The sequence below is a fragment of the Trichomycterus rosablanca genome, chromosome 3 (assembly GCF_030014385.1).
Source record: "Trichomycterus rosablanca isolate fTriRos1 chromosome 3, fTriRos1.hap1, whole genome shotgun sequence".
NCBI classification, from domain to species: Eukaryota; Metazoa; Chordata; class Actinopteri; order Siluriformes; family Trichomycteridae; genus Trichomycterus; species Trichomycterus rosablanca.
Window position 1 is genome coordinate 22,644,484 of NC_085990.1, and position 121,896 is coordinate 22,766,379.

The following is a 121,896-nucleotide window of genomic DNA, read 5'->3' on the forward strand; positions in this document are numbered from 1 at the left end:
TGCGCAGACCGATCGCCGCCTGGCTCGGTACGGTGCATGCCGGTTAGTTTTTTTTGTCCGACTTGCGTCGGCGCCACCGGCGCGTCACGATGACAGACTGGTTATAATCTCGCGAGAGCGGGGCGGCTGCAGGCGGCGGAACCAGTCCCTGCAGTTGCTCTCCACGGGCTGCGCTGCCTGTGAGACGGCTTGATGACGACAGAGCTTAATCCTCATTGGCTAGAAGCTCCGCTGAATCCTCTGGCGGTTGTTTCGTTTCATTCTAAATCTCAGTTTATTTGTCTTAAAGACCTGATATTTTACTGTTTTAAGTTTCTCATTGTATTATTGTATGGCTTGTTCCTCTGTTTTTTTTTTTAATCTTATTTTCTTTTTTATTATTATTATTTTGCACCCCCTAGATTGTAATTTATAGGTATGACATCCTCCACGAGAATTTGTATTCTTTTTTTATTGTTCTGTATGTTATGTTGTTTAAAATAATAAAAATAATAAAAAATAAAAATAAAAAAAAGACCTGATATTTGCTAAATACTATCATGCTTTCTAGTAGCATGACAGTTTATTTTCGTACAAATTGCAACATATTTTATAATTATCATTCCATATCATGAAAAGACTCAAGTAGGCTACCTGATATTTCTTTAATGTAACAGATCTTTTTATCTTGATGTTTTTCTAGAACCTCTGATGGTTCTTGTCTTTCAATTTTATTAATATAAAGCAATCTGAATTGCTGTAATATTTTATATCTTAACTGTTTTTAATAACACTCTATCACTATTACACTTTGATTTATTTTTCATTCTTCCTTGTAAACTTTGTAAACATTTTAAAATATGCTACATAAATAAAAATGTGTGGATGAGCATGGTGTCATGTTTCTTTACAAGAACCAAGGCCAGAAGGTAAGCTGTTCTGGAAGAACAAAAACAATCTTGTTCAGAAGATGATTGTGTCAAGAGATTCATCTTCAATAAACCACAGCCACTATTCATCATCTCAGGAGACTTTAATCATGTTTCTCCATCCTCCACTCTGTCCACCTTCACACAATATGTAACCTGCCACACCAGAGACAATAAAATACTGGACCTGTTTCATGCCAACACAAAAGAGGCTTATAACTCATCACCTCTCCCTCCCCTTGAAAGATCTGATCACAATCTGGTTCATCTTCTGCCTGTGTACAAACCCCTTGTGCACAGAGAACCAGCAGTCACCCGCACAGTGAAGAAATGGTCTAAGGAGACTGAAGAGGCTCTGAAGGACTGTTTTGAAACAACAAGTGGGAAGAACTATGTGACCCTAATGGGGAGGACATTGACCGTCTCACTCATTGCATTACGGATTATGTCAACTTCTGTGTGGAGAACACCGTTCCTACCAGGACTGTTCAGTGTTTCTCCAACAATAAGCCGTGGATAAATCCTGACATAAAGGCTCTCCTGAAAAAGAAAAAGAGGGCCTTCAGATCGGGCGATAAGGATGAGCTGAAAGCTATGCAGAGAGAACTGAGAAGGAAGATCAGGGAGGGGAAAGCTGGCTACAGGAGGAAGCTGGAAGAACAACTTCAGCAGAACGATGTCAGTGGAGTTTGGAAAGGCCTTAAAACCATCTCTGGCCACAAGAAGCCCGACTCCCAGGTGGTGAACGACCTCAATTTGTTCTTCAACAGATTTGATCACTCACCTGTCCTTCCCCCTACACAGGCTGAACCCCCCTTCTGTGGCACCACCAACATGCTGCCCTCCCCCGTCTCTCACACTCATGCCATTATCACAACCACCCCCCACTGGATCATCTGCTGACAACTTTAACTTCACTCACACACTCCAACACCCAGCCCCCATGCTCCAATCTGTCCTTCACAACAGCCCAGGTGAGGAATGAGCTGAAGAAAATCAAGGTGAAGAAAGCTGCGGGTCCAGATGGCATTAGTGCCAGACTCCTCAATTCCTGTGCAGATCAGCTGTGTGGGGTAGTCGAGTACATGATCAACTGGAGTCTGAAGCTGGGAAGAGTACCACAGCTGTGGAAAACATCTTGTGTGGTACCTAACCGAAAACGCAGCACCCAAAGGATCTCAACAGCTACAGGCCGGTGGCACTGACTTCACATTTGATGAAATCACTGGAGAGGCTGGTCCTTACCCATCTCCGCCCTCTGGTGAGCCCATCCATGGACCCTCTTCAGTTTGCCTACCAGCCTGGCGTCTGGGTGGATGATGCCATCATCTACCTGTTACACAGAGCTCTTTCTCACCTGGAGAAACCTGGGAGCACTGTGAGAATCACCTTCTTCGATTTCTCCAGTGCTTTTAACACCATACGGCCGGGACAAACTGGAACATGTTGGAGTGGACAGTCACCTGTCCAACTGGATTACCTCACCAACCGACCACAGTATGTAAGGGCACGGGACTGTGTGTCTGATATGGTGGTCAGCAGCACAGGGGCCCCTCAGGGAACGGTCCTAGCACCGTTCCTCTTCACCCTGTACACGGCTGACTTCATATACAGCTCACCGGACTGTCACCTCCAGAAATTCTCTGATGACTCAGCGATTGTCGGACTCATAAATAATGACGAGGACAGCAAGTACAGAGAACTGATCCATGACTTCGTGGACTGGTGTCTGCAGAACCACCTCCAGTTAAACGTGGGGAAGACCAAAGAACTGGTGGTGGATTTCCGCAGGTGCAGACCCAACTTGCCATCAGTGAACATCCAGGGAATGGACATTGAGAGAGTGGACTCTTATAAGTACCTGGGTGTTCATCAGTTAACACTACTGCACTTTATAAAAAAGTCAGAGCAGACTCTACCTGCTTAGGCGACTGAGGTCATTTGGAGTGCGGGGGGCACTCCTGAGGACTTTCTTTGACACAGTGGTGGCATCAGCCATCTTTTATGGAGTGGTATGCTGGGGCAGCAGCATTTCTACAACGGACAGGAAGAGACTAGACAAACTCATTAAGAGGGCCAGCTCTGTCCTGGGGAGCCCCTTAGACCCAGTGCAGGTGGTGGGAGACAGGAGGATGTTAGCCAAGCTGGCATCCATGCTGGAGAACGACTCCCACCCCATGCATGAGACTCTGGCAGCACTGGGTAGCTCCTTCAGTGACAGGCTGCTTCACCCCAAATGTGGGAAAGAGCGGTATCACAGGTCCTTCCTTCCTGCTGCTGTAAGACTGTACAACCAGCACTGCTCCAGGCAGATCACACACACACTTTAAATTAATTATTCATAACTATGTGCAACTGTTTCCCCATGTGAAATTACAACAATGTGCAATATTTTTCCTATGTGCAATTATTTGAAATTATTTGTAAATATTAATAATGGCATTGGAATGTACAAAAACAATTAACCTCTCCAGAACTGTGCATGAAAAGCTTTTTTGAGGTTGTCTGATTCTGAAAATGCACGTTGTAATGTTATAAAGTAATAAAATTATGCAAGAACATTAAAACCACTTCGAAACTGTGCTAAACGCACGTATTTGGGCTTGGCTGACGCTATTTAATGTCACTATCACCAATGTATTAGAAATGTACATAAACACTGAAACAAAAAAAAAACAGTGAAACACTACATAAGTTAATTCTATAAGCTTGTCCGATACTGAAATCCATTTTGACATGTCACTATACGAACATTTCAAAATGTTTCAAAACACTAAAACACTACAGAACTGTGCTTACAAAGCTTTTATAAAACGGATAGTTCAGGTCCTAAAATCTGATTAGCTGAGCCGCGTTCGAAGCCGTTGTAAAATCCCCGATAAACGCACACCTATGACCACCTCACATCATTCCATATTAATACGCCACTGAAAAGAAAAAGTGAATGTTACGTTCGCCCTCATGTTGCCTAGCAATTAAACTCTCCAGAACTGTGCATGAAACGCTTTTTTGAGGTTGTCTGATTATGAAAATGCATGTTGAAATGTTACAATGAACAAAGTAATAAAAATATACAAAAACACTAAACCACAACAGAACTGTGCATTAAACTTTTTAGAGCTTGTCTGATGCTTTTCTGAGTTAGTCTGATGATGAAAAAAGCATTGTAAATTTCATTATTAATAATAGCATTGGAATGTACAAAAACAGTTAACCTCTCCAGAACTGTGCATGAAACTCTTTTTTGAGGTTGTCTGATTCTGAAAATACAATGTTGAATGTCATCATCAACAAAGTATTATGATTGTAAAAAAAAAACATTAAACGACTCAAAAACTGTGCTTAAAACTATTTTCCACACTTGTCTGATTCTGAATATGCATTTTGATTTGTCACTTTAAAACACTGAAAAACGAGATTTGTTGAGCTTTTCTGACGCTGAAAATAGATATTGTGAAGTCACTTTAAAAAAAGTCTTAGGCATTTTTTATGCGCTTCCGTGAGCTTGTCTGAATCTGAAATGCATTTTGATATGTCACCAACGAAAAACTCAAAATATTACGAATGTACATAAACACTTAAACACTCCACTGTGCCAATCGGTTTGTCTTACGCTTAAAATGTTTTTTTATGTCACTATCATCAAAGTAAAAAGAATTTACAGAAACACTTAAACAATTCAGAGTTTAATTCACTTAGCTTGTCTGATGCTTAAATGCATTTTGACATATGTCACTATATACGAACATTTCAAAATGTTTTAAAACACACTACAGAACCAGAGCTTAAAGGGCTTTTTTAATTTTGTCTGATGCTTTAAACGCATTGTTTAAACGCAAAAATTTTTGGATTTTAAGAATAAAGTGGTATAAATTTCGATTTCTAGATTAAAGTCGAAATAATATCGAGATTAATGTCGTAGTGATTTTGAGATTAAAGTCGAAATAATATGGCCAAAGGGTGTGCAGCCGTCATAGGCTTGTCAGTTCAGAGAAGCGTGGATGCAAGCAAGCATCCTAGTTTTTGTGAGGTATCACCTACGAGTTGTGACGAGGACTGCTGTATTTACCATCAGTCAAGATGTACGTTTTGAAACGGGTACTTTTTGATGTTCTATTAATGTTATAGTCGGCTAATGCAATGCCCAGATTTTGTACTGGTGGCAACACTACCGGTACCCTGGTCAGTCTTACATGGTTATATTATAAGGGTCATATTTTGGACATAATACATAACACAGGCAAAATCGTAAGTTTATAATTAGAGTTGGTTTACTGTAATGAACTTAATGTGAGGCTGTAATTAAGCCTCACACGTTTATCTGAGTGAAACGTCACCCTATACGCCATACCTGAGCAGGTATTATCAGCTTAAATTGTCACGAAGAGAGAGAGAGAGAAAGTAACGTAAATGTAAACAAAGCTTAACGTTGCTCGTACTAAAACAACGACCCAACTAAACTTCTTTAAATTATGGCTGATCATAAGTACTTTCTACTGCTGTTTATGTTTTAATTATTTAGGGTTTTTTGTTGTTTAAAGACAACAGTATTTTTTTTTCTTTTTGCACCTCAAGTCCTCATTTCAGCAGTTGGGATCACTTATGACCAGTAATAAGTGAGAGAAATTTGGTGTTTCTAGATAGTTGTTTTAGTATTGTAGTGAGTGTGGAGGTGGGGCTTCTGATTGGAGCGAGGGCGGCTGGAGAAGTTCGGTACTGTTTCGGGAGGGTGTCGTTCGCTGTTGTTAGAACAGCCAGCGATGAAGATAGTTAGCTAGGTGGTTTAGCTGTTCCTGTGTGAGGAGGGGAGGCACAGCTGCCTCCTGTAGAAAGATAGGCTGGGGGTTAGGAGTTCCTCCGCTTATTATTCAGAGTCCAACCTGTGTGATTCCTACACAACGGACAACGCTACAACCACAGACCTCGAAAGGGAAGCTGGTGAACGAGAGTCTAACCTGTATGATTCCCAATCAATGGACAACGCCACAAGCTCAGACCCCGGCCCCGGGAGGGTCTCGCCGGTGGGCGAGTTAAGTTAACGTTTTTATATTGTCTTTAGTGTGTGTGTTATGTGTATTTTAATAATTAAATAATAATAGGGGAGGTAGGTCGGTTGGTGAGTAGGTCCGGGGGTAAGTTAGAAGACCCGTTGGTGTTTCAGGTTTCCCTGTAAATGAATTTTGTAGTGGTGGTTTTCTATAGTGAATATTTATTAACTCCTTGAGTGCCGTGGATGTGTTTTTTAGCGTGCAGTGAGTTATACGGGTGGGTTAGCTTGGCTGGCTCCTGGAAAGTACTTGTCCGATCTACCTGAACCTCTTTTCCTTGTGATTGAGTGGTTAATAAAGATGAACTGAGTAACTTATCTCCGTTGTGTGTGTGTGGTGGTTCCAGCCTCTGATCCGGACCTTACCGGGATAACAAAGGTGGTGGCAGCATTTACGCTACCTTGTTACATCCAAAGTTTATTACAGTATTTTTAGCTACATTAAGCCTTGTTCATGCTGTTTTAAACTCCCCTTTAAAAAACTTTTTTCAGTGGTTTTATTAATCCAAGATTTTGTGAGGTTTCTTGCTGCCAACATGTATTTGTATTTTATTCTGCAGTTCCACAATGGCAGAGAAACTATCAAATTTATTAACCTTCTTGAGGGATAGAGGTGTCTCAGAAGATGCAATTCATGATGGAAGAGCAAAAGGTAGTGTTTTGTTTATAATAATATTGGATCAGTATTTATAAGGTTTAGAGATGCATATAATCGTACAAACCTGTAACATAAAACCAAAATGGTTTAATAATGCACAAAAAGAGTTGCTCTACTGGTACAAGCTTGACGTTGTAATGATAGCAGAATGCTTTTTGGTGCTATTTTCAAATGTATTTTCCATCTGAAAAAAAAAACTTCTTCATGCGAGATACCATTTAATCATGCACATGGTTCTTTGTGTGGTCATGGTTCTATATAGAACTATAACCTTTACTTAGGAACCCAAAAAGAGTATGTGTGTGTGTGTGTGTGACAGAAAAATATTAATTTACACTAGAAGTATTAATACACAATCAGTTACTACTAAATTGTACATACAGGGAATTTTTGCCTGTAGTCATGCTCCAAGAATACTGCTACAATACAATGTTACTTGATGTGTACATGGTGTAACATGTGCGTCAACTGCATTATATGATGTCCAAAAATCAGTTCTAGCTGATTTGGACCCTTTCCTTTGTTAACAGTGGAATCTTCCACTGTCCTACAAGGTCACCAACAACAGTATAAAAAGACATCTATTTTATCAGTTGTTATCGCATTCACAGAGCCTCTGTGTGAGACTCTGTCTATGTGATCCTTCTCTGCAGACAAGATTGAAACTCTTTACACTCACAATCCAGTCTTTAAAGTATTTTATTAAAGGTTTTTCCACCACTGTGTATGTGTGTGTCTGCCCTGAGATGGACTGGCGACCTGTCTGGGGTGAATAAAGTGGTGGTGAAACAGACAATGAATTATTGAATAATTCTTATTAGTCACAATTTTTAATACACATTTTTCTTAACTTTTTACAGATTGACAGAGATGTCGTCATGCTAATGGAAGATGCAAAACTGGCCAATTACCTCCCGTCATATGGAGACAGGATTGCTCTGTTTAATTTTTGTGGGCACCAGACGCCCTCTACAAAACGAAAGTTAGGTCTTTTTGAAAAGCTAAGGGAGAAACTTAAACTCAGAAAGGAAAAAGATAAAGGTGAAGAGGAACCACAAACCCAATTTACAACAAAGGGTCAAGCAAGACAGTCAACACGCATAATTGAAATCAGATGGGTTCACAATGACAATGAAGTCACAAAACAGGTCAGAGCAAAACAAGGTGGGGAGACAAGAAAAGTTGCAATTAACATTCAAGCAGGCTATTGTGAAATACTATGTGGCGGAAAAAACCCTTTTAATAAATACCTGGAAGACTATAAGATTATAAGTAGAAGATTATAAGATTATAAGTAGAAAAAGAGGTTTATTCTTATCTGCAGATAAGGATCACGCTGGCAAGCCTTCATGTAGAAACCTTAGCAGTGCGATCCAGAGAATGGGAATGATCCCCTTATATATATAGAGACAAATGTCCTTGTGGGACAGTGTGAGAGTTCACACGTTGACAGATGTTACTTAGGTGGGAAACAGGAACTGTTTGAAGACAACTACTACAACATCTGCAAGCCGTAAAACTGTGAGCAACAGCATTTGTAGGTCACTTAATTGCAAGCAATGCGTTCTTTGTTATGTAATAATTAACATTTTCCTTTACATTCCCTCCTTTTTGTCGTTTTATGACAATCAAATTAATAAAGTTGGCAAACACTAGCGTATAAAACAAAGTGTTAACGTGACAAAAAAAGAACAATTACATTAAATACATGTTTAAGTTACTGCTTCACACCCATGTTGAAAAATGTCATCCTGTGTCTCTCCCAGGATGTTGTTCATGCCGTCGTCTGTAGGCTGGAGCAGTAACACTTATGGATTAAATAAATTTCTTCACCTGGTGAGTCTGGTTGGAAAATTCGATCTGCTCCAGTCAATTCTGGATCTTGAATATCTTGATATTGATGCAGGATCTTTTGTCTGTGACTGTCGTTCCTGTGGCTCTGGAATTCTCCTACAGTGGCTAGCACGTATCCACGTGGCTCTGCTCGTCATTTTCACCGCTGTACTTGAGACGATCCGGTCCACCTCTGCTTATTCCATTTCGTCCTTCTGTTTCATGTCATGCATGCATGCACAGGTGTTGGAAAGGCAGCCTTTACCTGCTTCTAGATCATATTCAGAGCAGAAGACAGATTTGCACAATAATCAAGCATTTTGACATTACATTGGGATGTGTCTAATGGTGTGGGTTTACCTGACTCAATTCCTAGATTTGAAGGTCTTCCGAACAGAATTTTAAATGGGCTCAGTCTATGTTTTGATCTTCCCTCATTCCCATTTGCATGAGCACCAGGGGCAACACCTTGGTCCAGGACACGATTGTTTCAGCACAGTGCTTAGTGAGCTTGTTTATCTGGATGCCATTTTCCCCTTTTCCCAGCTCCACTGCTGGCTATAATTCCCCATCAATAGATGATTTCCTTCACCAGTGTTTTGCTAAAGTCTCTAAATCTTGGCTGTTGAAAATGCTTCAATCCATTTGGAGAACATGTCTACATTTACCAAGCAGTATTTTGTCTTCACTGAGTGATAGTTAAATGAAATTCATCTACAGGTGATTGAACATTTATTTGGAGCAGGGTATGCAGCCTGTCCCATCACTTGGCCTTTGCCAGTGTTGTTACAAAACTGTAGACAACATTTTTGTGCATAAGAAGTAGAGGCTCTAGTGAATCAATGTTTACTAAGAAATGCACTAATCCCCCCTTTTTTACACATGGTACTTTCCATGGGTCAATTTTGAACAAATACTTTGGGAGATACTGTTTACCATCAGTGCTAGACCACACACCACCATAGACAACACCACCTGCTTTTCCGCCTCTCCGCTCCTCATCAGAATTAGCCCGTTATTGGATTTTAGGAACCTGAAAAATAGTTTGGTGTTAGAATCATGTACAACAGACAACGCATTCTTATATGGTATTTTAGCAGCAGCTTTCACTTTGCCTCTACCCTGTAAAACAGAATCAAACATGTTAGTATAAGCTCCACACTTATGAACAGCAACCTGTTTTGGAAGTAGATAGCATCACGCAACTGTGAAGCCAAAGAGTTGTGGGCAGTGTGGTTATCAGAACTAATAATAATTTAAAAAAAAAACATTTTTGTCTCCAAATTCCCACTGTCTATGTAAATGGATAAGGTTTTGCCTTCCACAAAATTTACAAACTTCAGTTAGAATAATATGATATTAAGGAACCACATCATGAATGTAACAACATCATGAACAATGACCACTATAATGCCCACTTGTCTCTTGCCAGTTTCAGGGTTGCGAGAAGCTGATACAGCAACAATCAATTCCAGTTTAGGATTAAGCGGTGAGGTTTCCAGCAGATCTGGCCTGGGGGAGGAAAGCTTGTTAGTTATTAAGACAGTCATGTGGTTCATCATCCTCTTCTGCATACAACCGAGTAGCTGGATTCAAGACAGTGTACCAATTTATGATAATGTTAATCATTTCCAGAAAAACATTAATTGTAACAATTAAAAATAAAAATAAAATAAAATAATCCAGAGGTCTCTGTCTGTCACCGTACTTCTGGAGCAAAACTGAAACCATACAGTCATGTTTCTCGTCCACAGTCTGGGTAAAGGGTCTAGATGGGTCAGACAGTCCAAGTGTAGGTGTAGTCTGTAAGCATAATTTTAGGTCAGCAAAAGTTTGCACAGTCCATCTTCTGTCCACTTGACTTACTGTGTGCAGTGAGGCCTTGTCCATGAGCAATTTCTCTCAGTGGTGCCTCCAACATCTAATAATTAGGGGATAAAGGTTCTACGGTATGACAGGCCCAAAAAGATAGCGCTTGCTTGTTAGTAACATGTTTAGGAATATGCATGTTTAGGAATCTTCTTAATGGCAGCAATGTGATCAGGTAAGATAGTCTTATCGGATGCTGAAATATCATGCCAATAAATGTACCTGCTTTTTGACTAATTACAATTTAGACAAACTAGCTTTGTGGCTCTCTTTAACGAGGTGCTGCAGCTGTACCACTGTGTCATCCTAGCACTGTTATTTATTTATTATGATTTTCGCGAATCATGAGATTATCAACATACTGCAGTAAGGCTGACTTTGGTGTAAAATTTAATGAGCTCAGAATATCCTTCAACAATTGGTTGTAGATGGTTGGAGATTCACCAAAAACCCTGGCCTAGTCTGGAGGATGTGTAAGTGGCACCCTGAATAGAAAACGCAAACCAGAATTGGCTGTCTTTATGCATTAGAATACTGAGAAATACATTAGCCAAATCAACAACTATCCTATCCTGTGGTACCTGACTCAAAATTGTGTATAGCTCTAGGTACCACTGCTTCATTAACTGCCTAAAGGTTTTGGACAAATCTCCAGTCAACTGGTTGTGGCGAACGTCTCGCCTTTTCCACCAAAAAAAACAAAACTAAAAATAAATCAAAACTAGAAAATAGGGGTCCAGACTGGGGCACAATGACACCTGTCTATAAAAAAACTTAAACCTTGGTGTTATTCCTTTGAATACTTTAGGTACTGTGTTTAAAAAGAACAATAATCAGGCTAATTCAGAGGTTTAATTCTCACAGCCTCCGCCCCCTTTACCAACCCAACATAATTTTTCTCTTAGCCCACAAATTGCTTGGCACCTCTGCCATTCTTGGTTTGTATGTCTGTAGACAACAGACTTAGCGAGGCGGTGCAAGTGAGAATCCCCACAGTCCTTAACTTAAACTGTTGTAATTGCATGCACAATAATTAAAAGGCTTTTTTTTTTTTTTTTGCCTCTTGTTGGATTTTTTACCCACTCTAATTAATAAATTAAACAAATGTAGGATTACTTGTTAATTCTCACTTATTTGACTTGTTGGCCCTACAAAACTCAGGGCCCAATTCTTGCCATTTGCCATGCCTAGGTCTTGCAGTACGAAACCTACTACATCAAACAAATGACCAGGACAGAGCAAAAAACATTGGACAAGCTACATTAGTTTTAGATCAATAGATATTTTCTAGAAAGAAAAAAAAATTCTGTTAAAACGTTTTTTTTTCTCTCTTTTGTACCATATTGCCTCGAAATTTACTTATGATCCATATGAACGTGCTGTAAAATGTAGCTCATTTGGTGATATGAAAACTACTTCCTCACTCCTGACTTGTTCTTTAGCCAAACCTACAAGATATGTAGTGACCTTGGTTACTGCCTCAGGGCTGATTTTCCATTTATCACATGAGAAATCAGACACACATGCAGAGTGTCACACTCTCAATCCTATACATTCAAGTGGCTATAAGCAATGTTCTATATTTGGGTCTATAAGTGAGTAAAATAAAAAATAGAATATTAAAGATAGTTTTAGGTGGTGTGTGTGTAGAACTATACTCATCTGCTCAATCAGTAGGCTGCTTCCCCAGACTCCACCCTCCAGTCTGCCTTTAGGACCTTCAGCTGGTTGGTCTCTTCATCACCGCTGGAACAGTTCTTGGCTGTGTGTCCCTTCTTTTCCCAGTTATATCATGTGACTGATATTATTTGGGCAGTTCTTTGAAAAGTGTCCGGTCTTTCCGAGTTGTAACACACTGTATCCAGACAGGCAGTGGATCCACTGTCAGTATGTCCACCATGACCCCATCCTAATCCATGGTATCGTCCACTGCATGCAGGTCTCTGCTCCTCTTTCTTTTTCTCTATTCTCTCTTCTTCTTCTTTTTATTAATTTATTTGTTTTAACACTGTCTTTTTAGCATAGACTGTATGTGCAAAATCCCAGGTAATGCAAGTGTTTTTACCATGTTTCAAATCTCAGGTCTCAGTTCGTTTTAGATGTGTCTTCTATTAGTGATATCAGCAAGATTGCAACTGTCTCTTGGTGTCAAGCTTGGGCGGAGTCATCGTTGATGTCTGGTGGCTTTGTCTGTTGACACCTCTTGTGTGAGCAGATGACATGAGGCCTTTTGGTTGCTGTGGCCAGTGGTGGAGGTGTTGGAAGATCTAGGTGTAGAGTCTTTGTGCACTGGAAGTGTCTGCCTCTCCTTTGTCTTTTGCTGCTCCTCCCTCTTTGATGTGGTTGTCTGAATCCATGTCTTGTACTTCCTGTTGCTGGTGATGCTGTTGAGCAGAACATCTCTGTTGCATGCGTGTTGGGGTGGAGTCCAGGTCAGCGTTGGCCTGCATTTTAACAAACTGAGAGACAGATTAATTTTGCCCTGCCTGCACTACCTTCTTTTCCTTTCCCTACCTGCAATGCTTTCTAATTCAAAAAACCCTTTTAATAAATACCTGGAATACCTTTTAATATAATACCTGGATTATAAGTAGAAAAAGAGGTTTATTCTTATCTGCAGATAAGGATCACACTGGCAAGCCTTCATGTAGAAACCTCAGCAGTGCGATGCAGAGAATGGGAATGATCCCCTTATATACATAGAGACAAATGTCCTTGTGGGACAGTGGGAGAGTTCACACGTTGACAGATGTTACTTAGGTGGGAAACAGGAACTGTTTGAAGACAACTACTACAACATCTGCAAGCCGTAAAACTGTGAGCAACAGCATTTGTAGGTCACTTAATTGCAAGCAATGCATTCTTTGCATTAATTAACATTAATATTAATTAACATTTTCCTTTACATACTAAAAAAAGGAAAGGCCTTATTTTTTCCAGATGGCACATCTAGCAAAGGTCCTGAATCCAACTTTGACTTTGAAGTTTGGGACTTCAAGCAAAATCCTCTTCTGAAGGATATCTCTGTTGAAATGATCTTTAACACTGTCAAACTCTCTATGTTGCGCTTCTACATAGCAACTTGACCAAAACCAGCACTGACTGAAGAATCTAACAACCCTGTTCAAGTTATTGCCTTCCTATAGAACCTGATTTTTTGGCACATAGTGACAGGCTAAGATCTATGTCCACACCAGACAGAGATCTGCAAGTTAATGAGGTTCTGCACATGTCTGGCAAGGAGTCTTCAGATTCACCTATCAGAGAGGTGAATCTGAAAACTCCTTGCCAGACATGTTCATTGTTTCTGAACAAACAGCGGACACACAGGGAATACACAACTCCCTGCTAGGACTGATCATGTTGCCAGCACAATTGCTGGTGTCATCAGCAATTCCATCACTTTGTCTGTGGAACCAGAGTATGCTTCTGTCTTCAGTTCTGCCATAGTTGCAGATTTGTCTGATCCTGAGATCTCTTTTGGTGCACAACAAATAGTAGACAATGACTCTCTCAGTGACACTTTAACCTATGTGCCTGATGAGTTACCTCTAAGCCACCCTTCTGCTTTGTCTACTAGGATTTTGGTCTTACACTATTCAAACAGTTTCAACGAGATGATAGAGGCTTTTTCTGACCCTGAGATTATGGAAACATCAATGATGGTAAGACGCCTTCTTCCTGACAGCTCAGTGGAAGCCAGTACTGGGTCAGGTGTTCTAAAGGATGTCTACAGTTGCTTTTGGGTAGAATTCTATGAACGGAACAACCTTAAAAGTACCTTTCAATGCTTTCAATTGATTTCAATGCTGCGAAATGGATGGCAGTTGGGCGAATTCTTGTCAAAGGATTTTAAGATTGCAAATATTTACCTATCAAGCTGCCGCCACCATTTATTGAAGAGCTCTTATTTGGTACTGTGTTCAGTGATCTGAATGCACACTTTCTACAGTTGGTGAGCTGCCAAGATCGAGATATGCTACGTCAGGCTCTAGATGACTTTACCTCTGTTGATTTTGGAGAGTTACTGCCACCACTCTGCCAGAAATTCTGAAAGAGCTATCTCATAAGGAGCTTGTGCAAAAACCAAAGTTTGTCATTGACTGCTGGAATGAGAAACATGGCTAGAGATGACTCTCAGTTATGAGGAACTGACCAAAATGTACAGTGACCTAAAGCTGACAAAAGTGGCAAAAATGTTAAAGTTTCCAAAAGAAATGACAACAAAGCAAGCAGACGTTGCCACACACTTAAAACGATACATCAGAGAACTTGATGAAAACAGGAATACAACTAAAATCCTGAAAGAAATCCACAACGACTTAAAAGACTCCCGATTACAAGATGTCCAGTTGTGTAGTGTGAACTGTACAGTGATCTGACAGATCCGAAAGTCGTTTAGCGTGAACTTGGCATAGTGTGTCGATGTGTGTTAGTAATGTGTCGGTGCAGGAAAATGAGGAAACTGGCGTCTTTGCTCAGCCCGTAGTCTTTTAACAGGATAAGCAGATGATGTTTAGCATCATATCACAAATAATAAACCAGTTAAACCATCATGACCTACAAATTAATATCTTAAAATGTACAGATCAGTAATTATACTGTACATTATAAAGGACAAATTATTTTTGCTTGCATGCTTTTGAAGTATCCTACCAAGTTTGTAAAATGCATTATTTATGATAGGACACACAACCCTTTGCAAGTAAATACAAAATAAACTTGCAAGCAATGAAAGTTCAACCTTTCGTATATATGAGAGGTTATACTGTATGTACGCGACTTGCTTACCTTTATATTCAACTCAAATCACTTGTCTAACATATGAATCAGTGTATTGATAGGCGTGGCAACAGTGTTTTGGACTGGAAAGAATAACCTGTCAATCAAACTTTTGACAATGGGTTGGATGTGGTGGGAGAAGGTAGACCTATTTCACGCAGGTGCTTTAGAAAGCAATAGTTTTTTTATTTATTTACATTTTAAGCCGCCAAAATTATTACAAACCAGCCCAAAATTTGCCACCTGCCAAAGTGTGTTTTTCCCTGCCAATTTCCAACAAAATCCTCCCATTTTGGTGAAAAAACGCCCAATCTGGCAACACGGACTGTGATACTGACCGCCCGTGAATGCTTTGGGACGGCGGAGGGGCTCACGGCAGCTCGACCCGCTGCTTGTTGAGGACAGTAACTGCAGAACAATATGTGTTTTCACGTTCAAGTATCCAAACGTCTCCAATAACACCAGAAAAAGTCGCTAGATTTGTTGCTAGTCACTAGAAAAAAAAGTCGCTAGAGGGGTCTGAATACTCGCTAAATATAGCATCAAAGTCGCTAAGTTGGCAACACTGATTGGGCTACGCGACCAGCAGGGTAGCGGTGCCGTCAAGGGGGGGCAGAGGGGGCCACGGCAGGGTGTCCGCGGATCCTTAAAAAGTCTTAAAAAGTCTTACATTCGTTTATCTTAAAAAAAAGGCCTTAATTTGTCTTAAAAAGTCTTAAATTCATCTGCCACTGGTCTTAAAAATGCCACAGAGTGTAAATATAATTTTGGTTTTATTTTCGCGGATTGTATTTCGTAATTTCCAGATTTCGTATGCAAATTGTTTAACTGTTTAAACGGCGGACTGAACTAAGCGGAACCAATGGCAGTCTTAATGGTTCCGAGGGGCGCTAATTTGAGGTAACCTTACGCTCACTACTTGCTAAACGCCACTGCTGGCATGGGGAAGTGTAATTTACTAAGAGGGTTCGTACGGGTGCTTGAAATCCTTGAAAATGCTTGAATTTTAATGTCGTATTTTCCAGGTTTGAAAAGTGCTGGAATTTTGGGTAAAGTGCTTCAAAATGCTTGAAATCGTAACAGTATTTCTTTCACTACAAATAGCTATCTGACCGAATAGTTAACTTATTAGAGAAATAAAAAAGTCGCAGAGCCTAAAATGAAAACTGCTCCGCCTGCACCTTGCTTGCGCCTGTGTGTAAGATTGATGCGAATTCCGGCTCTTTTTGGTGAGCCATTTGGCTCAGCCATGGGCTCAGCTCACCGAGAAGAGCCGGCTCTTTCTGCTCCAAAACGGCTCTTCAATTTTACCACTTCTGCCTGTGGAGTGCCTCCCCGTGCCACGGAGAAGATCGCTCTAACATTCTGCCTTGTTTTAAGTTACAAAAGGAAATAAAGAAAGTAACGGCTCTTGGACGGGAGTCGGCTCCCATTGTTCACGTAAAAGATAGTCGGCTCAGAGAGCTCGTTCGCGACCGACAGCTAGTGTGTGTGACTGCGAGTCTGCCAGTCTGTTTTCATGTGTGACCCGTCCGAAGAGACAGTGGTACCCCTTTTCCACCAAAAAAAACATGGTTCTTGAACCGGTTCTGTTCGGGTTTCTCTGAACCTTGGTGTTCTGTAGAGAACTGACGCGCGTTTCCACCAGTTTTTGAGAACCATGCAGCGTCATTAACAGTGGGCGTTACTTACTAAGAGTTAAGAGCAGTATTAACATGGCGGAGTGTGTGGATTATGTGCGAGCATTTGTGCTTCTGTTACAGATGTTTGTTTTTATGTAAAAAGCATCAATCTAACTATCGGTGATAAGAAGATGTGACGTGTTTGTTTTAGTTGTTGTTTTATTTAGTTTATTAACGTGAGAAGAGTTTTGCGCTTCGGTTTCACCGCGACTCTCGGCGCAAATAGCCGATTTCTTCAGCGCTCAGCTTAAGCGGTGAAACATCACTGAAGTTTCACAACACGAACAAACATCTGTGTGAAATAAACATCAAATCTACTCTAAAATAGATTTTGCTCTAAAATCTACCTAAAATCTACTCTAAAATCTACCTGCAAATAGATTTTGCAGGTATTGGGAAATTAAATTTAAGACTTTTTAAGACTTTTTAATACCACTCTGAGACAAAAATTAAGACCACTGTCGCAGTAACAAAGCAGCAAAAAGCACACATCAACATTATGTTTACAGACTTTATTGTAAGCATGCGTCCAAATCATTGAATTCAGGTTCCAATCACTTCCATGGCCACAGGTGTATAAAACCAAGCACCTCGGCATGCAGACTGCTTTTACAAACATTTGTGAAAGAATGGGTCGCTCTCAGGAGCTCAGTGAATTCCAGTGTGGTACCGTGATAGGATGCCACCTGTGCAACAAGTCCAGTCATGAAATTTCCTCACTACTAAATATTCCACAGTCAACTGTCAGTGGTATAACAAAGTGGGATTGGGAACGACAGCAACTCGGGCCCTGAAGTGGTAGACCACGTAAAGTTACAGAGTGGGGTCGCCAAGTGCTGAGGCGACTGCATAAAAGTCTCGAACGCTCTGCTGTATAACTTGTAGCCAAACTGGGCTTACATTTCAAGCTTTAAAAAAAACCCAATTAGAAACACAAAAATAATTAAATTGCAGCATTTAGGGCAAGTTTGCATTCAAAAAAACACGTTCTCTGACTTCACTTGATTTCTCAGCTCGGGAATAATCTGTCCTGTTACATGTTAGCATAATTAAACAAGTTTATTTCTTAATTATTTGTCATTATACTAAGGGCACTGCTTATTTTTTGCATGTTCTATCTGTAGCTCTGTTACGGCTCTCTTGCTCTCTGTGTGCGCGCGCGCGCGCGTCTCTCGCTTGCTCTTTATTATGACTCTCATTATGACTGATTAATTCCCTCTACTGATGTGAAGCTGAATGGGTGGATTACAGTCGATAAGAACTGCGCAATATAAAAAAATACACCTAACGGCTCCGAGAGGCACGACTCGGTTCCTTTCGTTCATTTTAAAGAGCCGTTCAATAGAATCGGATCGTTCGCGAACGACTCATCACTAAAAGTCACCCATACCCCTTTTCCACCGACGCGAACCGGTTCCGCGTGTTTCCACCGGAAAAAAGAGGAACTTTTGAGGACAGTGAACTAGCGGGCCAATCTGGCACCACAGAATACTTGGTTTTTCAGCCTGAACCGTGACGTCCATCAGTGGGCGTGTCATGTTGTACAGCATAGCGCGTTAGCAACAATGCCGTCCGCTGGAGTCTCATATGGAGCTTAATGCTGCATTTTTATCTTTTAAACTTCACCTGATCACATTTTGAGCCAGTTTGCCGCTGATATTTTTAAAGCGTCGTTAAAAAAGTGAATTGTGTCATATTACGAGATAAAAGTGACCCGGACAGAACGAAACACGCTTAACGTAAAAAATAAAGCGTGAAGCTTTTTCAACTCCCCGAGCTGCATAAACACACGTGAAGTAAATCCAGTTAAACACAGATACATGTGGTACCCTGCACGGCCACCCTTATAAAATCGCTGGCCCACCCAGCGCCCCCCTTGGACAAATGATTCGCATATGCATAATATGCTTGTTTTTGATATATTTCATTAGGTGCTGTCCATTTCAGTTAATAATGTATTTTTGTACAATAGTTCATGTAAAAATAAAAATGACACACCACACATTTACAACTCCTCCCCCGGGTTTCCCCTCACCCCGTATCTTGCGTTTTCATTGGCTGTAGTTACACATATCACTCGCTGCCACTCGTAAACTGCTCGCAACGCTTTCACACTACATGATAGTGGTCCAGATATGTAATGCCAAGTTCACACTACATGACTTTCAAGTTGTTCAGATCGCTGTACAGTTCACACTACTGTTGACATATCTGGAAATATGCTCTCACATTATGGAAAGGCTTTTCATGGACATAACGGAAGTGATGTTTGATTGACAGTTTGTTAAACCAATGTGATTCTTTTAGAGGGACATGTGATGTGTACCTTTTTTAAATAAAGAAAACAGTTGTGTGTACGAGTTCATGATGGTGTGATTATGTGATTCTTTCTCGCAGGAAATAGTTCCTTCAGTAGGTTTGCACGCTAGAATCGCTGTGTAATATAACTCTGTCAACAACTACACAACTGGATCTCTTGCACTCTGGAGTCTTTTCAGTCATGGTTTTCACACTACACGACTGATCGGGGATAGGGGGTTTCACACTACACGATCTACCATAAGGAGGAATCGCAGATGAGTCTGTCTGGTCTCCGAAACTACGTTTTGTCACGAAAACAAATGCGAGAAGTGACGAGGGGTTTAGTGATACCGTGCCCAAAAATGCACGTCAACAATAAGCGAGTGATCAAAGCTGTTTGTGTGCTGATGTGCAGCGTAAAATCAAAGAGGAAAAATAAATGAATCTGAGTTGATCTGGCTACGCAAACAGAATGGATCGTTCTGTAGTGAGTTGGAGGTTAATAAATATTTTTTGCAATGCAGATTATGTTTTGTCGAGAATGGTCAGAAATACTGTAAAACGTGTATGTGCCCATGTATTCTGATAGAAACTATATTATGCCCCTTTCCCACGTTTTACAACTCCTCCCCTGCCAGTCGCCCGACTGATATCCAGATATTTAGCATGCTAGATATCTCTCTTCAGTCGGCGAGTGATCGACGAGCCGCTCGGATCGAGTCCTTGAGCAGTTCACACATAGCGATCGAGAGCCGAGTTTCGATTGCCGAGCGAACGCCGAGTTGCCTCTGAGGCAAATCTAGCGGCGACCAGTCGGTGAGCGAAAATCAAGGCAAAAATCGTGTAGTGTAGTATCTAGCATAACATGCTAGATATTTTTCTTGAGTCTGCGAGCGATCGAGTTGTTGAAGAATTCACACAGCGATCGAGAGCCGAGTTTCGATCCCCAGCGAACACCGAGTTGCTTCCGAGCTGCCACGTTTAGCGGCGATTTGTCGGCGAGCAAAAATCAGTGGAAAATCGTGTAGTGTGAACTAGGCATAACACACACCAACACACGGTGTGAAAGTGGGGGACAGGCCTCTGTTGGTGGAGGGGGAGGGTGTTGTACTGAATCTGTTAAAAAAATTCAGCTAACTGGCTCAGTCCAAACTACCCCCAACAGTTTGTCCTGAAGCCCGTGATCTGCTCATGGCAGTCCACATCTTCTTTGCATTGTACTGTAGTCTTTTCTCCAGCTTCCTCTTGAAGGCTCCTTATTTTCTCTGTCTTTTAACCTAAAAGGTTGTTTCTTTTTGTTTAGTAGTCCTTTCAGGCAGGGATGGACTGGCCATCGGGAGGGTCGGGAGTTTTCCCGGTGGGCCGCTCTGTATGTGGGCCGCTGAGAGAGTTTTCTATAAATTCTGTTTTAAATATTCCTAAATAATAATCCTGAAGTGTGCATTGGCCCACCACAGTATCCTCGCTGCATGTCCATTGGCCAATCACAGAAATGTCCCTTCCCCAGGATAAACCGTAATAAAAAAAATACATATTATAAAACAGACAGTTCCGGTCCTAAAATCTGATTGGCTGAGCCGCGTTCGAATCCGTTGTAAAATCCCCGAAATATGACCACCTCTCACATTATTCCATATTAATCAGTTTGCACTGTCAGTGCAGAAACTTTCTGATGCAGGGAAATTATGGCTGTAACTGGCCACCGAAGTGAATCTTCACTGCAGTTGTACTGGCACCCTAACTTCAGAGAGCTGCAAGCAGATGCAGAAAAGTGCAGGAAACTGGACAACCTGATGGCAGTGAGGAACTACAGCATAGCCAAAGAGCAGAAACGTATTGTTAGAGTCCAGCGCCTCTGCTTTGTTAGTAACGCAGTTTAAGAAGAGACTGTGGGCCCATCTCAAATGTCGCCTATGCCCTACTTAGGATACTTCCTAACAGTACAAAACATTTCTTTTAACAGTCACTGTATGATTAATAAGTAGTTATCTAAGCTACTGTTGGGGCTTTAAACCCTGTACATATTTAGTTTTAAGGACTATTTTTGTGAAAGTTCTATTGTCCATACGTCATGTCCAACATAGTGCACTACATAGGGCGATGGATATAATTTGAGATGGTACCATTAGTCTCTGCTCCTCAGAAAAAGTAAACACTATCGTGTCCTCTATAATACAGAAAGGAAAATGCAATTGTTCAGGATTTGTTTAGAGTGATTATGTGCATAGCTCACATGGTTAATTTCCCTTGTCAACATATTAAAATATTTACACATGCGATTTATTTCTTCGCTCATCGGAGCAATGCCCTAATTTGGAACAAACGTGAATTACGTGTGAATAAAAGTGTGAAAAAAGCATATTTACCCGTGTTAAAGGTTTAAAGACTTATTTTATTTCTTGCGGTTTAATGAGACAGGATGGGGAAATCCAATAGAACCATTTAAGAAACTGTAAACTTTAAGAAATATTGTATAAAAAATTATTTATATATATATATATATATAATTTATAAAAAATTTACCTATACATGGCGACATGTAGAATTACATCACGAAGACCCGCATTGTTATATTTTGTACTTAACCACGAAATACAAATGACACTAGTTATGTGGAGAACGAGTTGTCTTTATTGCTTAATCCACAACTTGGAGCATCACACTTAAGCATAACATAAACATAACTGAATATTTTCTTTTAAACAGAAGTGTTATTTAAATGCTATTAAATTGTTTTCCAACAAAATCCGCCCAATTTGGCGGATAACCGCCCAATCTGGCAACACTGGAACGCGTTATTATTATCGCGTTAACTTCGACAGCCCTAATAAAAACGTATTCTGATATCCAGTTAGCAGCGTAGGGTTTATATAGCAGCAGGTAGAATAAGGTGAGAATAAGGTGCAAAAACAATGCAATATTGTGCAAAGATGCAAGTAATATAGTCACTAGTATGAGTTGTCAGAACCCAGGGAACAAGACTGTGTTGATTGTGAATGAGTTTTTGTGTATGTTAGTGTATGTACACCGATCAACCATAACATTAAAACCACCTCCTTTAAAAAAAAAAAAAAAAAAAAAAAAACCCGATTAATCGCGATTAACTATGAAACTCTGAGATTAATCGCGATTAAAAATTTTAATCGTTTGACAGCCCTAATAAAAATGAAATGTGCATAGGTGGAACAGAAAGTGGGATGGGGTGATATGTGTGGCGCAATGTGCTTGTAGTGGGCTGAATGTTGTTCCCAGTCCAGCCCTGCTTTCAGGTCTTTGGTGATCCATGGTTTGTTGTTAGGAAAGCAACGCATGGAGTCCGTCATTTTATTAACGTAAACAACAACAACAATGGCGACAGTGAATTTTCTGGGCAGATAATTTAGATTTAAGATAACAGCTAGCAATTCAGCATTTGGGCAACAGTGCAACTTCTTCCTTTTCTTACCACTTAGCTTCCCGTCTCTGTACTGTATCCTCTCACTGTTTGAAAGCCAGGGATAGACACGTCCGAAAAAAACATGGTGCTCTCCATACTCCCGCTGGGTCGCGATCAGTACGTTCAGCTCGTCCACTTTATTTCTGAGGGATCTCTCGTTTACCATTACAACAGAGGTGAAGAAACCGTTTAAAATCGTCTCCTCTTTGCTTTCACATTGGTTCCCGCTTTACATCCTCTGTAGGGTATGTGAAAGCGAAAGTTTACAGCGCGAGGCGCAGATCTGGGTAGCTGTAGCAGCTGCGCGCGTGACCCGCTCTATCTCCATTGTTCTTCATACTGCTTTACAAAGGTATTAATCAATAAAAAGAACACCCCCCCCCCCCCCCCCCCCCCCCCCTTAGTCATAGCCAATCATCTTCGTGTAAGAGCTTGGCCAGCCAAAAGTATGGCAAAAGTGTAAGAACCGAGATCTTAGCAGTGGTGGACTATGTAGATAGTTAGTGTATTTACACAGCGGTGTAAAAATTGAGTTGCTCTCTTTCCAGTTGCTATTACAAATTTGTCACACTATATAATTTCAGGTCACTTGATATTTCACAGAAGAAACCTACAAAAACAGAACATAACACGGGTTATAATACTCATATTACCCATGTGAAAAAATTAGCATGCCTGTAACTTAATATCAGTAACTGTAACTGTAAATTCATATAATATATAACTGTAAATTTATATTTACAGTAAATTTACTGTATTTTTATACTGTAAAAATACAGTAAATTTATATTTACAGTTACTGATATAAATATTTTACTGTATTGGGTTTAAGATCTTTCTTACAACGGTTTCAGGACCAGGACATTCAAAATTTAAATTCTATTTTTACATCCATTTAAATGTGAACATTAGTTTGTGTGTGTGTGTGTGTTGCAAGACATCAGCTCATTAGTCCTTCACATAATGACGACAAGTTATCCAGGTTGAATTAAGAACTGTTTAATAGATTGTTTTAGTCAAAGTAATCACATCATATCACTTACATAATGTCAGTACAGATAACAGATGCTTTTCTTATTTAAGAATTCAAGGTTCTGCAATGATTTGTGCTTAGCAAAAATCCATTACAATTATATTATAGGTTTTTTTTCTGTGTCAATTACTTTTTTTTAGTAGATAAGAGCTTTACAGTCTCCCCTGGGCTTTTTAATTTTGTCATAGTTCTTGCTGATGACATCAAACAACACAGCCTAGAATTAAAAGAAGAAAAAAGGTAATACACAACAATACAACTTTAGTTTTCATAAATAAAATGTTATACAAATGTAAATCATAACATGAACTGGGTCATTGGCCAATTTATAATGTGTACACTTACATATGTGTTGCGTATATCCAGAGCCACTATGCGAAGCTCACAGTACTGGTGTTGATCCAACTCATGAACAAGCTGTCTGTAATCTCCCTGTAGTAACACATTAGCAAGTGCACATCAACATAATTATGGAAATGGAATTTCAGTTGATAAATGGGAATGTCTTGAGAAAATATCCCGCACAAAAAGCTTACAGCTATATAGTAAAAGTCTAAAAGTTAAAAATCAAACCATGCAGTCTGCAACCATGTGGGCATAAAATTACCTTTTTTTAGTATTTGTAAAAAACAAAATCAATAGAAAACAGTTAAATGGGCTAATTTAAAATACATTATATATATATATATATATATATATATATATATATATATATATATATATATATATATATACTTACAAACTTTGTCTTATAAGTATAAATAACAAGCTACCATAGTATCCATATTTTTTATTCTGCGACCATGGTTGTACTGATTTACATTGACATTCTGTGTATATTTTACTTATAATATAATCTCTCAAGATATGTTTGAAGTTGTATTGGTATATCACGTACAATAAATATTTAATTTGTTCTTACCACATGTGGCTGTTTGGAAGCCTTGGCTACAGCATCTCCTCTCTCGCTGTAATATCTGAAGACAAAACAACATAAAACATAGAATATATTGAGAACAATAATCTGAGCCAAGTGTGTGAGCTTGAACACACAACTTAAAATCATCACTTACTTTGTGATCTGAGTCTGAAATCCTTCCACCTTGGTGCGTGTGTTGGTAAGAAGCTCAAATACTTTCTCCTATAAAATTACAATAATTAAATTCAACACATACTCAAGTTGACATGTATTACACACAATTACTATGGCATTAAAAATGCTAATTGTCGATAAAATGGAAGAGTGACAGGATATGAAAAAAAATAGACACTACACCACCCAGCCTATTTTTTATTTGTATTTTTGGATCAGTGCCCTCTTACATCACCCAATCCTTTAGCTTCAGCTGATGGACAGACTACCATATACAATGCTATGAAAAAAGTACCTTTTACCTGATTTCTTTTATTTTTGCTAATTTGTCACATTTAAATGTTTTCCATCTTCCAACTAATTTTATGATAAGAACAACATGACGTTTAATAGGTTTAAAAATGTTTTTCATTTGTTGAAGATAAAGATTCATTCCAAAACTATGGCATCCATAAAATTGCCTAAACCTAATAACTGGTTGTGCCAGCCTTGGTAGTAATATCTGCAATCAGATTTTTGCAGTAAACTTGCTTTAAGACTTTTAGATTGCTGTTGTGAAGGAATTTTGGCCCACCCTTCTTTGCAGACTTTAATTTTTGGACAACTGCAAGACAAGCCTTTGTGTTTTTTGTGGTCAGCAGTGTTTTGCCTATAGTCTCTCATGGATTTCATGTTTGCCCAGTGGCTTTCATGTACACTGACCTTAACTGAGGCAGGTGAACCATGAGGCAGGTGAACCATGCTGTTCTTTGGATACTTGTGACCTTTTGGATAAGTTGTCAGTGTGTTCTTGGTGAAATTGTCATAGGCCTCCTGGGAAGGTTGACTACTGTTCCTAGTTTTTCCACTTGTGGATAATGGCTCTTGCTGTGGTTTGCTGAAAGCCTAGAACCTTAGCAATCATTTATACCCCTTTCCAGACGCATAGACTTTGTTTCACATCTGTATTTGAATAACTTTAGAATCATATGCTGATTTTTGAAAGCTTTTAGCCTGCTTTACATTGCCAGACAGGTTGGTTATGAGTAATCAAATGAGTGATATTTAGATTCAACAGGTCTGGGATTAAACATGCCTGGGTGTGGCTAATAAAATTAAACCCAACTGTCAATTGATTTTGGTTAAGTGGTGAGCCAAGATTCCTCCACAACTGGCTGATTTAGTATAATTACTAAAGGTTATACTTTTTCACATAGGACCAGGTCTAATATTAACATAGTTTGATGATCTGAAACATATACACTACCGGTCAAAAGTTTTAGAACACCCCAATTTTTCCAGTTTTTATTGAAATTTATGCAGTTTAATGTCTTATTGTACTCTGAAATGAAGACATAGAACAAAAAAACAACTGAAGTTAAAAAAATAAATCATGGAATTAATTTATAAACCAAAATGTATTATAAAAGTTTGATTCATTAAAGTAGATACCTTTGGCAGATAAAACAGCTGAGCACACTCGTGGCATTCTTTCTACAATGGAAATTAAATATTCTTTAGAAAGTTCTTGGCACATGTAGGCTGCTTTGCTTTCACTCTTCTGTCCAGTTCATCCCAAACCAACTCAATGGGGTTTAAATCTGGAGACTGTGCTGGCCACGCCATGTTTTCAAGCTTACCATCTTGTTCTTTTTTCCTAAGGTAGTTCTGGCAAAGATTGGACTTATGTTTTGTGTCATTATCTTGCTGTAGGATGAACCCCTGACCAACTATGCGCATCCCAGAGGGTACTGCATGGTGCTGCAGAATGCTGTGGTAGCTGTTTTGGTTCAGGGTACCTCTCACTCTGTACAAGTCACCGACCCTGGATCCAGCAAAACAGCCCCAGACCATCACGCTTCTTCCTCCATGTTTGACAGTTGATGTCACACACTGAGGAACCATCCTTTCACCTACTCTACGGCGTACTAAAAATCCTGCGTGATAAACCGAAGATTTAAAATATTGATTGATCAGTCCATAACACCTTCTTCCAGTCTTTAATAGTCCATTGGCAGTGTTTTATGGCTCAGGCAAGCCTCATTTCTTATTCTGACATCTTAGCAATGGCTTTCTTGCTGCAACTCGACCTGTCAAACCTGCAACTCAAAGTCTTCTCTTCACCGTTGAAACTGTGACTTGCTTACTACGACCACTATTAAGTTGTGCTTGAAGCTGTTGTCCTGTATGCCGCCTATCACGCAAGCTGTTGACTCTTAGAAACTTGTCTTCTAATTCTGTTGTGGCTTTGGGTCTGACAGACCTCTTCCTGTCAGAGTTTCCCCCAGTTTCTAAGTGCTTTTTGATGGTGAAGGAAACTGTACTCACTGACAACTTGATTTTCTTTGCAATTTTTCTATAGGAAAGACCTACATTTTTAAGTGTTACGATGGTCAGTCTGTCTTCCATTGTTAATTGCCTTTTTCTTGCCATTTTTATAGCAACACGATACTTTCTGCAGAACAATACTGTTCAAATAATGCTCACAAGGGTATGGTACCACAGTGTGTTCCAACACTTTTTTTATGTAGACAGAGGGGGTTGTAAGTAATCAAGACAAGTTGGAACACCCCTAGGAATTGGTAGCACCAACTTTAAAGGCTTCATCAACCTCCATTGCTTCAGAACAGCTTTAAGTTGTTAACCCATTTTTTGTTCCCTGAAAAAGGCCATTTTTTATAATGCTGAAATGTACATTATTTTTCAGTTTAGGGTAACCTCACTTTTTTTTAAATCTCTGACAGTTCAGCACTTACCTTTGTACCACTTTAAGCTATTCACTGGACTTGAACTGCTTGAGTTTCAATAAAAAAACTGAAAAAATTGGGGTGTTCTAAAACTTTTGACCGGTAGTGTACATATGACAAAAATGCAGAAATAGAAGAAATTGGGAGGCAGAGTGAAGTGCCAAATAATTTTATGATAGAAAGTGGAATTTATCATTTACTCATTAATGACAACTCCAATGAGCAAAGCTTGACCAAAGTTTGTTGCTGACCAAAAATGGAAAAAGCTGTATCAGAATTGTGGCACATGTATATACACCGATCAACCACAACATTAAAACCACCTCCTTGTTTCTACAGTCACTGTCCATTTTATTAGCTCCACTGACCATATAGAAGCACTTTGTAGTTCTACAATTACTGACTTTAGTCCATCTCTTTCTCTGCATACAGAGGACCACCACAGAGTAGGTATTATTTGTGTGGTGGGTCATTCTTAGCACTGCACAGCACTGGTGGTGGTGTGTTAGTGTTTGTTGTGCTGGTATGAGTGGATAAGACACAACAGCGCTGCTGGAGTTTTTAAACACCTCACTGTCCCTGCTGGACTGAGAATAGTCCACCAACCAAAAATATATCCAGCCAACAGCGCCCCGTGGGCAGCGTCCTGTGACCACTGATAAAGATCTCAAAGATGACCAACTCAAACAGCACCAATAGATGTGTGGTTGTCTCTGACTTTACATCTACAAGGTGGACCAACTAGGTAGGAGTGTCTAATAGAGTGGACAGTTAGTGGACACAGTATTCAAAAACTCCAGCAGCGCTGCTATACCAAACCATGATTACAATCACATGTTGACATCACCTGTTTGGAATTACATCATTATTTAGTTATTTCACCTCATTAATAGCCCCAATTTTTTATTTTATTTGTTGCAGGCCTGAAATGCAGGAATGGAGGTATTTGATTTTATTTGATTGAAATGAACACATGAAATGAAGTTGAGCAGATAAAACATGAAATATCTTGGGTTCAAACTGTCTGCAATCAAATAAAAGTCAAAGTAAATGTAAGGAACTCTGCATTTTTATTTTATTTGCATTTTCCATGCTGTCCTAACTTTTTCTGATTTGGGGTTGTATATTTTATGTATGTGTGTGTGCACATGGAATCTTGTTTACAAAAGCCCAGTGATGGGCAAAATTCCAATGGCCAGTTTGCTACTATGCCATATATTAAATATCTAATATGCCAGACTTACCTGTACAGCCACACCAAAGTTGTTGCCATCCTCAATTTTGGGGATCTGTAGCTGTACCCACATTGACACCTTAAATAGTAAAGGTAGAATAATAAATATGTTTAAAAGAATCTATACATAAATTTTTTTCTGAAAGCAATGTACATTACATTGCAAATTATGTATTAATACATAAAACAGCATAGTTTATTCTAAAGTATAAGAAACATGAGGTCTTACTGTGTTGAGGTTTTCCTTCAACATCTGAATAATGGGTTTTATTTCTTTGACGAGCTTCTCTATTTTCTCATTACTTGCTATGGGGCCACATAGGGGACCTTCTAAATTAAGAAATGCTCATTTTAAATGTCATTGTACCCATGTGTCAAATAGGCATTAATATATAATTTAGGCCTAAAAAGGTATTAGTAAAATGTTTGTGAAAAAGAACAATTACAAGGACACAACTAAACATTATTTTTACATATAGAAAACTTGACATTTGCATGTAGCTTTAAATTTGTCATTATGTTAACTTTTGGACAAAGAATTGAGCTAACAGCAGGTTTTACCTTCCTCTTCATCTTTATGTCTATCATCTTGTTTTTTCCCCTCCTTTGCATCTTTCTGTAATTAGAAGACATCTGTATGAATAACGGAGGCCTAGTGTCTATGTATCAAATTGATAGTATATTAGGACCATGTTGTATCAAATTTAGTAACATAATCTTATGTGTTACTTATATGCAACTACCTCCTCTTTCTTCTTTCGTTTAAGTTCCTCTTTCGCAAGGTCTGGGACAGGGATGTCCAGTGAAGTTCTGATATCAGAAATAGCCTCCAAAATCAAGGATACCTAAAGATATATAAAAATTGTATGTAATATAGAAAAAAAAAAACTATTACAAAAACCTTATTTAAACTTACACACTCAGCATTGAACACAATACCTTCAGCAGGTTATCAGTCTCTGCAATCATCTGGGGGAAGGAAGATAAGACAAGCTGCTCTGCCTATCACAGACAAAGCAGAAATATCCACATAATTAAAGTGCTATACATTTACAAAAAACTAAGTGTTAATAAAAAAAAAAAACTAAATACATCAAAATGCCTACCTGTGTGGTAAGTTTCTTAGTAAATTCATCAACCTGTAAAAATTTATCATGTTTAAGGATATACACTTACTTTTCCTTATGCAATGTAAAATAGTGCAACTAATTAAAAAAAAAAAAAAGCTATTTTATAAGCTTAGAGAACAATTGTAAATTGAAACTGATTGAGTGATTGTGGGTTAGTGAACATGCCCAATTTTCTCTTTGGCTTTACCATAATAAATGGTTTTAATATCTTTAGATTATTAAACTTGCACCCATGTGGCAAATAATGAATAATAATAATATTAAACAATTATCAAAATTAAAAGATTGACCAAACAATCTGGCTAATTTTTTAGCTAGTTAGCTACAGCTAATTATCCATAAATACCACATGATTTTGCCTATTTGTCACACTACATTTTAGGATCCTCATACAAAATTAAAGGTAAGACAAGGAAAACACTGTAAAATGTTTATTTTATTTTTGAAAAATAAAGGTTGTGCAACACCTGTATTACCGTTTGAAAAAATACATTACACCCCACCACAATTCACCCAAACCTAATAACTGGTTGTATCACTTTTAGCAGTGACAACTTTAGCCAAAAGTATATTCCAGTGGAGGAATATTGGCCCACCCTTTTTGCAGAGTGGCTTTAAATGGCTTATGAGTAAAGTCCTGCAGCAGCATTTTAGTGTGGTACACATCAGAACCTGTGCTTCAATTGTTAGACTTTGTTAATTGCACTTTAGGTCACAGTCAGACAATTCAGAATTTTCTTGTAGAGAGTTCATGGTTTTGTCAATGATGGCAAGTCAACCAGGCCTTGATATAGCAAAGTCACTACATTTGATTGTTGGTACGTAATGGGACACGTTTTTCAAAAATGATCTCTTTTAATTCATTAGTTAAAAGCTTGCGTGTCAACATGGTGTTTATTGTATCAAGTGAGCCATCAGTATATTGTTCTGCTTGTTTTGGCATTATTAAAGTACAAGCAAAAAATTAATTAAGTAAAATGGAGGCTATTACCTTATCAGTTTGTGTTTAATTTTTTTTTTCTTCCATAAATCCATGCTTACAAAGAAGGCTTTTAGTCTGCTTGCCATATTTTTTAAAGGAATAATTCTGATAACAAACATTAAAATGTATGATGCATAATGCATTTTACAGATAATAAAACTTCTGTAAAAATTATTAATGTCTTATGTAAGGATATAAGTAAAAAGGTCAAGGAGGTTTACAAGTGCACAAAGATCGGTTAGGCCATGTTTATGGCCTACAATGACAAATGAAAATAATGCGATTACCTCTCTTTTCGATGAAGTGCTCATATCTAAGGAACTCATAGTTTCAGGTGTTCAGTATGTCCCCTTCAACTAAAATTGTCGAATTTTAAAAAATTGGAAACAGCAGAGAATTTTATTTCCGGAAAAGGACGCGTTGCGTTACTGTCGATACACAGAATGAAAGTAAAAGTAAAATAGATAGTGGTTGATTTGTAGTTTTTAAAAGAACCGCGAGGGGGTAGTAAAAACTGCTTTTTTAATGCAGCAAATACTAAATCTACGTGGTCACAGCTTTGTTACAAGCAGTACTTTTGAGATGTGCAACGTTGTATAAATGTACTTATGTTGTATAAATACTATATACTATATAACATAATATATACTTTACAAAATATTATAGCGTGACCTTTAACAACTTAGTTACACATTATACAGTTACACATGGTTTTACTCCCTTTAACTACCTGCCACTTGAACTAGCTGACTTCTTTGTACTAGCTGACAAATGTACCCACAGGCCCTGTTGTTGTAGTGTGTTATTATTATGCGGGTACTTGTTTGTATACTGTAAATCTTTATAGTATTACTTTTGTAACAAGTAACTTACAAGTATATGAAAAAATCTGGTTTATATGGTTGCCTCCTAAACATACAGCTACTCTAAATTACCCCCATTTGTGTGATTTAGTCAATGTGTGTACAGTGTATCACAAAAGTGAGTACACCCCTCACATTTCTGCAAATATTTCATTATATCTTTTCATGGGACAACACTATAGACATGAAACTTGGATATAACTTAGAGTAGTCAGTGTACAGCTTGTATAGCAGTGTAGATTTACTGTCTTCTGAAAATAACTCAACACACAGCCATTAATGTCTAAATAGCTGGCAACATAAGTGAGTACACCCCACAGTGAACATGTCCAAATTGTGCCCATATGTGTCGTTGTCCCTCCCTGGTGTCATGTGTCAAGGTCCCAGGTGTAAATGGGGAGCAGGGCTGTTAAATTTGGTGTTTTGGGTACAATTCTCTCATGCTGGCCACTGGATATTCAACATGGCACCTCATGGCAAAGAACTCTCTGAGGATGTGAGAAATAGAATTGTTGCTCTCCACAAAGATGGTCTGGGCTATAAGAAGATTGCTAACACCCTGAAACTGAGCTACAGCATGGTGGCCAAGGTCATACAGCGGTTTTCCAGGACAGGTTCCACTCGGAACAGGCTTCGCCAGGGTCGACCAAAGAAGTTGAGTCCACGTGTTCGGCGTCGTATCCAGAGGTTGGCTTTAAAAAATAGACACATGAGTGCTGCCAGCATTGCTGCAGAGGTTGAAGACGTGGGAGGTCAGCCTGTCAGTGCTCAGACCATACGCCGCACACTGCATCAACTCGGTTTGCATGGTCGTCATCCCAGAAGGAAGCTGACGCACAAGAAAGCCAGCAAACAGTTTGCTGAAGACAAGCAGTCCAAGAACATGGATTACTGGAATGCCCTGTGGTCTGACGAGACCAAGATAAACTTGTTTGGCTCAGATGGTGTCCAGCATGTGTGGCGGCGCCCTGGTGAGAAGTACCAAGACAACTGTATCTTGCCTACAGTCAAGCATGGTGGTGGTAGCATCATGGTCTTGGGCTGCATGAGTGTTGCTGGCACTGGGGAGCTGCAGTTCATTGAGGGAAACATGAATTCCAACATGGACTGTGACATTCTGAAACAGAGCATGATCCCCTCCCTTCGAAAACTGGGCCTCATGGCAGTTTTCCAACAGGATAACGACCCCAAACACAACCTCCAAGATGACAACTGCCTTGCTGAGGAAGCTGAAGGTAAAGGTAATGGACTAAACCCAATTGAGCACCTGTGGCGCATCCTCAAGTGGAAGGTGGAGGAGTTCAAGGTGTCTAACATCCACCAGCTCCGTGATGTCATCATGGAGGAGTGGAAGAGGATTCCAGTAGCAACCTGTGCAGCTCTGGTGAATTCCATGCCCAGGAGGGTTAAGGCAGTGCTGGATAATAATGGTGGTCACACAAAATATTGACACTTTGGGCACAATTTGGACATGTTCACTGTGGGGTGTACTCACTTATGTTGCCAGCCATTTAGACATTAATGGCTGTGTGTTGAGTTATTTTCAGAAGACAGTAAATCTACACTGCTATACAAGTTGTACACTGACTACTCTAAGTTATATCCAAGTTTCATGTCTATAGTGTTGTCCCATGAAAAGATATAATGAAATATTTGCAGAAATGTGAGGGGTGTACTCACTTTTGTGATACACTGTATGTGCTGTCCAGTGATTTATTGGTTGTTTTCATTAACTTTTATTAATATGATCAATAACCACAATCTTGTTTACAAAAGCCCACTGATGGGCAAAATTCCAATGGCCAGTTTGCTACTACGCTATATATTAAATATCTAATATGCCAGACTTACCTGTACAGCCACACCAAAGTTGTTGCCATCCTCAATTTTGGGGATCTGTAGCTGTACCCACATTGACACCTAAAATAGTAAAGGTAGAATAATAAGTATGTTTAAAAGAATCTATACATAAATTTTTTTCTAAAAAGCAATGTACATCACATTGCAAATTATTTATTAATACATAACACAGCATAGTTTATTCTAAAGTATAAGAAACATGAGGTCTTACTGTGTTGAGGTTTTCCTTCAACATCTGAATAATGGGTTTTATTTCTTTGAAGAGCTTCTCTATTTTCTCATTACTTGCTATGGGGCCACATAGGGGACCTTCTAAATTAAGAAATGCTCATTTTAAATGTCATATATGAGTATATTGGTATTGACAAAGACAAGCTTGCTGTTCTACCACGAAATGTCAATCTCTTAATATACAAACTGTGTTCAACTAATAATATTTATCTTCAGGCACTCAGGTGGTGCAGCGATAAAACACAACATAGCTGACAATTCAAATTTGTCTACCCTCCGGCTGGGCTGGGCACCTACATGAACAACGATTGCCTGTTGTTCATACAGGGTTGGAAGCTGGATAGGGACCTCATATATGATGCAATTATGACCTCTGCTGGCTGATTGATGCCTCATGCAGGTGAAAAGATGCTACTGCACAGGTGTCGGAGGGGGCATGTGTCAGTCTCACTCTCCTAAATCAGGGCGGGGATCAGCATCAGTAAGCGTAATGCAATTGAGGAAGCGTAATGCAATTGTCTTATTGGATACGCTAAAAAAAGTTGGGAGAAAAAGGGGAGAAAATGCATAAATGAAAAAATATAGAGAAAAAATATTTTCCACATTACTACCAATCTAAACGTACTGTTACATCTGCAACTACAGCAACAACCATTAATATCCTACCAGAATTAATGTCTGTGTCAATATCAGACCCTTAACAGATTGAACAAGCTCCAGTTGGTTTAAAATGCTGCAGCTCAAGCTAATTGGAAATAGAAAATTTGGTCATATTAGCCCTATTCTGTCATCTCAGCATTGACTGCCAGTTAGATTCTGCATTAATTACAAAATACTTTTAATAACCTATAAAGCACTACATAGGCTGGCTTCACTGTACATAAGTTGAGCGCTTCAACCTAGCATGTTTACTTTGTTCACAGGGCTGGGCTACTTACAGTTTCTGGAATTAAAGAATTCCCTGCAGAGGGAACATTGTTCTCACACAAAGTCCCAGAACTACTAGGACCAGATTAAAAACATACTTATTTACTCAGGCTTTTAATCGGTCTTTACAAACAAGGAAGTTCTCTCTCTACAGTTAAGCTGTGCGTGGGTTTCCTCCGGGTGCTCCGGTTTCCTCCCACCCCATGCAGACCTCACCTCATGCAAAGACATGCAAGTGAGGTGAATTGGAGATACTAAATTACCCATGACTGTGTTTGATATAACCTTGTAAACTGATGAACCTTGTGTAAAGAGTAACTACCGTTCCTGTCATGAATGTAACCAAAGTGTAAAACATGACATTAAAATCCTAATAAACAAACAAACAAACTGGTGGTTCAAGCCCCACCACTGCTAGGTTGCTGCTGTTGGGCCCTTGAACAAGGCCCTTAACCCTCAATTGCTTAGACTGTATATAGTCACAGTAATGTAAGTTGCTTTGGATAAAAGCGTCTGCTAAATGCTGAAAATGTAAATGTAAATACAGATACATTACACAATAAAACAGAATTGTTGTTGTACAGTGAAAGGTTAATTGTACCGTATTAGTCTATGCACATCAGATACTAGTCTGTATCAACTAGTCTGTATACTACAATAATAGACTTCCTAAAATGTAGTTATAGCTTTTCGTTTTGGTGTGCCACCCCAAGTTTTTCAGTGGCCCCATCTGGCCACCCCTATGAAAAAAATTTGGTTGCGCCACTGCACCCGAATGCCAACCGTCCATAAAAGTTTTCCATATTTCTGTTGTTACCTCCCAAAAACATACATGAACATGCATACAAAAATTATCTGAATTGCTTTTAGTAACAAGCAAGCAAGCAGCTCCTCTGTAATGAACTGATCTGTTTAGCAAGTATTGCTTAATTGCACCCAGAATACTCACTGGTACCAGTCCCACTGTGACTTTGACCAGGATTGCTTTCAGTAAAATTTACAGATGATTTTACAGGTCATCCATTTAAATGTTTTCTTCCCAGTTAGGTTAACAGGTATGATCATTCATATGATAGATGCAGTGATTACCCGATCAGCATCTCAGAAGTTACAGAATTCGCTAGAACACTGTCAAGCACTGTGCATAAAACAGTAACCTCTCTGTTGTTAAATTAATTTACATACCATTTGGTACATAGTCCAATATTTAAGACACAGATCCATGTTTGCCCTGATGCAACTAGTTTAGAAAAATGTTTTTTGTTCTAGAAAAAAATACATGCACTGTGTAGCGCTCTCTTAATCACTGAAAATGATTAGCTGTTGAGAATTTTAATCATCCTGGAAATAAGCAATGCCCCATTGACTGTGGGGGAAAAGGTCTAGTTTCTAGTCACTGGAAAATGTGTTTTGAGTCAGCAACTGGTAAATTAGGGTAAAAAACATGTAACACGCACATTACATCTTGAGTCTAGGGTCTGTGCCAGATCTGGTCAAATCTGATACATTAATCTGTGAATCAAATCTGACCTGGTTTCTTTTTGCATTGTGGGCCCCCAGTTAGTCTATCTGGTGCAAAATCAAACCGGAATCAGTTTGAGTTTCCCCTATAAGGCACAGGTCTGGATACAAAAACATTTGGCCCCAGTGTGACTTATTTTGTTAATATTTTATTTACATGTACAAAGTATTTTGCATGTTTATAAACATGGGAATTTTATATGTATCAAATTCAAGCTTAAGTTTTAAGTTGACAGCTTTAAATCTTTACATTAAAAAATAATCTTCTGTTACATACAAGTCTAGTGTCACGCTTGGAGCCTCAGGGTGATCCTGTGCTCCAGTGTACCACGCCCTTCTCTCCCCAGTCTCCAGCCAGCCTCCCTCTCCTGATTGGTTAGCTGGGGCTAATTAGCCCCAGCTGCTACTATTTAGGAGAGGCTCAGGGAAAGGCTGGTTGGAGACTATTGCATGGTAACTCTGTTTGCGTCTGGGATCTCGGCTCCTGGTACTCTGCTCTGTCTGCTCTGTCTGCTCTGTCTGCTCTGTCTGCTCTGTCTGCTCTGTTTCGTCGGTTTCGCCTGTTTCGTCTGTTTAACCTGTTTAGTCTGTTTAGCCTGTTTGTTTGCCCCGTTAGCTAGTGATGGCAAAATGAAGCCTCATGAACCAATGGGGCTTTCCAGTCCAAAGATTCGCCAAAAGGTTCATTACTCGAAGCCTCATGAACTGTTCTCACTAGTGACACCTGCTGTTAAAAGAGAAATATGACAATCTACAGTAATCTGAGCCAGAGTATCTTTGAATGTCTATATAGGAAATCAACCATCTTTGCCACTCTGTATCAATGAATATAAAAGGTTGTTTGCTAGGAAATATTATTAGGTATTAAGTGATGATAAACACTTAAAATAAATACAACAATGATGACACTGACACTGAATGTAAATGTGCTTATTAAACTGGGAGTGCAAGAGTGCTTTATGAATAATGTGTTTATTGAACTTTGAGTGAAGGACAGTAAACTACGACAAAGAAGTATGGAGAAGGGACAAATTCAACTTATTGATTTTTATTTAAAAAGATAACCTTTTTAACAGTGTTGGGGTTTAGGCGATTCCTTTTTTTGGATACAATCTCCCCAGCCTTAGAGAATTCCCTTTCACATGGCACTGAGGAGGCTGGAATGCATAAAAACGTTTGTGCCAACTTATATAAATGTGGATATATATATTTATGTTTGCTCCAGTACATGAGTGGATATTCTTGTCTGGGCAGGTTTACTTCAGATAAGTATCTGTCAACTTTAATGGTTGCATCAACTATTGCACTCGAACTCTGCCTGCTCTGTCCCACATTGGAGTCCAGCAAATGCCAAAGGTCACCTATAAGTGTACAAGGGTACAAAAACAGCAATCAGTGATTGATATTACATTATACACACACATACACACACACATATGCATATATATATGGAAAAGGGTTGTGAGTCTTTGATGACCATATTGACCAGGGCATCATCCACTATTTTCTTTCTGGAATCTGAAACAATATGTAATTGAAGTTATTACAAGGGCCAAACACATGATGTAGATAATTAAATAAAGATTATTTATTTATTATTTACTTTGACTGGTGTCTGGACCACTGGCAGCAGACTGTGCATGCTCATGTATTGCTCTGTAATGCCTTATCATGGAGGATGTGTTGTTGCTGTAAGTGAGCTCCTTATGACACAGCAAGCACCTTACCTGCATCATGACAGTAAAACACATTATGTATAGGTTATGGAGGATATTGTAATGATTACTTTCTGAATATACAATTTTCTGACAATACAATTATGACATACCTTGTTTTGAGCAAACAATTCAAAATGTTCCCAGACAGGAGAAGTCCTCCTCTTTCTGGGTGGCTCCATGGTGTCTATCTAGCCTACAACTAACCTACACTCTATATTAAAATAATATAGATGTATGTAGATAATATAGATGTACTGTATATAAATGATAATACAGATGTATATTAATAATAATATAGGTAATTAAGATATATAATACTATATATATATATATATATATATATATATATATATATATATATATATATATATATATATATATATATATATATATATATAAAACACTAAACTACTCAACTAACTAGTCTACTAAACCCTAACCTAATAATATAAATATTAGATATAATTATATTAATAACTGATAATATTACTATAATAATTATAACTGATATAATCTATAATGTTATTACTAAACTTTACAAACTAACTGTAACGCACACTCCAATCGCCTCGCAACCAGACCAAACAACGCCAAATCAAAACCCACAAAGTGCCTTGCAGTTCAAACTCTCTTTATGCGGTTGCGTGCCGCTACCGTAGCGGCACGAAAAATGAAACGATGACGTGTCCCACTGAATCCGAGGCCTCGTTTGTCATCAGTCACGTGATTTTTTACGTCACAATACACGCCTCGAACCGGGGCTTCATTTGACACGCCCCTTTTTGCTCGACACAGGCTCCGAAGCCTCGCTTCAAATGTCACATCACTACCGTTAGCCTGTTTAGCCCCGTTAGCCTGTTTAGCCTGTTTGTTTGCCCCGTTAGCCTGTTTAGCCCCGTTAGCCTGTTTAGCCTGTCCGTTAGCCTGTTTAGCCCCGTTAGCCTGTTTAGCCTGTCCGTTAGCCTGTTTAGTCTGTTTTGCCTGTTTAGTCTGTGTTTAGCCTGTTTAGCCCCGTTAGCCTGTTTAGCCTGTTTGTTTAGCCCCGTTAGCCTGTTTAGCCTGTCCGTTAGCTTGTTTAGCTTAGCATAGGTTGTGTGTTTGGTTTTGTTTTCATTTATCTTGTTCTGTGTTCTGTCCTGTCTTTATTATTAATAAATATAGTTTTCTTTCACACATCTCCGCGTTTGTGTCCGCCCCTCCTGTCCGTCTAGCCCACAAACCGTTACAGAATAGTCTCCCGTATAGGACACAGCGAGATGTTGCTAGTTTATTCATTCCCAGACTTTGGCTCTATAAGATTTCCTCTGGTCTTCCCGCTTAGTAGGCCGGCTCCTTATGATGGAAGCAACCATAGTGTTGAAGGCTTCCTTCTACAGAGCCAGCTCTACCTGCAGAACCTTCTGGACCCCCAGCCAACTGAAATCGACAAGGTACGATTTATGATGTCTAGACTGAGGGGTGCTGCTCGTGAGTGGGCTAAGCAGCTTTGGTCTGACAGGGGAGTTGTGCTGAACTCGGTGAAGGATTTTGAGGGCCTCATGAGAGCCAAGTTTTCACGCAGCAAAGCGCCCACTGCAGCTTATACCCGGCATCCAGTGCCCACTGGGGAGGTTAAAATTCCCCCAGTGCCCACTGAGGATGTGGTCCGGGTGCCAGTGCCCGATTATAAAGCTCGTGACAGTTCCAAGTCCTCTCCAGTGTTTTCGCAGTCAAGTCCAGTTTCTCCAGGGTCCAAACAGCTGACTTCTGACGCATATCCAGGGTCCAAGCAGCTGATTTCGGACGCCTCTCCAGTGTTTTCGCAGCTGAGTCCAGTTTCTCCAGGGTCCAAACAGCTGACTTCTGACGCATCTCCAGGGTCCAAGCAGCTGATTTCGGATGCCTCTCCAGTGTTTTCGCAGATGAGTCCAGTTTCTCCAGGGTCCAAACAGCTGGCTTCTGACGCATATCCAGGGTCCAAGCAGCTGATTTCGGATGCCTCTCCAGTGTTCTCGCAGCCGAGTCCAGTCTCTCCAGGGTCCAAACAGCTGACTTTTGACGCATATCCAGGGTCCAAGCAGCTGATTTCGGACGCCTCTCCAGTGTTCTCCCAAGTGACTTCGGACGCCTCTCCAGGGTCCTCACAGCTGAATGACGTTTCTCTAGTGTTTTCGCAGCTGACTTCGGACGCCTCTCCAGGGTCCTCGCAGCTGAATGACGTTTCTCCAGTGTTTTCGCAGCTGATTTCGGACGCCTCTCCAGGGTCCTCGCAGCTGAATGACGTGTCTCCAGTGTTTTCTCAAGTGACTTCGGACGCCTCTCAAGGGTCCTCGCAGCTGACTCTGGACGCCTCTTCGCCAGGGTCCTCGCAGCTGACTCCGGACGCCTCTTCGCCAGGGTCCTCGCAGCTGACTCCGGACGCCTCTTCTCAAGGGTCCACGCAGCTGACTCCGGACGCCTCTTCTCAAGGGTCCACGCAGCTGACTCCGGACGCCTCTTCTCAAGGGTCCACGCAGCTGACTCCGGACGCCTCTTCGCCAGGGTCCTCGCAGCTGACTCCGGACGCCTCTTCTCAAGGGTCCACGCAGCTGACTCCGGACGCCTCTTCTCAAGGGTCCACGCAGCTGACTCCGGACGCCTCTTCTCAAGGGTCCACGCAGCTGACTCCGGACGCCTCTTCTCAAGGGTCCACGCAGCTGACTCCGGACGCCTCTTCTCAAGGGTCAACGCAGCTGACTCCCGAAGCCTCTTCGCCAGGCTCACCGCAGCTGACTCCCGAAGCCTCTTCGCCAGGCTCACCGCAGCTGACTCCCGAAGCCTCTTCGCCAGGCTCACCGCAGCTGACTCCCGAAGCCTCTTCGCCAGGCTCACCGCAGCTGACTCCCGAAGCCTCTTCGCCAGGCTCACCTCAGCTGACTCCCGAAGCCTCTTCGCCAGGCTCACCGCAGTTGATTCCTGTTCCCGAGTTGGCGCATCCCGATGGCGCTCCTGTTCCCGAGTTGGCGCATCCCGATGGCGCTCCTGTTCCCGAGTTGGCGCATCCCGATGGCGCTCCTGTTCCCGAGTTGGCGCATCCCGATGGCGCTCCTGTTCCCGAGTTGGTGTCCTCCGACGGCACTTCTGTTCCTGAGTTGGTGTCCTCCGACGGCACTTCTGTTCCTGAGTTGGTGTCCTCCGACGGCACTTCTGTTCCTGAGTTGGTGTCCTCTGACGGCACTTCTGTTCCTGAGTTGGTGTCCTCCGACGGCACTTCTGTTCCTGAGTTGGTGTCCTCCGACGGCACTTCTGTTCCCGAGTTGGTGTCCTCCGACGGCACTTCTGTTCCCGAGTTGGTGTCCTCCGACGGCACTTCTGTTCCCGAGTTGGTGTCCTCTGACGGCACTTCTGTTCCCGAGTTGGTGTCCTCCGACGGCACTTCTGTTCCTGAGTTGGTGCCCCCTGATGGCGCTCCTGTTCCAGAGTTGGTGTCCTTCGAAGGTGCTTCTGTTTCCTCATCGGCACTCCCAGATGGCGCTCCTGTTTCCGAGATGACGCCCCCAGATGGCGCTTCTGTTTCCGTGTTGGCGCCCCCCGATGGTGCTTCTGTTCCCACGTTGGCGCCCCCCGACGGCGCTTTTGAACTCTCGTCGGCGCTCCCCGACAGTGCTTCTGGTCTCCTATCATGCCTACCGCAAGGCATATTAAATGACTTCGAATTTGCCCCTCAAGGTCCAGGACCTCCTTTTGTTTTTGTATTTGGGCACGCCAGGAGTCGTGCCTTCGGGGAGGGGCCTACTGTCACGCTTGGAGCCTCAGGGTGATCCTGTGCTCCAGTGTGCCACGCCCTTCTCTCCCCAGTCTCCAGCCAGCCTCCCTCTCCTGATTGGTTAGCTGGGGCTAATTAGCCCCAGCTGCTACTATTTAGGAGAGGCTCAGGGAAAGGCTGGTTGGAGACTATTGCATGGTAACTCTGTTTGCGTCTGGGATCTCGGCTCCTGGTACTCTGTCTGTCTGCTCTGTCTGCTCTGTCTGCTCTGTCTGCTCTGTCTGCTCTGTTTGACCTGTTTCGTCGGTTTCGCCTGTTTCGTCTGTTTAACCTGTTTGTTTGCCCCGTTAGCCTGTTTAGCCTGTTTGTTTGCCCCGTTAGCCTGTTTAGCCTGTCCGTTAGCCTGTTTAGCCCCGTTAGCCTGTCCGTTAGCCTGTTTAGTCTGTTTTGCCTGTTTAGTCTGTGTTTAGCCTGTTTAGCCCCGTTAGCCTGTTTAGCCTGTTTGTTTAGCCCCGTTAGCCTGTTTAGCCTGTCCGTTAGCTTGTTTAGCTTAGCATAGGTTGTGTGTTTGGTTTTGTTTTCATTTATCTTGTTCTGTGTTCTGTCCTGTCTTTATTATTAATAAATATAGTTTTCTTTCACACATCTCCGCGTTTGTGTCCGCCCCTCCTGTCCGTCTAGCCCACAAACCGTTACATCTAGCGCAACACAATGATGTTCACCATGGGTGTGGGCAATGATATGATACAGTGGAAGGAAATTATTCATCCACTTTTTGTGATTAATTATACATTCAGTGCATATATCCACTTTGACTTTGTAAATGAAAAACTGTTGTCAGTAAACACTGTTGGTTGCTGCATCCACACATGCAAGTTGAGACTACTATGCGCAGCAAAAGTAAATTTTTAACTCCTTCTCTCCTCCTTGACCTTTTCAGGATATACATGCTTATTTTACTTTTACAATGCCAATTTACATTCTGCACATTGCAATAATCATTAATCAGAGAGTGCACATGTACAGCCGTCGATTGCTTATTTCTACCGGCTAGGGGCAGGGTCTCACAGAGTGCAGTATCTTGTGTAGAAAGCCACTCCACTCAGTGAAAACGTGTGCTGTGGTCAGACGAGTTCAAGCGAGTCTCAGATTCTTGTTTTTGATAAATGTTCTCAATCTTTTTGTAGATCAATGGGTAAAAACTATATTTATCTTTATATTTATATTATATATTTATAATTTTAATACTTTCTGTATCCAGTTCAGAAAAAAATAAGACAAAAATACAATCAAATTGGTCAGCTGAAACAGAAGTCAATTCAATTGTAAATGAAGGTTCAAGAAAATTAACAAATCACAGGTCCTTGTTTTTACTGCATTTTACATATGTCCTGACTTTTCCCAAAAATATTTTTTGTACAAACGTAGTAAATTGTACATTACTATTCTTTTTTTTTTTCTAAGCTGCTGATGGCTAAATGTAACTGTTTGCATGTTTGTGTGTGCTTCTTAACATTTTTCATTTAGTGTTACAAGGCCTGTGTTAAAGTGTCAAATCTGAAAAACGTAAGCTAATCTGAAAAGTAAGCTAACAATTATCATATCTCTGTCACAACTATTGTGTAGTGTAAGAATTACAGCATGGACCCAATGATGACTAGTTTTACCCCACTGCACTCAATTGCATTAGTATCATAATTAAAATACAAACCAGGGTGTCTCTTCCTGAAGTTGGGGAGACCACCTGGCTTAGTTTAGCATATGAAACAAGAAGAGCAGAGACAGCTCTCAAAAGTTCTAATCAACTTAAAAGGATTATTATAATGAGCGATCAACAGCCATCACAGACAGAGGGAACTGGCCTACACATGAGTGATTAAAGACAATTAGATCAATTAGAACTGAGGTGACAATTCCATCTTGTCTGCACTGCTTTTGGGTAATACACATCCTTCACAGGAAACCCCTAAAATGGTAATATAGGAAGCCCTTATATGGTATTTTCAAATGTATATACAGTATGCTGTGTGTTTCAACCACGAATTGTTCAGTCAAGCTCTGCTGATCCCAAGTTACACTTGTGTTTCTTGCTACTGCTTCCTGTAATAAAGATTCACCATTCTCATCAAGTTTGAAGAGACATCCTTCATTCCTTCCTTCCATTTTTCCTTACAGTAGTATTACTGTTTATTAATAATTACTAATAAAATGAAATAAATGTAACATCCTAAACACAGCTGTTAATTGTTAAGTCTAATAATTTTTAGTGTACTATATCATGAGACTATGGCATTGTCTGTTGCTAAAAGCAGCAACATTAATTTAAGTGGTTGGTCTGTTTATGGTATCTTACAAGATCGACTGTAAAAAAAAGACTGTAGCTTCAGTGACTTTAATGAAAGACTGCAATGCTTCAAACCAATAGGACAATGTAGCATATTACAAAACAAATGCATTACACACCAAGTATTAACATCCTTCCCTCTTAATCCCTAACTCTTTCTTCTAGTGCTCTTAGCTCACCCTCTACCTCCTTGGGTAGGTCATCCCCCACCTGCTGGCTGAAATAGGCTCTTATGTCCTGGGCTTCTTTTTGCCAGAAAGTTTTAGGACTATCAAAGAGTGCATTCATATCTACATTGTTACCCAGACCTTCTGTGTTGATGGTACCCTCTTGAGGCAACCATCCTATAATACTTTTTTTGGCAGCTTGGTCTTCACTATTGTGACCACAGCGATTAAAGATCCATTCAAGGACTCGAGCATTCTCTCCAAAACCTGGCCAAAGAAAGGAATTGGTATTTGGATCTCTTCTAAACCAGTTAACATGAAAGATCTTCGGAAGCTGAGTTGGTCCTTTCCTTGTCTCCATGCTCAGCCAGTGGGCCAGGTATTTACCAAAGTTGTAGCCGAAGAAAGGACGCATAGCGAATGGGTCATGCATGAGCATTTTACCTAAGAGAGACAAAATACACACAGTGTATTAAATATAATTTTTTTGGAATGCTATACACACATACGCAAGCATGCAAATACCCTATAAATTGTGACAGCTTCACATGCACACACAATATCTTTTCCCTTTTGGCTGCAACCATATATAGGGGTCGCGACAGCGGTTCCACACACTATACTTGGAACGCCAAAAGACCTCCCCTATTCGGGCTTGGGACCGGGATTGAGAGCACACTGACAAGTGCAACTCTGAATGACTAGGCTGTTTTAGCCATCCCCCAAGCCTCCCCTCACATTATACAAAACATAAACAAAATCCAATTTTGACTTAAAGTAGCTTTATTTAACTAAACTAAGTAAGTAAAGTTACTTTTTTTTAGACACAACAGCTGCACACTCTTTCTACAAACCCCCATTTCCAAAAAGTTGGGACACTTTGTAAAATGCAATAAAAAGAAGAATTTATGATCTGTTAATTGCCTTGAATCTTTATTTAACTTTGACAGAAAAGATATCTTATCTTTTCATTGATCAACTTTATTGTATTTTGTAACAAGAAACACATTTGGAATTTGATTCCTGCAACACCCTACAAAAAAGTTGAAAGAGAAGCAAAATTAGGGAACTTGAACATTGTATGTGAACTGGCAGGTGAACTGAACATGTGAGGGTATCATAAATGAGTGTAAAAGGAGGATCCACCAAAGGATCAGTTTTTACAAATAATGATGGGTTGTGGCTCACCACTTTATGACAAAGTTTAGGAAAGAATTGCCAAAAAACATTTCTCAATGCAAGATTGAAAATTATTTTGTGTTTCACCATCTACTGTTCATAATATTGTGAAAACATTCAGGGAATCTAGATCTGTTGAATGTGCATGATCTTTGAGCTCTTAGACAGCAATGCATGAACAACAGTCATGCTACTGTGACAAACATGGGCTCAGAAGTACTTCAGAACCATTGTGACTTACATAGTCCAATGCTGCTTTAGGGAATTCCACCTGAAACTATGTTACACTGTTCTTTTTGCCAAAGGTTAAAAGGACTATCCAAACTGTTATTAGTGAAAGGAGGAAAAGTCAACATCTGCCATGGTATGAAGGTGCATCAGTACCCATGGCAATTGCATATGTGTGAAGATACAATTAACATGGATGTATACAGTGTATCACAAAAGTGAGTACACCCCTCACATTTCTGCAAATATTTCATTATATCTTTTCATGGGACAACACTATAGACATGAAACTTGGATATAACTTAGAGTAGTCAGTGTACAGCTTGTATAGCAGTGTAGATTTACTGTCTTCTGAAAATAACTCAACACACAGCCATTAATGTCTAAATAGCTGGCAACATAAGTGAGTACACCCCACAGTGAACATGTCCAAATTGTGCCCAAATGTGTCGTTGTCCCTCCCTGGTGTCATGTGTCAAGGTCCCAGGTGTAAATGGGGAGCAGGGCTGTTAAATTTGGTGTTTTGGGTACAATTCTCTCATACTGGCCACTGGATATTCAACATGGCACCTCATGGCAAAGAACTCTCTAAGGATGTGAGAAATAGAATTGTTGCTCTCCACAAAGATGGCCTGGGCTATAAGAAGATTGCTAACACCCTGAAACTGAGCTACAGCATGGTGGCCAAGGTCATACAGCGGTTTTCCAGGACAGGTTCCACTCGGAACAGGCTTCGCCAGGGTCGACCAAAGAAGTTGAGTCCACGTGTTCGGCGTCATATCCAGAGGTTGGCTTAAAAAAATAGACACATGAGTGCTGCCAGCATTGCTGCAGAGGTTGAAGACGTGGGAGGTCAGCCTGTCAGTGCTCAGACCATACACCGCACACTGCATCAACTCGGTCTGCATGGTCATCATCCCAGAAGGAAGCTGACGCACAAGAAAGCCCGCAAACAGTTTGCTGAAGACAAGCAGTCCAAGAACATGGATTACGGGAATGCCCTGTGGTCTGACGAGACCAAGATAAACTTGTTTGGCTCAGATGGTGTCCAGCATGTGAGCCGGCGCCCTGGTGAGAAGTACCAAGACAACTGTATCTTGCCTACAGTCAAGCGTGGTGGTGGTAGCATCATGGTCTTGGGCTGCATGAGTGTTGCTGGCACTGGGGAGCTGCAGTTCACTGAGGGAAACATGAATTCCAACATGTACTGTGACATTCTGAAACAGAGCATGATCCCCTCCCTTCGAAAACTGGGCCTCATGGCAGTTTTCCAACAGGACAACGACCCCAAACACAACCTCCAAGATGACAACTGCCTTGCTGAGGAAGCTGAAGGTAAAGGTGATGGACTAAACCCAATTGAGCACCTGTGGCGCATCCTCAAGTGGAAGGTGGAGGAGTTCAAGGTGTCTAACATCCACCAGCTCCGTGATGTCATCATGGAGGAGTGGAAGAGGATTCCAGTAGCAACCTGTGCAGCTCTGGTGAATTCCATGCCCAGGAGGGTTAAGGCAGTGCTGGATAATAATGGTGGTCACACAAAATATTGACACTTTGGGCACAATTTGGACATGTTCACTGTGGGGCTCACTTATGTTGCCAGCTATTTAGACATTAATGGCTGTGTGTTGAGTTATTTTCAGAAGACAGTAAATCTACACTGCTATACAAGTTGTACACTGACTACTCTAAGTTATATCCAAGTTTCATGTCTATAGTGTTGTCCCATGAAAAGATATAATGAAATATTTGCAGAAATGTGAGGGGTGTACTCACTTTTGTGATACACTGTATATTGGGATTTTGAGACACATGCTGCCATCAAGACATCAAGTCCCATAATTATTTCAGCAAGATAATGCCAGGTCTTATTCTGTATGTGCTACACCCATAGACACTAAATGTATGTGCTTTACTGGCCTGCCTGCAGTCCAGATCTGTCTTGTATTGAAATGTATGGTGCAGCATGAAAAGGAGAATCAGACAACAGTGACCACAGACAGTTGAGCAGCTGAAGTCTCCTATCAGGCAAGAATAAAAATTCCTTTTGCTAAACTGCAACAGTTAGTGTCCTCAGTTCCCAAACCATTAGAAACTTTCTAATATAAAAAGTGATGGAACACAGGGGTGTCTTCTATTTATTACATTTTACAAAACCCAACTTTTTTTAAATAGGTTTGTACAATAAAAATTAAGTATTGTTCAACAGATTCTTTCTAACACTGTTGCAGAGGTTTCCACAAAGGTAGTTAATGAAATTTTATAGCATGGCACCATTGCTCTATGTGCCAAAGTTGACCATCCAGGCGGTTATCAGTAAAAAGTCCAATACTTACTGACACACTTTGGCAAACAAGGCAGTAGAGGTTGTCAGGCCCAACCAGTTCATTTCATTAAAATTACGGGGATATTTTAAATATTTGTAATAAGAATATCCAGATGTGTTGTTCTAGAAAATACTGTTTAATCAAACAGCTGTATGCCTCTGGCCATTATCATTGTGAAAGATAAACTGTTACCCCAGCCTGAATTGGTGTCTCCCTGTCCCTGCCACTGAGAAGCACCATAACATGATGCTGCCACCACCATATTAAGTCAGGTGATGTGCAGTGCTTGTTTTCTGCCAAACACAGTGCTTGCTGTTCGATCCAAAGAGGTACATTTTTGTCTCATCAGACCAAGGAGTCTTTTTCCTTTCAATTCCTTTACAGGGTGCCATATGCCTTTTACTCAACAGTGGCTTTTGTTTTGTCACTTTGCCATAAAGGTCCGATTTATGGAGTGCTGTAATGATGGATGTCTGTCAAATAGGTTCTCCTACCTCTGCATGGGACTTTAGGGGCTCTTTTAGAATGATCATTGGGTTCTTTCTTCCCTCTACTGCCTTTTTTTGCCCAAATGCTCAACTCTAGGAAGGTTCGAGGTTGTGCCAAGCACTCGTGGTGAAAATAATTTTAATTACTTTTGACCATCCATTTTCCTATTGATCACAATCCAACAGCAATCAATAGGTCTGTAAATTGGGCTTACCAAATCTGCCAGATTCTAGCCCTGCTGAAGTAGCACCAGATCATCCCCAATCCTCCAATTTGAAAATCGGACTTATCAGAGAAGATGACAGTCCAATACTTATTGCAAACCTCAGACTGGCTGTTCTTTGCTTCTCATTGATGAAGGGCTTTTCCAACTTTACACATTTTAATCCTGTCCCTAGGAACCAGTGTTAAGTGGCAGCAAGAACAGTTGGTCATTCATGTTGCAAGTCATTTTATGTTGTGACGTTCAAATAATCTGCTGCTTTCTTATGAACCACTGTATTTAAAATTTTAAGGATGGAACCAACCTGATGCTTACTGGGATCCTCTGGTTTTTATACTTTTCTTAATTAAGATTTAGTTCAGCCGATTATTTTAATCAGTAAAAAGAAATATGAGTCTGTGTTGGAATTTAAGATACACTGGAATAACATGGCTGCCATACATGTAGAGATGCCGATTCAATAAAAAAAATGACTGGTTGCTTAATTTTATCACAGCGATTATATATCCATACCAGTTGACACTTAAAATATACCTTTATGTTCTGCTGCTGCTGTGGATTCTGATCTCATGGCAGCCCCAACAAATACTCCATGCCGCCAGTTAAATGCTTCATATACCAGAGGCACTCCTGTCAAACAAGAAATAAAATTGTACTCATTTTATGAACATTTTGTCAAGGGGACAGAATATATAAAACTGCATATTACACATAGCAACCACCTTCTGGTCTCCTGCCACCAAAAATGATGGCATCAATTGGCACTCCTTCATCACTCTCCCACAAAGGGTCCATGATGGGGCATTGGACAGCAGGGGCACAGAACCTGGAATTAGGGTGTGCACACAGTCTAGAAGAACCTAAGATTAAGAGACACATTTCCTTATAACAATATTAATAATTTTCATTAATGCATAGTGTAGTTCACTTTGACTTTTACAATAAACTCTCTGTGACACACTTTGGCAAACAAGGCAGTAGAGGTGGTCAGGCCCAACCACTTCATTTCATTAAAATTACAGGGCAATTTTAAATATATGTTATTAATTAGAATATCCAGATGTGTTGTTCTAGAAAAGATTGTTTAATCGAAGAAATCAAAGACTCCAGTGTTGTTCGGGCTATATGCTTCTGGCCATTATCATTGTGAAAGATAATCTGTTACCCCAGCCTGAATTGGTGCATTGGTGCTGCCACCACCATATTAAGCCAAACACAGTGCTTGCTGTTCGGTCCAAAGAGGTAAATTTTTGTCTCATCAGACCAAGGAGTCTTTTTCCTTTCAATTCCTTTACAGGGAGCCATGTGCCTTTTACTCAACAGTGGCTTTTGTTATGTCACTTTGCCATAAAGGTCCGATTTATGGAGTGCTGTAATGATGGATGTCTGTCAAATAGGTTCTCCTACCTCTGCATGGGACTTTAGGGGCTCTTTTAGAATGATCATTGGGTTCTTTCTTCTCTCTACTGCCTTTTTTTGCCCAAATGCTCAACTCTAGGAAGGTTTGAGGTTGTGCCAAGCTTCTTCTACTTTAAACTGAGGCCAATATGGTTCTAGGAATAATTAAAGTCTTAGATACCATTTTTAATACAAAATATACCTGCCACAATATTATCCACAGAAAGTTCTTTGGACTTCTTAAATTAATTTTGTCTGACAATGTTGTGTAAATTATAGGCTCTAATAGTTGTATGTCTGTTCCAAAAAACAGGTTGCACCTGCACGTTGTTACAGCAAAGTGCTACAGCAAAGGATCTGAATACTTTTGTGAATAAGCAATTTTAGTTTCTGATTAATTTAAATTAGGGCTGTCAAACGATTAAATTTTTTTATCGCGATTAATCTCAGAATTTCATATAGTTAATCGTGATGAATCGCCCTTTTTTTTTTATTTTTTATTATTATTATTTTTTTTATAAAGGAGGTGGTTTTAATGTTATGGCTGATCGGTGTACATACACTAACATACACAAAAACTCATTCACAATCTTGTTCCCTGGGATCTGACAACTCATACTAGTGACTATATTACTTGCATCTTTGCACAATATTGCATTGTTTTTGCACCTTATTCACCTTATTCTACCTGCTGCTATATAAACCCTACGCTGCTAACTGGATATCAGAATACGTTTTTATTAGGGCTGTCGAAGTTAACGCGATAATAATAACGCGTTCCAGTGTTGCCAGATTGGGCGGTTATCCGCCAAATTGGGCGGATTTTGTTGGAAAACAATTTAATAGCATTTAAATAACACTTCTGTTTAAAAGAAAATATTCAGTTTTAAGAAGCACCAGCATTGTAGAAGGCTATTAAAAGTAAAGTCAATTTTCAATGCTGATTTGGCTTAATAGTGTTGGTCAGTCTGTATCATATTCTTGAAATGATATTGTATTGCAAAGGAATATCTTTGAAATTCTTCCTCATAATGCTAAGGTTGCTATATTTTGGTTTTTCACTTGTCAGGGAAAATTAAGAGAGAAAAAAGCTTATTATTATCATGCGTGTGATATATATCATTTACGTGATCTGCGTATCACGTTACCACTGTGTGTTGTACGTCACTGAGCTGATATGTGTATCAGGTGACCAGCGGCCACACAGTAACAGTGTGTTATGTTTAAGTGTGATGCTCCAAGTTGTGGATTAAGCAATAAAGACAACTCGTTCTCCACATAACTAGTGTCATTTGTATTTCGTGGTTAAGTACAAAACATAACAATGCGGGTCTTCGTGATGTAATTCTACATGGCACTCACTGCCTGTATAGGTAAATTTTTCCTGTATAGAATTTGCGTTAACGGCACTATTTTTTAAAATTGTGTTAAATTGAGATCGCGTTAATGCGTTATTATCGCGTTAACTCCGACAGCCCTAATTTAAATATAATTAATTTAAAAGACTCATGTGTTTTAACTTCATCGATATGAGTGATATTGTAGCTTGATGGACAAAAATGGCAATTACATTCATTCAAAATCAAATTTACAACAAAGTGCACTTTACTGAATCAACTACATAATGACCGAGAAAGTTCAAATAGTACACATGTACAATTGTATTTACAAGCAAAATTATAGTGTATGAACACCAACCCATTATTTAAAATCTTGTATTTTGTCAGCCAATAATCTTACCTGGCATCCAGGGCTTTCCATGCCAGTCTGTCAAAGTGATGCCAGGTGCTGGGGGTTCAAGTCCCTCCCACCAAACCCCACCATCACTGGTCTCACCTACATTTGTAAATATTGTATTTTTAGAAATTGTTTCCATGGCATGAGGGTTTGTCTTTAGTGAGGTGCCAGGTGCAACACCAAAGAATCCATTCTCTGGATTAATGGCTCTAAGTTTACCTAAGACAAAAAAGCACACAAATTAGTACTGCTTTGGATAAGAAAATGCTTTAATTTAGTCTGTTTAATATTTTCTTAAGTCAAGTAATTATATTCAGCCTGTAGGTATTAAAACTGTCTGACAATCAACACAACAGTAAATACAACTGTCTCACATTAAATGTTTTACAGGTAGATAAAATGACTTTCACTAAATCACCAAATTCTAGAAGCAAATGGAACAAGCAAGAAAGAGACATAAAGGCTGACTTCTGTAACAAAAAAATGGTCCAAGTCATACCTAAAGATTCACCAAAATCCACAAAGAAATACAAGCTAAAACCTTTAAAATTTGCTAATTTGCCTTCTGCTACTGAAACACTCCCGCAACCCAAGAGGGTATATCTGACTGACACATGCTCCCTCTGATGCTTGCACAGTCCACCGACCCTCTCTTATTTGCACTTTCCTCAGTGGATTTGCGTATAAGGCTAGTTTTGGGCAGAGAGAGTAACCCAGTGTTTATCCACATCTGTACAGGCGCCTCAGGCTACTAACCAGGGTCCTTACACAGTGTCAAAGACCCCGCACATTTTGTTTTTAAGTCCAGAATATCCTGCTGCGCCACCTAGTCGCCTGGGTTTAAAACTTTTGCACATTAAACAATTACTATAACCCCAACCCCCCATTCTTTTAAAGTATTAAATCTAAACTAGCTGTTAACATTTATTCCATAGTTTTTATTTACTTATTTGCTCTTAATAAGTAATTTTTTTACAAACTGTATTTTAAACAAACTCAATTCAAGTTGCCCAAATTTTGCATATCTGTACACTAGTATTTTCATAAAAGGTCATGTCCCATTAAATTTTTTTCTTTCTTCCCTTTTTTTAAGCCAGCCAATGTAATAATTAAAACTTTAAGTTTAGGACTGAATTAGATACATGTATGCTCTAAGACAGTAAAAGAGGCAAAAATAAGTAAAAAATTAATACAAATAATATTGTATTTCACAAAATAGTGCTTCTAAGTGATAATCATTTAAAAATAAATGTATTTACATAATCATAAAAGCAGCATTGTGAAGAATAGATAATAACAGTGAACATTAGTCAAATCAAAGGACATGCTCTTCATTGTGCATAATTAATGTCTATATAGAATAGTTCCTGCATTTTTATCATCCAAATTTACTGTGCATAATACAGCGTTATATTTTAGCCAAGCAATATGAGTTTATACGATACCAACACATAATATATGAACTAATTAATTACGAAAAATCATTAGGGGCATATAGATACTTTCTAAGTCTCTCACCCTGAGAGTCAAATTTCATCCAGGCAATATCATCTCCAATACACTCCACCTTCCAACCTGGCAATGTAGGTTTCATCATGGCCAGATTGGTTTTGCCACAAGCACTTGGAAAAGCTGCTGCAACATATCGCTTTACACCCTGAGGATTTGTGATTCCCAGAATCTAAAAATGAAAAAAAGGAGTTACAAACATTAAGCATAAAGGTAACTACAAAAAAAGTGACTATGAAACGGTCTGTAAACACTTTGGCTCTACAAGAATTTTTTGTTCATTACTAATAAAATATGGCCTGATGATCCAGGTCCCCAAAAGAAAACAGTGAAAAAACAAAGAAGGACCATTCAGTATGTTTTTGAGCTTTTTAGCTGCCACAGGACTGGGGCAGCTTGGAATTACTAAGAAAAAATTACATCAAAATTGTTTTAAAATGCACAAAATAATGTAAGGGTAGAAGTTCCTTATCTAAGGCTCATTAGTTAATTAATGATGTAACCAGATAATGGCGAAAAGGACATGAATAATAGAAAGAAAAAAAGGGTTTAAAAAAGACAATTTGGGTGTGGTGCTGAGATCTAGAGCAGAATCTCAGCTCCGCTATCAGCTGGCCAGGCCAAGAGTGTTTGTAAGAGACAAGACAATGGCTGAACAGGGTTTCCTTATAACTTCTGCAATTGCGGCCTCTGCTGGCTCATCAGTGGCACCTGCACAAAGAGACGATGGAGATCGGTGCATGACTCTCTCTGTGTGAAACCGATTCCCATATGAACCTGCCTTAGCAAAAAAAGAAAAAGAAAAAGAAAATATGCAGTCAGTACTGCACATGGTCGGAGGGGGTACTCGGTCAGAAGTAGAGGTCCGTAGCAGTAGAGGCTAATAACCATTAGGTATTAGGTAACTGGATATGGCTAGACAAAGAAAATTGGGAGGAAATGCATAAACAGTAAATACAGTAACAGTAGCTATGAGACATGTTGCTCCTATCAAGTTTTTATCAGATATTTAGTGATAGATGTGTTTAAATGATATTTTAAATGCACATAATATTTTTGAGTTTTTGGTAATACAATTTTAATAAAGATTGGACTACATTTAACAAGTAATCTATGGTATTAAAGTAGTTTAAAATGTTTTATAAACATTTCCTTGCAGCTGTTTAACAAAGCCTAATTCTTTATTAATTATTGCTTGCAGTTTATCATTCTAACATAATATTCCAAAATAAGGTGCATTACAAATAAAAATGTGTACCAAAGTACTAAACTAAACAAATGCATTAACTGGCTTTACATGTTTACAATAATTTTAAAGAGTTTTGTTTTTTGCACTTCCTTTATATTTCTCCTAATCTAATTATTGCCAATTCCCCCATTGCAATTCTCTTACAACATATACACGACGTCAACGATGCCTTTTAAATTATGTGCAATACCTGCTGTACCTGCTGTACTTTGTGCAATATTTTTTTAATAACTGTGCATTTGGTTAACTTCATCTATAAATACTGTTTATATTTTTGTAATTTTTACTTTTGTAATTTTTTGTAACTTTGCACTTTACTGCTGTACTTTGTGCAATATTTCTAATAACTGCAATATTTGGTTAACTTCCTCTATAAATACTGTTTATATTTTTGTAATTTTTACATATTCTTACTTTTTAATATATGTGTACATACATGTAAACATTTTGTAATTTTCTATTTTTTATATTCTTGAAAGCTGCTGTAACACTACAAATTTCCCCCTGTGGGAAGGCTATCTTATCTTATCTTATCTTAAGAAGACTTGAGACTCTCATGCACCCCCTCCAACACTTATGTAGTTGCCAGCCACATCTTTTTACTTGCAAGAGGCAGACTCTAATAAAGAGCCATAACACATACTGAAAGACAGGCTTGCACACCACACCACAGAGTGCATTACAAATAAAAATGTGTACCAAAGTCCATTGTTTCTGGCCAAAAGCGAGCGAACGTGACATCACTTGGCTTCGTCGTCTTCAAGCTGTGAGGAGAGACCTGATGGCGTAACTAACCCGAAACCCACAGCATTTGACAATAAAACCACCCAACCATTTTATGGTAATTTCCATCTCACAAGGCCATCTGTATTAAAGAGCAATTTATGAGGAACCTCTCTCTCTGTGTCTGTGATCACTGATTGTAATACAACATTCAATTGGTTCACCGCCTCAACCAGTGTTTCCCTGGAGGGTATAATCCCCTCCACTATACAATGGTTTCTCAAAAAAATTTCAAATTAATTGGTTATTCTCACCAGCATATGTTCAGCCAGCCAGCCCTCATCCTTGGCAATGCAAGAGGCAATACGAAGGGCAAAACATTTCTTTCCAAGGAGAGAATTTCCACCATAACCACTTCCAAAAGACAATACCTGTCTGCTGTCTGGAAGATGTGAGATTAATACCTTATCCGGATTGCAAGGCCACTGGTTTATTAATGGAGCTAGAAAGCAGAGTAAAAAGTATACATTAGCCAGGTAAACGATCAATGGCCACTACCAATTAAAATTGTTTAGAGCAGAGAAGTTTCTTGTGCAAAAACCAACTGTGGGCTTGAAGGTCTTGTACACTCAACAGTGAAATGATGAATTCAAATGGGAATTAAAGTACTTAGGTAATTATCTAATTACCCAGTTAAATCTTGTCCAAAACAGCCTATGTTAGGAATAAGATTTCATTCATGCCAAATTTAAGTTCTGGGCAATGTGCTATCAACTAAATGTGTCTGCTGTGATCACAAAGAAACTAAGAAATTACCATTTTTAAAGTACTAAAAGTAAATTGTAAACATGTAAAGCCAGTTAATGCATTTGTTGGCTTTACATGTTTACAATAATTTTAAAGAGTTTTGTTTTTTGCACTTCCTTTATATTTCTCCTAATCTAATTATTGCCAATTCCCCCATTGCAATTCTCTTGCAACATATACACGATGTCCAAAGAGGACTTGAGACTCTCATGCACCCCCTTCAACACTTATGTAGTTGCCAGCCACATCTTTTTACTTGCAAGAGGCAGACTCTAATAAAGAGCCATAACACATACTGAAAGACAGGCTTGCACACCACTCCCTCAAGAACAAACAATTTTTGCCAGTTTGGATGCCTGACCAGGACTATAGCACACCATGGGATTTGAACTCGAGTTTATCTCAGTGGTAAAAAGAAAGAGAGTTTTAATCCTAGTAATAGCACTACTAGCACAATATACATCCCCAAATCAGAAAAAGTTGGGACAGTATGGAAAATGCAGTGTTTAACACATTGACTTTTATTTCATTGCAGAAGGTATGAACCCAATAAATTACATAATGTCTGGTCAACTTCATTTTATTTGTTAATATACTTTTATTCCTGCATTTCAGGCCTGCAGCACATTCCACTTTGTTATGTTGCCATTCCTCCTCACAACACTTAAGATGTTTTTGAACTAAAGATACCAAGCAATTAAGTGTTTTAGGTGTTATTTTTCCCATTCTTTCTGCAAACACGTCTTAAGGTCTGCAACAGTACAGGGCTGTCATTGTCTAATTTTTTGGTTCAAAATTCTCCACACGTTCCTTATTAGGTGCAGTAGCTGCACCCTCTTTTTTCACAGCCATGGCTTAGTAATGTGTGGAGCATGTGGTTTTGCATTGCTTTGTTAAAAATGCATGGACATCTCTGGAAAAGATGTCATTTTGAAGGCTGCATATGTTGCTTTAAAGTCTGCATATGTTGCTTTAAAGTCATAATGTGCTTTTCTGGATTAATGCTGCCACCAAAGAAGTGTAAATTGCCTTTGCCAAGAGCACTGACACAATCCCATACCATCACAGACCCTAACTTTTGGACTTAACATAAAGCTTCTTTTTTTGCACAATAAAAAGTGGCATTTGCAAATGTAACTTCAGATTGTGGTACTTGACAAAGGTTTGCCAAAGTAATCCAATGTTACCAATGTGGTTTTATCAGCTTTTAATGAATGACGGATGTTGATGCAGTGCCGTTCAGTAAAAGTTCAATAATTTTTTCATGCATTTGCTCACACCACCTTTCACTGATACTGCTTTTGTATCAAATCATTATTACAATCACCTGTTGACATAACTTATTTGAAATTGAATTTTACCGCATTGCTAGCCCTAAATTGCACCTGGAATGTGCCACAGGCCTGAAATGTAAGAATGAATCTATATTAACAAAAATGAAGTTGACCAGACAAAATATGAAATATCTTGGGCTCATACTGTCCACAATAAAATAACAAACAAAGTTAATGAAAGAAACTCTGCTTTTAATTTTTGCATTTTCCATACTGAAACTTTCTGATTTGTGGTTGTATTTAATTGTGTAAGACATAGCTAGGTACATAATACTGCTTGAGACAAAAGGTTGGTACCTTTAAGTGGCAGAGGTCTTCCCACTGAGTGCTGGCAACGTACAAACTTTACACCCTCTGCAAGTTTGTCCATAACAGATTTGCCTGTGCGAGTCATAATCGACATGCTGGCTACCACATATGGAGAGTCCGTCACCTGAACACCAAATTTAGCTAGAGAAGAATTCAGTGGACCCATACTGAATGGTATAACATACATGGTCCGTCCTATCAGGAAAAAAACACAGGGAAATGTATCTCAACTGATTAAAAATGTTTTTAAATCCAAGATTAATTACTTCCAAACACTAAACAATAATAACTTAGCTAGCAAAACAGAATGTATACTTCTGCATTACAACAATTAACATTTCATAACAAGACAAATTCAGGTTAACACTATTTCAAAATTTACAGTCTTGAAAGAAAACCCATCTGGTAGGAAAAAATTAAAGCTTAAAAAAAGTTGTTTAAAATGGGTAGAAAAAAAGCATATACATGCATATAACTGCATTACATAACTGCTTATATGTATGCAGTTGCCCTAAAGGTCCTATAAACACCAAATACTGTACAGTACTGTAAGTGATGTGAAAAAGTAATTGCTTCCTTGCCTGTTATTACATATTTGCCACAATACATTTCGTTAGATCATTAAACAAAACATATTACACAGTGAAGATTTTACAACACATTTCAAAAAACATATTCATTATTTTTCAACATAATGTATCCAACATGCATATTATGCTTGTGAAAATAAACCAGCCCTGTAGAATGTAAATCTCATTAATAAACACTGCCATTTTTTATTACATTAATGGCAATGTTTAGTAGTAGTAGTAGTAGTAGTAGTAGTAGTAGTTAATAACATCAGTCTGGAAAAGATTAACAGCCATTTAGACGTCTCCAGGACTCCAGGACTTATATTCTTCATCTTTAAATAAACTTGGTAAAGTGGTGATTCTAACCTAAAGCCTCCAGTTTGGTAAATTTTCCCTTAGCGATAAACAAAAACTTTAGGTGTAATAAATTAATTATATAAATGAAATTATATGCTTGAAATCTGGCAGCAACAGTTCAGGAAAGGCTCTTTTCCATTTCAGCATGCCTGTGCCCCTGTGCACAAAGACATGAAGAATGAAGACATAAAAAACAGTGTCCAGCACAGTCAGTTAGTTATTATTTATTGTCAATTCAGCACATTAGACTATATCTACAGTCAAGCCGGAAAGCCTGCACACCCCTTTATTACATTACAGACTCATTCCATTCAAGAAGGTCCTGGGTTCAATCCCCAGGTGGGGCGGTCTGTGTGGAGTTTGCAAGTCCTCCCCGTGTCTGCGTGGGTTTACTCCGGTTGCTCCGATTTCCTCCCACAGTCCAAAGACATGCAAGTGGGGTGAACAGGAGATACAAAATTGTCCATGACTGTGTTCGATATAACCTTGTGAACTGATGAACCTTGTGTGTAATGAGTAACTACCGTTCCTGTCATGAATGTAACCAAAAGTGTAAAACATGATGTTAAAAATCCTAATAAACAAACAAACAGAACAAATTCCAAGCCATGGGGTCAAAGGAATTATCTGCAGACCTCAGAAACAGGAGTGTGTCAAGGCATAGATCTGGAAAAGGGTACAGAAAAATTGCTGCAGCTTTACAGGTCCCAAAGAGAACAGTGGCCACCATTATTCGTTTACCCTATTTAACTTATGTATGTACTGTATAAATTCTTGGTGTTTTAGTGTTCTTGTAGTACACTGGCAACAAACCCATATTTTTTGGGGGGGGGGGGGGGGGGGGGTGATGGTGACAAATGTTTTAAGTGAAATGATATCAGGGATGTCAAAGCTTCCAAAAAACAGGGTTAAATATTTTTTTCTAACAAAAAAGGAAATTCATGCCATAGAGGGTTGACACTGGCTGGTGTTTCACTAGTTAATTTGGTGAAATTAATTGTTAATTCCCAAATCTTTAGCAATAAATGAACATTTTTATGAATGATACAATTATTTTAATCAAAAGGTTTTTGAGGAGAATTTATTATCAACTGTCTATAAAACAGATTAAATGGGTGACGCTGCTAGAAAAAATAATAACTATATTATATCAAACATGAAGCTGAACTGTTTGTTTTACCAGGGCATCTCCATTGGATTTAAAACTAAAGTTTGACTAGACATGCCTAAAACATTTTTAGCCAGTTTCAAATGTGAGTAGCTGTAAAAATGTAAAAGGTAAAAACATATGAATGGCTTAACTTTAGATTTTACATCTGAAATTCACATCTGATTTTTTTTAGCCATTTAGATGTGAACCTAACTAAAAATGGTTAAGTTTTAGAGTTGCCAAGTCAAAGTCTACACTTTGATTTAAAACAAACAGTTTGTGCTCAAATGAGGTCATAGGTGTTTAGTGGCAGCCAGGGCTGAGTTACTGGAGTTGGATAACTTTGCTCCTTAAATATTTACTTTTAGTTGACTCCATCATACAAATCCACTGGATTGGACATAAAAAATACCCTCAAATGCATTATAAACCAACATGATTCAATAATAAGTGTTTTAGTGTTCTTGTAGTACACTGGCAACAAACCCATATTTTTTGGGGGGGGGGGGGGGGGGGTGATGGTGACAAATGTTTTAAGTGAAATGATATCAGGGATGTCAAAGCTTCCAAAAAACAGGGTTAAATATTTTTTTCTAACAAAAAAGGAAATTCATGCCATAGAGGGTTGACACTGGCTGGTGTTTCACTAGTTAATTTGGTGAAATTAATTGTTAATTCCCAAATCTTTAGCAATAAATGAACATTTTTATGAATGATACAATTATTTTAATCAAAAGGTTTTTGAGGAGAATTTATTATCAACTGTCTATAAAACAGATTAAATGGGTGACGCTGCTAGAAAAAATAATAACTATATTATATTAAACATGAAGCTGAACTGTTTGTTTTACCAGGGCATCTCCATTGGATTTAAAACTAAAGTTTGACTAGACATGCCTAAAACATTTTTAGCCAGTTTCAAATGTGAGTAGCTGTAAAAATGTAAAAGGTAAAAACATATGAATGGCTTAACTTTAGATTTTACATCTGAAATTCACATCTGATTTTTTTTAGCCATTTAGATGTGAACCTAACTAAAAATGGTTAAGTTTTAGAGTTGCCAAGTCAAAGTCTACACTTTGATTTAAAACAAACAGTTTGTGCTCAAATGAGGTCATAGGTGTTTAGTGGCAGCCAGGGCTGAGTTACTGGAGTTGGATAACTTTGCTCCTTAAATATTTACTTTTAGTTGACTCCATCATACAAATCCACTGGATTGGACATAAAAAATACCCTCAAATGCATTATAAACCAACATGATTCAATAATAAGGGGGGGGGGGGGGGGGTAAATATATAATTAAAAAAGCAAGATAAGATTTGCCACCATGAATTTTCTCTACCAAGTAATTCTGAAGGACAATGTCTATTCCTCTGTTTAGAATTTAGGGTCTTAGCAAAACTGAGTTATGCAACAAGACAATAATGCCAAAGCACAAGTGCCTTGATAGGCTCAAAATAAACAAAAGGAAGTTACAGGAGTAGCCTATTAAAAGTCCTATATTAAACATCTTTTTAAGGCTGTTGCAAGACTGAAAGGCAATTCTGCAAAAAAAAATTAAAATAAAATAGGGGTCAAATGTCATCGATGTGAAGGATTAAATATTAATTGTCAGAAATGCATGGTTGCAGTTATTGTTGCTAACTACTGTAATTGATGTAATAATTTAAAAAACTGTTTTGTGTTGACATTTTTGTTAAATTGTCTAAAACCATTTAGTGATACAATATAATCAAAATAGAATGATGCAAAATAGTATTGCATTCACCTAGATTCAACATTTACAGTTGTTCTATATCTTATAAAAAATACAATATATCAAAATATGGTAAAAAAAAAAAAAAGTTTTTCTTTGTAAGCAACTACAGTATATATACTAAATCCACAACACACCTGTCATGCAGGCAGGAAAACGGTCTTCTCTGGCTTTCTGAAAGTCAGTTTCACTCATCCAGTTGCCAAGCTGGCTCTTTATGCCACTGCCTGGAATTGGTACTGTTTCTCTCTGCTGCCCAGTCACTATTACGGTCTTATTTTCCACGCGTGCCACATCTTTAGGGTCTGTGCGTGCAAGCCAGCTACAGTACATAAAAATAGCATTTAAACACAATTTTTACTAATTAATGATTAGTTAAATCATTTTTTATATATCCTAGTAAACAATCTTTCTTTTCATCCCTGAAAACCATCTATATTTATATTTTATATAAATAAAGGAACAAATCTCAAATGTTTGTATTAGATAATATAAATAGCCCACTGTCAAAGAATTATCATATTGATCATTCTCCTGTACAGGCAATTTGCTAAAAAAAAGTGCATGTCAGACAAGGTATTGTTACAAGAATGTGCAAAAAAATCTACCGTGTATTTGCATTTTTTTTCAATTGCCAAATTAGGGTTGCTTTACTTACCAGTTATCATATTTGGGCAGTTTTTTTATCATGCCTTCTTTTTCCATGCCAGCCAGAATATCTGCCGTCTGCTCAGGTGTACCTGTCACCACTTGGACTTTAGCAGGCTTGCACTCTGCCACAGCATTAGAAACAAACTCAGCCACAGCTTTGGGGAGAGAGCGGATGGAAGCAATAGAGCGTACCCCTACTACCGCACCAAATACATTCCACCTTAAAATATGAACACAAACACATAAGGTGCATCATGAAAAATGTGTATAAAACTGGCACCAATGACATTTACTGTACTACTACCTCAATTCTGAAAAAAAAAGAAAAATGTAAATAAAAACGGACATCTGTGATTTACAGCAAAAATTGTACAAATATACTATTGTTTCAGCTAAATAACTTTACTGTTCTCTGTAATGAAATGCTCTTTTTCTAAAATTTTAAATTTGATGCCTGCAACAAATTCCAAAATGTCGGGAAGTGGACATGTGTACCACTGTTACATCACACTCAATTAAACAATGTAATCTTTAATAAAGCAGCTCTGCAAGTTACCCCTGCAACTGGCAATAACACACTCCCCATACCATAACTGACATTGGCTTTTGAACTTTGTGATGGTAACAATCTGGATAGTTCATTTCTTTTTGACCTGGAGAACATGACATCCATTAGTTCAAAAACAATTTAAAAGGTGGACTCATCAGACCACATCACATGTTTCCACATGTCATTCTTACTTATATAAGCTTAAACCCAAAAAAGTGCATGGAGTTTTAAATTGCTACAAATATTATGGCTTTTGCTTTGCATAGCAGAATCCTCATTGCATTTGTAGATGCAAAGACAAACTGTTTACTGTCTTTCCAGGGTCTATGTGGTTGTCTACAAGGTGTTCAATATTGATTTTAGGACTTGCCCCTAATGAACAGATATTTCCCAAATTTCCCAGTTTTGCACCCCCCCCCCTGTTTTAGTATGTGTTGCAGATAACAAAAGAGGCATTAGGAATTAGCATGTATTTTTATAAATGTTCTATTTGACTAAAGAAAAAAAAAACTACATCTGACATAAAGAACTGATGTTTTGACATTACTTGTTACAAATTTAAAATCCTTATTGTCCATTCTATTTTACAAACATACTGCCTGTTGCTCCTTATACTATCTGTTTACATGTGGTTTCAGTTTTGTTTTATAACAAGCAATTATTCAAATATAAAATAACTATAAATTATTAAAAGTTATAAATTATAAAAGTTTATTACAGTACTAATAGATTATTAATTTCCGTGTAGGTTAGACAACATTTTACTGTCATTGCACTCTCTGAGCTCCAAAGTTGTAGGCAAACAAATAGTCAAAAAAAAAAAAAACATAATGACCAAAATGACCAGCTTTGCTTTATGGTTCTGTAACGTACCTGTTTATTGTACTCTCATAAATAAACAAAACGTGGTTGTAGACAGCCTGCTACAACCAAGCTGTTCAAGCTTTTATTTTTCTATTGTTTATATTACAAACTAATGTCTTAAAGTCTTATTGCATATTAAAACAATCCTTGACAAATATTGTCATATTATGTGCAAACTGCTTAAAAATGCTGTGATCCTGCTTTTGCAAAGCTAATAAACTAAGATTTTACTAATACTGGCGGGACAGATATTAATTACTTTGTTGGATTATTAAAATTTTATCAACTTAATTATCTCTTCCAGTTTAACTATTATAGATAGCTGTTGAGCTTTGCTCTTTCTCTTTAGAAGCCAAAAGATACCTCCTTATGTACAGACCAATCAGAAAGGTGCTTGCATTTACTCCCACTTGCCCACTATGCATACAATAATCATATACAATCACAGTGGGACTGAAATCTATATAATATCATTGTGCAGAAATATATAGCTGGCAGGAGACCAGTTCATGACATGGCAACATATTCCCCATTTAACTTACACCTAGAAGCAATAAAGTGCAGCCAGTCCACCTAATACCAAGTATTAGGGGTGTGACAAAACTGGAGTACTCCAAAAGTCCCGACAGATGTGATTTAGATTTTTTAAATCGTGATCAGCATTTAACTCTTTCATTTCTGTTCAGGTGCAGAAAATGACCATACACATACAGTACAAACATCATGTAAGCGCAAAAAATTGGCATAAACATGAGTTGTGTGGCGGTTCGTTTTTCAGCCTTCCTATAATGGATAATGTTAACACACATGAATCCACATAAGACTATGTAATACGATGTTCCTAAAACAAATCATGTAAACATAATGTGTCCAGAACAAATGTTTAAAAATTGAATTGTAGAAATGACATTACCTTCTCGGCGCTCCCATATAGAAATACGACATATTTGCTGCAAGTATAAGAAGTATGTAAAGAAAAACAACAAAGAAAAATGTTCCACGACAGTTTATTGAAAATGCCCCTGAGCGTCACCACCACGTCGCATAAATCTGGTCTTGGAGACTAAAGTCGAAATGTTCCGGTTAGCTTGTTGAGAGACCCTTGTACTTTGCACACCTTTCCTATCACGCATGTAGGCAACTACGAACACAACAAAACAACACATCAGCAAATTTGGAAATTCATATTTGCCATTCTTTTCCTTTAAATAGAATACGAAAAATAAAAAACAATCAAACGCTAGACTTAAATAAAAAACTTATTCCCTATTCCCAAGGTTTTATATTAGCAAGCAAGTAACTTCCTTATCTAAGAAACACCTCAAACGAAAACCGGCTGACGTAAACTGGATCCCGTAGTTCCTGTATCCGGAATTTGTACCTGTATCTAGTAACGGCTCATTTTATAAACTTCTTTAAAATACGCAATACTTGCACAAATAATTATTTCAAATACATTAATACTCACTATATAACATACTTTTCCTTATATCTATAAAACTAAGCATGTTTAGATATAGGAATAATACGATTGTATAATCGTTCCCTTCTCCAGTTTACATAAATAACATTTGTACAGTATTTAAGTTAAATATTTGTTTTATCTTAACATGTTTTAACATATCTATTTATTCTGTTAATGCAGTATTTCACATGACATTCTTTAACATTAGAAGATATATATAACCAGAAAAAGTTGGGACAGTATGGAAAATGCTAATCAAATAAAAATGCAGTGTTCCTTACATTTACTTTGACTTTTAACAGGTGATCGTAATCATGGTTTGGTACAAAAGCAGCATTCAGGAATGGCTAAATCTTTGATGAGCAAAGATGGTCAGAGGATCTCCAGTTTGTCAACAAATGCATGAGAAAATTATTGAAATGTTTAAAAACAATGTACCTCAAGGAAAGATTGAAAGGGATTTGCATATTTCTCCCTCTACAGTGCATAACATCATTAAATGATTTAAGGAATCAGGAGGAATTGCAGTGTGTAAAGGCCAAAGGCACAAGCTTAATTTCATTGTATGCAAGTACAACCCCAAATCAGAAAAAGTTGGGACAGCATGGAAAATGCAAATAATAAAAAAAAAACACAGATTTTCTTACATTTACTTTGACTTTTATTTGATTGCAGACAGGATGAACCTGAGATATTTCATGTTTTGTCTGCTCAGCTTAATTTCATTTATTAATAAACATTCATTCCTGCATTTCAGGCCTCCAACACATTCCAAAAAAAGTTGGGACAGTAAGGCATTTACCATTTTGTAATGTTGCCGATTTGTTGTTTCAGCGTTTATTTTGTCCCATTCTTCCTGCAAACACGTCTTAAGATGTGCAACAGTACGGGGTTGTCGTCATTGCATTTTTCATTCCAAAATTCTCCACACATTTTCTGTTGGGGACAGGTCAAGACTGCAGGCAGGCCAGTCCAGTGCCTGTACCCTCTTCTTCCGCAGCCATGCCTTTGTAATGTGTGCAGCATGTGGTTTTGAATTGTCTTGTTGAAAAATGCATGGACGTCCCTGGAAAAGATGATATCTTGAAGGCTGCACTAAGATCTCAATGTATTTTTCTGCATTAATGCTGCCATCACAGAAGTGTAAATTACCTTTGCCAAGGGCACTGACACAGCTCCATACTATGACAGACCCTGGCTTTTGGACTTTTGATCTTTTGATGCTGGGCACACGGCGTCCTTTTTTTTTTTCAAAAAAGACCTGGAATGCTGATTCATCTGACCACAATACATGTTTCCACTGTGTGATGGTCCTTCCTAGATGCCGCCGAGCCCAGAGAAGTCGACGTCGCTTCTGGACATGGTTAACATCAGGCTTCTTTTTTTGCACAGTAAAGTTTTAAGTGGCATTTGTACATGTAAATCAGTATTGTAGTGCTTGACAAAGGTTTGCCAAAGTAATCCCTTGCCCATGTGGATATATCAGCTATTGTTAAGTGGCGGTTTTTAATGCAGTGCCGTCTAAGGGATCGAAGATCACAGGCGTTCAGCTTAAGCTTGCACCCTTGGCCTTTACGCACTGAAATGCCATCCAATTCTTTGAATTGTTTAATGATATTATGCACAGTAGAGGGAGAAATATGCAAATCACTTCCAATCTTCCTTTAAGGTACATTGTTTTTAAACATTTCAATAATTTTCTTACGCATTTGTTGACAAACTGGAGATCCTCTGGCCATCTTTGCTCATCAAAGACTTAGCCTTACCTGGATGCTACTTTTGTACCAAACCATGATTACAATCACCTGTTGACATCACCTGTTTGGAATCACATCATTATTTAGTTTTTTTCACCTCATTACTAGCCCTAAATTGCCCCTGTCCCAGCTTTCTGGACAAAATTGGGACTGTGTTTAAATCATTAACAGATATGGGAAGATTATTTCAAAATTGTGAGGCTATGTAGGAGAACAAGTTATTAGTTACCAATTGTATTGAATTTGATGTCTGAAACACATTCCAAAAAATTTGGGACAGAGGCATGTTTAGCACTGTGTTCCATTACAATGTATTTTTTCCTCATTTCTCGTGATGCTCCATACATTTTCATTAGGAGACAGATCTTGACACATGCAATCTTTGTCTACAAAACCCTGGTGTTGTAGCGAGTGCAGAATGAAGCCTGTTATTGTCTTGCTAAAATAATCATGAACTTCCTGGAAAGGAGAAAGAAGTCACTGTAATGGTAGCATGTGTTTCGCTAAAATTTTAAAATATATATATATATCCATGTCAATGGTACCTTCACACATATGGAAGTAACTCATGCTGTGGGCATTGTTGCCCCAATACCATGACAGATGTTGGGTGGGACGTCTGGGCCCAGAGTACTACAGCATTTCTGTTATGTATAGCTATTTCTTTGTGTAATAAAATTTCAGGTTGCATTTCTTGATGCAGTGGTGGACTGTGTTAAGTAACAATGGCTTTCCAAAGTACTCCTGAGCCCATGTGGCTATATTTATCACAGTTGCATGATGGTTTCTCATGCAATGTTGTCTGATGGCTTAACAGTGGTTTCTGTTAATAATAAACAATAATAATAATAAATAATAATAAACACTCGGAAACCACAATGGTAAAGCATGGTATTCCTCCTAGGTCAGTGTTGGGACCTATTTACAATCTGGTTTTACAAAAAAAAATATTTCCACTGTCATGCAGAGAACACAGTTGTATATATTTGCCAAACCTAAAGACATCCACACAATTAGCAAGACTGATAACTGTGTAAAAGAAATAAAAGCCTGGATATCATATAATCTTATTTCACTCAATTCAGATAAAACTGAAGTATTACTTCTCGGATCCAAGTCTGAAAGGGATATATTGTAATTGTAAAACAAACTTGGGGAATCAGATCTCTTGGTAAACACTTATAATCGTAATATAATGAGAGTTGTGCCTTATGGCCTGCTCATCAGGTGTTTTAAAGTTGCTTTGCAAATCTATCCACATTTCTTTTGTCATGTTCTAGACAACCTTTCTAGTATATCTTGGCCACAATTTGAAGTGCCACAGCACCTTTGCTGAAAACCTTTGTGAATAAGATTTTTGTAATTTATGATTCTTAGTTTTAGTAAATTTTTTACAATTTTTTTTTTCATTTTATGGGTAAAAAGTGGGTAAAAAGGGTAAAAAAGTGGGCAGTTGTAGCCTAGCGGTTAAGGTAGTGGACTAGAAAGCAACAGCTCGCTGGTTCAAGCCCCACCACTGCTAGGTTGCTGCTGTTGGGCCCTTGAGCAAGGCCCTTAACCCTCAATTGCTCAGACAGTATACTGTCACACTACTGTAAGTCGCTTTGGATAAAGGCGCTGTAAATGTAAGTGGGTAAAAATTCTAACGGATATAATGTGCCTCTAGGTCAAGAGTTTCATTCATTGTGGAGTCCAGCCACAAAGGCCTTGATTGTTAAGTGATCATCTTATTCCCCATTGCCTTTATGGTGCAAATAAACTATCCCCCTTCTCAGATTTTGTGACAGCGCCTTAGTTTTTATCATTACAATGTCTCTTGATGATGTGTATATCACACTTCCACTCTTATAATGCCTGTCTCAACTTTTTAAAATTTGTGTTGATCATCAAATTAAGAATTAGCATATATTAAATTAATAATTCTGATAAAACATTAAATATGTATTTTTTCTACTGTTCAAATTAAGTGTGTTTAAAAATCCCCACTTTTTAATTTGCATTTTATCTTCTGTCACAAACTTTTAGAATTATGTTTGTACATATTTTGTACTTTTATAGACCCTATATGTACTTTTTATACATACTAGAGCTGGGTGGTTCCTGAATCACCCGGGTTAATAATTCGAATCTTTGTACTGAATCAGGAATCATGAGTCCAAAATCTCAATTAACCCGGATCCTATGAGTCCTCTGAGCTGCTGCTAAGTACACAAGGCGAGTGAGCAGGCTCCCTGGAAACACAGCGGACTCAGATGATTTGGCTAGACCAACTTCACTCCAGTCCGTGAATCTAAGTAATAAATTAAATATTCCAATAAACAAGCAGTTAAACACACTGGTGTTCGTTATGGGGCTGATTGTATGCACATGCTATTATTATTATTATCAGTAGTAGTGGTACAGATTAGTAATGCAGCATATTTTCTTGTAAGCAAAACAACAAAATATAGTTATATATTTTATTATAACCCATCTGATTGGTAGGCGAGTCCACCCCCTCTCCCCCATGATCAAGATTCCACTTAGAAAAAAGTGTCAACTTGTCACTGACAAGAGAAGTGTGAGGTGCCAAGAGAATTAAGAGAGAAGGATTTATTTACAGAAGATGAGTGCACAGAAGACAAGTGATATTTGGATGCATTTTCATGCAGTAAATCAATCGCAATCAAGATGTCAGTACAAGTGACTCAAATGAACCGGATCACATTACTGAGTGACTCAGATTAACCAGAGTCTGTAAAATGAACCGGATTTACCACCACTAATACATACTCTATATGTTACAAGCAGTTAAGTACCTGGATCTAATCAACAACTTTGTTTAAAAATCTACTTCCAAGCATTATTAAACTGTGGCCCAACATTATTTCTTACTTGCCCATTTCAAACGTTTTTTAAAGTTGTTTTAAAGTTTTGGTTTTGAAGAAACAACATATTTGCAGTAGAGTCTGCATGGTTAAGAACATTATATATGAAATTAAGGAACAGATGAATGAAGCCAGATACAGAAACATCCTTAAATAAAACCTATAGTGTGTGCAAACTCAGACTGGGGCAACAGTTCAGCTTTGAACAGCCAAAATGATGTTACATATATATAAAAAAAAATGTTTAGCTATAAAATTTATTTTTAGCTAACCAGGGCAATGCTAGGCAGACAGAATTTACAAACGTATTTGTTGGAATGAGGGCATCACTTGACAGTGCCATGACAGTTAAGAAAGCGCTACTGTAAATTGTTTAGACAGATTGAAAGAATATATGCTTAATTTTATACACCAGTCAGCAATAGATGTCAGATGTCCACTTCTTGGAAGATATGTAAAAAACTTGTTTTTTCTTGTTGTACTTTCAATATGTAAAATCAGTTTCTATTTAAACACACATGTGGACAAAAGTGCTAGCAGTATCAAAGAAATCAAACAATATAGAGACAAACTACACTTTTGAAAATAGCATTTTTAATTTCTGATAGTTAACCAAGAACTCAGTTTTTTTTCCATTTTTAATCAATATAACATAGTCTTTACCATTAGTTATCTTGTGCTTTGTGACGAGTGTGTAGTCAAGCCCTAGTTTTATCACACACCATGTAATACAAACAACCATGCACACTTAAGCCAATGTTGTCTATTGCAATTTCTGTATTTTCTTTTTTTTCGATGAGCTGCTGGCTTCCAGAACCACTTCCTCAGCATTAATCCTCACTCGTTTTTTTGTGGGCAACAACAGAGCCTCAGTTTCAGCTGCTGGTGAAATAAAATAACACCATAGATCATTAGATTACAAACTAATACAGAGATTCCTAAACACCACAAAATATGATAGTCATAAAATATAACCTATATATATATATATATATATATATATATATATATATATATATATATATATATATATATATATATATATATATATATACAGTGTATCACAAAAGTGAGTACACCCCTCACATTTCTGCAGATATTTAAGTATATCTTTTCATGGGACAACACTGACAAAATGACACTTTGACACAATGAAAAGTAGTCTGTGTGCAGCTTATATAACAGTGTAAATTTATTCTTACCTCAAAATAACTCAATATACAGCCATTAATGTCTAAACCACCGGCAACAAAAGTGAGTACACCCCTAAGAGACTACACCCCTAAATGTCCAAATTGAGCACTGCTTGTCATTTTCCCTCCAAAATGTCATGTGACTTGTTAGTGTTACTAGGTCTCAGGTGTGCATAGGGAGCAGGTGTGTTCAATTTAGTAGTACAGCTCTCACACTCTCTCATACTGGTCACTGAAAGTTCCAACATGGCACCTCATGGCAAAGAACTCTCTGAGGATCTTAAAAGACGAATTGTTGCGCTACATGAAGATGGCCAAGGCTACAAGAAGATTGCCAACACCCTGAAACTGAGCTGCAGCACAGTGGCCAAGATCATCCAGCGTTTTAAAAGAGCAGGGTCCACTCAGAACAGACCTCGCGTTGGTCGTCCAAAGAAGCTGAGTGCACGTGCTCAGCGTCACATCCAACTGCTGTCTTTGAAAGATAGGCGCAGGAGTGCTGTCAGCATTGCTGCAGAGATTGAAAAGGTGTGGGGTCAGCCTGTCAGTGCTCAGACCATACGCCGCACACTACATCAAATTGGTCTGCATGGCTGTCACTCCAGAAGGAAGACTCTTCTGAAGTCTCTACACAAGAAAGCCCGCAAACAGTTTGCTGAAGACATGTCAACAAAGGACATGGATTACTGGAACCATGTCCTATGGTCTGATGAGACCAAGATTAATTTGTTTGGTTCAGATGGTCTCAAGCATGTGTGGCGGCAATCAAGTGAGGAGTACAAAGATAAGTGTGTCATGCCTACAGTCAAGCATGGTGGTGGGAATGCCATGGTCTGGGGCTGCATGAGTGCAGCAGGTGTTGGGGAGTTACATTTCATTGAGGGACACATGAACTCCAATATGTACTGTGAAATACTGAAGCAGAGCATGATCCCCTCCCTCCGGAAACTGGGTCGCAGGGCAGTGTTCCAGCATGATAATGACCCCAAACACACCTCTAAGACGACCACTGCTTTATTGAAGAGGCTGAGGGTAAAGGTGATGGACTGGCCAAGCATGTCTCCAGACCTAAACCCAATAGAACATCTTTGGGGCATCCTCAAGCGGAAGGTGGAGGAGCGCAAAGTCTCGAATATCCGCCAGCTCCGTGATGTCGTCATGGAGGAGTGGAAAAGCATTCCAGTGGCAACCTGTGAAGCTCTGGTAAACTCCATGCCCAGGAGAGTTAAGGCAGTTCTGGGAAATAATGGTGGCCACACAAAATATTGACACTTCAGGAACTTTCACTAAGGGGTGTACTCACTTTTGTTGCCGGTGGTTTAGACATTAATGGCTGTATATTGAGTTATTTTGAGGGAAGAATAAATTTACATTGTTATATAAGCTGCACACAGACTACTTTTCATTGTGTCAAAGTGTCATTTTGTCAGTGTTGTCCCATGAAAAGATATACTTAAATATCTGCAGAAATGTGAGGGGTGTACTCACTTTTGTGATACACTGTATATATATATATATATATATATATATATATATATATATATATTTTAAAACAAAATGTGCTACCATGTGTATGAAAACTAGGTTTGAGTAAAATAATAGGTCCTACAGCATGATGATAACTCAAAGCTTACAGTGATGTTCAAAAAAAAATAGCAGTCCAACACCATTAACCTGATAAATCACTGTTTTTAGAAGAAATGCTATTTCTACATAGCAAATAATTTACTTGAAAGTGTAGTAGAGTAATGAAAACAAAACAAACCCAACAATTAGGACATGCATGCCGCTCATTCTGAGTAAAAGAAGCATTGATTTACTGAAGTTCTGGTAACCTAGTGACTACTGTGAGCAGGGCAGTTGGAGTCCAGGGAAGACTGGAGGACAGCCAGGAAAGACTGGATGACAGCAGGGAAACACTGCGTAGGGAGTGGGTGGCTAGTTACCCAACCCACTAGTACCTCAGAAGAGGCACACCCAATTAACTACAAAGAACACTAAGAGGAAACAACCCGCTGGCCCTCCGAAAGGTGGGATGAAAGATGGGCCTAACAGGACGGACCACATGGTAATGACTGCTATGGATACGGACAACGAGATAAGCACTAGAACTCCAGGAAAAGAAGAGAAGATCCTCCGGAAATGCGAATGCGGATGGGAAAAAGTTATCACGATCCATGGATTGCGAATTCACCAGGGGAAGCAAAAGTGTGGTCAGAAGGGCCTACAGCAACCTTGCACTGCCTCAGCAGGTGAGACAAGAGGGACCGAAAGCCAGGTCGAAAACCACAGAGCCGACGGACCCAGGCACAGGACAGAGCCAAAAGCAGAGACCAAGAAACCAATGAGAAGAGGCAAGCTCAAATGGCCAAAGTCAAGCGAGATAGAGGCATGGCGAACGCCGGACATCGACCTGGTCAAGACATTAGAGGGATTGTTATGAGGAGGTGAACGTATCCGCAAGCACCAGGGAACAACTGGAACAGCACATCAGAGGACAGTACAGCGATCCATTAAGGATAGTCCCTTTAGTAACCCCAGGGTACGTTCCCAAGCCTGTAACTCCGACTGCTGCGTTCAACATCAAGCTCAGCGAAGTCAAGCAAGTCGTGGAGAAGGCAAGGTCTTCATCTGCACCAGGCCCCAATGGAATTCCCTACAAGCTTTATAAGAACTGCCCTAAGGTACTAGAGCTGCTGTGGTACCTCATGAGAACTGCCTGGAAAAAGCAAATCATCCCATCCGAGTGGCAAAGAGCTGTAGCGGTCTTTATCCCCAAGGAAGCGAACTCCAAAGACATCAACCAGTTCAGAAACATTGCTCTGCTGAACATAGAAGGGAAAATCTTCTTCTCAGTGCTGGCCAGAAGGATGACCACCTACCTGCTTGAGAATGGCTACATCGACACCAGGTGCCAGAAGGCGGGAGTCCTAGGTTTCCAGGGTGCGTAGAGCACTCTACAATGATCTGGGACCAGATCCAGAAAGGCAAGCGGGAGAAGACAGACCTGCACGTCATCTGGCTCGATCTTGTAAATGCTTGCAGATGTGTTTTGCCCTCCAAGATTTTACCACCGGGTGGCAACAGTTAGAAGTAGGAATCGCTATGGGTTGTGCCATCATGGCAGTCTTTGAGGTAATCCTCATTGGAGCAAGACAGATGGTTGGAGGGATTAAGTTACCATCTGGACAGAGACTACCCCCACTGAGGGCATACATGGACGACGTGACCAGCCTCCTTCAGATGGCAGCATGTACATCAAGATTGCCAAAAAGGATGGACGAGTTGATGTGAGCACGAATGAAGATCAATCCATCAAAATCACAGAGGTTGTCTCTCAGAAGAGGAGTTAAAAATGACAGCACCAGCTTCATCGTAGGGGGAGAGAAAATCCCACTCCTATGTGAACTACCCATTAAAAGCCTGGAGAGGCAGTACATGGCAGAGCTTTCAGACAAACAGATGGGAAAAACCGTGGTGGAACAACTCTCAGAAGGCCTGGCAAAGATCGATCAAAGCCAACTACCAGGGAAATACAAGGTCTGGTGTTACCAATTCACGCTCTCTAGGAGGGTGATGTGGCCACTGAAAATTTGTGAGATCCCCTCATCCACCGCAAGTAAGATGGATGGAAAAGCCAACTCATTCATCCGAAAGTGGTTGGGGCTGCCACGGTGCCTCTGTAAAACAGGCCTCTTCGGAAGGAACACCCTCCAGCTGCCCCTCCAATCTATCAGTTTGGGCTACAAGCAGGAAAAGACCAGGTTCGTGCTCGAGTTGAGAGAGTCCACTGACCAGACTGTAAGGAACGCGAAAGCCAAGATTCTGACAGGCTGACTGTCAAAGGAGGTGGAACGCACAAACTGAGGTCGACCAAGCCGTCAATCGCCTGCAACACAAAGAAATTGTTGGCAGAGTCCAGGCAGAAAGAGCAGGGCTAGGGTGGGGGGAGAAGCGCCACGGTTTTGGTCCAAGGCTAATTGCAAAGAGAGGAAGGAGATCGTGGTGGCGGAGGTGACTAGAATGAAGAAAGAGCGCTATAAGATTAAGGCCGTATCGCAGGGCCGACAGGGAAGCTGGACAACCTGGGAGGGAGTTGCCAACCGAAATCACCTGGTCAGACCTGTGGAAGATCCCGCAGGCAAGGCTCAGCTTCCTCATCCGCTCAACCTACGACATGCTCCCCTGTCCTCGGAACCTTCACCAGTGGTTTGGGAGGGAGGAATGCTGCACACTCTGCAGTACCCCTAATGCAAGCCTCCAGCACATATTGACAGGCTGTAAGATTGCGCTCTCTCAGGGACGCTACAGGTGGCGCCATGACCAGGTCCTGAGAAAGTTAGCTGAAGTACTAGAGGGGTGTCGGCAGGGCAGCAAAGGGCTACCACCAGCAAGGAACCACAACCACAACCACATCAGCTTCGTTATGGAAGGTGGGGGGAGGAAAAACATCAGGCCGAAAAAAACACCTAGGCCCTTTTCTCCCGATCAGGAGTGGAACATGATAGTTGACCTCGACAAGAAGCTCCATTTCCTGGTCGAAATCATCGCTACATCTCTCCGCCCTGACACAGTCCACCAAGGCAAAAGCCGTGCTCCTTATTGAGCTCACAATACCAGCAGAGGAGGAGATAGAGGCTGCCCACGAACGCAAGAAGGCCAAGTACTCAGAGCTGGCTGCTGAGTGCCGGGAGGCTGGCTGGATGACTACCATCTACCCAGTGGAGGTGGGATGCCGAGGCTATGTGGGGCTGTAAACCATACGCCTCATGAGGGTCCCAGGAGTCACCAGAGGGAACCTAAAGAAGGCAACTAAAGAGCTAGCAGAGGAGGCTGAGAAGGGGAGCTTTTGGCTTTGGCTGAGGAGGAGAGACAAGTGCTGGGGAAAGAACAACTAACCCCAACAACAAGCACAGCGGGTAACACCTATCAGCTGCAGGGGGTGTCAGGGAGACGTCCCTGTCACTGCACGGCCACCAGGAGACGTTCCAGGATTAAAGGAGCAAAATGTCAATGAATGGTGGTTCCTGGCTGATGACCCTGCAGCGGAAAACTACATGGGCACCGGAGGAGGTGCGACTGGCAGTAATGCCCAGCAGGCGTTCCATCTTCCTGTATATTTACTGAAGGGGGTTGTTCAAAATAATAGCAGTGAGGAGTTCAATTGGTGAAGTCATTCATTCTGCAGAAGGACGGGTGTCAATTTTGGCCCTTATTTAAAGTAGGAGGGTGGCAAATGTTGCACACGTTGGTCATAGCACATTTCCTTTTGAGATAATGGGTAAAATGGGTTATTCCAGACATTATTCTGATGAACAGCGTACTTTGATTAAAAAGTTGATTGTAGAGGGAAAAAACATAAAGAGAAGTGCAGCAAATTATTGGCTGCTCAGCTAAAATGATCTCAAATGCCTTGAAGTGACAACCAAAACCTGAAAGACGTGGAAGGAAGCGTGGAACTACTGTTCGAATGGATCAAAGAATAGCCAAAATGGCAAATACTCAGCCAATGATCACCTCCAGAAAGATCAAGGAACATCTGAAGTTACCAGTGAGTACAGAAGATGATTAAGTGAAGCCAATTTACCAGCAAGAACTCCTTGCAAAGTCCCGTCGTTAAGAAAAACACGTGTCCTGAATGGGTTCAATTCTGCCTAGGAACACATTGACTGGTCCAAAGAGAAATGGCTCAACATTTTGTGGACTGGTGAAAGCAAAATTGTTCTTTTTGGGTCTAGTGGCCGTAGACAGTATGTCAGACGACCCTTGAGCACTGAATTCAAGCCAAAGTGCACTGTGAAGACAGTAAAGCATGGTGGTACAAAATGATGATATGGGGATGTTTTTCATACCATGGTGTTATGCCTATTTATCGCATACCAGGGATCATGGATCAGTTTGAATATATCAAAATACTTGAGATCATGTTGCCCTCTGTCAAAGAAGAAATGTCCTTAAAATGGGTGTTTCAACATGACAATGACCCAAAACATCTTGGTTACAGACAAACATGATTGAGGTAATAGAGTGGCCAGCCCAATCCCCTGACTTCAATCCCATAGAGAACTTGTGGGCTGATATCTGAAACGTGTTTTTTTTTAGGCAAAACCCAAAATTGCAGAAGAACTGTGGAATGTAGTCTGATCATCCTGGACTGGAATACCTGTTCAGAGGTGCCAGAAGTTGGTCGACTCCATGCAACACAGATCTCGGAAACAATTGTTATGCCACTAAATATTAGCTCAGTAATTTTAAGTAAAGTGAAATCAAACATTTTTTTCAGTTTATGGATCATTTTTTTGAGTTTTTAAAGAAAAATGCTGGCACTGCTATTTTTTTGAACAGCATAATATTAATTTTTCTTAACTTTCTGTAATGGATTAACACAAACTGGCTAAATTTTGTTAATGTTTTGATTTAGAATTAAAAGTGTAGTATTTTCAGTGCATTTGCATTTATGGAAATAAAAGTTATTATAATGATTTTGTGCTTTATTCGCTTTTTTAAATTCACTGCTACTGTACATCCAAAAGTATGAAGAATAGTTAAGAAGGAATGCTTAAAAAAAAATATATATATATAAACATATACATACACATTGTAAGATAAACCTTATACATACATTTTGTTGTCTTGGATGTTTGGTCCTCCTCTGGGCTGGATCTCCACACACACAGACAGGTAAGACGGGCTGTAGTATTTAGTTGGCACAGCAGATGTACCATTTCCTTGCTCTATAAGCACCATGAAGAAAACTGGTTAACAATCCACCACCAAGGGCTAGAAAATATTTACTGTACTTGCACTGTACTGGAGCTGCTGTAACACTCGAATTTCCCCCATGGGGATCAATAAAGAAATCTATTTATCTTAATAAATAGGCAGTAATAATCTAATAATTAATAGTAATTACAAACATATATTCCTACACTTTGGTTCCACAATTATGATATATGTTTACTGTAACATTTATCTAGAAATGTTACGTACCTCTGGAGTAAACTTCCACAACTTAATAAATCCATCATTTGATGCAGTAACCACCACACACAAATCGTTTATCACAAAGCTGTCCACTGCTTTTACTCTGGATAGAAACAAAGTAAATACTTTTAGCATTAAAATTGGGTTTGATAAATAAAAAATAGACATTCAACATACTAAATGAGCCAACTTAAAAAATAAACTCTGCTCTGGCCCTTTCTGTAGACAGCCTCAGTGTTGCACTTCCAGTCTAGTCTGTCATCAAGATGGACACCAAGGTATTTGTAACTTTCCACCACATCCTCCCCCAAGATACAGAGGGGTTTCAAAGCAGTCCTGGTCTTCCTGAAGTCTAGGACCATCTAAGGATAAACAAGCTTAATAAGCTTATCAGGAAGGCTGGTTCTGTGCTGGGGTTTGCTCTGGAGCCCCTAGAGCTGGTTATTGAGCAGAGAATTTTGCACAAGCTGCTCAACGTAATGGACAATACCTCACACCCATTACACGACCTACTGATTAAACAGCAAAGTGCCTTTAGTGGAAGGTTCCGCCAACTTCGCTGCAACAAAGAGCGCTATAGGAAGTCATTCCTGCCCACAGCTGTGGCAACCTATAATAACTCTCACTGGTGCAAGAGAAGGACGCAGAACCTATAACACCCACAAAGACGTCCTTCTGCGTCCTTCTCTTGCACCAGTGAGAGTTATTATTATACTTACAATTTGCACATGGTACTGTTCTTATTTGCACAGTTTTAAATTGCACGTCTGTAACTGCACCTTTAGGCTCCCCCCTTTTTAGTTTTTTTTTGTTCTTGTCCTGTTAGATGTTTTTATATTCTTATTTTTTATATTATAATATTTTATTTTATTTATATATATATTTTTAGATTTTATATCTTACTTGTATTTACATTTGTCTTAATTTTATTTTTTATTCTTTTATTTACCTCATTGTAATGCCTTTGTGTGATGTTTTTTGTAATAATTGTTATTGCTGCTGCAACACCACAATTTCCCTTCGGGGATTAATAAAGTACTCAAAATCAATCAATCAATCAATCTGTTAAGTAGTAAATTTCACAATTTAGTGCAGCAAAGCCTATTGGTAAACTAGCTAGAAAACAATAATTACAAACCCTGTTTCAGGCAATGTTGGGACATTTTGTAAATTGCAAGTGAAACAAAAATCTGTGTTAGTTATTTTTTACTAAAGCTTTATTTAACTGACAAAAATAAAAGAAAAGATTTCCATTGTTTTGACCAACTTTATAGTACTAGGTAAATATAAACATGTTTAGAATTTGATGGTTGCAACACATTTAAAAACAGTTAAGACATGCTTACCACCTTCCCAAATTAACTAAACTTAAATCTTTTGCAAACTAAGCCACAGAAGTAATTGGCTACTGCACACGTCGAGGGGGGTTAAAGTTAGTTATAGGCCTCCGTGGTCAAAAGTGGAGGTCTGCAGCAGTGGTGGCGAAAGTACAAATCAGACAATTGGACCTCAATCCCATAGAAAATCTATGGAGAGAGCTGAAGCTTCGCGTTTCCAAATGCATGCCTAAAAACCTTAAGGATTTGGAGATGATCTGCAGAGAGGAGTGGGCCAAAATTACTCCTGAAGTGTGTGCAAACCTTATAAAAAACTACAAGAAACGTCTGACTGCTGTGCTTGCCAACAAGGGTTTTGCCACCAAGTATTAAATGATGTTTTACTAGGGGGTCAAATACTTATTTCCTTCAATGAAATTCAAATAAATTTTTATTTCTCATTTCATGTAATTTTCTCAGTTTTTCTTTTGATATTCTGTGTCACTGTTAAAATAAAGCTGGCATAAAATGAGACGTTTCATTTATTTTGTCAGTGGGGGATCAAATACTTATTTCCTCCACTGTATCTGTTATGTAAACTCATGTGTTTACTGAATTATTTTTTACAACCTTGTTTAAACCTTGTTTAAACCTTGTTTAAACCTTGTTTGGCTGTGACATCAATGCTTCGAGAAATTAAGAAATATAAACATTTCTTGGTTAATTAGTCGATCAACTATATGCCAAAACTCTCGAGTTTGGATCCTTAGTGTAGGTGCCAAAATTATACCCATGGTTTGGACATGGAAATTGGCTATGCAGACTTTTCATTAGTGAAACACAAGCAGTGTGCTGACTTGAAAGATGATCAAAAATCACTAAAGGTACAGTGTATCACAAAAGTGAGTACACCCCTCACATTTCTGCAGATATTTAAGTATATCTTTTCATGGGACAACACTGACAAAATGACACTTTGACACAATGAAAAGTAGTCTGTGTGCAGCTTATATAACAGTGTAAATTTATTCTTCCCTCAAAATAACTCAATATACAGCCATTAATGTCTAAACCACCGGCAACAAAAGTGAGTACACCCCTAAGAGACTACACCCCTAAATGTCCAAATTGAGCACTGCTTGTCATTTTCCCTCCAAAATGTCATGTGATTTGTTAGTGTTACTAGGTCTCAGGTGTGCATAGGGAGCAGGTGTGTTCAATTTAGTAGTACAGCTCTCACACTCTCTCATACTGGACACTAAAAGTTCCAACATGGCACCTCATGGCAAAGAACTCTCTGAGGATCTTAAAAGACGAATTGTTGCGCTACATGAAGATGGCCAAGGCTACAAGAAGATTGCCAACACCCTGAAACTAAGCTGCAGCACAGTGGCCAAGATCATCCAGCGTTTTAAAAGAGCAGGGTCCACTCAGGACAGACCTCGCGTTGGTCGTCCAAAGAAGCTGAGTGCACGTGCTCAGCGTCACATCCAACTGCTGTCTTTGAAAGATAGGCGCAGGAGTGCTGTCAGCATTGCTGCAGAGATTGAAAAGGTGGGGGGTCAGCCTGTCAGTGCTCAGACCATACGCCGCACACTACATCAAATTGGTCTGCATGGCTGTCACCCCAGAAGGAAGCCTCTTCTGAAGTCTCTACACAAGAAAGCCTGCAAACAGTTTGCTGAAGACATGTCAACAAAGGACATGGATTACTGGAACCATGTCCTATGGTCTGATGAGACCAAGATTAATTTGTTTGGTTCAGATGGTCTCAAGCATGTGTGGCGGCAATCAGGTGAGGAGTACAAAGATAAGTGTGTCATGCCTACAGTCAAGCATGGTGGTGGGAATGCCATGGTCTGGGGCTGCATGAGTGCAGCAGGTGTTGGGGAGTTACATTTAATTGAGGGACACATGAACTCCAATATGTACTGTGAAATACTGAAGCAGAGCATGATCCCCTCCCTCCGGAAACTGGGTCACAGGGCAGTGTTCCAGCATGATAATGACCCCAAACACACCTCTAAGACGACCACTGCTTTATTGAAGAGGCTGAGGGTAAAGGTGATGGACTGGCCAAGCATGTCTCCAGACCTAAACCCAATAGAACATCTTTGGGGCATCCTCAAGCGGAAGGTGGAGGAGCGCAAAGTCTCGAATATCCGCCAGCTCCGTGATGTCGTCATGGAGGAGTGGAAAAGCATTCCAGTGGCAACCTGTGAAGCTCTGGTAAACTCCATGCCCAGGAGAGTTAAGGCAGTTCTGGGAAATAATGGTGGCCACACAAAATATTGACACTTCAGGAACTTTCACTAAGGGGTGTACTCACTTTTGTTGCCGGTGGTTTAGACATTAATGGCTGTATATTGAGTTATTTTGAGGGAAGAATAAATTTACACTGTTATATAAGCTGCACACAGACTACTTTTCATTGTGTCAAAGTGTCATTTTGTCAGTGTTGTCCCATGAAAAGATATACTTAAATATCTGCAGAAATGTGAGGGGTGTACTCACTTTTGTGATACACTGTACTTTAATGATGATTCTACCCCTTACATCCTACCTTTTTCATATTGCATCTGAGCAAGGATATGGATAAGACATTGAGCTGGCTGTTTAAAGCATATTTATTTACGTAAGGTCTGTAAGGACAAGGTAATTGTTATTAACATGTTATTATTAACACATCCTAATCTGCTGCATATAGGCCACAGCAGGTGATGAACAACATAATTCTGACTATAACAAGTAGCAAATTGTCCCTTGTCTAATCCTCTATGGACTCCGAGAACCAAAAAAGGGCAAGTGATAATGAGTGCAGACATAAACAATTGTTTATGTATGTGTCAAAGCAAAGAAATGTAACAAAATTTTGTAAACCTAAGCCTTTCTCAATACTGGAAGTTCTGCACCCTTTTGAGGATTTAATTTAAATTTTCGGCATTTAGCAGACACCTTTATCCAAAGTGACTTAAATTACAGTTACAGTATACAGTCTGAGCAATTGAGGGTTAAGGGCCTTGATCAAGGGCTGAACAGCAGCAACCTGGCAGTGGTGGGGCTTGAACCAGCGATCTTCTGATTACTGGTCCAGTACCTTAACCACTACGCCAATGAATATATAAAGGCTCAGTGGAAGGAAGACTGACATACAGCTGAAAACCATGAACAATGAGAAACAAGCACAAGCACGTGGTGTCTGGTCTGGAAGTCAGTAGTTGATGATCAGTTTATTGATCTCCCAGATGTATTTATGCAAAGAGAAATGCCTTTAAGTAAAAAAAAAAAATACCAAAAAAGAAGGGCGTAGAAAGGTGGGTTTACCTGAAGTTAATCTCTTATAGATGGCAGCAAATGTTAGTTTGCTTATTGGAGTTATCGTACACAACACAATGGAGCCAAGGAAGGTTATATGCAGCAATGATGATGAAACATTTAATGTGTGAACAAAACCTGGAAGGACTGTCAACAGAGCACTGAAAGAAAATGGTGGAAAACTAACTCAAGCAATTGTGAATGATATACACACGTGGACAAAATTGTTGGTACCCTTCCATTAAAGAAAGAAAAACCCATGATGTTCCTGTTACTACAGTTGCACATATTATTCAGATGTTTAAGGTCTATAGGACTGTAGCCAACCTCCCTGGATGTGGCCGCAAAAAGGAAAATTGATGACAAATTGAAGAGACAGATAATACGAATGGTAACCAAAGAGCCCAGAACAACTTCATTAGAGGTGAACTCCAAGGTCAAGGTACATCAATGTCAGATCGCACCATCCGTCGCTGTTTTAGCCAAAGTGGACTTAATGGAAGACGACCAAGGAGGAAACCACTGTTGAAAGCAAATCATAAAAAAGCGCAACTGGAATTTGCCAAAATGCATATTGACAAGCCACAAAGCTTCTATGAGAATGTCCTTTGGACAGATGAGACCAAACTGAAGTTACATCAGCTCTATGTTCACAGACGCAAAAATGAAGCATACAAAAAAAAAAAACCACATTGTACCTACTGTGAAACATGGAGGAGGCTCAGTTATGTTTCGGAGCTGCTTTGCTGCATCTAGCACAGGGTGTGAATGTGCAGGGTACAATGAAATCTCAAGACTATCGAGGCATTCTGGAGTGAAATGTGCTGCCCAGTGTCAGAAAGCTTGGTCTCAGTCACAGGTCATGGGTCCTCCAACAGGATAATGACCCAAAACACACAGCTAAAAACATCCAAAAATGGCTAAGAGCAAAGCATTGGACTATTCTGAAGTGGCATTCTACGAGTCCTGATGTAAATCCTATTGAACATCTGAAACATGCAGTCTGAAGAAGGCACCCTTCAAACCTGAGACAGCTGGAGTAGTTTGCTCAAGATACAAGATTGGCCAAAATACCTGTGGACAGATGCAGAAGTCTCATCGAGAGTTACAAAAATCACTTGATTGCAGTGATTGCCTCAAAAAAAAAAAAAAAAAAAAAAAAAAAAAAAAAAAAATCACTGGGGTGTTATATAGGTCTTTGGCTTATTCTTTTTTCAAAAGTACATAGAATATAAAGCATTTTTGTTTCATCATGTGTATATATAATGGAGGTTTTAAGAACTATAACTATAACTATACTTCACTTTTTTCACTTTATTTCTTAATTCCTAATCTGAAAAAGGGAGATAACTGAAGTGCACTCAACACTTCCTTAAACTCTGGGACTTATTAAAGTTAGTAAGTGGAATTAGTACATTTTTGGAATTGTTAATTAAGTCTGAAGAACAATTTCAGACTGGTAATGTAGGCAACGAAAGCCCCTAATAATTTAATTCGTCATATGTTTGGGTTATATTTGTATTTATATTTTTTTTATATTTTTGCATTTTGGTTTTACTTTTCTTTTTTTAAGCTCCTTTAAGGATAAAGTGGTCTGGATACCTGTGGAACAAGCATCAGCTGTAAGTCTCAGATTTCCTTTGAAATCTTAGGATACACATACTGTAGCTAGATAACAATGGTAAAATGCTATTTAAAGATCTTTTCTAATACAAAACCAGTTTATCATTTCTTGCTTTGCATACACACATCTTTTGCACAAAAAGTTAATTCTATACAAAATGTATACACAACAAACAGTTTTATAAATCTTAACACCACACCTGTTCTCATGAGCTTTGAACTCACAAATGCATTTTTCAGAGGTTAGATCATACATCTGCACATGTTCGTCATCTCCTGCCACAGCCAGCACTGTATTCTGAAAACAGATAGTATTGATTGCGTTATTGATTAAGCCACATTTCCAAAATCTATTGTTTAAAAAAATCTTTTAAATTATGAATTGAAAATGACAAGTCATTATAATTTTTTTTTTTTAAATAACCAAATGTTTGCATATTATATTTGCCATTGTTTTTGGTCATTGGTCATAAAAGTTTATGGTTAATAATTTGTGTTCACTTTTCATAAACTTATTTTTACAAAATAAAATAAGTAAAAATACACAATCCAATTTACACAGTGTCAGCCTGATGCATGGACAACAGCTTGGGGGGCAAAAGCCGTCCTTATCTCCTAACCCTATGTCACAGCATTAACTTGGGAAACAAATAATCTATTTGAAACTTTCCAATCTGGCTTTCGTTCCCAACACAGCACTGAGACTGCTCTACTGTATGTGCTGAATGATCTAATTCGTGCCTCGGACGCTGGCTTTGACTCGTTTCTTCTTCTTTTAGATCTCTCTGCTGCTTTCGATACGGTTAACCACAACATCCTTCTGACTCGTCTGTCTGATATTGGGATTTCTGGCACCGTACTCTCCTGGTTCAAGTCCTATCTATCTGACAGGTATTTCTTCATTCGCTTGGGTAATCACGTTTCCGACACTGCTTTGGTGAAACAAGGGGTACCGCAAGGCTCTGTATTGGGGCCTCTTCTTTTCATTATTTACATCTTTCCACTTGGTTCCATCATACACAGACACGGTCTTAACTTTCACTGCTACGCAGATGATACCCAACTCTACTTTGCCTTCAAACCATCCATCTCTTTTCCCCCCTCCTCACTCACCTCGTGTATTCAGGAACTTCAATCTTGGCTGCATTCAAACTTCCTGCTGCTTAATCCCCTTAAGACTGAGCTTCTTTACGTGGGCACTAAAACTTTACTCTCCTTCTTCACAAACTCTCCCCTCCTCATTGGGAATGTTTCCATCACACCTTCTAACTGGGTACAAAATCTTGGTGTTCTGTTTGACCCTACGCTTTCATTCGGGCCTCATGTAAAATCACTATCCAAATCAGCTTTTTTTCACCTTCGCAATATTACTTGTCTCTGTCCCTTTCTTTCATTTGAGGTGGCAGAGACACTGATACACGCTTTTGTCACCAGCCGTCTGGACTACTGCAATTCCTTATTGCACGGACTCCCCGCCAAAACCCTCCGTCCCTTGCAAACTATACAAAATGCGGCTGCTAGGGTCCTGACATTTACCCGAAAGTTTGACCACATCACCCCTGTTCTGGAAAAACTACATTGGCTGCCAATTTCCATGCGTATTAAATATAAAATTCTGGTCCTCACTTTTAAAGCACTTCATGGTCTCGCCCCCACCTATCTTACTAAACTTCTCATACGTCACACACCATCACGCAGACTAAGGTCGTCAGACACAAATCAGCTCTCTGTTCCTAGATCTCTGTTCTCTATTACTGTACAGCGACCTTGAGCTTGGTTAAAGGCGCTATATAAGTTGAACTTTATTATTATTGGGAAACAGCTTGTTTTACCTTCTGTATGCCTGGTTGTAAACCAGTCGCTGCACCAGAAAAAAGAAAAGCTCAAAAGGAGCTGGGTGTATGCTCCTACCCAGGGCCTACTACCACCACCAGCGCAACTACAGGTGGCCCCAACCTGCATCCTTCTTCTGGACAGAATGTATGCAGATCCTAATCATGGAATCCTGCACCAGCAACACTGATTCTATAGTCAAAAACATCAATAGATGTTTTGCCATTGTCCACTCACTTTCAGGAGCCAGTGTGACTATTAAATGTTGGGTGTAATAATATCTGGGACCAGACGTCAAATATCCTGAAACTATTTTAACAAGCTGTTTAGTTTTCTAGAGTCCTGTTGAAATGAAAAAGTGCCTTGATTTTATCACACCTCCTTTAACGTATATTTTTAATCTTTCCTTGGGCTCTGGTCGTATTCCTTTGATATGGAAATCTGCTTATGTACTCCCCCTTTTCAAAGGTGGTGACCTTATGGATTTAAATAATTTTAGGCCCATTTCTAAGTTGTCTGTATTGGCTAAGGTTCTGGAGTCCCTGGTCAGTGAACAACTGAAAGATTTTTTAATCACAAATAGTATTTTAACTAACTTACAATCTGGTTTTAGAAGAATGCACAGTACTACTACAGCAACTTTGAAAGTAGTAAATGATTTTATTAATTTTTTAGATAAAAAAAACAATAATGTGCAGCCCTCTTTATTGATTTGGCAAAAGCCTTTGATACAGTAGACCATGAAATCATTTTGAAAAGGCTTTTTGAGATTGGAATTTCTCAGCAAGCAATAGAATGGTTTAAGAATTACTTGTCAAACAGGTCTCAATGTGTGCGTATGGAAGGTTTCTCTATATTGTGCTGCTCCGACAGTGCACAATGCTCTTGAAAAGCTTCAAGCAGCTTTTGATGTGGTTCAGTCCAATCTGTGTGACTTAAGACTTTTATTGAATGCTGAGAAATCAAAACTAATGTTATTTTATAATGTCTATAAAGTCTAAATCGCAGGTTCTTCCATCCATTGTTACTTTTCAAGTAATTGAGATTGAGGTAGTGTCCCAGTATAAATACTTAGGTTTTATAATAGATGATGCACTGACCTTTGCTCCCCATATCCATCAGCTGATGAAGAAATTAAAACTAAAGTTGGGTTTTTATTTTAGAATTAAATGAGGCTAGAAAACCTCAAAAACGCTTCATTTTTGTCCATCCTAGATTTTGGGGATGTAATTTATATGCATGCATCTTCACAGGTGTTGCATTTATTAGATTCTGTCTATCATGAGGCCTTACGTTTTATCACCAATCTTGAAGATCATTGTGTTCTGTATGCCTGCGTTGGGTGGACTGCATTGTCCTCCCGCAGACTTTATCATTGGTATACACTTGTGTATAAGGCAGTTTTGGGTTTGCTACCATCTTATCTCCTGTTTTATATTGTAAATAAATCCACAGGAGGTTATTCTCTGCGCTCGGAAGATTTATTTTTATTAAAAATACCTAAAGTCCGTACAGAACTTGGTAAAAAAATCGTTTCAGTTTGCTGCTCTATCAGACTGGAACCAACTTCAGAATGGTTTGAAGCTGAAGGAGTGGGTCTCTTTGAATGTTTTTAAGACAAGACTAAAACATTACGTTCAAGAAGCATCTTGTTGTAAATCTTTTAATTCATAAGATACTTCTTAGCTGTTTTATGGTGTCCATTTATTTTTATTTATTTATTTTTTTGTAAAAAATTTTAAAAATGGTTTGTTTTATGTATTGAAACGGATGTGTGTTGCTGCCATTCTTGTCCAGGTCTCTCTTGAAAAAGAGATTTTAAATCTCAATGAGAACTTCCTGGTTAAATAAAGGTTAATAAATAAATAAATAAAATCTTTGTCCAGTCTGTAAGTAACGAAAAGCGTCTAAACCCATCTAAACTTTTTCCAATTAAAAGCTTAAACTCATAATTCATTAAAAACCTGCCAGTCAGTGAAGTACAACCAATAAAGAAAGATTATTTAATTGCCATCTGACAGACGCACACTGAAGAAATGCAAATTCCGCCAAAACTGAATTCTGAAGCTCCGATTGGTTTATAAAGTTAACTTTCATCTCTGGCAGGCATTCATATGCATGACTTCAGTAAGCAGCCTGTGCGTAAACCTTCAACTGAATCATAGTGAACCCGTTTTGTGCTTCACACCATGATGAAATAAGAGAAAAATTTATGAATCTTAGTCTTAGTTTAGAGTACAGCTCTGTAAATCGATGCCACAGAATAATTTGTTTGAAAAGAGTCATTTTTAGACTTTTTCAACTAGTGATTCATTCAGTGGTGTGAAGAAATTGGGGAGGAGTGAATTCAGTGTGAATGGGAAGTGTGGGAGAGATATACAGCCAAAAAGGCACACATGTATTGCAAAATGACAGTAAAAAATACAAATCATTCAAATTACATGTTTTTGAGCAATATAGTCTGTATTTTTTCCTGTTGGGAATGTTTGAAAGCCTTTGGAGGCCAATAAAGACTCTCTTTACTCCTACTTCAAAAACAGATCAGAATTAGTTACAAGCTAAAAATTGGTATGGTGATATAAACAATGCTTGTTGGACCTGAACTCCTACTTATACTCACTAAAATGTGGCTTTAAAAAAATTTTAAACAATTTTTTATCATCTTTTGAGTATGGTAAATTATTACTAAGCTGTTCTTTTCCAAAAACTCTATAGGGTTTTTAGTAACATTAAACTACAAATTTCCTCTTATTAACTTTCTGAATAAAAATTCTTAAAACTGGGTATGTCTTTCAGGCCAAAAATGCACAAAATAGGCCTGAAAGTAATATGGGTTTAAATGCAGATCATTACTTTTTTCAAATTTGAAGATAAACTCAGTAAAATTCTCCAGTTAAAACAAAAATCGACTCAAAATATTATATTGCAGATCTGCTTACAGTTAAGCTGTAATAATAAATATTTAGTTTATGTATAAAGGGTATTTTAATGACTAAACTATTATTGGTTTTAATCAAATAAAATATGCAACATGATGGATAATGAAATATAATTAATATAACTCAATGTAATATAATTTTACATATAAAGGATAAATTCACTTATAATCCCAATTAAAAAAAAAATACAAATAGTTGATTTTTCGTGTTTTTGCTGAACTTGATTGTATTTTTTAAATATAAACAAATTTTGAATTTGATGTCTGAAACAAAATAAAAAAACGGATGCAGTTGGGGCAGATGCAAAATAAGATTAATATATACAATATTTAAGTGTATATTAAAAAATATCAAATAATATAAATACAAAAAAAAATTACATACAATGTTTTGAAACTTTTTGCAATAATCACATGAACTGGTAACAGGTGATAGTGTATAAAAGTTGGAGCCACCAAAAGCAAATTCTTGGGTCATTGCTCAACACTTTGTGCCAGACCTTTAGAGTAAATTGTATTTTATTTGCCGTACATAGGATTGTGAAATGATTAAGGAAATTCAAAGAAATCTCTATAGGAACAGGCAGAGGGGTATATAACAAAGTACATGTTCTTCATTACTTGAAGTATTTTTTTTTTTAGGTATTTGTGCTTTACTTGATTACTTCTGTAACGCAATACTTTTTACTTTTGCTTACTACATTTCAAAAGAAAAATCTGTATTTTTTACTCACTACATTTTCAAAACAGGCTTACTACTTTAGCTTTTATGTATTTGTTTTCATTCAGGTACCTAATAAAGTGCAACTCGGATCTGCATGTAAAACAGGGGAGGGGTTAACCATGTAATTGGCTGTTTTTACAGCTTTCCCCAAGCAGTGATCGTTGGCACGGAATGGAAAAGGTTTACAAGTCGGGCAGTGAGGTGCTTCATGAATAAGAAACTTATTATGGTGTAACTTGAATAAATTATTTGTTAAATGCCATACATTTTGTCTCCCAAGGAAACAAGAGCTTAAAGCATGAGATGTTTACTATCTGGAAATTGTTAGCTAAGAGCTAGTTATACATTCAACATGAGTAGGTACTATCGGAAACTGCTTTCTAAATAAACAGCAAGTATATTGCATATTCTTAATAAATAAACCATAAGCGTGGTACAGTACATACCAGATGCCCCGTTCCTACCTAAGCTTAGTGTAGTTAACACTACTAAATTCCATGGATAAAAGTCAATATTGAAATTCAAAACAGAACTATTGAGAATGTGGGTTATGATGGTTTAAACACCTGCAATAATTTAAACAAAGATCCCCAGTGTTTCAATAATTTTGTTGGTAGTTCAGGTTGACCTACCAAGACTTTTGTTCCTGTTTGTTCATCTGTCGCACAGTCAAGTTAAACTAGCAAAACCAGCAGAACAAGGCTAAATAAACTCTTACCTACCAGCCATTAACAGCTATGTTTATACTATACAGCACTTTATGACCAGCTGCTAAAAGTTCACCTTTAATCTAAATGTGCTTGTAGTAAAAATACAAACCCAGTTGCAAAAAATGTTGGGACAGTAAGTAAAAGGCAAACAATTATGAACTTTATGTATTTTTCACAGGTAATGCTGTAACAGCCAAACCATTTACACAAAACATTCCTCAGTGTGTGACCCAAGACAAGACAACCAATGCTAAATGCCCATGACTTTCAGTCCCTCAGATGGCACTGTATCTACAATTGTAAGTCTCCACTATACAAAATAAAAGGTATTTATTGACAACATTAATAAAAGCCATCAACAGGTCTAGGCTCATCTGAGATGGAGTGATACAAAATGGAAATGTGTGCAGTAGTCTAAAAAGTACATTTTTTTGGAAACTCTTCAACAATTTGGCCCTTATCCAAGTCTTTTAGGTCTTGGTGCCAACCCATATATGCTGCATTCAGCACTTGTACTATGAATAATTTCCTTCAGCACTGACTGACAGGCAATTTCTTTTTTCTTACGTTAAAAAAAGGTGTGATTTTGAACAAAATATGCTCATTCATAACAAAACTGTCAAGAAAGATATTTACAAAAAGATCAGCGATCTGACCACTCTGACTTTCAAATACTGAAACAGATAATAAATAAATAAATAATGTTGCAAGTTTAAATATATCTGTGTTTCCTACCATGGTAAATCAGTGTTAATAATTATTGTGAGGAATTATTAACATGTGATCAAACAGTCTCTTCACATATATGAATATGTATTATTATTAATACTAATCATAATATCATCAAAGGTGAACCGTGTAACTATGTTATTCAGGTAGTTTGTATCAGTACCCTTAAAGTAGCTCTCAGTTTCAAAAAGGTTGGTGACCCCTGGTCTAGCACCTGTACTACAACAACTGGCATTCTATTTCAGCAAAAGACTATAAACATTGTAAAAAGGGAAATTGACAAAAAAAAATATGAAGCAATAAACATGAGCCTGTCCCAACCTTTTCATAATGTACTGCTGTCAATAAATTTAGAATAAGTGTATATACACTGATGAGCCAAAACATTAAGATAACACCCTAAAATGCGAATGACGATGTCTATTTTGAAAAAAAAAATTTTTTACGTCACAGTCAGTGATAAAGGAAATTATTCATAGTACAATTTATACAATCTATATATAGTATTTATTTATTTAGGTTTTTTTTTTTTTTTAACTACTAACAAAACTTTTAATGGGATGCCTGGGATGTATGAGCAAAATAAAAGCTTTACAAACTTGGAGGATCTATCAACTGAAGGATCTACAAAAGGCAAATAACATTTCTTAATCCAAAAATTCATTCTTTCACCATCTACCATACATATTCAAATGTTTGTTCTACCAGTCAAGTCTCAACATGAACTAGAATTTGCGTTAACGGCACTGATTTTTATAATCGCGTTAAATTGAGATTGCGTTAATGCGTTATTATCGCGTTAACTTCGACAGCCCTAATATATATACAGTATCTCACAAAAGTGAGTACACCCCTCACATTTCTGCAAATATTTCATTATATCTTTTCATGGGACAACACTATAGACATGAAACTTGGATATAACTTAGAGTAGTCAGTGTACAGCTTGTATAGCAGTATAGATTTACTGTCTTCTGAAAATAACTCAACACACAGCCATTAATGTCTAAATGGCTGGCAACATAAGTGAGTACACCCCACAGTGAACATGTCCAAATTGTGCTCAAAGTGTCAATATTTTGTGTGACCACCATTATTATCTAGAACTGCCTTAACCCTCTTGGACATGGAATTCACCAGAGCTGCACAGGGTGCTACTGGAATCCTCTTCCACTCCTCCATGATGACATCACAGAGCTGGTGGATGTTAGACAACTTGAACTCCTCCACCTTCCACTTGAGGATGCCCCACAGGTGCTCAATTGGGTTTAGTCCATTACCTTTACCTTCAGCTTCCTCAGCAAGGCAGTTGTCATCTTGGAGGTGTGTTTGGGGTCATTATCGTGTTGGAAAACTGCCATGCGGCCCAGTTTTTGAAGGGAGGGGATCATGCTCTCTTCGGGAATGTCACAGTACATGTTGGAATTCATGTTTCCCTCAACAAACTGCAGCTCCCCAGTGCCTGCAGCACTCATGCAGCCCAAGACCATGATGCTACCACCACCATGCTTGACTGTAGGCAAGAGACAGTTGACTTGGTACTCCTCACCAGGGCGCCGCCACACATGCTGGACACCATCTGAGCCAAACAAGTTCATCTTGGTCTCGTCAGACCACAGGACATTCCAGTAATCCATGTTCTTGGACTGCTTGTCTTCAGCAAACTGTTTGCTGGCTTTCTCGTGCGTCACCTTCCTTCTGGGATGACGACCATGCAGACCGAGTTGATGCAGTGTGCGGCGTATGGTCTGAGCACTGACAGGCTGACCTCCCACCTCTTTAACCTCTGCAGCAATGCTGGCAGCACTCATGGGTCTATTTTTTAAAGCCAACCTCTGGATATGACGCTGAACACGTGGACTCAACTTCTTTGGTCAACCCTGGCGAAGCCTGTTCCGAGTGTAACCTGTCCTGGAAAACCGCTGTATGACCTTGGCCACCATGCTGTAGCTCAGTTTCAGGGTGTTGGCAATCTTCTTGTAGCCTAGGCCATCTTTGTGGAGAGCAACAATTCTATTTCTCACATCCTCAGAGAGTTACTTGCCATGAGGTGCCATGTTGAATATCCAGTGGCCAGTATGACAAAATTGTACCCAAAACACCAAATTTATCAGCCCTGCTCCCCATTCACACCTGGGACCTTGACACATGACACCAGAGAGGGACAACGACACATTTGGGCACAATTTGGACATGTTCACTGTGGGGTGTACTCACTTATGTTGCCAGCCATTTAGACATTAATGGCTGTGTGTTGAGTTATTTTCAGAAGACAGTAAATCTATACTGTTAAACAAGCTGTACACTGACTACTCTAAGTTATATCCAAGTTTCATGTCTATAGTGTTGTCCCATGAAAAGATATAATGAAATATTTGCAAAAATGTGAGGGGTGTACTCACTTTTGTGAGATACTGTACATACTACAATCATTTGTAGGACAGACTACAAAGACTACAAATGAGTACAGTACAGCATGTTCAAAAAAAAAAAAAAAAAAAAAAAAAAAAAAAAAAAAAAAAAAAAAAAAATCGAACAAAACGTACCTTAACAAATTTGATGGCTGAAATTCTCTTTCGATAGGTAAGCGTGCCTATAATGCTGGCAGACTCCAGGTTGTAGATAAACAATTTATTATTCACAACAACAATGTACTTTTCTCCTTCTGGTGACCATTGAACTATGTGTGCATCTGAAAACACATAACAGAGCAATCAATTTTATTTTGTCGCATGGGTCAAAAGACTGCAACTCACAATGCATTTAATTTATTAAAGAAAAAACATTTTAAAACTTACTTTCTTTGATGTTCTTGATGAAAGCTGGCCTTCCGTCTATTAGATTCCAAGTTCTACATCAGAATGACATGTAAGTCGTTTTAGAATTCATGACGCAAAAATAAATAAAAAATGTAATGCTAATTCTAAATATGCTACACATTGAAACAGGCATGTTTAACAATGGGTTACATCACCTTACCTCTAACAACATTCTGAAACTGAGGACACCTTTGTTGTGGAATTTTAATTTAACTTAATTATATATAAAACGTATCAAATGCCAAAGTCTGGAGTGTACATTGTTAATTATTGTGCTTCATAATGCACCACACATTTTCAATAGAATACAGGTCTCTCTGAAGGATCAAGGTTACAGTCATTAGATGTTGGTTTTTGGCTCTGCTCATCACTCTTTCCTTGGATGACAGATCCTTTAAAGTGCTGACCATTTCTCTGTGCTACACCTTTTCACAACTTCTGTCTCACCTTTTCAACAACTGGCTCAACACACTTTGCAACCTTGGAGAAAAAGTTTTTGAGTGTTTGAGTGTACATTGTTAATTGCTTCAGAATTTGCCCTGGCATCCATATGCGGAACTGTTCAGTCTTTAGCCACAGAGATGGACAACTTGGACAAGAGATGGGCAACTTACTATAACCTTGGATCTGATTTTATACCCTAGAGGATCCAACGTTTATAAACACCATTACCTCTTTTCCACCTGTGCTGCTGCCCACATTTAAGAGATAAGCATCATTATCAGTTATACAGCACTCTTTTACAACCACTTGCACCTTGGTCACCTCTTATTCAGTACCCACCAAATCAACTTGCATCTAAATTCGAATAGCACTTGCAAAAGCTGATGGCAGACTAAATAACTTTCAGATTAAAAAAAAACAATAAATGATACCACCAGCTTTTCGAAAGCTTCACCACGTTACTCTCAGTTCATATCAACCATCAGTATTTGGAAATGAATTCAAATGAACTCTTAAGCAACAGCAATAATCATACAATGACTTTTTTTGTTGATTATTGGTTACATTCCTTAATTATTATTGTCTACTGGCGTTAATTTTATAATGTTTTTTTACAAGAACCCACAAGGTCTCTTTTTTATAAAATGAAACACAGGGAAAAAAAAACTAAACATACTATCACAGGGCAGTCTAAACACTTCAGACATTCTACATTGCCTCCACACAATGCCCATAGGACATTTGCCTCAGGCCTCTCCTACCTATGAAATTTCAGTGGTATGTACTTGCAAAGTAATGTTATGGACTGTAGATCGTAAAATCCCAGAATTGTTTAAAATAAAGCATTTTATGCTTCTATTTTACCCTTTTATATAGCATCACCTTTAACCAGTGGCAAGTTGGAAATCAGGTGCTTCTGATTATTCCACACACTTCCAAATGGTGCATTGCATTGGTCTCAACTTTTTTTGGAATGTGTTAAGAGCATCAAATTTACTTTTTTTTCATCTTTAGCTATTTTTTGCAAAGACCGGAAAGTTTTGTGCACCAAATTCCCTTATATTTGGAACAGTTAATAATTCCCTTCAACTTGACTAAAGGGCATGGTGTTGCAGTGTTGTTTACTTGCCAAACATAACTTTTTTAAAATAATGGCCAAAATGTTCAACCTTGGTCTCATCAGACCATAACTCGTTTTCTACTTTTGGCAGACTTGATGTAGGTTTTTGCAAAATGTAGCCAAGCTTGGATGTTTTTTTTTTCATAAAAAAAGGTTTCTCCATCGCTGGGATTCTGAACTCCTTGAGGCACAATTGGCAAGTGCCTGTAGCAGACAAAATTGACCTCTAGTCTGCTGTGTGGTTTAAGACCGGACTAAAAAGGCTGGGGTCTTCAATGTCGTGTAAGGACCCTGGTTGCCCAGGGCACCTGTACAGAAGTGGAGGAGCGCAGAGATGGCATGGCTCGCTGTGCGCAAAACCGAGCTCACACGCAAATCCATCGAAGTGGGGGAGAAAAAGGAATTGGTGGACTGCACACACGTCGGAGTGTGCGTCAAGCAAAAATACACCCTCCTTGGACACCATCAGGGTCCCCAACAGCGGAAGATGAATTGGAGAAAAAAAGGCATAAAAAAGAAAAGGTTTCTGACCTGTCACGCTACCCCACAGCCCAGACATATAAAGAATATTGGACACTGTTGTCATTAATCTTTGGTGGTTTAATGCTTTTCATTGGCCGTTGTTCTGTCATTTTGTTCTTAACAGATAACACAATTTATCAGTTTAAGATTTTTAACTTTAATCTTTCGTTCATTGAGATGTAATGTGTGATTTAAGTGTTCTCCTTATTTTTGGGCAATATACATATTCCCTGAAGTAAAAGAAAAGCTATATTAATTAATTAACCTATATTTATCAACTAGGCAGAACATCAAATGAGAATTAAGTCATAATATTTTAGGAATAAAGTTACAACAATAAAGTCAAGATTTTATAGTCGAAGCATGTACGACCATCAAGATAGCAACCTTATTGTATTAAAATGAGGGATGTTGAGGATTAAAGTTATACTTTATAATCAGTTGCGAGAATAATTGATATTTTAATGTGATTAATAAAAATCTTCTGGAAAATCAGAACCAGATTTTGTCCATGCTCCTCTAAACTGGCACCCCACAATTAGCCTTTATTCTTGAAACTTTACAGCTTTTTTCCTTATATATTACAACCACAAATCAGAAAAGGTTGGGACAGCATGGAAGATGCAAATAAAAAAAACACAGAGTTTCTAACATTTACTTTGACTTATTTCATTGCAGACAGTATGAACCTGAGATATTTCATGTTTTGTCTGGTCAACACTTCATTTATTAATAAACATCCATTCCAGAATTTCAGGCCTGCAACACATTCCAAAAAAAGTTGTGACAGTAAAGCATTTACCACTTTGTAATGTTGCCATTCCTTTTCAACACACTTAAAAGACGTTTTGGCACCGAGGATACCAAGCGAGTGTTTAGTGTTTCAGGTAATGTTTCAGGTTTTGTTTTGACCCATTCTTCCTGCTAACACATCTTAAGATGTGCAACAGTACGGGGTCGTCGTTGTCATATTTTTCGTTTCAAAATTCTCCACACATTTTTTATTGGGGACAGGTCAGGACTGCAAACAGGCAAGTCCAGTACCCGTACTCTCTTCTTCCACAGCCATGCTATTGTAATGTGTGCAGCATGTGATTTTGCATGAAAAATGCATGGACGTCCCTGGAAAAGATGACATTTTGAAGGCTGCATAAATTGCTCTAGTCAGAGAGAGAGAGAGAGAGAGAGAGAGTCAGAGAGGTTTTATTGTCATTTCAGCTACATACAAGTACATATTGAAACGAAACAGCGTTCCTCTAGGATCACGGTGTAACACGGTACAAAAAGTGCAAGACAATACAAAACAGTGTAAAATACAACAATAAATACAAAAAATCCTATAATAAATAACTACAAAAGATATTCCTAATTATCCCTAATATAAACAAGTAATTAGAAGACAGGACTAAGGACAAGTGTTAGTACATGATGGTGAATAGATGGTACAATGGTTCATGAGGTAGTGACATGTACATTAGCAGCGTAAAATTGGCAATGCCGATAAGGTGCCTAAAAAGTAAATAAGGTGCAAAAATACAAGTAAGGTGCAGAAATTACTTGTTCAGTTCCAGGAGGTGTGCAAAAAATGCAAGTAACATAGTCAATACAGGTTAGTGTGTGTCAGCAGAAAATTTCCGGAGGAAATTGTTACAGTACTGAGTTGAGGAGTCTGATTGCCTGAGGGATAAAACTGTTACACAGTCTGGTTGTTAGTCCGGATGCTGCGGTATCGTCTCCCAGACGGGAGCAGAGTAAAAAGTCCATGTGATGGATGGGTTGGATCGTCCACAATGCTGAGAGCTTTGCGGATGCAGCGGGTGTTAAAAATGTCCGTGAGAGATGGAAGAGCGACCCCGATGATCTTTTCAGCTGTCCTCACTACTCGCTGGAGAGTCCTGCGGTCCGACGCAGTACAATTTCCGAACCAGACAGTGATGCAGCCGCTCAGGATGCTCTCGATTGTTCCTCTGTAGAACGTGGTGAGAATGGGGGGTGGCAGATGAGCTTTCCTCAGTCTTCTCAAAAAGTAGAGACGCTGCTGGGCTTTCTTGGTGATAGAACTGGTGTTGAGGGTCCAGGTGAGATTCTCCTCCAGATGAACACTGAGAAATTTGGTGCTCTTGACGATCTCAACAGATGAGCCGTCGATGTGCAGTGGGGAGTGGTCCCTTAGTGTCTTTCTAAAGTCAATGACCATCTCTTTGGTTTTATCCACGTTCAGAGACAGGTTGTTGACTTGGCACCAGTCCGTTAGATGTTGTATCTCCTCTCTGTACGCTGACTCATCGTTGTTGCTGATGAGTCCCACCACAGTTGTGTCGTCTGCAAACTTAACGATGGAATTCGAGCTGTGCATTGCTGTACAGTCGTGCGTAAGCAGAGTAAACAGCAGTGGACTGAGCACACAGCCTTGGGGAGCGCCGGTGCTCAGTGTGGTGGTGCTGGAGGTGTTCTTACCGATCCGGACGGACTGAGGTCTCTCAGTCAAGAAATCCAGGATCCAGTTGCAGAGAGAGGTGTTCAGGCCCAGCGTGCTCAGCTTTCCAATTAGATGCTGAGGAATGATGGTGTTGAATGCTGAGCTAAAGTCTATGAACAGCATCCTGACGTAAGTGTTCTTTCTGTCCAGGTGTGTAGAAGCCAGGTGAAGTGTAGTGGATATGGCGTCGTCCGTTGAGCGGTTAGGACGGTACGCAAACTGCAGTGGGTCCATGGTGGGAGGCAGTAGTGTCTTAATATGCCTCATGACTAGTTTCTCGAAGCACTTCATGATGATAGGCGTGAGTGCTACGGGACGATAGTCGTTGAAGCATGACACAGATGATTTCTTTGGCACAGGTACGATGGTGGTCATCTTGAGGCACGTTGGAACGATGGCGCTGCTCAGGGAGATGTTGAAGATGTCAGTGAATACATCTGCCAGCTGGTCTGCACATCCTTTGAGCACTCGGCCAGGAATGTTGTCTGGTCCAGAAGCCTTCCGTGGGTTGACTCTGTGCAGAGTTCTCCTCACGTCCGCTGTGGTGAGACGAAGCACCTGGTCGTCACAAGGTGGGATCATCTTCCTCGCCAACATGTTGTTCTGCGCCTCGAACCGAGCGTAGAAGTCATTCAGCGCATCTGGAAGGGAAGCATCACTGTCACAGACGGGTGGAGTCGTCCTGTAGTTGGTGATGGCCTGGATGCCCTGCCACAAGCGCCGTGTGTCACCGCTGTTCTGGAAGTGGCTGTGGATGTTCTGGCCGTGTGCGCGCTTTGCTTCTCGGATTGCCCGAGATCTAAGATCTCAATGTACTTTTCTGCATTAATGCTGCCATCACAGAAGTGTAAATTACCTTTGTTATGTAAATGACCTTAATGATATTGTGCACTGTAGAAGGAGAAATATGCAAATCCCTTCCAATCTTTTTTCGAGGTACAATGTTTTTAAACATTTCAATAATTTTCTTACGCATTTGTTGACAAATTGGAGATCCTCTGGCCATCTTTGTTCATCAAAGACAAAGCCCTTCCTGGATGCTGCTTTTGTACCAAACCATGATTACAATCACCTGTTGACATCATCTGTTTGCAATTACATCATTATTTAGTTTTTTCACCTCATTACTAGCCCTAAATTGCCCTCATCCCAACTTTTTTTGTGTTGTGTTTGAAGGCTTGAAATGGCGGTATATTAACAATTAAAATAAAGTTAAACAGACAAAACATGAAATATCTTGGGTTTAAACTGTCTGCAATCAAATAAAAATCAAAGTAAATGTAAGAAACACCGCATTTTTATTTGATTTGCATTTTTCATACGGTCCCAACTTTTTCTGATTTGGGGTTGTACAACTATTTTTGAAGCCTACTATTTTCTTTTATTGTGGTGCCATTGTAGTTTCTCATGTAGATTTACAATCAACATAGTCAAGAAAAGTTACTTTAGCATGATGCGCTGCTCACTGGCACGGTCAGGAACAACTTAAAAAGGTTACAGATGTTTAAAGGCAATTGCCAAGATTTGACTCTTTAAAATGTTATCATTCATCAAAGCTAATTTCTTTTGATGGCACAGCATTGAGGAGGGACAGCTTTACACTTGTCAATAAAAATGGCAGGTAAGCTGAAGTGTGTATTCTAGACCACAGAATTGTTTGGCATGGTTAGCCTTTCCATGTCATTTTTCTTAAACTGATCATAATTTCTTGAATCACCAAAATACAATTTCCTTGTAGTAACTAAATAGCTGAGTCACCTAATCCAGTCACTGTTACTTTCCCAGACCTCATCCATAAAGTTGTCACCCATGGACTCTGATATGGTAATAACACCTTAGTATGTCTTACAACCGATACACTCATACCAGTACAACAGAGTTGCTGTTTTTTTAAAATGCTGTTTCAAAATACTGGTCTGTTTATTACCAACACATATCCCATAGGTACTCGTTATGGAATACAGTTAAGGGAATAAAGTTAATTTGTTCTTAATTTTTATGCACAGTGTGTGTTAATCTTCCTGTAGTCTTTTATCACAACAGTGAATAGTTGCACTGTTTTCTTTTTTCTAGTATTGACATTAAAATCTTTAAAAATCCCAACAGCACCGCAACACCTAATACACTCATACCAGTACAACTCACACTTAGGGCTGCCACTAAGGACTATTTTTCTATCGATTAATCTATAGACTATTTTATCGATTGGTCGATTAATCTAAATTAATTTTAGTCCAAAAAAAGGACTGCTTAACATCATTAATAAGAGGATTGCATTTTTTAAGACTGCACTTAATGTCGCCAACCAGCGACTGGACCAAATACGACCTAGGTCATGCACGCAGCAAGTAGTGCTGAGGGAAATCATATGAACAGTTATATGAATGAAAACATTGTAGAAATTAAAAAGGATCATTTTTAAACATAGTTTTAAAATTGATGCATCGACTTAAAATATTGATTGTCAACGCATTTTTAGCGTCATGTATGTATGTTCACCCGATATGTAATCGGGTGAACATATCGCATGTCTGAACACAGACACATCTTGACAATCACTGGAGACAAAGGAAAGAGTGATTCGGTCCAACTGGGACACGTCAGATCACTGCCTGCATTAGTAGAACAACCTGAGCAACGTGCTGTTCTGTATTAAACCCGGAGCATTTTTATCTCTCTTTTCTTGATGAAATGGTACAATCCTCCTTAAAAAACAGTTACAGTATTAAAATGCAACATTTACATTAATGCAGCTGTAATACTAATCCAGAAATGAAATAACTTAAGTAAAGGACATAAGAGTGTATAGCTCTTACGCAATTGCATCCACCTACAGTTTAAGATTACACTGTGTGTGGTGATGCTTCGCCTTGTGATATGAATAAAGCTGCTTTTGACCCAGTCTTGCATGAACAATCAAGTATGTATATCCACATTTTTCATACATGTTCTTGACTGTTTTCTTGTTATCTACATTTTGACTGCCAGGTGAAGTATGGAAACCAGTTTTTAACACTGCAACAATAACATAACCCCTTTTTGGTGCTATATAGAACCATTTTCATTTACAGCACATCATTCATTCATGGCCATCAATCTAAATAAGCATTTCATGATGCAAAGAACCCTTTAAGCATGCAAATGAACAATTGTTCTGACTAAAGAATGACTGGGCAAATAAGGGGTGGACAGTAATCAAGTACAATAATGTAATTTTAAAATTGTACTTTATTTGCACTTGTATGTAAACACTGACAAAATAAGTAGAATCAACAATACAAACATCAGAAAGTGACTAACAATTTGATGTTTGGGCTGTTTTGATTGTCGTAGCATGTGGTGCATTGTTTAATTATTTTTTAAAAATTCTTTATTCCTAAGAGATAGAAAAATGTTATCATAATAGCATTATCCCACTACACTTAAATATTCTAAACTTTTCATTTTTATTTTGCCCCTGTCCCAACTTTGAGTGTGTTGCAGGTATCAGATTTAAATTTGTTTGTATTTTCAAATTACAATTAATCCGGTCAGGGACAACACACATCTGTTCTCTGTACTTTGTCAGTTAAACAAAATGTTCCAATTTTTCTGGAAAAGGAGTGTATTCAATAATTCTTAAAAATGAACATTTTTAAATATATCAATAAAAAGTACCTTAGTTTCTTGTCTGTTCCAACAGATAGAGCAATCTTTCCAGATGGGTGCACAGACAGAAAAGATACATGGCCCCTATTAAGAAAACATACAATCTTAGCCAATAACTTATCAAAAACAAAAATGTGACACACAGTGTGTCTTGTCTTTTCTACTTACTTGTGTGCTTTGATGGTTTTCAAACATTCCCAAGTCTTTGTGCTCCACAGACAGAGAAGACCATCTTCACCACCACTTAGTAAATGAGAGGTTTGGCAGAATTCTAAACAGGAAATTGTACCTGCAAAGAAAAAGAGTGTGACACCTGAGCGCATTTTGCATAGTTGTCAAACTAAATAACAGCTGGTAAAGTGGGTGCTGCACAGTAACTGAGGACAAGAGCTCAATGGCTTTTAGATCTCTACAAAGGACTTTTGCAGCTGTGCAGCAGATAGCTAAGACACAGTTTAATATTCGGCTTACAGGTAACTTCTGTAACTGTGATTCAAGAGGCTCTGCTATGACTCACAATAAGAGCTGGGCGGTTCCTGAATCACCCGGGTTCATTCGAATCTTTGTACTGAATCAGGAATCATGAGTCCGATATCTCAATTAACCCGGATCCAATGAATCCTCTGAGCTGCTGCTAAGTACACAAGGCGAGTGAGCAGGCTCACTGGAAACACTGCGGACTCAGATGATTTGGCTGGACCAACTTCACTCCAGTCCGTGAATCTAAGTAATAAGTTAAATATTCCAATAAACAAGCAGTTAAACACACTGGTGTTTGTTATGGGGCTGATTTTATGCACATGCTATTATTATTATTATTATCAATTGTCATCCATTCAATACTGACTGCGAATGGTATATCTCTCATTTTGGGTAACAATCTCTATGGAGATAAAATATGTACAGTTCCAGAGCTGACCATCCCCGTTCAGGACATCTAGGAGTCAGAAGACCATCAACAGATTCTCCATTATTTCTTCTGGCCCTTTCTGAAATTCGATGTTTATCAGCTAGTAGGTAAGCCGAATCAAGTTATTAAGACTCTTACCCTCCGACCAATTCAAGTGATGTGTGAACCGTTCAAACATATTTTGACTGACTGCATAGGTCTGCTACCTAAAACTCGCTCCAGAAATAGTTATCTCCTGACAATAATGTGTGATGCTACTAGGTTCCCAGAGGCAATTTCAATTCGTACACTATGCTTCTATATGTCTATAAGTTTTTTATTCATAAAGTAAAGTTTTTAGGCTCCAGACCTACGTTACCTTTGTTTTTACTAGAATTTAATTCACTTCTGCAATCTTTAAAACTTACCCAAAAAAAAAAAAAAGCATTAGGTTTATAGATTACTTTGAACGTTATTTTGGGGATGGTTGTAATGAAGGTTGAATGGCATTCCTTGTTGTTTACCTGTGTGTGCGTGTGTGTGTGTGTGTATAAAGTTTAGTAAAACTGCTTGGATATACACCGACCAGGCATAACATTATTACCACTGACAGGTAAAGTGAATAACACTGATTATCTCTTCGTTAGTGTTACCTGTTAGTGGGTTAGATATATTAGGCAGCAAGTGAACATTTTATCCTTAAAGTTGATGTTTTAGAACAGTGGTCCCCAACCTTTGCACCACGGACCGGTTTCATATAAGATGTAATTTCACAGACTGGCGGGGGCGGGAGGATTTAATATAGAATAACTATTCGCTTGTTAAGTGTGACGTCACACGCAACGTTAGGACCATTTCCGGGGCCAAACGAACCTTTAATCGCAAACGCAAACAACTATGACTAAACCTGTGAACCTTTATATATATACAGTGTATCACAAAAGTGAGTACACCCCTCACATTTCTGCAGATATTTAAGTATATCTTTTCATGGGACAACACTGACAAAATGACACTTTGACACAATGAAAAGTAGTCTGTGTGCAGCTTATATAACAGTGTAAATTTATTCTTACCTCAAAATAACTCAATATACAGCCATTAATGTCTAAACCACCGGCAACAAAAGTGAGTACACCCCTAAGAGACTACACCCCTAAATGTCCAAATTGAGCACTGCTTGTCATTTTCCCTCCAAAATGTCATGTGATTTGTTAGTGTTACTAGGTCTCAGGTGTGCATAGGGAGCAGGTGTGTAGTACAGCTCTCACACTCTCTCATACTGGTCACTGAAAGTTCCAACATGGCACCTCATGGCAAAGAACTCTCTGAGGATCTTAAAAGACGAATTGTTGCGCTACATGAAGATGGCCAAGGCTACAAGAAGATTGCCAACACCCTGAAACTGAGCTGCAGCACAGTGGCCAAGATCATCCAGTGTTTTAAAAGAGCAGGGTCCACTCAGAACAGACCTCGCGTTGGTCGTCCAAAGAAGCTGAGTGCACGTGCTCAGCGTCACATCCAACTGCTGTCTTTGAAAGATAGGCGCAGGAGTGCTGTCAGCATTGCTGCAGAGATTGAAAAGGTGGGGGGTCAGCCTGTCAGTGCTCAGACCATACGCCGCACACTACATCAAATTGGTCTGCATGGCTGTCACCCCAGAAGGAAGCCTCTTCTGAAGTCTCTACACAAGAAAGCCCGCAAACAGTTTGCTGAAGACATGTCAACAAAGGACATGGATTACTGGAACCATGTCCTATGGTCTGATGAGACCAAGATTAATTTGTTTGGTTCAGATGGTCTCAAGCATGTGTGGCGGCAATCAGGTGAGGAGTACAAAGATAAGTGTGTCATGCCTACAGTCAAGCATGGTGGTGGGAATGCCATGGTCTGGGGCTGCATGAGTGCAGCAGGTGTTGGGGAGTTACATTTCATTGAGGGACACATGAACTCCAATATGTACTGTGAAATACTGAAGCAGAGCATGATCCCCTCCCTCCGGAAACTGGGTCGCAGGGCAGTGTTCCTGCATGATAATGACCCCAAACACACCTCTAAGACGACCACTGCTTTATTGAAGAGGCTGAGGGTAAAGGTGATGGACTGGCCAAGCATGTCTCCAGACCTAAACCCAATAGAACATCTTTGGGGCATCCTCAAGCGGAAGGTGGAGGAGCGCAAAGTCTCGAATATCCGCCAGCTCCGTGATGTCGTCATGGAGGAGTGGAAAAGCATTCCAGTGGCAACCTGTGAAGCTCTGGTAAACTCCATGCCCAGGAGAGTTAAGGCAGTTCTGGGAAATAATGGTGGCCACACAAAATATTGACACTTTAGGAACTTTCACTAAGGGGTGTACTCACTTTTGTTGCCGGTGGTTTAGACATTAATGGCTGTATATTGAGTTATTTTGAGGGAAGAATAAATTTACACTGTTATATAAGCTGCACACAGACTACTTTTCATTGTGTCAAAGTGTCATTTTGTCAGTGTTGTCCCATGAAAAGATATACTTAAATATCTGCAGAAATGTGAGGGGTGTACTCACTTTTGTGATACACTGTATATATATATATATATAGTAAGAGCCATATTGCACTAATTGTAAAGTTCTATGTTTATTGTCATGAATATTTTCTGTTTTTTCTGTTTGGTTAAAGAATACTTATTTGAGGTGGAGACTTGGTATTTCAACTATTGATTATTTTTCCTGGTAATCAATGTATGCTGTTATTCATTAGTCCTCTTCGGTGGAGCCTGCGGAGGGCAGAATTGTACTGACTCTATATACGGAAAATATATATCAAATATACGGAAAGAAAGATGACGTGGAGCAACAGATTTTAGTGAGTTTTTATAAGAAACTTGGATTAACGGATAAGTCAATGCAAGAACAAAGTTAAAATAAATTCTGTTTGTGGAAAACTTAAGGAACTCTGTGTTGCTGTCGTTGGAAATTGGATTTACAAACATTACACGAATCATAGCTGTCTAGTCCTTCTCAATAGCGGTCTGGACGAGAAAAGGTCTTATTATACATATATATATTTATATTATATTATATTATATATATATATATATATATATATATATATATATATATATATATATATATATATATATATATATATATATATATATAAAACACTAACGAGTCGCATGACATTTTGGAGGGAAAATGACAAGCAGTGCTCAATTTTGACATAATTAGGGGTGTAGTCATTAATGGCTGTGTGTTGAGTTATTTTCAGAAGACAGTAAATCTACACTGCTATACAAGTTGTACACTGACTACTCTAAGTTATATCCAAGTTTTAGTTCTATAGTGTTGTCCCATGAAAAGATATAATAAAATATTTGCAGAAATGTGAGGGGTGTACTCACTTTTGTGATACACTGTATAAACATACATTAAGATACAAATAAGACAAGATGTGCAGTACACTAGTGCACTTCAGGTAATCAGAATATCATGAAAAGTTCATGTCATTATTTCATTTCATGTCACCTCATCAAGAGGTAAGCGGTCATATTTTTAATTCATTACATGAAAACTGACATTTCTAACTCTTTGGTTTTACTTTTAATCAGTATAGCTTATAGTAAAAATCCTAAATCTCACATTACATTATGAACAAAAATATTACTTCATGATATCTAATCGCAAGGAAAGCGGTCAAAAAGACAGTTGGGTAGTTTTTTTTTCGATTCGGACCTGTTGAAGCAGTACGGGACACAGCACTGTGGCATATTGAAAATACGAGGGACTCCGCCAACTTGGACCCAGATGTGACGTTTCATAAGGTCGACACGTCACCACTTAACAAGCGGATAGAATGGAAAATCAGTGACAAATACGGCTAAGCTTTATTTGCTTAGTTGTATAAATACAGCTAAGCTTTTAAGCTGCAACGAGACGCTGCTCCCACCTAGTGGTGATAAGCGACAATAACACCCTAAAGATTAGTGAAAATTTAATTGCTCTTGTACCGATCACTAATTATGTATTCTTTCTGGGCGGCCCAGTAATAAATGACCCAGGGACCGGTACCAGTCCGCAGCCCGGTGGTTGGGGACCACTGTTTTAAAAGCAGGAAAAATGGGCAAGCATAAGGATGTGAGCGAGTTTGACAAGGGACAAATTGTGATGGCTACACGACTGGGTCAGAGCATCTCCAAAACTGCAGCTCTTGTGGGGTGTTCCCGGTCTGTGGTCAGTATCTATCAAAAGTGGTCCAAGTAAAGAACAGTGGTAAACCGGTGACAGGGTCCTGGGCGACCAAGGCTTACTGATGCACATGGGGAGCGAAGGCTGTGTGAAGTGAAGTGTGGTCTAATCCAACAGACGAGCTACTGTAGTTCAAATTGCTGAAGAAGTTAATGCTGGTTCTAATAGAAAGGTGTCAGAATACACACTGCATCGCAGTTTGTTGCCTATGGAGCTGCATAGCCGCAGACCAGTAAGGGTGCCCATGCTGACCTCTGTCCACGGCCGAAAGCACCAACAATGGGCACGTGAGCATCGGAACTGGACCATGGAGCAATGGAAGAATTCTTTTACATCACGTGGATGGCCGGGTGCGTGTGCGTCCCTTACCTGGGGAACACATGGTACCAGGATGCACTATGGGAAGAAGGCAAGCCGGTTGAGACAGTGTGATGCTTTGGGCAATGTTCTGCTGGGAAACCTTGGGTCCTGCCATCCATGTGGATGTTACTTTGACACGTACCACCTACCTAAGCATTGTTGCAGACCATGTACACCCTTGCATGGAAACGGTATTTCCTGATGGCTGTGGCCTCTTTCAGCAGGATAATGCGCCATGCCACAAAACACAAATGGTTCAGGAATGGTTTGAGGAGCACAACAAGTTTGAGGTGTTGACTTGGCCTCCAAATTCCCCAGATCTCAATCCAATCAAGAATCTGTGGGATGTGCTGGACAAACAAGTCCGATCCATGGAGGTCCAACCTCGCAACTTACAGGAGTTAAAGGATCTGCTGCTAAAATCTTGGTGCCAGATACCACAGCACACCTTCAGGGGTCTAGTGGAGTCCATGCCTCGATGGGTCAGGGCTGTTTTGGCAGCAAAAGGGGGACCAACACAATATTAGGAAGGTGGTCATAATGTTATGCATAATCGGTGTACACTGATGTGTCTGTAATAAAGTACAGCAAATAATTGTGGCATCTATTCCACAAGTGAACAAAAGTTGTCTGGAAAGATGAGCTATGCCGTCTGGATAGCCACCCACATCGACTGGCCTCCAGTATTGAAAGTGGATCTGATTTCTGATTTCTGAGTCGCTTGTCTGTTCCCACATACAATTCTAACCAGATGCCGCCAGTCACAATCATTAAGAACCTGTGGATGACCACTGCACTATCCACTGTGGGTGGTAATGCCTTCTATGATGTGTTCCGGATACACACATAACACTGTAAATCAAGGATTGTTAAATGCTTGCACAACTTCAGTTTCATTTACATATGAATCAAATTACATGCTGTAATGAAATACATACTGCTATCCCATGACTTTTGGCACACCAGTGTATATGAACTTGTTTTATACAAAAAATCACAAGACACAAAAAACTTGGCAGGAAAAAAGAACACAAAATTTGAAAACAATGCCAGGACATGACCAATGTTATTAACAAGTTTGCTACTAATAGAACAGTCAAGGGATTTTCAGGACATGGTGGGAAAGGAACACTTTATAAGAGAACCCTATGCAAAGTGGATAAAAATGTTAAAAGTATTTTTTATAATGTCCAGTTTTCTAAGGCATTCTTTTTGCAGTGCTTTAATGTGTGGAATGAAGGATAGTTGGGATAGTTTACAGTCCCTGTAAGTGTAATGGGGGATCTGTCTAATAAAAGTTCTGGTTCAGGGGGGAGTGTTTGTCTTTGGCAGAAGTGCATACCTGTTGTTTTACTTTTGGAGAATCTAATGCTGTTGATAATTGACCAGAGGTGGATTTTGTAAATGCTAAGCTGCAACTGGCACTCTATGATAGGCATATGTTTCCATCTATATCCAATGCAGAGATCCATAATAGAGACTGCAGAAGGTGCCTGGTGGGATTACTGTGGTTACACTATTTATTTTGAGGTTAAATAGGGTGACGGAGAAGATGCTCCCTTGTAGGACTTCCATCTCTGGCGTGTGGCAGTCCAAATAAGTGTAGTTAATTATTACTCTAAAACGTCTGTTTTCTAGAATGTTAGCAATAAAGATTGGGAGCCGACCCCCGAGCCTGGCTTGGTGCAGGTCTTTTAGTATGACATATTTCCAGGTTGTGTCATTCCAAGGCATTTGAGTAGCTCGGAATGGGGTGGTGTTGCTGTTGGCTGAAGCTTTTTCAAAGGCCTCTGCATGTCCCTCGGCAATCGCTTCCTCTCCGGTGGTTATACCATCTTCATTACTGAGGTAGTAAAGCTGTGGCTGATTCCCTTTGCCTTTCATCCTGCATAAAAGGCACCAAAGTTTGGCAGAAGGGGTGCGTGTTGTGATGATGTTGACAAAGAATCTCCAGCTTGGTTTCTTAGCTGGGTTGATGGTCCTGTGAGCCTTGGCTCTTAGCTTGACTAAGTCTTCAATGGTTGCATGCTTACTAAAAATGCCTGCTCACATTCATTATTATACTAGGGGTTACTTTTCTTGCCCACCTTGGTATGGTTATCTCTGCAATAGCTTTAGGGTATTTGTAAACCATTCGACTGGATTGGGAGTGTCCTCCGGCATTGCGCCTAGCCTCAATCACAAATTCGCCTAGTCACAAATTCTGAAAGGAGTGATCGCTGTCACACAAATCCTTCCATACTTTCCATTTGACCTCTAGGAGGAGTTTCGGCACACACAGGGCTAGGTCAATGGTGGAATATGTTCTGTGACCTGGGTGGAGGTAGTAGCATTTTACATTTACATTTTCAGCATTTAGCAGACGCTTTTATCCAAAGCGACTTACAGCACTGTGACAGTATACTGTCTAAGCAATTGAGGGGTTAGGGGCCTTGCTCAAGGGCCCAACAGTGGAAACCTGGCAGTGGTGTGTGTGTGTGTGTTTGTGTGTGTATGTGTGTGTATGTGTGTTTACTTCTGGTTACTGGACTAGTACCTTAACCACTAGGCTACAGCTGCCCTTCTGCTGTAGGGCATATGCTGGTGTATTCATTAAATAAAGGCTGTTTTCTTTTCTGAAGTCTTCTATTATCTTGTCTTCTATGATTTGCGGTTTGGCTCCCTTATATTGGGTTGTGACCATTAAAGTCTCCTGGAAGTGTCAATTAATCAGCTTTTTGGGTTCTCTGTGGCTTATTTTCTTTGTAAATTTGATTTTTTTTTCTTTCTGATCCATACTGAGCAAGTTTTGTCTGAGGCAGTGTGAGGATCCCTGCAGTTACTGCCTTTCGACAATCCTGGACAGGGCACATGATGTCACTCCTTACCACAATTGCAGCGAGTTGGGGTGTTCTTGCATGTAGCTTGCCCATGCCCATATTTGAATCACCTGATAGGGTTGGGAATGTAGAGTTCCACATCTACCCCGCTGATAGCCAATGATGAGTTTTGTTGAAGGAGAAACTTAATTATAGGTAATAATGTAGGTATTTGTTTTGATTAGTTTGTCCTGTCTCCTAACAGTAATACGTTTAGTGTGGGTTACATCCTGGGGTGCTAGTTATTAGGTTATCTTCTCCTTAGCCATGTCCTCCAGCTCTCTGCACCGGATTACTCCTTTACTTAACTTTTGGGCGTCTTTAACAGTTCCTGGAATACCCATGATGCTCTTTTGGATTGCAACAGGGGAGAGTTTAGTCACTGGCATTTCAACTTGCAAGAATTCCATAAGGATAAATTTAGGCAAATTGTCATTCACACAAAAAGGAGTACATCCAGTAAGTGGATCTTGGTCATTTACGTGGTCCATCATTTTACGTTTCATCACTTGCTTCCAACCCATCTCAGAGCCTGTCCTGACCAACTGATTGATTGGGGGCCTCTTCAACCTCCCGTCTAAGTCGATGTCAAAGTGCTGCCACAGTCACCACTACCCTTAAACACCAGGATCTCTTTCTCTGCAACACTGCACCTCATTTGCTCGCCTTTTATGAGCAGAATGAGGGGGCTGACGAGCTGTTCTACCCCGGGGTTCTAACAGAGGCAATTATGTAAGAACAACACACAATATCAATAAAATGATATTAAAGAGCTGAGAATGGTCCACCATCCAAATAACATCTGGCCATTGGGGGCCCAGTTGTGGTCTTCAAATAACAATAATAAATAACAGAAAAGTCTGGGTCTGTAATTTTATACCCACCAGGTTCATCTGTATAGTAATTGTAGCTTATAAATAAATATATAATAAATAAATAAAAAATAATAAAAAGAAACAAACTGACCACATCTAATTATACTTTTTTTCTCACCATCATGATGCAGCAAGGCTCCATGTTCAGATCTTGTCTTCATATTGTAGAGCTGAATAGTTTCATCTTTGCTACCTGTGGCAATAAATTGCTCACTTGCTGCTACTGCAGATAGGCATGCTGTATGTGCATGATGAGTAAAGACAGGCTCAATTTTCCATTCCTACAAGACAGAAAAGGACATTTAAAAATAACTAAAGATGTAACAATTTTCAAACAAAAATTTCAAAAAGGAAGACTTCCGGGTTAAGCGAGAGGATGGAGTAGACGCACTTGAACCTCGCTCCCATGATTTTTTAATAATTTTACTTTTTTTATACAACATTTTTTTCCGCATTATCCTTTCATTACATTTTCAGTGTGTGTAACGTATACAAGGCTTTAAAGGCTGACGCAAAAGGTGGACCACACAATGATTTCAATATGGCGACTCCCACATGTTTGCTTGACGAACATCACAGAGCTATTACGGCGGTAATAAGACAGCGATTGCTCTGGTGGGGACCGAACTCAACCAGATTCAGACCATGGTACTGGACCATAACCAAAAAATATCATCTTCAGAGACATGTGAACTCAGTCGAGGACTGCATGCAAGCCCTCGAAACCTCTGCACCAATGTTTATGAAGTGCTTTGAGAGGTTTGTCCTACACATATTAAAGCCAACATCCCTACTGATCTATACAGCCACCAGTCTGCCTATTGTATAAACAGATTATATACGAGGGATCTTCAAAAAGTTTCAAAAGAGCTGGAGGAGTAGTAATTGGTCATGTCTAAGACACTGAGAGAGCTTATAGTCTGGATTTAGCGCCATCTGATTTCCACCTTTTAGGCCGAAGAAGACTCTTTAACAGGAAGAAGATTTTAATGTGATGATGATGATGTGAAAGCAGTGGTGCATCAGTGGCTATGCGTTTACCAAAAAAAATTTTTTTGCTGATGGTTTACCACTGTTCCTTCCTTGGACCACTTTTGATAGATACTGATCACTGCAGAACGGGAACACCCCACAAGAGCTGCAGTTTTGAAGATGCTCTGACCCAGTCATCTAGCCATCACAATTTGGCCCTCGTCAAACTCTCTCAAATCCTTACGCTTGCCCATTTTTCCTGCCTAATATATTCCACCCAAGGCCCATAACCCTCAATCGCTGGAATTGTATTTAGTCATAACTGTAAAACAGTTCTGTTAAGCTTCTGTTAAATGTCAAAAAGACAAACATATTTCATATAGTAAAAACACAGCATGATAAGGAATCTTTCTACTTTAACCACTTGACTGAGGAAGGGTCCTAAACACAGAGCAGCAGTGATGTAGTGACATAGAAACACCACCCTAATCCTAAAGGTCATTAGATTTAGGTGAATAGAGTAAAAAGAAAATATTTTAGTCTAGTTTTAAAAACAATAGACACCTTTATAAATGAAAACATCATGTTTACAAATGTCCATGTGCACTATTAATGAACTTGGCATAACATTCTTTTGCCTTGCCTTTACCTCTAATAAGCAATTATAGTACTGAGTGCTAACAAGCTTCTGTCACCTCTGTTGTGGAATTTTCATCCATTCTTGCGCAAAAGTTTTGATTTCTTAAAATACAACCAAAGATCTTCTGAGGGAATTAAATCTGGAGACTAAGAAGGCCCATCTAGGATACTCCAAGACTGATTCTTTAATCAAGTTTTGGTTGACTTGGGAGGTGTGACTGGGAACACTGTCAATTATGACCAGACTTTAATTAAATATTCTCTCAATACAACAATAATACTCCTAAAAATGCCTTTTAAATTTCTGTAAATCCATGATGCCAGTTACACAGTTAAGATTGCCAGTTCTTGCAGCAGAAAAAAAAACCATTGCCATCAATGATCACCACTCCCATTCTCAACCATGGGGTATGGTTGTCATTCAGCCAAAAAGCATAGCAGTGCACCAGAGATTTTTGGATAGGCCTGCAGAGTTCTGGGATATCGTTTTGATTGACAAATGAACTCTGGGCTTTCTTTCATTGCCGGGCAGGCTGAGCCATAAGTTTGTAACGTATAAGATCTTGGAAATGTTCTTATTGCAATTTTGGTGCAATTAAATTATCTCTTCTCAGCCCTTTAGTTTTCACCACGATTTAACACACATCTTTGTATTTAAATAAGTCACAAATAGGGGTGTTGGCCCATGTATGGATTTATGATTAAAGAAAGTCAAAGGTTGTTAATAACCCCTAATGTCTGGTTCCAGCTGCTAAGTACAGTGGCCAATCCATAACTGATGAGGAGGATCTCTAATAGAAATTAGGTCCAGTAACCGCTTTGCATGGACGTATAAACGTCAACAGTTATAATTACCCGTTGAAAGCTAAAATGTTCTTAAACTTCAATATAACTGTTTACAGTAAAACAGACAAGCTTTTTAAAAATTTTGCCTAAAAGCAAATGACAAAATTAAACCACTGTTTAATTTGTTAAAAACTAAATTAGGTTCAAGTTGTTACTTATTAAGCATGACTAAAATGTGTTACGTGAGAAAACAAATATTACCTCTTCTCCCGGGCACACGCGGTAACCAAGGACGATCTGCTCGTAACTTCCAACGATAAGTTCCACTTGATCTTCCATAGTCGCAAAAAAAATTTCTGGACACTTAAAACAATTCAGTGCTACACATATTTGGCTTTAAAACATAGAAAAGGGCCAACACGTTGTCTAACACGACCACATGTGTATAAGCGTATTTACAGTGACTTTTATTTTACAAAAAAAAGTTGCTTGGATTTCCGCTTTCTCTATGCAACATATTTTAAAATAAAAGTTTGCCAATAATAAACTAATAAATGTCCCAAAAGCAAAAGTGCTGCCACTTTTCTGAGGAGGCTTCTCACAAGACTTTGAAGAATTTTGGAATTTGTGCCCATTCAGTCAAAAGAGCATGTGTATGGCTGGGCACTGATGTTGGTCAAAAATACTTAATTTCCAATTCATTCTAAAGCTGTTCAGTGGAGCTGTGGACATTGGGACTCTATAGTTTTTGCAACTATAGTGTTCTTAAATCAAGCTTTTCTTCATGTTATTATAGACTTTTTATCTGCACATGGGCACAGTCATGCTAAAACAAGAAAGTTGAAAGCAGATAATTTCCTTCATAGGAAAGGAAAAACTCTCTTAAAATTACAGGAAGATATCCTCCTTGGGTGGCCTTGGGAATAATTTTAATAAATTGGACTTACACAAATCACACATACACAAAAAACTAAAAGTTATAACTAGTGTACAGAAAAAAAGCTATTTGAGTTCGGTATTTAGTTTAGTCTTTAATAACGTCTGTAGTAAGTTCTGGACATTCAGTTCAGACAAGACAGGTTTCCATCACATCTAGGTTTCTGTCAGAACCACCTTGGAGTAAACAACAGAAGATGCAGTTAAAGTGTGATATGTTACTGATAGGTAATATATAAAAGTGTTCTTTCCCATGGACCTTTGTATTAGAACATTAAACATCCCAACAATCGTTAACCATAGCATCTGTTTAAATAGATTTTTTGTGTTCTCTAATCCTAGCTCCCTAACCATTAACTTAGCTTGGGGCTATCCCACCATTAAAATTTAACTAAGTTTAAACAGAGTCTCACATTTCTCACGCAGACACAAGACTATATAAACCTGCTTCATATACTTAATAAACTGGAAGACTTACTATGCGTGTGTGTGTGTTTAGGTCTATCCCAGTGTTCACTTATGATTGGAAGATTACTTTTCTCATATTCAGTAAATGACACTGGAGTACAGTAGAAGATCTGAGCAGCAAGATTTTCTAAAAAATTTATTTATCTGCTGGATTAACGGTCTCGAGAGGAAACGGTGGGCTGAAACTGGTCAGCCATTTAGAGTACTGTTTGAACTAAAGTGTCGATTGAAAGTTTCAATACACCTATTCGATTACTCTGGTCTGGGATTCCTTTTTATTATTGTTGTGTTATAGGTTTCCTCTCTTCTACTTCAGAAGTCTAATTAGTAATTATTTGGTCAATTTACCACTGTTACGCAATTTTTAACATATGTAATATTTATTGAACGTTTCCTGTGAGAAAAGGAGTCTTCGAAATCTTTTTTGTTGTCCTGTCTTGTGTTTGAAATGGGTGCCAAAGGTTCTAAGAATGGTGAGGGTCCCAAATCCGGTGAAACTCCCAAACAATGGCTTGATAGATTAGGACAAAGTACTTACACAAGTATATGGATTGATAATTTACATGGCTGGACAAAATTCAAAATTACTCCAATTTCAGTGTCAGATTTGAAAAATGTTTTGGATTTATTTGAGATTTATTGACAGTTTGAGATCTTTAACTTAAATTTGATGGGTGCAGATTACAGAACCATTCTTTTAAAATGTTTCAATAATTCCATCACTGAAACTGACCTTGTGACAGAAATTCCCACTTTACATCATGATTACGATCTGCCATATCATTATTCTGTTAACACTTCTATGCCTTCACATTCTGTAGCTTCTTCACCACCTACACCCATGGATAGGCAAAACATTAATCAAAGATCGGAACAAGTTCTTAGTGGACCACGTCCACAGAATTCTAATTCAGGACCTGAAGGAAGCCTTGCAAGGGATCCTGCTGTCCCTCTTACATCTCACACACAGTTTGTTTTTGCTTGGCATACAGCCTCACATAGCCATGCTTTTTACAAGGAGCTTTTGGACTTCCTAAAAACTAGACATAGTAAATCTGCTGATTTATCTATTGCTTCGAATTGTAAGCCTGAAAAGAGTGAAACCCCTAGTTCTTTTGTAGTTCGTTTCTTTGAAACCTGGGAAGATGGGGCAGGATTACACCTTGAATATGGTTCTGATTTACGTCTTGCTATCAACACTTGCTTGAATAATATGCATACAGATGATGCTCAGGTTATGCGTTTACAACCAGGCATAACTGACATTAGTGTGGTGTACTTTCAAAAGCATGTGCGTGAATTAGAAGGTGCTGGAGCCTTTCCTGTTAACCGTACTAATTCTTCTGCTGTGTCTGTTTCTTGTGTACAGGATGCTTCATGGGTTATGGTCAGGAAGAATGTTAAAAAGGGAAATTGCTTTTATTGTGGAAAACCTGGCCATTGGGAGCGGCAGTGTTTTAAAAAACAACGTGAACAGAATACAGGTTATGCTCTTTCCTCTTTTGCTTTCCCTGACTGCCTGTCCTCAGTTCCTACTTCATTGTTGTAACGCGGGGCTAAGGGATGAGACAAAGGGGCGGCCACACGCAGAGATGAACTAAACAAGGATATTTATTAAACAAAAGACAGTAAAGAACAAACACAGAGAAACTAGACTAAACACAGCTAACTAAGGCAAGACAAAACTAGGCAAACAAAGTGAACAAAGCAAACATAGCAAACATGACTAAATTGGTCAACTAAACATGAACAGAAACACAACATGGAGCATGAGAGCATGGGAGCATGGGAGCATGAGAGCATGAGAGCATGAGAGCATGAGAGCATGAGAGCATGAGAGCATGAGAGCATGAGAGCATGAGAGCATGAGAGCATGAGAGCATGAGAGAGTCATAGTCAGAGACAATAGTTCACACTGAGTCCTCTAGCTTTCCTCCTTTATGGAGGGCAGCTGGAGCTAATCAGTTCAGGGGAACCAATCATGAGCTAGGGCGTGGCAGGAGACAGACAGTGTGCTCATGGAGAGGGGGGCGTGGCACATCAGGAACACCAGAGCACACAGAGGCTTTCAGTGTTACAATTGTGGGCCACCCACAAGAACGAGGCTGGCCTTATTCCGTGCAGTTCTTACCAAGCACATTTGAAGACACAGGAACCAGTTTTTGTAAAGCAATATCCCCTGTCTGCTGATAAGGAGAACGGAATACAACCTGTCATCTTATCATTGTTAGTTCAGGGCATCATTGTTCCTACTGTTTCTGCTTATAACAGTCCTGTGAACCCGGTTTTGAAACCAGATGGCACATATAGGTTTACACAAGATCTAAGAAAAATCAATGATCTAACTATTCCCATTGCTCCAGTGGTACCAGATGGAGTCACAATACTAACATCTATACCTGTCTTGTACCAATGGTACAAGACACAAAGAAAATAGTTCTATCTTATCCACTCATTTTGCATACATCACATCAAGTGATTCACATTTTTGCAAAACATTAGAACACAAGATATGACTGCACAACGTAGATCAGGCTATGAAGTTATTCTGTGTTCCAGAATCTTAGCATTAAACCGCTGTCCTCTGCCACTTCTCCTGCTCGACTGCTTCAGGACCTCCTGCAGCACTCTGGCAGTGAAATGGACCCTGACCACGACTGTTTGACAAATCTGGTCTAATACTAGAAGATTCATGAATAATAGCCACCTACTCCTCTGCAAGAGGGGATACACATCTTTGTGGATGGTTCATGTTCCAAACCAAATGACTCCACTTTCCTTTGTGGATATGCTGTATGTAAATTACCCAATATTGTGGTTGAAGTCTGCACAGGCAGCTGAACTGCATTGACATGAGCCAGCACTATTTTTTCTGGACAAGCTGTGACTACTTACACAGACTCAAGGTATGCGTATGGAGTTGCACATGATTTTGGGAAAATATGGTCGGAAAGAGGATTTGTTTCTGCTGATATAAAGCCCATTGCCAATTCACAGTTAGTTTCTGACCTCATTCAGGCCTGTACTCTGCCCTCACTTCTAGCTATTGTCAAAGTTAAGGGCCATGTCCCGTCCAGTTCTGAAATTGCCAAAGGCAACGCTCTAGCCGATGCTACAGCCAAACAGGCTGCTCAAGGTCTGCTGGTTGCAGACAATCTCTCCTTTCATTCTACTGATACATTTACCCCAATGGAGCATCCACTTTTGACACACTTTTTGGATATCACCTACCTGCAAGCACACCCTACACAGATGATTTGGCCTTTTGGGCTAAATATAACTGTTCTTCTGGTTCTGATGGTATTATTCGTGATTCTAACTCGCGTATTGCATTACCTTCCTCTGTTATGCCTTTCCTCGTGCGACACTTTCATGGAGTGTCTCACATGTCAAAGAGGGGTGTAGTAGGGCTAATTGAACAGCAGTTTTGCATTCGAAAAGTGAGTTCATCTACAGCTTTGCTTCTAAGTTCATGTCTAACTTGTGCCAGAGTAAACAATACAACTACGGGTGGTAAACATGATTCTGTACCTTTACCAGAGCAGCCGTTTACACACTTGCAAATTGACTTTACACATATGCCATCGTGTGCACGGTTTAAGTATTTACTTGTCATTGTGGATAGATTTTCTAAATGGGTTAAAGCCTGTCCCACTGCTACAGAAAAGGCTGAGACTGTGGTGAAAATATTGACACAGGAAATCTTTTCTAGATATGGACTTCCTATGTGTATTGGCAGTGACCAGGGTACTCCATTTACTTCTAGGGGTACTCAGAAGTTATGTAAATACCTGCAGGTCAATTGGCATTTTCACATTCCTTAACATCCTCAATCATCTGGGATGGTAGAAAGAATGAACCGGACTATTAAAGAAAGATTAACTAAGGCCATGTTAGAGACAGGTAAAAATTGGGTTGATTTGTTACCTGCTGTGTTAGCTGAAATCAGAATGACTCCAAGTTCAACCACTAAACTCTCCCCATTCGAGGTTATCTTTGGCAAACAATTTCCTTGTCCGTTGGTGAAGGGAACTAACAAACTTTTCTCTGCAGGTGACCTGGATATGCTGACCTGTGATTACGCTGCGGCGATGGTTGAAAAATTGTCTAATATACATACAACATTTTCTGTCTCTCTGCCTATTCCATCAGGTAACACAACACACTCATGTCAGCCTGGTGATTTAGTTTTGGTGTAGTCTTTAAATCCTAGGAAGGTTGGAGAAGCTGCTTTTGGACCGCCTACTACCGTGCTTGCTGTGACACGGACAAAGGTTTTGACAGATTCACAGCGTCAGTGGATACACACGATACACGCGAGGTCTCAAGCGGTGCCCAAAGGACTCTTCGGCACCTCCGTGCCCAACTCAGCCTGCGGGACGTGCTGCGTATACTAACAATTGATTTTAATAATGATAATGATTTAAATATTGCCTCTTTGTTTGAATAATAGTTTTTTCTTTCATATTTTAGTACATACACATAACACATTCACCTACACAGTCTAGCTAGACCACATACACATGTATATATTTTTTTTATTTAGAATAATTTTATTTATGATAGATTAATTGCATCTTTATTATTAAGTATGGACTTTATTTTTAGATTTTTTAACCCTATATGCTCCCCTAAAACCACCTTAGCGATCTTAGTTTTGATAACTTTCCTTATTGTCTTCCCTACTTTATGGATAAGTAGAGGAGAATGTAACCCCTCTTCCTATATTAATGAAACCACGGGTAATGATTCCTTTAATGCTAGTTATGAAAGCCCACATTTGAAAAGATCACTTAGAGAGTCAAATTTTCCAAATTTAGCATGATGCAAGGGTAGTCAAGTCAAGTCAACTTTATTTATATAGCGCTTTTTACAATAGACATTATCTCAAAGCAACTTTACAAAATCCAGGACCAACAGATACAAAAACCCCTGTTGAGCAAGATGAGGGCGACTGTGGCAAGGAAAAACTCCCTGAAAATTACAGGAAGAAACCTTGAGAGGAACCAGACTCAGCAGGGCCCATCCTTCTTGGGTGACCTGGAGGATACTTTAAATAAATAGGATTTACACAAATCATACAAACACAGAATTAAATGAACTAAAAGTTATAACTGGCAATAAATAAATAATAATAATAGAGTTATTATTCGGTCTAGTCTTCAATAAAGTCTGTAGTGAGTTCGTCATTCTTGGTGCAATTACTCCAGACCCGTCACATCCGGCAGGAGCAGCATCATTGTCACGGCAGTCTCGACTTCAATCCTTAACCTTGGCGGGTAAACAGGTTTCCATCAGAATGCCCTTGGGGTAAAACAACAGAGAATGTAGTTAATAATGTACAATGCTAGTTGAGTAAAAGTTTTACAGAGAGTTTTAGACTCCGGCAGCCCTAATGATTACAGCATAACTAAAAGGGAGAGCAAGCAGGTAACAAGGTCATGAAGGCTTTCATAGGACATCAGCGCCCATCTCCCCACCGTCACCAAACCTGTGTGATCGGACAAGAGAGGCATAACAACAGCAACCCAACATCCCTGATCACCACAAGTTTCTATGACCAAGAACCCCCAAGCTCTGCGCCTTTGTCTATACTAATCAAAAGCCTGAGAAAATAAATATGTTTTCAGTCTAGACTTAAACACTGAGACTGTGTCCGAATCCCGAACACAGGCAGGAAGATTATTCCAAAGTTGTGGGGCATTTTAATTCTAGGAACTATAAGTAACCCTGCATCTTGTGAGCAAAGTGGACGCGCTGGGTTGTAGTGATTAATAAGTTCACTCAGATACTGTGGAGCCAGACCATGTAGCGTTTTATACGTTAGTAAAAGTATTTTGTAATCAATGCGGAATTTAACTGGCAGCCAGTGAAGAGATGATAGAACAGGACTAATATGATCAAATTTTCTAGTTCTAGTTAGCACTCAAGCTGCTGCATTTTGAACTAACTGGAGTTTGTTTATGGATCTACCAGAGCATCCAGTTAGAAGAGCATTACAATAATCTAACCGAGAAGTTATAAACGCATGGATCAGTTTTTCAGCATCATTAACAGATTGTATATTTCTTATTTTAGAAATATTACGCAAATGATAGAAAGCAACTCTAGTAATATTATTGACGTGTGTATCAAAGGAAAGATCTGAATCTAGTGTGACACCCACATTTTTTACATCTGGGCTGGGAGTAACAGAGAAAGTGTTTAGGTTTAGCACCAGGTTAGACAACTTGTCTCTTGCAGCTTTAGAGCCAACAAGTAAAACCTCTGTTTTATCTGAATTAAGTAAAAGAAAATTACACGACATCCAGTTTTTTATGTCGTTTACACAATCTTCTATCTTACTGATTGTGTCAGTATCATTTGGTTTGGCTGATATATACAGCTGTGTGTCATCTGCATAGCAGTGAAAATTTATGCCATGTTTATGAATAATTTCTCCTAGTGGAAGCATATAGAGTGTAAATAATAGCGGTCCCAGTACCGACCCCTGTGGAACACCACACTTTACTTTTGTAGTTTCTGAGCATATATTATTTACATAAACAAATTGAGAGCGGTCAGTCAAATATGATTTGAACCAAGAGAGTGCGAGTCCTTTAACACCTACTGTATTTTCTAACCTATCCAATAAAATGTTATGATCAACCGTATCAAACGCTGCACTAAGATCTAATAGAACAAGAAAAGAGACGCATCCATTATCAGAATACATTAACAACTCGTTAACTACTCTTACTTTTTTATTTTGTTTTGGCTTACACCTGCCACGGTAAACAGACACAGTCTCAATGGTTTGTGACCTAAGGATTCCGGGTGACGTCCGATTGCGACTCGCAGACAGTCGGTTAGGCCTGTTTGTCTGCTGCCTGGTCTTGGCTCTGGGTAGTCATTTACCTCTATCTGCCGCTACACTAAAGC

The 121,896-nt window shown here is 39.1% G+C and overlaps 3 protein-coding genes and 1 long non-coding RNA gene across 8 annotated transcripts; all 4 read right to left on the reverse strand.

Moving 5' to 3' along the window:
- Positions 1–23,490: 23,490 nt before the first annotated feature.
- Positions 23,491–31,151, reverse strand: psme1 (proteasome activator subunit 1). Of its 2 annotated transcripts, none has more exons than XM_062991988.1 (11): positions 31,002–31,151; positions 29,709–29,741; positions 29,542–29,604; positions 29,346–29,447; positions 29,164–29,218; positions 28,832–28,929; positions 28,613–28,681; positions 24,623–24,690; positions 24,472–24,526; positions 23,895–23,981; positions 23,491–23,766 (listed from the first exon to the last, which is right to left on the reverse strand). In XM_062991988.1, the coding sequence occupies exons 1-11, from the start codon at positions 31,038–31,040 to the stop codon at positions 23,686–23,688; spliced, it is 750 nt and encodes a 249-aa protein (XP_062848058.1). In that variant the 5' UTR covers positions 31,041–31,151; the 3' UTR covers positions 23,491–23,685. The 2 variants fall into 2 exon arrangements, with proteins under 2 accessions (XP_062848058.1, XP_062848057.1); XM_062991987.1 differs by having other exon boundaries at positions 28,832–28,932.
- Positions 31,152–37,148: 5,997 nt separating this feature from the next.
- LOC134310404 (uncharacterized) lies at positions 37,149–38,085 on the reverse strand. The gene is made up of 3 exons (XR_010011301.1): positions 37,945–38,085; positions 37,720–37,843; positions 37,149–37,634 (listed from the first exon to the last, which is right to left on the reverse strand). It is a non-coding gene; the product is annotated as an uncharacterized LOC134310404 (long non-coding RNA).
- A 5,849-nt stretch (positions 38,086–43,934) lies between these two features.
- pck2 (phosphoenolpyruvate carboxykinase 2 (mitochondrial)) lies at positions 43,935–64,500 on the reverse strand. The gene is made up of 10 exons (XM_062991058.1): positions 64,395–64,500; positions 62,075–62,287; positions 61,554–61,738; positions 57,570–57,776; positions 55,446–55,633; positions 53,169–53,331; positions 51,654–51,869; positions 49,238–49,375; positions 49,050–49,145; positions 43,935–44,513 (listed from the first exon to the last, which is right to left on the reverse strand). Exons 1-10 carry the CDS (start codon positions 64,424–64,426, stop codon positions 44,044–44,046), a joined length of 1,908 nt encoding a protein of 635 aa, XP_062847128.1. The 5' UTR covers positions 64,427–64,500; the 3' UTR covers positions 43,935–44,043.
- A 5,647-nt stretch (positions 64,501–70,147) lies between these two features.
- Positions 70,148–114,000, reverse strand: pak1ip1 (PAK1 interacting protein 1). 4 transcript variants are annotated; one of them, XM_062991990.1, is made up of 10 exons: positions 113,833–114,000; positions 111,266–111,455; positions 102,136–102,256; positions 101,977–102,051; positions 93,734–93,786; positions 93,482–93,627; positions 84,202–84,299; positions 77,754–77,850; positions 77,386–77,497; positions 70,148–70,449 (listed from the first exon to the last, which is right to left on the reverse strand). In XM_062991990.1, the coding sequence occupies exons 1-10, from the start codon at positions 113,908–113,910 to the stop codon at positions 70,334–70,336; spliced, it is 1,086 nt and encodes a 361-aa protein (XP_062848060.1). In that variant the 5' UTR covers positions 113,911–114,000; the 3' UTR covers positions 70,148–70,333. The 4 variants fall into 4 exon arrangements, with proteins under 4 accessions (XP_062848060.1, XP_062848059.1, XP_062848061.1 ...); XM_062991989.1 differs by having other exon boundaries at positions 70,148–70,452; positions 113,833–113,994; XM_062991991.1 differs by having other exon boundaries at positions 70,148–70,452; positions 111,293–111,455; positions 113,833–113,993.
- Positions 114,001–121,896: the final 7,896 nt, after the last annotated feature.

What these genes read in the sequence shown, in the direction of transcription:
- psme1 (XM_062991987.1), bottom strand. Translation starts at nt 31,040, where the DNA reads ATGAGTTCCTTAGATATGAGCACTTCATCGAAAAGAGAG. An exon ending in TTTCAGACTCAGATCACAAA is followed by an intron (nt 24,527 to 24,622) that starts GTAAGTGATGAT and finishes TTTTGTCTTCAG; the next exon opens with ATATTACAGCGAGAGAGGAG. An exon ending in CTTCCAAACAGCCACATGTG is followed by an intron (nt 23,982 to 24,471) that starts GTAAGAACAAAT and finishes GTGTTACTACAG; the next exon opens with GGAGATTACAGACAGCTTGT.
- pck2 (XM_062991058.1), bottom strand. Translation starts at nt 64,426, where the DNA reads ATGTCGTATTTCTATATGGGAGCGCCGAGAAG. An exon ending in TATATGGGAGCGCCGAGAAG is followed by an intron (nt 62,288 to 64,394) that starts GTAATGTCATTT and finishes TCATATTTTAAG; the next exon opens with GTGGAATGTATTTGGTGCGG. An exon ending in CTGCCCAAATATGATAACTG is followed by an intron (nt 61,739 to 62,074) that starts GTAAGTAAAGCA and finishes TATGTACTGTAG; the next exon opens with CTGGCTTGCACGCACAGACC.
- pak1ip1 (XM_062991989.1), bottom strand. Translation starts at nt 113,910, where the DNA reads ATGGAAGATCAAGTGGAACTTATCGTTGGAAGTTACGAGCAGATCGTC. An exon ending in GCGTGTGCCCGGGAGAAGAG is followed by an intron (nt 111,456 to 113,832) that starts GTAATATTTGTT and finishes TCTGTCTTGTAG; the next exon opens with GAATGGAAAATTGAGCCTGT. An exon ending in GGAACAGACAAGAAACTAAG is followed by an intron (nt 93,787 to 101,976) that starts GTACTTTTTATT and finishes ATTCTGATGTAG; the next exon opens with AACTTGGAATCTAATAGACG.